This window comes from Arachis hypogaea, chromosome 16 (assembly GCF_003086295.3).
Source record: "Arachis hypogaea cultivar Tifrunner chromosome 16, arahy.Tifrunner.gnm2.J5K5, whole genome shotgun sequence".
Taxonomy (NCBI): Eukaryota; Viridiplantae; Streptophyta; class Magnoliopsida; order Fabales; family Fabaceae; genus Arachis; species Arachis hypogaea.
Genome location: NC_092051.1, coordinates 9062684 through 9174123, shown reverse-complemented (window position 1 = coordinate 9174123; position 111440 = coordinate 9062684). Strand labels below are relative to the sequence as shown.

At 33.4% G+C, this 111440-nt stretch overlaps 12 protein-coding genes across 20 annotated transcripts; 5 read left to right on the top strand and 7 right to left on the bottom strand.

Annotated features, from left to right (window-relative positions):
- Positions 1-13327: 13327 nt before the first annotated feature.
- On the top strand, positions 13328-16388 carry LOC112756315 (BTB/POZ domain and ankyrin repeat-containing protein NBCL). Its single transcript, XM_025804847.3, has 2 exons — positions 13328-14034; positions 15070-16388. The coding sequence occupies exons 1-2, from the start codon at positions 13558-13560 to the stop codon at positions 16102-16104; spliced, it is 1512 nt and encodes a 503-aa protein (XP_025660632.1). The 5' UTR covers positions 13328-13557; the 3' UTR covers positions 16105-16388.
- Positions 16389-25114: 8726 nt separating this feature from the next.
- LOC112756313 (uncharacterized) lies at positions 25115-26842 on the bottom strand. Its single transcript, XM_025804846.2, has 3 exons — positions 26384-26842; positions 25685-25949; positions 25115-25607 (listed from the first exon to the last, which is right to left on the bottom strand). The coding sequence occupies exons 1-3, from the start codon at positions 26622-26624 to the stop codon at positions 25373-25375; spliced, it is 741 nt and encodes a 246-aa protein (XP_025660631.1). The 5' UTR covers positions 26625-26842; the 3' UTR covers positions 25115-25372.
- Positions 26843-41867: 15025 nt separating this feature from the next.
- Positions 41868-44240, top strand: LOC112756311 (lycopene beta cyclase, chloroplastic). The gene has a single exon (XM_025804843.2). The coding sequence runs from the start codon at positions 42596-42598 to the stop codon at positions 44123-44125; it is 1530 nt and encodes a 509-aa protein (XP_025660628.1). The 5' UTR covers positions 41868-42595; the 3' UTR covers positions 44126-44240.
- A 376-nt stretch (positions 44241-44616) lies between these two features.
- Positions 44617-48315, bottom strand: LOC112756312 (pyrroline-5-carboxylate reductase). The gene is made up of 7 exons (XM_025804845.3): positions 46886-48315; positions 46770-46818; positions 46588-46679; positions 46425-46497; positions 46221-46341; positions 45734-45839; positions 44617-45226 (listed from the first exon to the last, which is right to left on the bottom strand). The coding sequence occupies exons 1-7, from the start codon at positions 47084-47086 to the stop codon at positions 45044-45046; spliced, it is 825 nt and encodes a 274-aa protein (XP_025660630.1). The 5' UTR covers positions 47087-48315; the 3' UTR covers positions 44617-45043.
- A 518-nt stretch (positions 48316-48833) lies between these two features.
- On the top strand, positions 48834-50496 carry LOC112756309 (uncharacterized). The gene is made up of 2 exons (XM_025804841.2): positions 48834-49265; positions 49515-50496. The coding sequence occupies exons 1-2, from the start codon at positions 49116-49118 to the stop codon at positions 50148-50150; spliced, it is 786 nt and encodes a 261-aa protein (XP_025660626.1). The 5' UTR covers positions 48834-49115; the 3' UTR covers positions 50151-50496.
- Positions 50497-50703: 207 nt separating this feature from the next.
- LOC112756310 (mitochondrial fission 1 protein A) lies at positions 50704-53093 on the top strand. The gene is made up of 5 exons (XM_025804842.2): positions 50704-50852; positions 51649-51787; positions 52059-52180; positions 52637-52700; positions 52791-53093. The coding sequence occupies exons 1-5, from the start codon at positions 50760-50762 to the stop codon at positions 52874-52876; spliced, it is 504 nt and encodes a 167-aa protein (XP_025660627.1). The 5' UTR covers positions 50704-50759; the 3' UTR covers positions 52877-53093.
- A 2116-nt stretch (positions 53094-55209) lies between these two features.
- LOC112758066 (DNA-directed RNA polymerase V subunit 5A) lies at positions 55210-56562 on the bottom strand. The gene is made up of 4 exons (XM_025806641.2): positions 56197-56562; positions 55933-56109; positions 55729-55842; positions 55210-55591 (listed from the first exon to the last, which is right to left on the bottom strand). Exons 1-4 carry the CDS (start codon positions 56470-56472, stop codon positions 55466-55468), a joined length of 693 nt encoding a protein of 230 aa, XP_025662426.1. The 5' UTR covers positions 56473-56562; the 3' UTR covers positions 55210-55465.
- A 10400-nt stretch (positions 56563-66962) lies between these two features.
- On the bottom strand, positions 66963-72814 carry LOC112758223 (uncharacterized). Its single transcript, XM_025806833.3, has one exon. It carries the CDS (start codon positions 68598-68600, stop codon positions 67236-67238), a length of 1365 nt encoding a protein of 454 aa, XP_025662618.1. The 5' UTR covers positions 68601-72814; the 3' UTR covers positions 66963-67235.
- A 368-nt stretch (positions 72815-73182) lies between these two features.
- Positions 73183-77217, bottom strand: LOC112756653 (cystathionine beta-lyase, chloroplastic). Of its 2 annotated transcripts, XM_025805276.3 has the most exons (14): positions 77045-77217; positions 76869-76941; positions 76553-76721; positions 76364-76476; positions 76111-76181; positions 75911-76002; positions 75490-75577; positions 75239-75350; positions 74970-75066; positions 74674-74755; positions 74341-74458; positions 74003-74110; positions 73820-73922; positions 73183-73583 (listed from the first exon to the last, which is right to left on the bottom strand). In XM_025805276.3, exons 3-14 carry the CDS (start codon positions 76602-76604, stop codon positions 73408-73410), a joined length of 1212 nt encoding a protein of 403 aa, XP_025661061.1. In that variant the 5' UTR covers positions 76605-76721; positions 76869-76941; positions 77045-77217; the 3' UTR covers positions 73183-73407. The 2 variants fall into 2 exon arrangements, with proteins under 2 accessions (XP_025661061.1, XP_025661060.1); XM_025805275.3 differs by lacking the exon at positions 76869-76941 and having other exon boundaries at positions 77045-77212.
- Positions 77218-78020: 803 nt separating this feature from the next.
- On the bottom strand, positions 78021-86047 carry LOC112756383 (condensin-1 complex subunit CAP-D2). The gene is made up of 17 exons (XM_025804965.2): positions 85781-86047; positions 85121-85446; positions 84831-84991; positions 83489-84671; positions 83152-83343; positions 82007-82663; positions 81733-81909; positions 81444-81511; positions 81129-81351; positions 80949-81048; positions 80703-80818; positions 80544-80601; positions 79722-79873; positions 79466-79643; positions 78990-79160; positions 78777-78915; positions 78021-78341 (listed from the first exon to the last, which is right to left on the bottom strand). The coding sequence occupies exons 1-17, from the start codon at positions 85914-85916 to the stop codon at positions 78338-78340; spliced, it is 4041 nt and encodes a 1346-aa protein (XP_025660750.1). The 5' UTR covers positions 85917-86047; the 3' UTR covers positions 78021-78337.
- A 16689-nt stretch (positions 86048-102736) lies between these two features.
- Positions 102737-103971, top strand: LOC112758612 (uncharacterized). Its single transcript, XM_025807321.3, has 2 exons — positions 102737-103066; positions 103417-103971. The coding sequence occupies exon 1, from the start codon at positions 102886-102888 to the stop codon at positions 103030-103032; it is 147 nt and encodes a 48-aa protein (XP_025663106.1). The 5' UTR covers positions 102737-102885; the 3' UTR covers positions 103033-103066; positions 103417-103971.
- Positions 103972-106046: 2075 nt separating this feature from the next.
- Positions 106047-110458, bottom strand: LOC112756302 (uncharacterized). 8 transcript variants are annotated; one of them, XM_025804834.3, is made up of 7 exons: positions 110132-110458; positions 109541-109625; positions 108933-109038; positions 108201-108464; positions 106837-107325; positions 106550-106624; positions 106047-106460 (listed from the first exon to the last, which is right to left on the bottom strand). In XM_025804834.3, exons 2-7 carry the CDS (start codon positions 109586-109588, stop codon positions 106393-106395), a joined length of 1050 nt encoding a protein of 349 aa, XP_025660619.1. In that variant the 5' UTR covers positions 109589-109625; positions 110132-110458; the 3' UTR covers positions 106047-106392. The 8 variants fall into 8 exon arrangements, with proteins under 8 accessions (XP_025660619.1, XP_025660618.1, XP_072075340.1 ...); XM_025804833.3 differs by having other exon boundaries at positions 106047-106463; positions 110195-110378; XM_072219239.1 differs by having other exon boundaries at positions 110195-110378.
- Between the last annotated feature and the right edge of the window lie 982 nt (positions 110459-111440).

Here is a 111440-nt window from a genome sequence, read left to right as displayed (position 1 = left end):
ACATGTTAAAAAAATTAATTTCTTAATATTACTCGAAATAATAATATGGATGAAAATTTTGGACAGGGAGCGGCGCAACATGACAAGTGCCTCAAGCTTCTAAGTTCTAATATTGGAAAATAATAAAATCAAATAAAAAAATACTGTATTGATGCTGCCTTTGACTTCTACAGTTTCCACATACACTTGCTACCTATGAAATTCAATTAGTTACCTATACTCTATAAATGTACTAGTATGCAATAATAATCCTGGTCCATAAAGAATTTGTGCATCTTCAATTAATAAAATGAACTATTCAATTTCTAGGTTTCTGACTATTGTAAAACATTATATTATTATTAGACTATTAATAATATTTTTGTTAATTTAATAAAAATATTAAAATATAATATTTTCTATTATTATTATTATCTTTGCATAAACATATTTATTCCATGAATGCATGAGGGAACTAACTAACCACTTGTTTTAATAATAAATTAATAAGTGATGATGTGTTACATCATTCTGGAAAAATAAGTTTGCAATTGCCACAAAACAGTATTTCAGGTAAAGAAAAAAAAAATTGAAAAAGTAGTTTGAAAGGACTAGTCAATAGACAAAAAGGTTGAAGGGCCATATCTTCTAAGGGGTGCCTGCGATGATTTTTTCCCCAACTTATCTCAAAGTTAAGTACCTATGTATATCTAGCTAATGGCCTAATGCTTCAAAGTCATAAAGAGAAATTAATAATGTTATTTATAATATTATTGTCAGTCCGATTAACTAGGGTTGTGTTTGTTATTATGATATGATCCTTTCTAATACGAGAGGGACATAAGAGAAAATTCCATTGGAATACCTTCATAAATCTTTATCATATTACATATGACATTTCTTCGCTTTATGATATTTTCAAATGTTAGCGGTGCGAAGACTTTAGGTATTATTTAAAAAATATTAATTTATATTTTAAAATATTTTAATTTAATGTATTTTAATTTTGTTTATTTAATTATTAGATTTGACCTTATGTTTATGGGCTTTAAGGTTTTTCTTTGTTTTAACCAAATAAGAGATTATAAATATCTCTTTAACTATTGTAGTCGTAGTATATAATGATTTAGAGGTTTTAAAACTCTTTTTTGGTTTCGTGATGAAATCATGGTGCAAACAATTGAGATTGAGGAGTCTCTCTCTTGTTGCATTGGGGAATTGGTTAGAAAGTTGAGGAGTCCTTTCGAATCAATTTCCAAACTATGACGTTGACAAATTAGGTTGAGGAGTCCCTTTCTTGTTGCGTCAAGAAATTGGGTAAAAGTAGAGTGATTCTCTTTGTACTTAATTTCAATCTATCATTTTTGTTTCTATTTCAATTTCAATGTATCTTTTTTATTCAAATTTAATTCTTGTCTTATTTATCATTTTATTTTCGTATCACTTTAACTCGTCACATATATGGTCATGTTATTAGTTTACAAATAGGTTTTTTACTTAAATAAACCAAAAAATTAACTAATAAAATAATTCCCATACTTCAACACTAATAAAAAATAGAGCAAAGTATCGTTTTTGTCCCTAACTTTTGGAGTAAGTTCTAAAGTTGTCCCTAACGTTTCAATCGTTCTATTTAAGTTCCTAATGTTTCAAAATTGACTCAATGTTGTCCTGCCGTTAGAGATCCGTTAACAGAATTGACGGTGGGACAAAATTGAGACGATTTTGAAACGTTAGAGACTTAAATAGGACAAAAACGATACATAAAAAATAAATTTTAATTTAATTTTATCTTTTAATAATATTAAATTTTTACTGTACATAATATTCAATTATTTTTTAATTATTACATCTAAATAAATTACACTTAATCACATTACTTTTATTTTAAATAAATTTATTTTTTTATAATTTTAAAGAATTTTGATATATTAGAGACAAAAGATATAATTTATATTTTATTGTATATATATTATTTTTTTCTTTTCTGCAAATTTATATACTAGTCATTTTACAAACATTTCATGATAACTAAAAATCTTTAAGAGTAAATAAAATTATAAAAAAAATTAATTTGTTTAAAATAATGAAAGTAATATGATTAAGTGTAATTTACTTAGATGTGATTAAAAAATAATTGAATACTATGTATAGTAAAAAATTGATATTATTGAAGGATAAAATTAAAATTTATTTCTATGTATAATTTTTGTCCCCAACGTTTTTGTCCTATTTAAGTCTCTAACGTTTCAAAATCGTCTCAATTTTGTCCCGCCGTCAATTCTGTTAACGGATCCCTAATGGCAGGACAACACTGAGTCAATTTTGAAACGTTAGGGACTTAAATAGGACGATTGAAACGTTAGGGACAACTTTGAGACCTACCCCAAATGTTAGGGACAAAAACCATACTATATTCTAAAAAATATATGTGAATAAAAACAGAACATCGCATTAGATTAGGTATTTTTGTTTCTGAAGTTCTTATTAAATTGTATTCAGGTGATTTTTTTTTTATGTAATTGATAGTAAATCACATTAAATACTTTTTTTTTAAATATAAAACTTAAACTCATTCATAAATCACAGTATCGTTGATTTAAGAAAAAAAAGACATGACCTACTGCGATTATGTTTAACACGAATAAAAAGCATATACGTAATGCGATTTATGTTACAAGAATGAAAAAGTAAACACCCATCTAACCATTATTCCAATGAGGTTTAAATATGAATGAATTGAATAGATACGCAAATTTAAAATGTAAAATTACGAATTAAATGTAAAAAAAATGATATTTGTATATTAAAATCAATCACTAAAATTAATTACTAATATATTTATATATAAATATATATGTTATTTAATTTTTTTAATATATATTTATAATTTAATATGTATTTTATATTAATGTACATGAAGCAGTTAGATCATATATTGACAATAAGAGAAGTTTGCTCCGTAGAAGTAAGCATGTAAAATAATGAAGCGAATTAAGTCATGTATATGTCAATTTGTAGATAAAGTTGGTAATTGAGAGTTGTTAGATAATAATTTAATTAAATTTATCAAATTATCTAACGATTTTCAACTATCAACTTCACATAAAAATAACCATATCGGTATTTATTGAGCTTATTAGGTAAGGGGAGGCAGAATGATAAGCTAAGTAGTGATGCGTCTAATTGGGTACACTCAACAATAACAATCATTATTTGTCACAACAAAAAGTCCGAGACTGTGCAGCAAAATTTTCTAAGACTTGACATGTTTTGTTATCTTTCTATGTTGAAAATCTAGGATGATATGCATCACCTGTTCAAACTTCAAACACATCACTATGACACCCTCGTGCAAGAAACCTTGTCCCTTTTTTGCATTCCATTTAACAAAATTTGCAACATTTCTATAATTTTGAAATTCAACTACACATGATTATTTACTCTTTTCATTCCGGTGAATTCTATCTCACAATTTATTTCATAATAGAATCTTAATACTATTAAATACTACTTTTATACTTTATGAGTAAAGCTTGTAAGGTATATATATATGATCCTAGTATAGAAGGAAAAGACGGTGATTGAATAATTCTCACTGATAAAAGTAATTTGAAAACAACTGCCTTTTGTATTTGTTTTATGATTGAAGGAATTTTCAAATTTCAATGACAAGATGCATGCCTAAACCTTGGTCAAATAAGTTATCGAATTGACATCATATTTATATTTAAATAATATTAACATTTGTCAAAACTTATTTATATGTATTTAATTTAAACCATTATTAATATAAAATAATTTTATATGTATATTTAATTATGTTACATTAATAAAAATAATTATTTTTTATATTGACGATATAAATGATTATCCAATAAAATTATTATATAAAATATTTTACACTATTAATACATCAAAATTAAATACTATTTATAAATGTATGTAATGCCATGCCTTGCATTTTCAAAGACTTGCTGTTTTTTTTAATTCAAAATTGTTCATAATTATTGTTTATTAGTTTGAAAGATGTTTGATTAAACTTTCTAAAATATAATATATTTCTAAAAAGATAATATTAGAGAATAATATTTTAGTGTAAAAAGATGGAAAATTATCTAACGTTAATTCAAATAGACAAAAAAAAAAAGACATAATTAGTTGACAATGAAATTTTACAGAACTAACATAATACTGAGACGCATGTTTAATATTTTTTCACACAAGGTATTCAATATAGTATTTATTAATTATTAGTAAAAGGGAAATGACTAATGAAGACACTAGTATAGTAGTAGGGTTAATTAATTTTGACTGGCGGTAAATAGATGAAGTGAATTAAAAGGAGGAAAAGTCCAAATAGAGTAATAATTAAGGAGCATGTGTGTGTGGCTAAAATACTTGACCAAATAATTGGTACGTATAAGAAAAAGCAAAAGCTGCAAGAAAAAATGAAGCCAAGCGTGTAATGAGAGAGAGAAGGAGTAGTGAGTGAAAAGACAATTCAAATGTCAAATCCAAAGTCTTTGAAATCATAAGACGCTCAGTATGTATCATATCGTAACGTAGTGGATGGACTGTCACTATAACTGTGCTGTCAATCCATCGGATTTCTTAGCTTTCCCCTTTTATATGCTTCTTTTTTTATACAATTTTTTTATTTTTTTTATCTCACTCCTTTATTAAAATTTAAGTCATTTTAATGATATTTTAAAAATAGTTCAATTAATAATTTAAACAGAAATAACTATGTATGCAATTAAAACAATTTAAAAGCATTGCAAATACGACAAAATAGCATTTTTTTTTAATCTAAACATAAAAAAAAACAAAGTAAATATTATCATATATTCGAACGAATAATTTGTTGGAAATCATCATAAGGTTCAAATCAAATAACATGATTAGAGTTATTCTTGACTCTATATTTAGCCATCCAATTCGCAATTCTATTTGTTTTCCAGGATACCCACTCAATGTGAATAAACCAAGGACGAGATAACAACTCTTAAATCTTGTGAACCAAATCTATTACTTCAGATAAATACCCACTTGTAAGATTATGTATGATGGACAGAATGTCAAAGCAATCCATTTCACATATAATATCCCTCAAACCACAATCCCAAACTAAAACCAACTCCCTCCAAATAGCAAATAATTCATATAAATAATTCACATATAATAATAGGCCAAAAGAAATGCTTTCAAAACTCGAGATCCAACCTCCCTTAGAATTTTTAATAATACATTCAAATTCTTTTAAATTTGAATCTAGATACAAGCTTGCATCATAATTAATTTTGAAACTGTTGCCTGCTGGTGGTTCCCAACATAGGCGATTTCGGAGAGACCTAAAGGCATTATTTCGATTTCTGTAAATCTGTAAGTCCTTGGTGGTAGTTCTGACCAAAGCAACAACCTTGTGGTCTGTCCAAGGTTTGTCAGCATTGAATATGTCATTGCACCTATGTCTTTATACCTACCAAATCTCTGCACCAAAAGACGCATCATTGTCATCTAAGACCTTCCGAAACCACTCTTCAAGAGCAGTACCAGCCGTCGAGTCCATGATACTAGGATCCAACATATGCCAAATTGCCTTTGATCATTCACAGTCTCTAAGGCAATGCTCTATTGTTTCTTGTGCCTTGTTACATCTCTTACGCATATCTGAAGAAGCTAAATGCTGCTTGAATCGAAAAGTTTCAATTAGTAGAGCATCATGTAAGCCAAGCCACATAGTGAATTTGAACTTCTTCGAAATGTTAGCATTCCACTATCATTGCACTATACTTTTCTGTTGTTGCATGCCACCACTCTTATTGTGGCTCCAACTCAGTCAAACTAGGATATCTTAGACCACGAATAAACTGCTTAATCTCATGCGAAATAAGCGTGGTAAGACTATCAACCTCCCAAGATACCCCTTTTCACAAGTCAGCCACTATGAAATCTGATTCAGAAATATATACATAAGGAACAAGGTTGCAAAGCTTACCAAAAGGAGTCCACTCATCATACCAAACTGATTTGTGGGCATTCCTAATATTCCAATGAAACCCTTTCTTGAGATACTCATAGGCACTAATAATGTTCTTCCAAGTAGCCGATGAAGAATTTCTATTGTTTTCGCTCATACCAGACTGATTATTGAGATATTTATGCTTCAAAATCTGCACTCACAACTTCTCGCTATTATTTAGACAATCTTATACCAAATTTTCCAGAAGCGCCATGTTAGCAGAGAAAGTATTCCTAATATCCAATCCTCTTATCCTTTTAGGAGTTATGGCGACCTCCCACATGACCAGAGGCAGCCCGTTCCTGGTCGCTTGGCCTTTCCACAAGAACTGTCTCGTCAGGGAATCAATTTTATTACATGCATACTTTGCGAGAAGAGAAATTTGCATATTATAAACCGGAATAGAAGCCATAACCGATTTAACATGACAAAACTTCCTTGCCTTATTCAGCAGGCATCCTTTCCAACTGGAGAGCTTCCTCAAAATTTTTTCGATAACTTCTTGAACTGTCCTCCTGGAAGCTCTGGCATGGCCGATATTAATTTTCAGGTATTTACCCAAATTATTACAGAACCGGATGTTAGAGATTACTAAGAGAACCTCTTTCCTCCTCTCCGACACCCTCTTGGAGCACTGGGCCTTCGACTTATGAAGATTTACCTTCAGACCTGACGCTCTAGAAAACAAGTCCAGGCAATGCATAACCTCTATTACTTGAGCTTTCGATGCCTTACAGAAAAGCAAGACGTCATCTACAAATATTAAATGAGAAATTCGAGGTCCGTTTATTGAAATTGCTACCGAGTTCCACGAACCTTGAAAAAATCTATGACATAAAGTAGGCAAGCATTTTCATACAGAGTACAAATAGATATGGAGACATGGGATCTCGTTGCCTCACCCCTCTCTTTGGATTGAAATTTTAGAGCCTGTTTCTATACCACAAAACTGTCAGTGAAGAAGAAGTCATACAATTCAATATAAGATTAATGGTAGCCTTTGAAAATCCAAATCGGACCAAAGTGGCCTCCAAAACACGCAGTCTATTTTATCATAAGCTTTTTTTAGGTCAATCTTGAACACCACGGTCCCTTTTTGAAACCTGGTGTTGCTCATAAAGTGCATAATCTCTTGAGTAATAATAATATTTTATGTGGTTCATTTCTCTAAAATGAACCCGCCTTACAAAAAATTAATATTTTCGACAAAAAAATCTAAACCTGTTAACTAAAACCTTTATAAAAATTTTATAAATTAAATTACATAAATTAATAGGTCAAAATTCTCGTATAATTTTTTTTTGGTATGAAAAATTTTAAATCTATATATAGACTAGCTATTTCACCCAGAAAAAGATCTACAAATTAAAGAAAATATAATTATTTTATTTGACTATGAATGTCAATTATAATTCGAAAAAGTAGTACTAAATAAATTATTTAAATAATGATTAATTTTAAAAATAAAGTAAATAATTAAATTTTTTTTCTAATAATTGAAACATTTGTTAATATGCTTAGTATAAAAAATAATATATTTAATAAATTTATTAAAAATATTTTAATTTTTATCATAAAATACTTTATAAATTTAATTATTTAGCTAATATATATATTTTAAAGACATATATTAAAATTATCATTAGTAAAATATTTATATTTTTATTTTAAAAAATACATAATAAATAAATAAATAATTTAAAATTTTTATTAAATTAAGAAATTTATGTGAGTGTTTGTCGGCATTAGGAGGGATTTCCAATGACAATGAGAAGAAGAACCACGTTCGAACCAATTTTTAATTAAACCCGGCCGACACGCATCCCAATATATCCCCATATCATCCAATCATATCATTTTTCTATTCCCTAAATTTACGACTCTATTTCAATTTTTATTTTAAAGTCTTTGCTAATTGCTGCTAACATTTGTTAGGTTTAAATTTTTAATTCATCCATAGCTATTTCTTTGTTGAGTTGATCTTATTCATTCTTTGTTCGTGTTTCACATTTTTTTATACTATGTGTATATTGAAAATTAATTATTGATTTATTATTATACATAAAAATATATATTTGATATTTTAAAAGAAATTTTATTATATTATTATAAATAAATTTAATTATTTGTTTATTATAAATTTAATTATTTTATTGATTAATTATTCTATTAAAAAATATATAAATTAATATGTATAATTATTTACACAAAATATTTTGTATTATTACTAAATTAATTATTATATATTTGTGTCTATTTATATATATTAATTTATATATTTTTAATAAAATAATTAATTATTAGAATAATTAAACCTGTTACAATAGAATAATCAAATCTAAGATAATAGATTAATCAAGCTTGTTTATAGAAGTAGAATATTTTTTTTTTGAAATGTCAAATACATCTTTCTCTACGCAATAATCAATTGGTGATAAATTTTTCGTATATACATAATATAATATGATTGAATATGTATGAATATATACTAATAAAAATATTGTGTATACAAAATATTTTTATTAAAAATAGAAACCCTTTAACACACCTATCATTAAAAAAAAATGGACTTTATTTCTGGATTAAGATATTCATAAGGCACCTATTATTTGGCCAACTCATTGATTATTAATAGTAAGATACATAGTAATTTGAATGTATAAAGAGATATTATATGGCAAATCTCACACAACTAACAGTTTGGTTCACATTGATTATTGTTTGAGGTGGTTGTTGTATATAGGCATATATAGTTTGAGTGTGTCATAAATCTGCTGTTGAAAGGAGAGTGACTTCTCTTGAAGCTTTTGTCCTTCTACACCATTTGTTTGTGTGGCTAATCTTAATATACTCAGCCTTTTGTAACCCTACATATATATTATCTTTGAATTTTCCATGCTATGTACATAGCTTAGCTTGCAAGAATAAATTAGTTTCAAGAATATATAAATATTTTATTGAAAAAATAAGCAGAGGTTTTAACTAAGGAAGTTACTCAGATAAAGACGCTTAAAACGTATTTTTTTAAAGATGTCTTTTAGTAATTAAAATTCAATACATATAACTTATTAAACTGTGTTATTTATGTCAAAATTAGATCAAACAAATTAATTTGACAAAAAAATTGGTGAACCAAATCTTGAACCAATCTGAATTTATTTTTTTATAAAAAATGACTACAATATTCTTATTATAAAAAATGACTAAAATACTCTTATTATAAGGTTAAGATTTAGAGTTCTCAAAAAGAAAAAAAAAAATATATATATATATATATAAAAGAGTATTTTAGCCGTTTTTTATAATAAAAATATTATTGTTATTTTCTATAAAAAAAAATAATTTAAACTGGTTTAAAATTTAATTCATCAATTTTTCGACTAAATCAATTTGTCAAATCTAATTATGACAAAAATAACATAGTTTAATCAATTATATATATATATATATATATATATATATATATATATATTAAATTTTAATCGTTAAAAAATATTTTAAAAAAAAGATATTTTATATATCTTTATTTAAATGACTCCTTTTAAAGTGAGACAAATCGATTCGAAATGATCTAAAACTATCATCCTTAATTTAATTAGGTAGATCACCATTTATAATGAAATGCAGTTAATTTTTTTCCCCCTCATCCTCCAGCTAAATAAGAATTACAAAAACTTGCTTTTCACCTCAAAACTTTGTAATCTAATTAAATCAATAAATTCAGATGTACAATTATTGTACAAAGAAAGATGTAGGAGTCAGGCTTCGGCTCACTTCTTGATAGGTAAAACGGAGAAAAATTAAATAAAGCTAGCTTAGTCCTTCCAAGACTCGAATTTTTTTTTTAAACAAAAAATTTAACATAATAAAATATAGTAATTAAAAAATATAAAATTATTAAATTATAAAATAAAAAATTAAACTATAATCATTTTTAATATTGTCATTAACAATTAAAAGAATCAAAATCATTTTACTTTTTATAACTACTAATCAACTTGTTGATAACCTCAAAGAGTCGAAGCAGCTCAGCTTTTTTGTTTGATCTAATAATTATAAATTAGAAGGGATGCATATAGAAGACATTTTGTTTATCTGATCCAATGATAAGCTGTGGCAGACATGAGTGTATTATAAATCTATAGCCCGAAAATGTAATCAAAATTGTATGCGGTTACTAATTATTTAGGGATTAAATTAATCGAGCTTCTAATGATACAAGTTAAATATTTTGATTGTGTATTATTAGTATAGCATCCGTTTTATAATGGTTAAGCCCAAGAATCTAGCTCTTTTATCATTAATTTCTGATGAAAATTACAGTAACCAACAAATTAAAATAGGTATTATAATGATAATTATTATTTCTAATCAATGTCATGTGTGAACCCATAATCTATGTTGATTCGTTTTGTCATGTGATATAACACAAAAATGTTCACACCGAAAAGAGAGAAATAATGATATATATGATATTTTGTAACAAAAATATTATTTATACATTAAAATTAATTATTAATAAAATCAATTACTAATATATTTATGTATAAATACATATGTGATTTAATTTATTTTTAATATGTATTTATATTCTAACATATATTTTATACTGATAACTAATTTTAGTGATTAATTTAATGTATACATAGCACAATTTTTCTGTAATTATTATACTAAAAAAAAGAGAGGTAGTAATTAAAAAGTAGTTGTTATTAGCGATATTGATTAAGAATGAATTTTTTTTATATTTTTTGCTCAATAAAATAATGAAGAATTCAAACATACAAAGTTATTGTATTATTGTGAGAGAGTCGATTTATGTCGAGTTAAGCCCACTTTAATTTTTGAGATTGACAAATTGTATTGATTTAGTTTTTAAGATTTCAATTATTATAAAGTGTAGAATATTAATTCTATACTAATTTTTCATCATCGAAATTTAATGCTGTGAATGATGTGGTCTAACTTTTATCACACTAGATATTTTAGTGACTGACTGAATTAGCAAATAATTGCAATTGCCCCGATTTAGTTCTTTCTTTTCCTTTAATAGTCTAAACCTGAGTTTTTTTTTTTTCGTTGTACATCGTTGTAGTTATCGAATCATCATTATAGATGGAGGCTAGAGTTCTATATGATCAACCACCAGGACTCCAAGTCGAAGCAGAACTTCGAGAGTACTAGAATAACGTGGCTGTGGCTGCCGTCTTGTTCTTTGTTGGTCAACGACAGAGTAAAACTCTAACAAACTATTCTTTGGATGTGCAAACTACAATGTGAAAAAATGTGCTTAATTATTTTGATTTTGTTCGAACTAACAAATCATTCTTAGTAGCATACATCATAATCTCATTCCCCTCAAGAATCTCTAGTGATGATATTCTATACTCAAAAAACGTAAATATTAACAAGGTAATCATTATTCTGAGTCATGAAACACATCTCACTTAAGTCATTATCAAAATTCGTAACTCCTTAAACTAATATCGATCTAAACTCTATACAGAAACATAACATCAGCATTCTTTAATCTTATCATACTCAAATTTTTTGTAATAATTTTTGACAAAAAATACATTCAATGTATCCTCATCAAAATCATCATCACATATCTTGTTATCAAGTGAATAAATTATAGTCTGATTCTCATCTTTTAAAAAAATTTTCGTTGTGATGGAACATAATGTGCATCAATACCTCCATATGCATGATTAAAAGGTATAGTTATCACTAGGACAATAGATTAACGAACGCAGAGACAATCATATACACACACAATTCATAGCATATTTGCAATAAACTAACAACCCAAACCAAAAAAAAAAAAATAAAGCTCTGTTCATTATTAGGCTATCCATAAACCTCCAAAAAATATTCCATTCCTCAAGCGTTGAAAATAGAGCCTAAATAAAAATTCTTGTTCTAGTAATATAAGAAACAAAACACATCATAACAGAGAATCAAAGTAAACAAAATAAAAAAAGATTATCTAAGAACATATATACATTGTCAAAAATCACAAATTTTTTTCGTCATTAACTTCTGTGAGCAAACACAAAATTCTTATGCCCATTTTTAACATCTATGCTTATACACACTTCTTAATAATGAAAATGTAACCACAAATCCTTTTTTTTTACAACAACTTCTAATTTGTTTTACTATGAAAGAAAGAATTTTTTTTTGTTTAAAATTTAATGAAACAAAAGAAGACGAAGAATAATCAAAATAGAGGGAAGTAACATTTTATTATCCTAAAATTCTCAAATCATGTCGTTTCAAGTATTATTTTAGCACCAAAATACATATGACCTTATTTTGCTACCTCTAGTGTAGCAAGAATTTAGTAATGTCACTCACGGTACTGAGTTCTAATGACGGAAAGAATACGATTTTGTTAAGTAGACAATGACTTTTGTAAATAATGTGAACAATGGGTTTTAGAATTGACTCAATAAAATAAAAAAAATATTCCACCTCTAAATCATCTCATAAATCTTAACATTAGAATAACCATCTACACATCTAGTGAACTAAACATCTAATCATTGTTAACTGTATATGAACACATCAAATAAAAAATAATAATTATCCAATTAAAAATAATGAACATGATCATCTGCATACCTATTGAATTGAACATCTGATATATCTATTATTCACATTGTTTAGTATTCTTATTGTCTACTTATACTTTTCCAAGAGAGTAACGTGGCTAGAATTAAAGTGATATATATAATTTTTTAAATTTAAAAAATAATTAAGTTATAGCAATTAATATTTTAAAAACTCAATTAGTATAATTTACCAATTTTAAAAACTAAAGTGAGGGTTATCTCGAATGTCATATATTGAATTGAAAGAATTGGAGTATGTTAGTGGAAAGCGTGACTTTTACTGTTCAAAATAATTATCAAAAGGAAAAAGCCACTAATAATATATTTGTAAATAAATAATGAGCGTATATATCCAAAATATAATGTAGAAAAAGAGGAGGTACGTAGTAGGAGTGCAACATTGAAGACATGAGGTCCCAAAGAGCCCTGTATTGAATTATTTATGGAATTTTGTCTCTATTTGTAAACACTTGATTTCAATAATTGATTAACAAGTATGTAACAAATAAAGTCTAAAATCTCTGGTTCTTTATTCACAAATCATTTTCAAACTCTTTTTAAGTTTTAACCCTCTTACGCCATATACTCCTCTCTTTATCTTCGTCTCCGTCTAACTACTACTCTGCATACGTATCCGTAGACAAAAAAAAAAAAAAAACCGTATAAAAATTTCTCTAATTTAATTTTAAGAATATTTTATAAGCTCCGTTCTTTAACCCTTGAGCCGCCCAGAATAGCCACCCAAATTGCGATCTCTCTCTTCTCTCTCTCTCTCTCGTCAAAAAATATCTACGGAAACACCAACACAAAAACTTGCTATAATCTCCAACAACACCAGCCATCATGCCCCTCCATTCATCAGTATTCCCATAAACACCACCAACCTTACCTTCTCCGATCATCAACCCTAAAGAAAGCAGCAAAAGAAAGCTAAGCATGTCTTCTACACTTGAGGAATCTCTAAGATCTCTATCGTTGGATTACCTCAACCTGCTCATCAACGGTCAGGCCTTCAGCGACGTCACCTTCAGCGTGGAGGGCCGTCTAGTACACGCGCACCGCTGTATCCTGGCGGCAAGAAGTCTATTCTTCAGGAAATTCTTCTGCGGGCCCGATCCTCCTTCGCCCTCTGGCCTGGATCCTCCAGGACAGAGGATGAACTCGGGGTCGGGCTGCAGAACCCCTACAGGGGTAATACCCGTGAACTCCGTGGGGTACGAGGTGTTCCTGCTCATGCTGCAGTTTCTGTACAGCGGGCAGGTATCCATCGTCCCCCAGAAGCACGAGCCACGGCCCAATTGCGGCGAGAGGGGCTGCTGGCACACGCATTGCTCCTCCGCCGTCGATCTTGCTCTAGACACACTCGCCGCCGCTAGATACTTCGGCGTTGAGCAGCTCGCATTGCTAACTCAGGTGTTCTTTTAATTTCTTGGTAGCTGCTACTGCTACTACTATTCACTCACTATCATAATTCACAACCGCTACTACCACTGTTGTTTTTCCTTTTTCTTTTATTGTGTGATTAGTGTGACCAGTCGTATGTTTCTGTGTGTCTTGGGAATTTGGACAAATTACTGTAACCGGCCTAGTCTAGTCTCGTTTTTGGGAACTGCGAACAGCTTCTATTTATTTTCTATTAAAAATATAATTATTTTTATTTTGAAAAAAAAAAAGGGGATTTTGGAGTGGTTTGTTTCTTGTTTTGGGCAATTGTAGTGCGGTGGATGGTGATGGCGAGTGGTGTGGAGTGGGAAGTTGGGAGTTCCAAAATTGTGCTGTGAATCAAATTCCACGAGAGAGGAGTAGAAAGCTGTTGGTTCTATTTCTATGATTTCATGAGACAAACACGATTAATAGTGCTGAATCAATGAGTGCCTCTACTCTCTCTACTCTTCACTTTGTTCCTTCAATTCTAGCTTTCCTCTTAACTCTTCAATCAACCTATTTCTTTCTTCTTTTCTTTCATTTCATGTTGTATCTACACCTTTTTGGTTCTCTTTTCTCGATTTGGCGTTCCTATCAGCTATCACCATACACAACACACACATACCAGTTTTCTAAATTTAGATGCTTCCACTCGGGTCTTGTCTCCCATTAACATTCACTTTCCCCATTTGTGTTCCCAAATCCAAAAAAGTAAAGGGAAGAAGAACAACACCTCATTCTTATCACTTATCATAATCATCATCTTCTACTCTTTCGTTTCAATTCTCTGACTTGCCTTACATGGAAGTCTATGTCCACCGGTTATGTCTGCTTTTTTTTTTTAAATTTAATTTAATTTCCAACTTATCCAAATTATGTGTCTACTTAGCTTATATAATTTATTTCATATTCTATTTTAATTATTTCACTGTGATGAATGATATAGAAATAGTAAGACATAATTATTGATGTACAAACACTATTTGAACTCATGTTGTTTACCTTACTTGTATTGAACAACAGAAACAACTAGCGAGCATGGTGGAGAAAGCTTCCATTGAAGATGTGATGAAGGTCTTGGTAGCTTCAAGAAAGCAAGACATGCACCAACTGTGGACTACATGCTCCCACCTTGTAGCCAAGTCCGGTCTCCCACCGGAGGTTCTCGCCAAGCACCTCCCCATCGACATCGTCGCCAAAATCGAAGACCTCCGTCTAAAATCCTCCCTCGTCCGCCGTACCGCCGCCTTCCTCCCCCACCACCACCACCCGGACCTCTCGGCCGCGGCAGACCTCGAGGACCAAAAGATCCGCCGGATGAGACGAGCGCTCGACTCATCCGACGTGGAGCTCGTAAAGCTAATGGTAATGGGAGAAGGGCTCAATCTCGACGACGCATTGGCTTTGCATTACGCCGTCGAGAATTGTAGCCGCGAAGTGGTGAAAGCCCTGCTGGAACTCGGGGCAGCCGATGTCAACTACCCTGCAGGTCCAGCAGGAAAAACACCGCTTCATATCGCGGCGGAAATGGTTTCGCCCGATATGGTGGCGGTCCTGCTGGACCACCACGCTGACCCAAACGTCAGAACCATCGACAACGTGACGCCATTGGACACACTAAGAACCCTAACCTCTGATTTTCTGTTCAAAGGCGCAGTCCCTGGCCTGACTCACATTGAACCAAACAAATTAAGGCTGTGTTTGGAGCTTGTTCAATCGGCGGCACTTGTTTTGTCTCGTGAAGAAGGTAACGCCAATAACAACAATGTTGCTTCTTCTACAACGCAACATCATCATCATATTTATCCTCCTTCCATGAACGAAGATCATCATAGCAGTTCAAGCAGTGGCGGCAACAATAACAATAACACCAACGTTAACTTGGATTCCAGGTTGGTGTATCTTAACCTTGGTGCCACCTTAGGTGGTGGTGGTGGTGGCGGCGCCTCCGGTCAAATGAGTTCAAGGTTGGATGGTGATGATGATAACCGTCATGGTGAAGCAGCAATGTACCATCACCACCACCACCATCATCACCATTCTCATCATGACTTCTAGAAGCTCTCTTTCTCTACCTAGCTATAGCTATATAGGTGCAGTAATTTATTTTTCTTCTTCTTCATTATATAAATTAATTACTGATTTTATTTATAATTTTAGTGGTTTGATTTTTAATTTAGTGTTTTAATTCTAATTGAATTGCCATGGAAAAAAATGGGGGAAATTAAAAGGAACGGAAGATCGATGAGAGACGACTTTGTTTCTTGCTGTGTCAGATGGAATAGACTAGTAATAGTATTTACTAATTAGTTAGTTAATTAATTAATTAATTCATCTTTGAAGTGTGGTTTCACGGGGTAATTATGTTTTGATTTATTTAATTGTATATTTGGTTTGAAGGAAAGAGGGGGCATGGAAGAGACGCAGGTCAATCTTTTCAAACCTCTCTTGATGTGTCAACTCCTCCTTAATTTGTTGTATTCACTCATCCGCAGCTAATTTCACGGCATATTAAATTAGATAGTTTCATCATCATCATCATCATCACTTTCTATAATCCCAATACATTTCTTCTTCTTCCACTCTTGGAGAATTCAACTTCCTTATTGGGATTTTCAATTTCTTAATTACTCTAAAGTACTATGTTTTCTACATTTTTTCATAATTTTTACTATTAGTAAATAGGAATAGTAATAGTAATACTATGTTACTCTTACTACTATGTAAATTAAGTTTTAAAATCAATTATAAATTAAACAATGTTTTCCAACAGTTCCTAGTTAGACCATGCTGCAAAAATTAAAATAGTACTATTTGTTTGCTCACCTTTTTCACGTAATTTACTGGGTTATTAATATATGGGTTACATTCAATGTATGTATTTTCGAAAATGAATCATCTTAATTTATTTTAAAGTAATATTGTCAATTTGATTTTTTTTTATTGTATCATGTTTCTGATATATTTTATTTTATTTCATTTTTGCAATATAAAGTGACGCTTAATATATTGTGTACTTTTCCTTCTAACGTTATGTAGAGGATTAATTGGCTATTTGCATTGAGATTTATTATTTAAAATAAAAAAAAAACCATGTGAATGTGGATAAATTGATTGGTTGTCTTGCATGAATGCAACAACGAGTGTGACCACACATGTGAAGTTAAAAAATTGGCACCATCATCTTCCATGTAATCCTCTTCCTGTCCCCCTTGCTTTTTTTTTTTTTTTTTGACCTCTTCAGACCAACAAAACAAAACAAAAGCTAAATTATTAATACTAACTTATAGCTAAAACTCTAATATTTTTAATCATTAATCATTCTTGTCTAAATTCATCGGATGTTGGTTAGAGAAGATTCTTGTATATTACTCACTAATAATTTCCTCCTATCTGTGGTCTTAATTAGCTGCGGCTGCATGTTACTTAATAACAATAAAAAAATACTATTTTTATGCTAAAATCAAACATTAAAAATTAATTATTATATATTTTTATATAAATATATATAATCTAATTTATTTTTAATATATATTTTATATTTTAATATATATTTTACATTAGTATTAATTTTAGTAGTTGTATTTTATATTTTGCATGGTTAGTAATAATAATAATAATAACCCATTTGAGAAATCCCCCCTATTTATAATTGGAATAGTCAAAACATATCAAGACCTATGTATATAATGGTGGAAACTCAGGTACCGTCGACTTTACGTGAAGTTGATAGCTAAGAGTCGTTAGATGGTCTGACTAATTTGACTAAATTTTCATTTAACGGCTTTCAGCTATCAATTTCACGTGAAGTCGACTACACCTAAGTTTCTATCATATATAATTTATGCATTCCATAACCTTACAAATTACATAACACATCCAGTTTTATTTTTCTTAATTATAAACGAACTGTCTGGCTATATGTAGTAAAAATGGTTCTTAAAATACTTATTTTTTTATTATGCATTTAGTATTGGGTTAATACTTAACATAGTTTCTAAAAAAATCAGGTATGCTTCAATTTATTCTCTCAAAAATAGGTAGGACTTGTTTTAGTTTTGTCCCTAAAAAACAAGTGTAAATTACATTATTTTTTTTCTGTTATTTCCTCTATCTAGCACATAGATTAAACTTAGAATAAATAATTTATAGTATCAGAATTTTTATAAAGAAAAATTTGATGATTTAACTGCGAGCTTGTACCTCTCCGCAAAAATACTTTGCCTTCTCTTCCAAAAGATACACCATATTAAATGCTATATATATAGCTTTTAAGTTCCTACTACTCCCTCTATGTTTCGTTCTATTATCGTTGGTCAAATTTATACAAGTTATCTTCTTTGCAAATTTCTTCCACTATGTATGAACCCAGTCATATTTTCGTGCAACGTACACTAATAAATGACTTGTACAACCCTCTAGCAATTAATAATAAAACGTTTTGTATTTTATTTGTAGGAAAAGTAATACTAGAAAAATAATAATTAAAATTTATTTTATTTAACTTAATATTTATAATTACATACTTATTATATCTAATATTATATATTTATTCTAACGATAATTAATGAATACAAAATATGATAACTTTAGACTAATTTAAATTAATTTCTATTGGTTTTCAAATTTTTTTTTTTAAGAATATGTATAGATAGAGAGATGTTCATAAATAATTAATTGCCTTATCATTACATGTACTTTTCTAACCAAGAAAATGATGAAATTCAGCAAGATAAACAGGTGCATGTATCATGCAATATAATTATAATCAAGATAATAATAGTTAATTACATTATCGTTGATGCAAATATATCTTAAAAACATATATTAATTTTATTAGATTATCTTAGTAACATGGTACACTAAATTTATGTTGGTACAGACAATAACATTGTTCTTCTAACCAAAACCAAGTTGGGCCTATTTAGCATTAAATTTGTTTCTCATATAAACAGTACTCTTAATAAGGAGTTAACTATTCATTCATAAATGTAGTGTGCCATTCCTATATCTCAGTTTCTACAGTAATAATAAGTAGTGAATGAGCCCAAGTGTGAGATGCAAAATGTAAAGAAATTAACCCCATTTCATATGTATTGTGTAATAATTTTGAACAACACTTTTATACTGTGTGTGATGAATTCATTCTAAGATATGCATGTCTTTTTCACCCTTTTATTTTATTTATACATATAGTACATTGTAATAATGTCCAGTGTGTCTATACAAATTGTGAACTGCACCTGGCCTCTCTCTGTATATATATATATACACATTTGTTCTTGTGTACTTGATTGGAAACTTGACCCTTTTTTCTTTGAGAGGGACTTCATATATACTATCCCCTTATTCAACCAAGTCATGATTCACTTTAACCATCTACATCTCTTTAGGGTGCATTTGATGTAGGGTTTCATTTTTAGTATTATATTTTCAAAATTTGAAGAAGAGTTTGGAACAATGATTAAGTTATTTTTGTGACTTTAATGTTATGAGTTCAAGTGGTGCAATTTGTTACTGGTTAAGTTACTTTCTTTACACTATTTGGGTGCAGCCATTTTTTTTATTTTTTATTTTTATTTCGTAAAGAAAAGAGAGAAAATATGAGATGAAATAAAAAGAATTATTAGTTTTATTTTTTTTCTTTTCACTTTTTAAAATTCTAAAAATAAAAAATACTGAAATTCAAACAGAAAATTAAAACGTAAAGTAAATTCATCCTTAACTTGCTAGGTTGCATAATTAGCATTACTATTGATTCGTATCCAAACCGTGTGGAACTGATGTTATATCTTGAAACTACTAGGTCAAAGATAAATACCAAACGCAAATAATCTATATGAACACAACATACTAAGAGGAATGCTAGGGGGCCAGCAACTTTTGTGATTTTAGCCATCAAATAGTCATCAATGATGATTTTAATGGTGTGAGATTGGTGTGAGAATTCATCCAATGGCTTACTTTCCTTTGCTGGTTACATGCTGGCCAGAATTTAACAAAGTTGCTGGCCCCTAGACTTTTCCTTAAAATAGAGCTCTTCAAATTTAAGTTTTATAATTTTGAGCTGACTTAAGTATCGGAGTCCTTTTTGTAAGTTTTCCAAATTGTTCGGATAAAAGAGAAACTCGTGGTGCTGCACATAGGAGGCGGACGTTGCTAGTGCTCTTCCCTCTGCGGACGACATATACCTCGGAGTTCAGTTCCAGACCGGAACAACTATATTTGAATTTCATTTTCTTTTTTGGTATGCATAATATTAGATAATTACTCAATGACCTAAAATCATATTGACTTACTTTTATTTATCATTAATGTAAATACAATTCAAATAGTGGCTCCATGTTGTATTCAATAAAATATAAGTTGATTTAATTTCATGGTGGATCTTTGGTTTAGCGACAAGTTGTTGTGGATGGTTACCCAAAGTAGAAGCACACAAGTTGAAAGCATATAATCACAATGTCTTGAAATACAAAGTATCATATACATCCTCTCTTTTTTTTCCAACTCGGCAAAGCAAAATATGTGGTTTTGGCACTTCCACAACATCTCTTTTTAAACAATAATCTTTTGGTAGAAAAATATTTGGACATTTTAATTTTAATTGGGATCATCAATCTATTCATGAATGTTGACGTGTAAATGCAACCAAATGCCATGGTGGTGCATAATTCTAATTCTCATTGGTAATATATTATTATCGTGTTAGCATTAGCCTTGCCCTAAATTGGTGGTGTATATGGAAGTTACTTTTCCTTTTCGATCCTACCCATATATTTATGTATCTTGAAGAAATTTAGCTTATTTTATTCATTGATGGGTTTTTTCTAGGGCACATCATTAGGAAAATGATGTATCTATATAAAGCCACTTACAATGTTATTATTGCATGGTTTAAAATGGAAGTTACAATTTATATGTGTGTTTCATTTTCACATACATTATTCTTATAATATTTTAAAATAAGGTGAAAACTCAGGTGCAGTCGACTTCACATGAAGTTGATAACTGAAAACTGTTAGATAATTTGACTGATTTAACTAAATTTTCATTTAACAGCTCTCAACTATTAACTTCACATAAAGCCGACTGTACCTAAATTTTCACCTTGAAATAAATGTGTATCAAGTTTTCTTCTTGTATCATTATCTCGGTTTCTAAAAGTGAAATAATGATGATGAGGTAGAAGCTTGTAGGGGCCGGGGCATATATATAATATTATATATCATTTTGTAATTATAAAGATTATATTACTTGAATAACCATTAACTAACACATGCACATGGCCACACATATGTATATATAATTGTTATGCATTCATGTAACAATAATAATAGAGAAATTATTTATTTTAATTTCATAAATGATCAAATTTGTTTTTGTTATTATCACTCAAATTTTAAGGAAATAAATTTTAAAAATAAATAATAATTTATTCATTGAGTGATGTTATGTTACTTAAATTTTTTTTTTTTGTCTCATTTTAAAATTAAACAGATATACTAGTATTGTTCTTTAATTTATGAATGGGGAGCGGATCTTCCTATACACAAACAACTTTTTGAACCAATTAGGAATTATTTTTGCATAGTACTTTATTGATTAAGCAATTTGCATCTAGACTTGCACTTGGAGATAAGATTTTACAGAAATGGTAATGGTGTTATATGGAGAAAGACAATTTCATGTTTTTAGTTAGGGATTGATGGAATATTGATCCATGCGTGCGGGAAAAAGAAGGGCCATTGTGAGTGTGACTCAATTATTGTAATGTGTCTGTTTCTCAAAAACGAAATGTTATATAGGAGGATTGAGTTTGTTTAGTTTAAGTTCTTTGATATGACTATTCATGTGAATGTAGGATTGAAATTAAAAAAATTTTGAATGATCATATAATTATTTTAAAACTTCATATAATTTTAATTTTAACCTTCATATAAGAACCATTTTTAAGTGTTCCGAGAGTAAATTAGTACTTTTGTTGTGATAAATTAATTATGTTTTACATCAACATTATAGATCTATCGTCTACTATTATTTTGAATTTAGATTTTAAAACATGAATAAAATAGAAATTAACTTCAAATTGACAACATAAAGAAGACAAAGTAAAAACGTTCATTTGCTTTTAGGTAAAACAAAATATTTTTTCTAAAAACTTATATATACTTATTTAAACGAACCAATGAATTAACCGCTAAATTATTTTAAGTTTTTTTTTTTATATTTTTTACGATATTTTTCAGCTCTGCAGGTTAAGAGTTTGTTGCTGATCAATGGGTTTCTGCATACACAAAGAAGATTTAAATTTTTAACGTTTACTTAAACAGATTAGTGAACTAACTACTAAACTAACCCTAATTTGGTTAAATTATTGTTTTCATATATTTCACTTTTTTTAATCAATTACGTTTAGTTTATTTGGGCCCAACTCAAAGGATGGTGTAGATCTGGATCATTTGAAAAGAATCTGAGTCCAACCAAATCGAGTCCAAGTCCAAATAAAAAGACGAACCTCAAATTGACAAAAAAAAAATAATAAATAAAATAAGAAGTTTGAATAAAGTTTGTTGGAGTTGGTTTTATGCAAACGTGTGCTTATTAGATTTTCCCTAATCCCTATAGATGATGTTACATCATCCTAATCCAAAAATCCATTCAATTCCATAACACACTTGTACCAATTAAATCTAAACACCATGCCTCAACTATTAATCTTAATTTCCCCACATAGAAACTAATTAATCACTCTTAGTCTTCGGATTTATAAAGAATATATTCCCACACACGCTTTGATAATATTGTTATATTTAAAATATTATATTGACACTAAAAATCATCTAATTTGTTGTCACGAATAAACTTTATATTATTCTTGCAACATGGTCTTCATTGTTTTTTTTTTTTCTTAATACCCTCCGAACTAAGGAAAGGATCCAAATACAAAGAATAAAAGAATAAAGCTTTGTGTAGTTAAGTTAAAATCTTTGTTGGCTATCAATTTAATATCAACAACAATATGCTTCCACACTTCGTTTATAACACAAGGAATCAAGAAAGATGTGGAAAAGTTTGAATAGAAAAGCTCAAAGGGGGTAAGACTTAAAATTGGCATTTAAAAATTTAATAAAGTGGAAAGAATAATAACCCATCAAAAGTAACTATAAATAATTTGTACTGTGCGGGTGGCCAATTTACTTGTTCGTTTAAACAAGTGTAGATGATTTAAATTTTATTTTGTGCATGTAATAACTAATTAGTTAATAATAAATTTTTAAATAGAATTTAAATCTACGACGAATTAATTTTTAATATATCAAATAAAAAAATATCGTGAATAATAAAAAAAAAAAATTGATCAAAGGTAAGTTCATAAGAAGCCGTGTGGATGGATTAGCAATAACCGACCTTCCCAAAAAAAGGATAAAGGCATATCCTTAAGCCAACTATGAAATTTCAAACATAGTGTCAGAAAATTATTATTTTAACTGTCAGGTAATAAGTGTGATGTTATCTTATGATATATATATACACAGAGACAAAGTAGAAGATCAACATTACAGTATATATATCATAGGTTATACAGACACATATATTCTCTTTCTTTAACAGAACAAAGTTCAATAAGGTATTTTACATCGACAATTGCTTATTGAGAATCTAAAACTGTTGGATTTTTTCATTCATCAAGATGCAGAAGCCAGAGACACAGGGAAACCAAGCTCCTCCACCACCAGGTTCATCTCTCTTTTTCTTTTTTTTTTCTTTTCAAACAAAACCTATTTGATTATTTGAACACCCTGATAACAAAAATCATTTTTTTGCATGATTTTCAGGATACCCAACTGATCAGGATCCTCCCACCAAGAAAGGGTTTATGTCTAGGACTAAGAAGAAAGGAGAGAGGGGCTTCATTGAGGGATGGTAAGCATTAAGTAAATTAAATCATTGTTTTTCTTTTTGTTATAGTCCTCCTCCTCCCTAACTATAATAAAATTTCTAGTTTAAGATATGTAATGAAATTGAAAAAAAAAATTAAAATGGTTAATTTCTGATGCAACTGTTATGATTGATGCAGCCTCTTTGCTCTGTGCTGCTGCTGGATCTGCGAGATGTGTTGCTGAGCTAATGAAATTCATAAAGGATTGTACAATATTTGCATATTATTGATATTAGCAACGATTGCATAAGTTTGAGAATTTTATTTTTAGTAGCTTTAACATGCATACGTTTGTTTTGTGTCTCTACTTTGTAATTTTATCCCTGTTATAACTAGTTAGTTTATATTCAGCTTTTAGTGTACTTGCTACTTACCGCATTATTGCTGTGTTACCAATAAAATTACATTTTTCGAATTTTTACTATTTTATTTTATTTTTCCATTGGATATTTTTTTTCTTTATATTGATGTTGTCCTCTTATCCATATTTTTGCCACTTGGAGTAAGAAGAGATCGAAATATACTAGAGACTTGAATGTGGACATAAAAATGCCATACATAATTTGAGAATGCAGTATGTTCACTAAAGACACATAGAATACTAACCACTTCTAACAACTTATAATTTGATGGATGAATTGTCTCTCATTAGAAGTTCATGCTAATGCTGTTTAATCTGCAGATCCGGATGTAAAATGTATGATTGTAATATAAAAGTCTCTTAAAAGATGGCTTAAGAAAGTGAATTTTACATATCCAGCTAGTCTAAAATTTTCAACATGATACCATGATAAAAATAATGCACGAAATAAAAACGAAACTTTATAAACTGATTTGTGAGGTTGGTAGCTTATTTTCCTCAAAAGGGGCTAGCTAAAAGCAATGTCTTTCAGCTTGTAGGTAATCGGTGTTGTCATATTTTAAAGATCTTTAGGCTTTAGAAACATGCTTATAAAGATCTAATTTTGAGGATAAGGCATAGTAATGAACTAATGATTCAAACAAAGGCCCAAACCTAATGTGTGTGCTCCAGGTATTTATATAAACTCAAATAATTATACCTAAAAGTGGAAGTAATTGATTCTAGTATATCAACCTGACCAAAGCACTAGTGAATCATCATCATCCAACAACACACATTTTGTACTTTGGTGTATTAATAATTTAATATACTGTAAGTTTCTATTCATATGCAGAACATATAGTCATATTAGAGTTTGACACAGCAAATACCCAAAATCACATTTAAGTAAAAACTACATGAGCACAAAATCACCAGAGCTACGCTGTACAAAGTTTGATGATTAAGCAATAACCATGCCAGGTTTGAAACCCTTCCCTTCCATATCTTGGTTTCTTGAAGTCCAAACTCGCAAGCAAGCCCTAAGACACATAGTCCCTTCCTGCCCATCTCTCCTCATACTTGCCGAATGAAAAGCTGGCAGAAGGAATCCCGGTGAGTTGAAAAGGATCAGGCTCAATGCCGTAATCTGTGAGCGGTCTATGCTCCAGAACATCATCGTGGCTCTTTACAAACTCCGGAATCTCAATCTCTCCTTTCTTAATATCATCCCAAAGATATTGAAGCCGGCTTACATACTTGATCTTCCAATACAATCTGAACAGAACCAAAATATATTCATCAGGTTTCATAGCATGTGTTTTTCAACGTTAAGAAACAAATAAATGGCTTACCCTCCACTCAAGAAAAACCGGCCAAATGTAGCAATGAGTATCCTAGAACGAAGCCCGGGGTGGATAAAATACACGGTTTGAAGCCTATCCTTAAAATCAGCAGGAAGTTCTTCGTAAATCCACCTCAAGATGGTTATGCCAGGGGAGTTGTCCTCCTGTTGAACACTGCTATTCATGTATACAACACAGAAGGGCCCTTCTTGCATCTCGCTGCAAATTTTGTGGAGAACATACCTCTTCAGTCTCTCTGGGTTCACAACAGTGGCTGCATATAATTTTAGAGCAGGAGTCTCACTTAACTGCCATATTAATCAAATAATACAGAAACCGGTTCTCTATCTTAAGAATTTCATATTAAGTTGTTTGGAGCTAGTTGGGAAGACTGAGATTCATAAATGGTGATTGAAAAGATATTTCAAGTGAAACTCAACTACACAGGATAAACAAGAGGTGCTTGTGTTGAAATTTATGCCAAAAAGATTAGATGTTTAAACTTGGTAAAGTAATGGAATTTAATCTAACAAGGTCATGAAACATTCCACGATAATCATTCAAAATTAACAGCTAAAGTTAAGTAATTTAATTTCAACGTTGCCTGAATTTCATTTAGTTCATCACAGTGAATGAATACTGTTTCAGCTGTTAATAAAAACCCTAAAAAGATGCAAAATCAAACAGAGAGAGAGAGAGAGCACGCACCAGGGTAGTACTTGCCGACGATACGGAGGATGGGATGTCCGTTCTTGTCGGAGCCCTGACGGCGGAGAAACTGCAACATATCGAGATCGAAGAAGTCTTCGTCGGGGGAGAGGTATTGAGAACAATCGTCCCAGCTGTCCTCTTCTTCTTCTTCTTCATGGTCTTTATGGGATAAGAAGGGTCTGGCGTCAACGGCGAGATCCGACGCCAGAACCACCACCGAGAAATCGTCGCCAGGCATCGCAGCCTTCGTGGGATTGGAGTGTTTGTTGAAGGTTTTGATATGATTTCAATGGACCAAACTGAGTCCGTATAAAATTACACTTTTATCCTCGTAATTTCTCCTCACTACTACTAATGTCATTACAAAAAGATTAAATTAATTATTTTTTTTTATAGATAACGGGACATTAAGCCCAAAAAAAAAAAATTAGATAAAAATTATTTCGAGGGTTACCTGTAAAATAATGCTTAAGTTAGCAAGGGTTTTAAGTAGGTTTTTAATATATTAGAACGTGAATATATTTGAAGATTATCAGTGTATTTATAGTAGAATTGATAACTATCTTTTTAGAGTAGTTCCACCTTTATTGTTAATTATCTCGAGAGTTTGTTGAGATCTATATTTAGGTGAAGATAGAAATAGTAGGAGAGATTCAAAAAGATAGTTAGTTATTTAGGATAAGTAGGGGTGAAAACAGGCCAGGTTTTGCTCTTAACAGGCCTGGCTTATATGTAATTGATTGGCCTGAACCTACCCTGCATCCTGCTATAAAGTACTAAGCATAGCCTGTTATTTAGTCTGGCCTGGCCTGAAGCCTGTTAAAAGGCCTGTTAATTTTTTTTACAAAAATAAAAATATTATTTTTAAAAAATATTTTTTAATAAACATAATATATATAAAATGTTATATTTAATATTTATAAGAATTTTTAAATTTTAAAGTATTTAAAATATACAAAATTATTTATAATTAAATATAGTAAATTTAAAATATCTCATTATTTTGTTAATAATAAAAAAATTATTTATATATATAATTATATATTAAAAGGCCCAGACAAGTCTGACAGGCCAGGCCAGACTAATTAGTAAGCTTGGGTCTAACCTATTAACATACTAAGACTTTTATAAGAGTCTGTGCCTATTTTATAACAAGCTAGGTCAGGCCAAACACAGGCTAGACTGCAGGCCTCTGGCAGGCCGCCTGACCTTTTTCCACCCCTAGGGATAAGTAAAGCTAAACTTTTTTGTCGTGTCCGACTTTTTAAGTTTTAAGAGGTGGGCTAAGTTTGGAGAGGCCATCCTTTTTTTCGATGGACCTTTTATTCTTGTTGAGTTTGACTTTATTTCTGGATCAAGATATAAATAAAAACTATCTTAAAAAATATATTTTTAATAAATCTCTTTCGTTTAGAAAACAACAAATAAATCACTTATCTTTTGTTAAAAACTAATTAAATCATTTTACCAAATTTAATTATAATAACCCTCAAACTTTTGCAAATGGATAACATATTGGTCTCTCTCATGTATAATTGTTAGAAACGGATTCGGTAATCAAATTGATTAAGCTATTAGATTATTTAGTTTCTTATTTAATTAGTAGGTCGTTGATTGATTCGGTCTTATTTAAATAAAAATATGAAATAGGAAAAAGTCTAAAATTAAAATTTGAAATTCATGTTTTCACTAATTTTTTTTCATTAATATTTTAACAATAATTAAGTCTCAAATTTAAAAAATAACTAATACAAAAATAAACATAAAATTAGTTAGTATTACTACAATAATATCTTCATTTGACACGTTAAAAATAATAATTTATAAACTATGTTCAATGAGATTACACACAATAGTATCTTAATTCTAAAAATAGTTATGTTTCGGATGGTGTTTATGATGAAGTCATCTTAAAATTTCATAAAAAAATTTTTCAATCAACTAAATAACTAACAGCAAAATTAATTAGAATCGTCACAATAGTAACAATTAATAATCAACAAAAAACCACTGCATATTCATGATCAGCATATACATATTCATAAACTGATTCAGCAATAAAAAAACCTTAGCATATTCAAAATTAGCAAAATCACTGCATATTCATATTCATAAATCAATTCAATATTTTTACCACGGTTATATTTTAATTAGCATCATAAATCAATCAACAGTAAAATTAATAGCAATAACACCAAGGAATCAACCACTAAAAACAATATATAGCATATAAAATATTAGAATAATTGAAAAAAAAATAAAATGGTTACCTGTTGTTGCTGTTGTTGCAAAGGCATAATCGATTCCGAAAGGTGGACGACGCACGACAGTGTGCAGGTAGCAATAACCACGGACGACGAGAGACGAGCAGCAACAACTACCTACAGAGACAGAAAAGAGGCGAAGAGAGATGTGGTGAGACGCGAGCAGGAAACAAAGTCGAGCAGAGAAGCGAGGAGGGACGACGAGATGGAGGCTAAGCGATGAAACAAGTAGGAAGCAGAACTTTTTGTTTTTGATATTAGAGTGGCAATGGTGTTTTTTTGAAATGTGGATTGTTAGGGCGTTATTCTCAAATGTGGAATCGTTTAATTAGAGAAGTAGAAATCAGACCGTCTAATTTGTTAGAGGTACAGAAATTGGACCATCCGATTTGTAGAAGTACAGAAATCGGACCGGCAAATTTGTGTTAAAAAATTAAAAAAATTTGAGGTAAAAAAATCGGACCCTCCAATTTGTGTACTTTTCACAATTTAAAAAAAATACCAAAATTACAATATTAGGGTATATCACTCCTTTTATTTTCATATAAAAAAAAGCTATAGGAAGCACAGCTTGAGCAGACGTGGAGGCGAAAGACGCATGAACAACAGAACTCAAGTGGAGAAAAGAGGCCAGATGCAAACACACGACGCAGGGGATCCGACTAGAGGCGCGGTAAAAAGCATGTAGTGACGGTGAATCGAGATGAGCTGCCAGCTCTACTTCTATATCGGGTGTGTGACGTTAGAGACTATAAAGAGCTGGAGTTGGGTTGGGGTTCCAGATTCAGCTAGTTTTTTTTTCCTAAACTAAAATTTCAAAACAACACCGTTTGGAGTAGAAAGAAAAAAAAATACTGAAACTGGTCCAAATTTTTCAAATCTACTACCAATTCACCAGTTTTTGAAAAGTTTGTCTGAATTAAACAGATTCTCATATGTTTTATTTATGGGAATGTCTTCGGTGGGAAAAGTATAATCAAGACCTTGATGGACCAGATAAAAAGATGCCAATTCAATGGCCAGGATTTCATCCGTACAGAAGTTCTTGAAAATTATTTTTTTGACCCAAAACTTGATGAAATTGCAGACCGGTTCAGCTTGGTCTGGTTCGATTTCAGTTATAAAACCCGATTTTTACGTTTTTTGGACAAAATGGGCCACCTTTTTTTGTTCATTATAATCTTTAGAACGTGGGCTACCCTCTCTCTCCCCCCCCCCACCCAAAATATGTGTAAAACAAAACCCAGACCCCAAAAAACACCCATAATTGTGATCGACATTCTAATGGTCATCATTCTCAGTGCGGCGATGAAATGGAGACGAGATTTGGCGAGCTTTCGGTGCAACAGAAAGCCACTTAAGGAGAGTTCCATATGCTCAGCAAAGAAAGTCGTTGCCAATGTGAGGGTTCGAGGATGTATGAATGAATGGCGGAGGTGTCTGACGGTCTTCAACAGTGGCGACGGCACCTAGTGAATGTTGCAGATCTTCGAAGGATCCGAAAATGGGTATACGATGGGAGTTAGGAAACAGGATACAACCATTTTGAAGACACAACGACAGGATGATGCTACCATCACGCGAAATGGTGTTGCCAAGAAGAGGTCCATAAGACAGCGGTAATGGATGCGGAAAGGGAGATACAACCCCCGCATGGAGGAAGGGAATTTGGTTGGGGATGGTGGAGATGTTGGTTTCGAGTCGGGTTCTCGTAATGGGCCCAGAGCCCTCTTGAAAAAAAAAATCCAGATACGATTCCATATTTTGATAATATTACCAAAACTCTCCTCTACAACTAGTCTAGTAGCACGTCTACATGGACATGTATTTGGAAAAGGGTGTTGCAGATGGAAATAATTTTATATACAACCGCAACTGATTTTAAGATTAACGTTAATGTGGCACTTGGTGTAATGAGTAATATGAATGTCATCACAAACCCTCATGGACCTACTTACTGGAGCTGCTTGCGCTCAAGACCTCGTGGACACAGTTGCAGCTCCGACAGTGCTTAGTCTGGTCCCTACCCCTGATATTTTCGGTAACGTCTCTCAACTCTGTGTGTCCCATGGCAAGCGTTGTTTTCGGTCACGTTTTCGACTGCTTTATGACTGGAACCTCTCACATGCACAGGAATTTGTTTTGTTCGAGGACATAGACGACGTACAGCTGATGGACTACTTCCGCGGGACATGGCTACCAAGGCCGGACTCCCTGAAATATGTAGGCATTAATATAGTGCACAAAGAAAAAAAAGTATAAAAAAAATGAAACAAAAAACAAAAGAAAATATAAAATTTTTTACTGTTATTACTCATCCCTAGTTGAAATGCTAACTCCTGCCCCCATTCCAGATATATGTCCAGATGAAGGACGTTATCCAATCACAAAGGAGGATCACTATTACCTTATGGCCGTGGATGTCTCTAGTCGCTGGATTTGGATATTCGATAGCTTCCCAATGATGGACACTCACATGGGAAGAAAGTATACGGTTAAATCCGTGGTACATAAAACTTCATCACGTTTTCCTGTGTAGTATTCATCGTCACCATAATATCCCGAGAACTCTAATACTCAGCTTGTGGTGTATGTGTGTTGGGATAGTCTAGTTTTCTAGCAGCGAAGTATTGCAATGGTGGGCCTGATATCTGCTATGATGACTTTGACCTAAGCTCTGGATATGCTTAGTAGTGACTGCCGCTAAAGGTCATTGACCCAGCATGATTTAGTCACACAAAAAATTTCGTGATTACCTTTGCCTCTGTTGGCTTAGGCCGCATCACGTTTAGTTTAAAAAATAGAAGAAAAAAAACCCACAACGGGACCTGTTTCTGGTCGGGCTGGTGGGGGGATCTTTTTTCGGGAAGGGTTTTGGCAATAGGGGAAGACTCATACCCCTTAAAAAAAGGAAAAAAAAATCATCATTTTCTCCCGTGTTATCTCCGTCCATTTTGCAGGCCAGGGTTTTGGACAGGATCTTCACCACCATGATCCCGGACATCGACGTCCTAGGAAAAAATCCCTCCCTATTTGAGTGGAATCCGGACTTCGTCCTGGGGTCCCGAATCAGAACAACTGGGATGAATTCATTTGTAAGGCATTAACCATAAGTTGATATAGTAATATTTTTGGGTATTGACAAAAAGTTACCTTTTCTGTTTTCAGTTGTGACCGCTGGAAAAAGCTACAAGGACAAGCTGCGGATGCTGTTGTGGCTTCAAATGGAGTAGTTGTTCACAACCAACCCTGTTCCATAGAGGAAGGTAGTAACTAATCTTTCGCCACGCTATTTGCATGTCAGAACGATTCCCGTTGTGTAAATATTTCTTACTAAATCGATCCATGATTATGATCTTTTCTCGTGTTGCAGAGCATAGACCAGTTATCCGACAAGATCCGAATTGACACTGTATTGGCCATTGTGAACAAACATTTCAATGAGCTCCGAGATGATATTAGGTAGCAGATTGAGGTGGATTGGAATAGCCGTAGGGCGATGGCCGCCGTGCTGCCATGACCCAGTTAATTTGTGCGCTTCGTTTTGAACAAGATGGGCTGTTCATGCCCCCTTTTGTCGAGGTAAGGGTATGCCGTCACTTTGAAGTGGTAATAAAGCATCGCTGAACAAGAATCCACTTCGATGTTATAGCTACTTGGCCAACCTTTTTAAATGTTTTTGATGTCTTGACAATGAACTAAACATTATTTTGTTGCATGCATATGACCCTGTTAATTTGTAAACTTTGTTTTGAACATGATGGGCTATTCATGCCCCCCTTTTGTCGAGGTAAGGGTCTGCCATCACTTTGAAGTGGTAACAAAGCATCACTGAACAAGACTCCACTTCGACGTTATAGCTAACCGGCCAACCTTTTTAATTTTTTTTGATGTCCTCACAATGAACTACTATGCATTTTGTTGCACGCATATGCACACTTCATACCATGAGCCGACCTTGTTGAAAATATAACGACCGTGATAGGGATGCTAAATTAGTGTGGGTTACCTTTTATTTTTTTATTCATGTGTCTGGCAATGGATTCCGTAATAAACATCACTAGTTTACTTGTCAAGGTGACTTCGTAGCCAATTTCACACAATTCAATTGTTTTGTTTTTTGACTGGGATACAACACCTCAACAAAACCCAAATGATGCCATAATCTTCAAACCGAACGACCTACGATGGTACAGAAAAAACAAAAAGGGTCATGCACTTACACGCCCATTTTTGTTTAGTGACCCCTGAATCCCCGCACGGCCTCGCACGAGAACGAAACAACCCGAAGACTTACGCACATTACACACTAACTGACGTCCCCAACCCCAATGTCCTCCCCTACCGTGCAATTGAATCCCGTAGTGTGCCACTTTAGAGGGGTTACACGACGATCGCATAGTGTGCCACAATACAGGTGTTAAACGCACTCGTTGGATAATGTAAAATGACCCAATACTGTGTAATGCCCGACAACATTCGGCATACATGGACGGAGATCACCGGTGTATATGAATGTCATCACAGACGCCATTTCGTGATCAACATCGAGCAACCAACTAACTCACAACCATATATGTTTGTAGTTTTTATAAAGCAACAATTTCTAGGGATAAGGCTTGCTTCGCAGTTGCTTAACCACTTGACTCGTTTTACATCAGCATAACGTTTTTAAGTATTCTAACACAACAACAACTAGTCTTTACAGCCCTAAACCCACACAGATAGGAGGCACACAGCACAAGCTGCGTTACCTATGTAGTTATGGTTTTTGTAAAATAATCCTACAGATACAGAACGAACCTCACAACTCATAACATATGCATACATCCAGCCGGATGTCAGGTCAACATGTGGAATACGCAGCAGCTAGGGCTGGGCAAAAAAAAATCCAAATCTTGGATTTTAAACCCAATTCAAACCAAACCATTTTAAAAAACCAGTTTTTTTTTTTTTTTTTAAAAATCCAAACCACATTGCATCAATTTTATGGTTTGGTTTTTTAATCCAAACCATTTAACAAACTTAAATTCAGATCCAGATCCAAATCCGAATTAGGATCCAAATTTGGAAAAACCCTAATTCGATGAACTAGTTCACAGTTCACACTACGCACAAATCAACTGTAGCGTCGCGCTTCTCCTTCAACTGTGGTGCCTTCTTCTTTGGCGCTTCTCCTTTCTCGTTTGCTGTTGTCATTCTTTGGTTTCACCGTCTCCGTCTCGCCGATTTACCGCCACAGGTGTGGGCTTTTTATTTGTCTCTGGTCATGATTCTTGCCATTAGGTCACAGCGTTTTACCTCTGCTCGTTCTTTTTCTAGAGGAATTTCAGGCTGTCGTGTCTGCTTTTGCAATTGATTGCATTGCAGATTTTGTTTTTGCACCCAGGAGCACAACAAAATTCGTGAAACTGAACCATAACAAGCAGTTCCAGCACAAGCAGAACAAGCAGTAGCCCCTGTTCTAGTTCTCTGCTTCCAGGTTTTGTCCATTTTCCTTTTTATTTTTATTAAGTTTGATTAATTTTAGTTAATTAGTTGATTTTGGTTAATTTGCTTAGTTAGATTAGTTGCTATTAGTTGATTATAAATGGTTAGGTTAGGATGATTTTGAATAGAATAACTAATTATCCAAATTTAGAAATAGAATAACTAATTATTCTCAAATCTCATTTAATATTCATAATTATCATACTATTATTATATTCTTGGTGCTAGCAAAGAATATAATAATATTCTATTTTGAATTAATATAATTATTTATTTGATCAAATCAAAATAATAATTAAATAATTCTATAGCAAAAATTAGAACACTCCTCAACGACCCGATAGTATGAAATAATATATTTTTACTAAGAACCTTAGAAGAACAAAGTATAATTCCTTCCATCTTTCCGGCTTTTGGTTAACTCTTAGAGTATGGTTTAATTGTCAAACTCTAACTTGTTACCATTATTATAATGAACTGTGAATGGCTTAAAAAACTCATTTCTTCATTCATTCAATCTCCTTGGCCAAGGTTTTATTCGTCTCAATCATTATAATCATAGAGTTCAAACTCTTTACCGAGAGTTGCCAGATTCCTTATTGACTAATCATTAATTCTACAAGTCTTTAAATCATACCCAATATTCATTCAACTAGCACCCTAGGGTATTAGGTGTCTGGAATCAAAATTTAATAAATACATTGTTAATTATTATGATAGTCGCAGGTCAAAGAAAACTCTATTACCATGTTCATTTTGAGAATATCCTATTGACAAATATGTGGTAATTATAACCATTAGGAATTCTCAAAGTGAGTCAGTTCAATGGTCATATCTCTATATGCATCATTTATATATATAATTTAATAAAAGAGATCTATTAATCTTCATCCAACGAAAACTATTATATATATTGATCTTTTCAGATTATAATGTCCTTTTAATAATCCTATGACTAAGAACAATTTAGATTAAATTATAAAAGATTTATCTCTCAATATTATGATCACTATCACAATGATAAATTTGTAAATTTAATCAAGGACTTTTTTATATTAACATTTTAATATAATAATAACAAATTATTTGACACATGATTGATTGGATTGTAGTTATACTACTTATTCCCAAAAATTTTCTTACTTGCACGAGAGCCAATCATGATAGATTGGATCTTGGGCATACTATTATCTCAATAATCTCCCACTTGCACTAGAGCTAATCAATCATGTGTATAATTTTTCAATGCACATTTGTGTTTATCAAAACTCTTTTGACCTTAAACACCTTATCTCTTGAGCATATGTGCTTGACCTTTTACAAAATATGCCTAGTACATAATAAATATCACATTTTCTCAAAACATGAAATCTCCCACTACAATAGTGCATAGTTTTATTTTAAGGACAATCTTTATTGAACATGATTATAAAAAAAATTTGGGTAAAGTAATAAATTGGTCCCCTAGGTTTGGGCGTAATTCTGTTTTGGTCCTTAAGGTTTAAAGTGTTCTATTTGAATCCAAAAAAGTTTCGTTTAGCATCAATTTAGTCCCACAGTGAGATCAAAATTAAATAATTAACAAAATGTCCTACATAACAACAGTACAAGAACAAAATCGATAATCTGGAGAACAAGTACAAGCTCCAGAGGCATAAAATCAACCATTGATACATCAATATATTTATTTATTATTTTTTTTATAATATAAATAAAATATTTTCTATAAAACTAAAGAAAATGATAAATAAATGTATTGATGCATCAATGGTTGATTTTGTGCCTCTGGAGCTTGTACTTGTTCTCCAGATTATCGATTTTGTTCTTGAACTGTTGTTATGTAGGACATTTTGTTAATTATTTAATTTTGACCTCACTGTAGGACTAAATTGATGCTAAATGAAACTTTTTTGGATTCAAATAGAATACTTTAAACCTTTAGGACCAAAACAGAATTACGCCCAAACCTAGAGGACCAATTTAGTACTTTACCCAAAAAAAATCTAAGTAACCATTAGATCTATCTTTATAGAATTGCATTATTATACAAATAGGTTACTTTTAAAAAAATTAGTTTAACGATCAAACATTTTATACTTTCAAAGTATATCCTCTATTTATTCACCTTATCTTCCTTTGGGAGGGAATTCCTTTTTCTTAAAAAAAGAGTTCAACCTCTTATCACAAACACTTTGTCTTAAGAAGGGTGATAGAAATAATACTCATTATTTCTGTAGAGTAACTAATAAATCTTATTTATCAGACTTACTTTCAATTCTATTGTTATGCAATCTCTTAACACATATAAGATATCTTCAAACTCTAATGTTCTTGAATTTTGGCTTATGTCCTTTCCCACATCTCATATGGATTTAAAATTGACTTAGTGAAAACTTTGTTAATTTAACCACGTTTCTAAAACGTAATCCAAATATTTAACGAAAGATTAGCAGCTGAATCAAATTACTTGTTTCTTAAACATAATGAAGTACATGAAGTACTAGTATTTGTACATTGAGAGAATCTCATTCTCTAGTCAATAGAATATCAATTAGATATTAGATATTTTACTTTAAGCTCTTATAATAAAAATACTCAATATCTTTATTATTAGTCAAACTAACATTTAAGAGCAATTTTGATTTGCATCCTCAATAATCATATTAAGGCCAATTATAAATTGTTTGTAATAAAATAAATCTCAAAAAATGCTTGCAAGAACAATTTTCGCAAAAGCCATTTACCTAATGGCATTTCAACTTCTAAAGTTGTTTAATTCAAAATATATTGCCCAATACTTCCACTAATTTAAATAAAATCTTTGATAGTCGTACTATCTTGCTTTGGGCATCATACATCTTCTCAAGATGTTTAATAATAAATAGTAGGTTGTCTTTGAAATTGGAACTCATGGTTGTCAAAACAACCCATGTTGCATTAAATTAAAGCAATATTCCAAATTCTTCACAACTTCTAACAATTCCATAACCAAATTTATTGGAAAATATTATTTCAATAGGATTGTCATCTCAATGATAACCTCTTAGAAAAACAATTTTAAATTGTAGCCAATACATTACTTTCAAGTATGCCACACAAAAATTGGCATATTTAAAAATTTTAAATATGAAAGTAAATTAAGAAATCTATATTTCTGTTAAAATTATTTAGAATCATAAATGATTACCTTGGTTGTCAAGTTGTTACTCATACCTATTCCAAATAAATATGATTAAATTGTATCACATACAATTATAATCCCAAATAATTATCTGATTGTCAGACAATTATTTAACTGAATTATATTTTATACTCTTAGATTGTCTAGATTCAAATATAAAATTAATTCTCCTTATACATCATCGTATGCATAAATAAATTCTATCTTTGAGTATAAGTTTTCTGGTTATCAAGTTGCTCCTTGTAAATAAGAGAATTTTTTTTGTTTTGGCAATCTCCTAAATTTTAGGATTCATCTCTATTATTAGAGAATTTTTATCAGTACTCATAGATTAAATTTTATACTCCCACGATGTCTAGATAAAAATATAAATTATATCCATAATACATTAAATGTATATACTAATTATAATCTTGAAAATAAAGCTCCTAGTTGTCAGACTGATCTTTATAATCAAAAACATTAAAAAAATTAATTTCTAAAATTATAGTGTCCAAAATGCAACAATCAAATCAAAATTTGATTTTTAATAGAGTAACGTTTAACCTTATAGAACTATCAAATCAAATTTGACATTCTCAATATATATACATTTATATATAAAAATAAATATTTTTATTCTTTTAAAATAACGTTTCAAAGTCACGATAAAAAAATCAAATAAAATTTGATTAAAATTATAACCATAAAATAATAATTTAATCACAATTAAATAATTAACATTAAAATAAATTAACTATTAATTTATTAAAAAATCATCTCAATAAAAATAATTGCATCATATGCTTAAAAAAATTGAATTAATCCTATTAATTCACAAACTTTTAGAAAATAGGAATAAAGATTTAAACACAAAAAGCCAAAGGCTTACCATGTTATTCATAACATGCAGCGGAAGTAATAAAATAATCCTACAAATCTATTTTGTGCTTAAACTTTATTCCAATAATAAACAATATATATATATATATATATATATATATATATATATATATATATATATATATATATATATATATATATATACCTGTGTGTACGCTAGTAAAAATCACTTTCTCCTTCGATGGTACGAAGGCGCTATACGTATCCACACCGAGACCAACTTTTGCTGTCAACTCCTTGACCAATGGACATCTGATCTAAATTGAGAAACCTCTTGTAACTCTTTACATGCCATAAAATTCTTCTCCAAGAATTAGGAGATAAAGGAATAAAACTCATATTTTTATTCTCTTCTATTTCCTGTACTCTTGGCACACATATATATAGTATGATATTTGTTATTGATTTTAAATTTGAATCTCAATTCAAATTTAAATCTTATCTTAAAATTCTAAATCTGAATCCTTCAAATTTATGAATCATATCATAACTCAATTTGAAACAGAATTAGTTAGAATTTCATCCAAATTTAGAAATAGAATAACTAATTATTCTCAAATCTCATTTAATATTCTCAATTATCATACTATTATTATATTATTAGTGCTAGCAAAGATAATAATAATATTCAAGTTTGAATTAATATAATTATTTATTTGATCAAATCAAAATAATAATTAAATAATTCTATAGCAAAGATTAAAACACTCGTTAGTGTGTGACTCATAGGTTCAATACTAAGCGGGTAGTAAATTAGTCATACTAAATTTACTAATCAAGGTTGGCGTCAAGCAACACTCCTCAACGACCTAATAGTATGAAGTAATATATTTTTATTAAGAACCTTAGAAGAACAAAGTATAGTTCCTTCCATCTTTTCGACTCTTGGTTAACCCTCAAACTCTAACTTGTTATCATTATTATAATGAACTGTGAATGACCTAAGAAACTCATTTCTTCCTTCATTCAATCTCCTTGCCCAATGTTTTATTCGTCTCAATCATTGTAATCATAGAGCTCAAACTCTTTACGGAGAGTTGACGGATTCTTTATTGACTAATCATTAATTCTACAAGTATTTAAATCATACCCAATATCCATTCAACTAGCACCCTAGGATATTAGGTGTCTGGAATCAAAGTATAATAAATACATTGTTAATTATTATGATAGTCGCAGGTTAAAGAAAACTCTATTACCATGTTCATCTTGGTAATATCCTATTTACAAATATGCGGTAATTATAACCATTAGGAATTCTCAAAGTGGGTCAGTTTAATGGTCATGTCTCTATATGCACCATCTATATATATAATTTAATAAAAGAGATCTATTAATCTTCATCCAATGAAGATCATTATATATATATATATATATATATATTGATCTTTTCGGATTATAATGTCCTTTTTAATAATCGTATGACCAAGAACAATTTAAATTAAATTATAAAAGATTTATCTCTCAATATTATGATCACTATCACAATGATAAATCTCTAAATTTAACCAAGGACTTTTTTATATTAACATTTTAATATAATAACAATAACAAATTATTTAACACATAATTAATTGGATTGTAGTTATACTACTTATTCCCAACAGTATTATATTAAGAAATTACGTATAATATTTTAAAAAGTTATCATATTTTTTTAATCGTGTAGTTTGCATTTTTTTTTTCCATTAACTTTTATTGCATATAAATACATAGTGATGCTAGCATTCTTTTTTCTTCTTTATTTCGTCTAAAGTAATTAAATGATGATAAATTATGCGAAAATAAATAATATTAACAATATTTATTAAAATTTAATTTAAAAAATAATCATAAAATTTTCAGTAAGAGATGTTATATGTGCTAATTTATTCCTTTGAGAAGAATTACTATTATTTAAAAAAAAATTAAATTCAATTTAGCATGAGAAGAAAGAAGAAAAATTCAAACAAGAGAACAACAATTTAACATATTTATGGTTTTAAAAAGTTCTCAATAAAAAAGGTTTTTTTTTTTTTTTTTACATTATGTTCATTTTCTAAAATTTACCATTTATATTATTAAAATTTTAACCAAATCATCAAGATAAGAGAAAAGAAATTTTAATAAGAGAATATTAATTTAGAAGTCTTTTGAAAAAGTGTATACTTTTTATTAAGCGTTTAAGTTTGTAATTTAAAGTGCGTATTATTTTTTTGAAAATTATATTATACTTAGGTATTTATTATTTGAAATTAAATCATATTAAATTCACAAATCATGAGTTGTTCGTACAATAACTTTATACTTGATTCAGCCGGTTTTAAATCTATAGTCTTTTATAAATATGAGACTTTCTTTTCTTGATTGCATTCATCATATTATTCTTAGTTTATCTATGTATATAAATAATAAATATTGATAATAATTATCTAATATAGTTGTGAGCAATAATAGTTCCTGATTGCATTATTTTATATTATTCTTTGGCTTCAATATGGAATTTGCACTTGTACAATGGAGTAGTTGTGAGCAGTAGTGGAATATAAGTATTATATATATAAAAAAGAGTAAAGTATCGTTTTTGTTCTAATGTTTGTGGTAAGTTTTAAAGTTGTCCCTAACATTTTAATTGTTCTATTTAAGTCTCTAATGTTTCAAAATTGACTCAATATTGTCCTGCAAAAAATAAATTTATGTAGATACAATTAAAATGAAAATAATGTGATTAAGTGTAATTTATTTAGATGTAATTAAAAAAATAATTGAATACTATATACAGTAAAAAATTAATATTATTAAAAGATCAAATTAAATTAAAATTTATTTTTATGTATTGTTTTTATCCCTAACGTTTTAGTCATATTTAAGTCCCTAACGTGTCAAAATCGTCTCAATTTTGTCCAGCCGTCAATTCTATTAACGGATCCGGTAGGACAACATTGAATCAATTTTGAAACGTTAGGAATAACTTTTAAGACTTACCCAAAACGTTAGAAACAAAAACGATACTTTATTTTATAAAAAAAATGACTTTAATTTTAACCATATTTACATAACATAATATATCTTCAATCTTGTATTAATGGTGATCCATGAAAACGACAAATTGAGGTGGTCATCGAAATTATGGAGCATGCACTATAATATAGTATATACACACATGAATACAACACCAACAATAACGGTGCATCACCCCAATGACACCAAAGAGAATGGTGCAATATCTTCTCTTTTTTTATTGTAATTATTGATGGGTATGAATGCTAGGCAAATTAATTAGTCCTGCAAAATATAACATTTTTGCCGTCACAAAAATAAATATAAAATTTCTTTGTGAAAATATTATGAATTCTAATTTTTAACGTTTTTTTAAGTTTAGGTCTAGACTAGACTTTTGAAGATGTTTTATTTCAAAAATCTCTCAAAATTATAATAATTTAACCTAAACTATTCAAGGATTGAACTTATTTATTTATTAATGGAAACATTTTGGTCTCGGTTGAAACAAACTTTTTATAGGAAATAAAACCAAATATTATGAAATAACATATTTTAGATTTGTTAATATCATATACATTTGATAAATAAAAATATAAATGAACGTCTATTGATAAAGTAAGAGTTATATATACTTATATTCGACTATACAGTAACAAAATAAAAAAAAAATCTTAATGTTAATTTGTTTGGATTTATTTTTAAAACAAAAATACAGATATAATAGTCACACAAATTACGTTTGGTCGTAAAAATAGGAATAAAACCGCAAAAATTTTCTATAAAAAAAAATGCATCTCTATTCCTTATCTTTGCCCTTCACCTCTATAATTTCTGCAATCTAACTAACCGCAACTAATAAAAAATAATAAATATTAACATACAGTCGTTTTTATATAAAATTAATAATTAAAAAATTTAAATAATATTAAATTATTTAACGATTGATAGATAAATTTTTATTTTAAAATAAATAAATAAAATTAGATATAGATGCACGATGGTTTGTCGCGGCCAAGTGGTGTCTGTTGGCCACACGAGGTTTACCATTACCAAAGCCACTCTCTTTCCTCTTTGTTCGTGGTGTTCCTTTTCCTCTTCTCTCTCTCTCCTCTCCATGGCTATGGTAAGTCTTCAACTCTACCTTCCTCCTTATAACCCCATTCTCTCACACTGCCCCAACTACTAAAGTTTCTTCTTTTGCTCCAACATATTCACTACTATTCAAACTTCCATTGTTTCTGCTGTATCTACTTTGGTCTTGTAACTCTGCCAATTCCAACACTTTTTAGGATCATTCTTCTTGTTTTTCTGCTATTTGTGAGACCCAGATGGTGTTTTGAGTAATTTTGTCTTTTTTGGAGATTAACTAAGGATAAACATTTGAGAGATTTATGTGATAAATAGTAAACTATGGATACTTTGCTCAAAACACCTAACAAGCTTGAATTCTTGCACCCACTACACGGTTATTCTGAAAAGCTGGGAACTTTAGCCCCTTCTAAGTTGCAAAGCCATGACCTTAGATTTGGATTTGGTTCTAAGAAGCAGCCACTTGTGAAGTGGGGTAAGTGCGGTGGTGGTGGTTTGAGGGCTAGTAGCAGTGCCCTTCTTGAACTTGTTCCTGAGATCAAGAAAGAGAATCTTGATTTTGAGCTTCCTTTGTATGATTCCTCAAAGGGTGCTGTGGTGGACCTTGCTGTTGTGGGAGGAGGACCGGCAGGGCTCGCCGTGGCGCAGCAGGTTTCTGAGGCAGGGCTCTCTGTTTGTGCCATTGACCCTAACCCTAGGTTGATTTGGCCCAACAATTACGGCGTTTGGGTCGATGAATTCGAGGCCATGGACTTGCTTGATTGCCTTGACACCACTTGGTCTGGTGCTGTTGTCTACATTGATGACAACAAGAAGAAGGATCTTGATAGGCCTTATGGCAGGGTCAATAGGAAGCAGTTGAAGTCAAAGATGATGCAGAAATGCATATCAAATGGTGTTAAGTTCCACCAAGCTAAAGTCATCAAGGTTATTCATGAGGATGCCAAATCTTTGTTGATTTGTAATGATGGTGTCACGGTTCAGGCTACCGTGGTTCTTGATGCAACTGGCTTTTCCAGATGCCTTGTTCAGTATGATAAACCTTATAATCCCGGTTACCAGGTTGCTTATGGAATCTTGGCTGAGGTTGATGAACATCCATTTGATGTGGATAAAATGCTTTTCATGGATTGGAGAGATTCGCATCTGGATGGGGACATGGTGCTGAAGGAAAGGAATAGCAGAATTCCCACCTTCCTATATGCCATGCCCTTTTCATCCAATCGGATATTTCTTGAAGAAACCTCTCTTGTTGCGCGGCCAGGGTTACGTATGGATGATATACAGGAAAGAATGGTTGCAAGGTTGAAACACTTGGGAATTAGAGTGAAGAGCATTGAAGAAGATGAGCACTGTGTCATTCCCATGGGTGGTCCCCTCCCAGTTCTCCCCCAAAGAGTTGTTGGAATCGGCGGGACTGCAGGGATGGTGCATCCTTCAACTGGGTATATGGTAGCAAGGACTCTCGCCGCAGCTCCCATTGTTGCTAATGCCATTGTGCAAAGTCTTGGTTCCGACAGAGGTCTTCTGGGAGCCGATATATCCTCCCAAGTGTGGAAAGATTTATGGCCAATCCAGAGGCGACGGCAGAGGGAGTTCTTCTGCTTTGGTATGGACATCTTGCTCAAGCTTGATTTACCAGGAACAAGGAGATTTTTCGATGCATTTTTCGATCTAGAACCTCGTTACTGGCATGGATTCTTGTCATCGAGATTGTTTCTCCCTGAACTCTTTTTTTTTGGGCTCTCTCTATTTTCCTATGCTTCCAATACATCTAGATTAGAGATTATGGCAAAGGGGACTCTTCCTTTGGCAAACATGATCAACAACTTGTTAAAAGATACAGAATAAGATGACTTTCTACTAATCTGGTGTATCCTGCAGATGTTGTATAATACTTCCGCCTATAGTTGACGTCTGATTTTATAAATTTATAATAATATTGGTTTGATTCGTGTTACTAAAACAGGAGTGCTCAATTTTTTATTTTTGTCTAATTTGTTATGCCCATCACTCTTTGCATTTGGCATACTTAATATGGAACCCTGATGTTAGTCCTACTAATTCAATTTCATGGCATTTTTTCAATTACTGGTTTTGGTCTGACTTATAAACCTCACTTATGCAAGTTAAGCCACCATCCGAAGGGTACAAGGATTTTACTTCTCAATTCTCAACTTGGCCCCTCTTCCTTTATTTCTCATCAACCGTGATTAGAAACTATGATAAGTAAAAATGTCCGTTATAACACTGAATGCAATTCAAGATTGTTAACTAATCGTCCACTAAGATTAAAGTCATTTTCTCGAAGAATGAAGCTCATAGCAAAGGGTACGTTAACATTTACATAATAATGAAACAATTTTATTTCCACTGAAAATACTTCAAAACTGAGTTTGGCACATGGTTTGATATGTATCTGCTTTACGGGCCTATTGAACCATATCAATTTGGTGGTACAGTTCAAATATAAAAGGATGTCAAGTTTGGCTTCGGAATGCTTATGGTCGCAACTCATTGATTCAATGGCAAAAGCTATTCTACTCCTCTTATTGTAATGTATCATTGTAGCAACATCAATATTCATAATACTGAAAGGAAATGATGAGGATGCTATGCTAGTTGGCCAAATCCTTTCATAACTTGCACCATTCTAGAAAGTGGCAAAGAACATAATAATTTGTTTCTTGGCCAATATACCGGAAAGCTTACTCATATATGGCATATCTCAAAAAGTCCTAACTATGTCAAACCCTTCGTACCTACAATTTAGGCAAGCTCTCGGCTGCGCTTAGCAGCAGCAGTAACAGCATTCATTAGTGTTCCACGGAAACCACCTTTTTCCAACTCATGAACGCCAGAAATTGTTGTCCCAGCAGGCGAAGTGACATCATCTTTGAGCTGTCCTGGGTGCTTCCCAGTACCAGTGACCATTGATGCTGCTCCCAATACCTGGAAAACACATGCGCACACAATGATGGAAACAAACTACCGGAATATGCCTTTCAAACTAGTTTGGCTTCCTATGGTCGTCTGAATGATGCTAATATAAACTAGAAGGTTGCAGTTGATTTGACAGTTTACAAGCCCAAACTGACCAGTAACAACGGTAGCATAGATGACACGTTACATTATGTGAATCAAACCCCCGATTCATTGTTAGAGACCCTTTATCTATATAACAGACTAAGTTCAGTTGACTCTGCATATATACAATACAACTAACAATAATAGTAACCCAGAAAATGTTACACTAAACCATCATGAATCCCAATCCTAGCAAACTGGAAATACCTTGTTATAGAAAAGTGAAATAATTTTATTCCTCATCCAACATAATGGGTTAAGATCAAGTGAGAGTAAAATATAAAGTATATTCTAAAATCTTGGAAGAGCTAAACTATGACTTCCATTATTTAGGGGTCAAACTGTCAAAGGATAGTAATTCACTTTACTTACAGTCTGTGAAGCTAGTTTCAATGCAAGATCACGTGGTAGACCAGCTGCTACTCCTCCGTCAGCCAAAGCCTCTATTGCTAAATAAACATAAGCAGGACCGCTGCCACTGAAAAATTTAAGGGTGGATATTCAATAAAGAAATCAAAATTGCTTTCCGAATTGACATATCGGCAGAGACAATATATATGCTTGTCTGGCTTAGTAGTTAGATAAGTGTTGGGCAGGGAATCAATTAACAATTTTTGTTATTTGGATTAAAATTGAAGTATTATATAGAGAAGATAAGGAGCCATGGTCTTAGGATAAAGGCCTGGATTCAATTGCTACACACATCCCTAAAAACTGAATAGTGATCACCAAACAGAGTATTCAGGTTCCAGACACTAAGAAAATCGTATTCTTTCAAAGATGACATGAAATTTCTTGTAGATTTCTAGTAAGATAATATCCAAATCTTATATCATACAAGAAAATGGGATGTACATACCTCAGACCAGTTACAGCATCAAAATACTTTTCATCAGCTTTCCATATTTTGCCAATTGATCCAAATAATTTGGCTATGAGATTTGCATCTTCTTCTGTTGCTGCTCCCCCCAAGCTCATAACTGTCAAAGTTTAACTTGTAGTTCAGTAAGAAAAAGAAAAGAGAAGAAAAGAGGAAATGGTGTTAATAGAAAGAAGGTAATACCTGATGCTGCTTCGCCAACAGCAGCAGGTGTATTAGGCATTACCCTAATGAATCTGTTGTGGCCAGCCCATTCCTACATTTCATGAATTATGCAATCAGCAATAAAACTTTGAAATTATAGTCCACAAGTAAAATCAAAGAAAAGATGAAAGCATTGGGAGACCTGAAGATCATGGAGCTTGACTCCAGCAGCAACGGAAACCAATAGCTTGTTCTTTGTGAGAAGCGGTTTCAATTTCAAGACCACATCCTTGACTGCAGCAACACAAGGAGAAAATGGAGTGAAAATGCAGTTGAAGGCGGCGGTAATTAGAAAGAGAGAGTGTGAATGATTGATGACAATACCTACTTGAGGTTTGACCGAGAAAATGACGACGTTGCTCTCTCTCACGACCTGCAGCAGCGAGGAATTAGGAAAGCAGAAAGAATGAAATTCGGAAAGAAGAAGAACAAGTACGAACGTCGTCGTTGGAGGAGAGAACGGAGACGCCGAAGGATTGGAAGGCGTCGGCGCGAGAGGAGTTGGAGTGAGAGGCGGTGAAGATGCGGGAAGCGGGGATGACGCCGGAGCGGACGGCGCCTCTGGCGATGCTCTCGGCCATTTTGCCGGCGCCGATGAATCCGAGCGTGTAGGTGTCCGCGGGGATCGGAACGATATCCATTCTCTCGGTGTGTGTGTGTACGCGTTTGAGGCAGTGAGTGAGTATTAAAAATTTAAAATAGAGTTCGGCCACTCTTCTTCTTCCAGTTGGTTCATGCACTCCCTCCCCCTTTTCTTTTTGTCTTTTAATTACGTTGGCAGAAAGAAGGATACGGAATCAACATAATAATTAGAAAAATATTAGAAGATTATTATAATTAATTATTTATTATTATTATTTTTAATCATTAATTTATTAATTTAATAATATATTTTAATTCATATTGTTAAATATTGATAATTAATTTTTTTTTTACCAAAGATATGAGACTCGAATCCGCAACCTCTTAATTGAGTATGGGGAGACTATGCCATTTGAGCTATTACTCAATGGCAATATTGATAATTAATTAATAACTAAAAAAAATACATTTTAATAGTTTTCTAGCATTTCTAATGAAAAAATTTATCAATAGTTTAATTAAAGTAATGAATAATTATGGATTGAATTAGTATTTAATTTATTAATATGCTTAAATAAGTATCTCGAATTTAAATTTTGTCTTGTGTATATAGTAATTTATTAAGCTGCCTTTGATTTTGATAACATAAATACATAAGATATTAACATAAAAATTAGTGTTTTTGTATTTTGTTTCATGGTGTATTGTATATAAAATATAAACAAATAATAAAAAAGTCTAATTTATTTTTATTTTTTATACAAAATTTAGAATAAAAAATAAAATAATAAAAATTATAATTATAAAATTTTGATAATGATAATAAAAAAATAAATTGTGTCTCTTATTAAAAAGGATATAAAATACATTAATTTAGTGTGCTAGAATTCTTGGTTTATGTCTTATAAAGTATAAATAAATACAATATTTTTTTTTTCTGAAGTAAGGAGTACAGTCAGTGAGACTAGAACCCAACACTTCTAGGCGAGAATGAAGAGACTATGTTATTTGAATTATAACTTATTGATAAAATACAATCTTAGTTAATGACGAAATTTTAAATAATATTTCAATTTATAACGGATTAATCATTATCCTAAAACATACTGTGCAAAATCAATTAAAGGCAGTGAATTTAAAATGAAAAAAATAAATGTGCTTTTCTTTCTAAATATACTTAAAGCAATAGAAATATTATTTTTGCAGCGATGTTATTAGGGGAGACACAAATAAACCAATAAAACTACCATTTTCTCTTTTGGAGGGGTGAAGGATTATTGATTAGCATAAAGAAGTTTTATACTACATGCAAGTTTATATAATGAAATTTCGTACTCTTCCTGCATTACTTTACTTGATCGAGAATCAAGAAATAAAGAATCCGTGATCACTATCACACACACATGGACAATTTAATGACTCAGCAATTAATATAGTATTTTAGAAGTGATCAAAGTTGAAGGGATCTGAAGAAGAAGACAACAACCGCACAACCCACCTCACCGTTGCTATATATTATTATTGTTGTGGATTTGTCTTCATTCTGTGGTGGTGAACATGTGACTGATGGTAAAGGTGTAAAACTAATACAAGAAATCGTTACATGTCATAGGAAGAGAAATTACTCCTACTTTCTATTTACATCACAAAATGACTCAACACTTTAATTTCTAATAAATTTTAATTATCAAATTAATTATTAATTTTTTAAAATTTTGTTAGATAAAGTAATAATTCTTCTTTTAAGTTGCAAATTTTGTATGTATTTCTGTTGCATACGAGTCTATTATGGAAATACTTTTCAGCATAACACTTTAACTTGGACAAACATAGTGCCTTTCAATTATATAATGTACGGGTCATCCAAGATAAGTTGAATTTTCCACTCCAATTTGATTGGTGGTGTATATTTTCCAAGCTATGATTGATTGACATATAGGAATCCAAATTGGTATTGCATATCACACAAGACATTATTTAACTGAGGGAGGCCTATCTAACTATAGTGATATATAAATACATATCATGATGAGGAGATTGATGAAGATACAAGAAATTTTGAGAGAAAACAGAACATATAAGTAAGAGATGGCAGATCTATTTTTGAAACAGGCAAAGGAATATGCAAAGGCAAGGCCAAGCTATCCCACAGAGCTCTTCCAATTCATAGCTTCAAAAACTCCCTCTCATGAACTAGCTTGGGATGTTGGTACCGGAAGTGGCCAGGCTGCTAAACATGTACCCTTCTCTCTTTTCTCTTCTATCTCTCTTTGTGTAGTATTTAATTCAGTTAGTTCTCTAGTGGTTGAGGGAGAATCAGTTATCTTAATTCCACTAATTTAGGATGGTTGATTCGATAGCTTAAACCTGTGACTTTGAAGTCACACAGAGACAACTCAACCGTTGGTCTAAAGTTCTCTTTCATAATATGAAAATGAATACAAATAATATACATTGTATTAGTGATTTTGTTATGATTTGTTACAGTTAGCTGCTATATACAAGAATGTGATAGGCACAGACACTAGTGAAAAGCAGCTTGAATTTGCAACCAAACTACCCAATGTGAAATACCAACATACCCCACCAATAATGTCCATGGAAGAGGTTGAACAAAAGGTAGCAGCTCAAGGAAGTGTGGACCTTGTGACCATTGCACAATCCCTACACTGGTTTGACCTGCCATCATTCTACAAACAAGTGAATTGGGTTCTCAAGAAGCCTCATGGGGTCATTGCTGCTATATGTTACAATGTAGCAAGAGTTAGTGAGGAAGTGGACAAGGTGTTTGATCAATACTATGAAGATGTTTTGAGTCCCTATTGGGACCCTGCTCGGAAATTAGTTGAAGATAATTATAGGAGCATTGATTTTCCATTTGAGCCTGTTGATGGTGCTGATCACACTGGACCCTTTGAGTTTGTGTCAGAGGTTACTATGGATTTGGACAATTATTTGACTTTAATAAGATCTAGTTCAGCATATCAAACGGCTAAGGACAAAGGAGTGGAACTTCTTGGACAGGATCTTGTTCAAAAGTTTAAGGTTGCTTGGGGTCATAACGGTCCAAGGGTTGCCAAGTTTCCGGTTGTTGTCAAAATTGGAAAAGTTGGAGATGCTTGAAACTATTTAATTTAGTTAGTTTTGCGCGAAAATTCTAAAACTCTTGTGTGAGAATGATAGTTAAAAATTATTAGATAACTTTATGCGAGTAATAATTTGTCAAAGTTAATTACTTACTAAGTAGCAAGTTTTATATATTTGATCCATAATTGATCTTTGATTACATGGGCGAAGAATTACAAAGCAAGGTTGAATTGTTGGATGTGAAAACCAGTCATAATGTATCTGACAAGATTTGGTCTTCAATAACTCGTTTAAATGTGTGTTTTATACTTTTATTGTTGGAATAAATAGAAAAAAGGATCAAAATAAGATATATAAAAATTCTTTTGTTAGATAATAAAAATTTGTGTGACTTGTTTCTTTTAATAGTCAAATACTTACTGTTATATTAGTATAAATATTTTATTTAAATAACCATTAATTTAAAAATTTTATAAATAATAATAAAATATAAAATTCTGTTATATAACAACGAAGGTTTATTCATTTTTTAAGTGAAAAAAAAAAAAAGAGATTAGGCCAAAGCTATAATAAGGAATTGTGTAGAAGAGAATTTACGAAGGCAAAAGTGTGAAAACCGCCGAGAGAGATTGATAACGCAGATCAATGGATTCCAAGGTCGGAGGCATATTTGAATCCATCGGAAACTTCTTCGGCGGCGGCGACCAGATCCCTTGGTGTGACCGTGACGTCATCGCTGTAAGCCCTCCCTTCCCTCTATCGAATATTCCAATATTTACTTCTTCTTTTTTTTCAATCAGAAAAAAAAAAATCTTTTTGTTTTTCTGTGTTTTTAAAGCTGTAGAATCATAACTATTCTTGTTGGCTAGTGTGATATGGAATTCAAACATTGACGATCACGAAGCAATTAATTCGATTTATTGGCTCAATTCCTTTGCGTTAACTCTGTGTATGTATCATCATGATTGTAGAATTTCCCTAAATGATGTTGGGATTCTTTTTCTCCCCTTTTAAATGGAATCATTTGGATATTAGGAACCATTTTGTAATCTTTATTGAAAAACAAAAATGAAAATTGAGGGGAAGAATATATGCATTTTCCGGCTAGCAATGCTACATGACGAGCAAATATTATCATTTTTGGCTAGAAATAATTTGCACCTATATTTACATACGTTCATGTAGTTTGCACCTATATTTACCTGATTTTTGCACATATGAATCAATACAGTTTTCACCTATATTTTTCAGAGTTTGCATACATGAATTAGTAAAATTTATTTGTTAAAGACAATTTAATATTTGTGCTGGCAAAAAATACTAAAAATTTCTGCCCTAAGAGTTTCTCTTTCCCCCCTGGTGATGATCAATTATGGTGAGTTGGTGACTGCAGAAGTTTCAATGTTCCTTGTTTGTTAACTTGAGGAGGTTATTTTTGTTTGATGTAATGTACTGGCACGCAGCGAATGTGGTCTCTTTGCTGCTATTTGCTTTTAATTACTTTCAGTCTAAAACTATATTGATTGTTTTGGAGGGATGCGAGCGAGAAGTCGCGGAGGCTAGCAACGGGGACAATGAGGAGAGGAAGAATGAAAGCATAATGAGGTTGTCATGGGCTCTAGTTCATTCAAGGCAAAAAGAAGATGTTCAGCGCGGGATAGCCATGCTTGAAAGTAACATCACTTACTGAATCATTTTCAGTTCTTCAAGTTGCTTTTCCATTTTTTTTTTAATATTTCTTCTTGTTTATATGGCACCTTGATCTGCTTTTAGTAAATTGTTTCTTTGTATAGTGTTAATGTTTATGTTGCTGCCTTTTGCCACTAGCCTTTTATGGTTATTTGAAAACAATTATGTTCTCCTTTTCTTCTGAAAACATTTGTGTTTGTCATATGACCTTCAAATTCATGGCTGATCATTTACATCCTTAATTGTGATTTACAGCTTCTTTGGGCAATACTAAAAGTCCTTTGCATCAAAGAGAGAAGCTTTATCTTCTGGCTGTTGGATATTACAGGAGTAACGATTATGGTAGGAGTCGGCAACTTTTGGGGCAATGCCTAGAGGTTTGTCTTTCTCGCTTATAGATAACACAATGCCTAAAAAGTAAAAACCTCCATTTTCCTTGATATCCCATTGTGTAATCTTTGATGCCATGTCTTTGCTGATATTGCTGCTCAAAAGCTCTATGTTCGGAATATGGTTTATCTTCGTCTGCCAGGAGCATGGCTTTAAAACTAAAACCCTTTATCTTCCTTATCATCTAGTTTCTTTCCATTTGGTTGATATACAACTATCTACGTTATGATATCACAACGCATGGAAATTTCCATCATAGTAGAGTCTATTTAACTATTAACATCTATTTATCTATCTATATATTGCTAATTAGTGAGGTTAGATGAGTCCATTATTTAGATTGTTCATTATGGCCTATCTATGACTCTGTTTACAACAATTGTTTAACATTAACATTGAGTAATTCTGTCTCAACATTTTCTCTCCCTTAATTGTTGTTGCAGATTGCACCTGATTGGAGGCAGGCACTGTCCCTTAAGAAAGTAGTTGAAGATCGAATTGCTAAAGGTAATAGCTGACCTGTTTCTTACTCAAGCTTTTCTTATCAGGCATTGGAACATTAACTGAACTTAAATTTCAATGTGTTACACGATGCAGATGGTGTTATAGGAATTGGCATCACTGCAACTGCTGTGGGACTCATAGTTGGTGGCCTCGCTGCAGCATTAGCCCGGAAGAATTGAGCATATTTTGGCTTCTTTGTTCGTTTTATGTGCTGCACAACGTGTTCAAAGTCAATGACAAACAAGCGTCTACTATGTACTAACAAATACCGCTTTTTAACATCCTAGTTTGTCAAAAGGAGCATTTTAACAGAAAGCTTATTTCAAATTTCCCTGGTCAAAATTCAAATGCAAAATATTATTATTATTATTATTATTATTATTATTATTATTATTATTATTATGTTCTTAATTTAAATCACTGGATGCGGGAGCTAGATGAAGAGGAACGTCACATGGGGAAATGGATCCTTTCCAGTTTTTTTAACATTTGACAGAATCCAGTGTGATCTCTCACCTTTGATTTTATAAGTGGGACCAGAAATAAATAAGAGAGAGAGTAATGAATGGTTAGATTAAACACTGCATACCATCCAGTTTTTTTTTCACTGGAGAGGATCCACTCCCCGTCACATGGAGTGGCCTACTCGGCTACTCCTGATACAAGCAAGTACAAAAGTACAATATAAACGAAGCGGGATTTTGTTTCCCCAAACTTCAACCCCAATCGTTTGGTTGCAAGTATTCATTGTAGGCCCTTTTTAAGGTTGAAATATAATCACGACCAAAAAAAGGTTAAAATATAATAAATGTGTAGGTTGTACTAGGTACGTGTCTGATCTCTATTAGTCATACATTTTATTTATTATTATTTTTGGTTTAGCACAAGTATCTTCCAAATATCAGGTGTTCAAAGAATTAAAAAAATTAGAAAAAAAAAAGAGATTAAATGATTAAAAAAATTAGAAAAAAAAAAAGAGATTAAATGATAGGGTTAAAAGAGTACCCAATAATATTTTTAAACAAGGTGTGAACAATGTGAATTAATAGGGTTAAAAGAATAAATTAATCTTAAATTTAATTAGTAGCATTAAATTAAGATATAGGGTATTTTTATTTGATTTGTGGTTGTTCATATTGTTCAAAATGGTCATTGTTTACCTAGCACTCTCCTTTAAATATAGGGTAAAATACTAAATTAGTCTCCTACGTTTCGACATAATCCTGTTTTGTTTCTTAAGGTTTAAAGTGTCCTATCTTATTTTGGTCAAGGTTTAAAGTGTCCTATTTAAATCCAAAAAAGTTTCATTTAGTTTCAGAACAAGTACAAGCTCTAGAGGTATAAAATCAACCGTGAATGCATCAATATATTTATTTATTATTTTTCTTACAATTTAAATGAAATATTTTCTATAGAACACAATTAATTATTTAATTTTAACCCCATGGTGAGACTATATTAAAACTAAATAAAACTTTTTTGGATTCAAATAGGACACTTTAAATCTTAAGAACCAAATCAGAATTACGCCTAAATTTAAAGGACCAATTTAGTATTTTACCTTAAATATATTTATACATTTTTCAATTCAATTACTAAAATAAATAACTGTCGTAGTAAAGTAATAAAATGTCATATCCAAATAATTAATTTTTTTTTCTAATAGTATAATCAATACCAAATATATATTTTCATACGATTATTAATTAGTAATTGTTTTTTTGGATATATATATAATATAATTGTCCAATTAAAAATAATTATGTGCCTGTTTAAATGTCATTATTTTAATTAAAAAAAGATTATTTTTCAATGAAAAAAAAAATTAACGTGTTTGATAAATTTCTAGTAATAAAAGTACTAGAAAAAAAAACATCTTTTGTAAAAAACTGTAAAAAAAATATTTTTTTATGTAATAAATAAACAAAAAAATACTTTTATATTGTTATACTCAAACATAATTAATAGATAAAAAAATATTTTTATATGAAATATCTAAATATAAAATTATTTTTTACTTTTTTATAAGATTTTTTTAAAAAAAAAAACTAAAAAAAAAATTTTCTTAGAAGCTTATCCAAACAAACCTTATGTTGCGTTGTATTAAGCACTAAAAAATGTAAAAATGTGGGTCTACACTCTACAGTTGGGGAGACTGAATTTGATGAAAGCATGCATTAATATCCAAGCTGCCAGCACAGTTATCATTCTTAATCCAAGTTTATGCTACAAGTTTTTGTTTCTTTGGGGGTTGCCTATAGTATAGCCGAAGTGTCCATAAAGACATAAACATTACTTAATTTGTGTTCACGTCTTTTGACAAATTATCTTTGCGAGCAATTAGATCACACCAACTTTATTGAATCAAATATATATCAGAATTTGAAGCAACCTAAAAGAGCTATTGAACGATAAGCACCATAATTACACAACGAGAATAAATTCTAACTTAAAAAACACAACATAAAAATTCCAGCAACCAACTATAGTTATGTTTTAAGACTAATGCATGTTTATGAAAATATCTCTTTACTTTTACTTCCACATGAAACATACCCTCAGTAGGCCAAAAGTTAACATAGTGCAGTTTGTGATTTCCAAACTAGTCATACAAAGAAACTGTTCAATGTGGATTTGTTCATCTGCTCGAGTGAAATTCACACAAACCGCATGCAAGTTACGGCATAAGCTTATAATTATACAATGATGTACTAACTAGTTCTTAAGCATTTCTACGAATTCTACCAGCAGCATACAAGAAAGAAGCATCACCAAACGCATCGATAGGCGACATGCATCTGAGTGATATCACCACTGTAAGTTATCTTAACTACTTGCCCTTTCTCTAGTCCATAGTATCTTGCAATTGCATCTGTTTGTAGAATGCGGGGTAGCTGACAACAACAAAGCTTTATTTAAATCAGAATGATGTGAACAATAATTCTGACTCTAAGATGGTAACAATCAAATTTTATGCACAAAAAACATGTAATGTGACACTGTAATGCAAGAGAATCATACATAAACTGACCTGCTTTTCTTCTAAATTGTACTTCTTTAGGAGGTTCTTTTTCTGTTTGTCAGTTAGAATTTCATGCTTTGGCTTCAATACATGCTTTGTAATATTAATAAGCAAGTCTGTGATCTGAACCATAAGGAGAAAAGGTTGCATGACATGATTAACTTTGGTAAGCACAGATAAGAACAAGTATGATAGTAGCATGTATCCTGATACCTGAAAGATTTCAACTTTGAATGAGAAAAGATTGACAGCTTTCAAGGCCTGGCTAGTAATAGTACTTTGAACAATCAAAATGAGGCCACTTAAAGTTTCTCTATTGACAATCTGCGCTGCAATGCTGCGGATGGAAGTAACTTTCACAATGTGTTGGCCACAGAAGATAACTAAAATCTGCAATCAATTTCAGCAAGCAAGAGAATCAATCCTCTTTTTACTTATAAACCCTAAAGGCAGCAACTTTTTGAAATAAGAGCGTACCCTCTTGGAAGGATCAGAGAGGTGAGTGGCGGAGAAGCGGAGGCGGTCGACGTCGGGGGAATCACCGTGAATGGCTCTGAATTGGGAGAGAGAGAGGTCGATTTCAGAAGCAGGGATGGAGTAGCCTCTGTCCTTGAGCATCTCTAGGGTGGTTCTTCGGGAGAGGTAGTACCTGTGGGACTCATGGCTACCTTCGTCGAAGTATCCGATCAAGCACTCACCCAAGTCCTCCTTGCCGTTTCCGTTGCCGTTCTCCACCATCATCGCTTCCGCCATCTTCTTCTTTCTTCCCACTCTGCTCTGCGCTGCTTTATTTATGTATTTATTACTTTTGACCTAATGCTTATTTATATCAAACATGTTTTTAGGGGTTGTTTGGACCGATTATTTTGATAAAAGAATATTTTTTTAATGAAAAAATATTTTTTTTTATTTTTTAATATGTTTGACAAATTTCTATTAATAAAAGTAAAAATGCTAAAAAAAAATAAAAAAAACATCTTTTTTGAAAAATTGTAGGGTTTATTTGGGTGAGTTTCTAAGAAAATATTTTTTTTTGAATTTTTTTTTAAAATCTTATAGAAAAGTAAATAATTTTATGTTTTGGTATCTCATGTAAAAATATCTTTTTATCTATTAATTATGTTTGGATATAACAATATAAAAATATTTTTTGTTTATTTATTACATAAAAATATTTTTTTAAGGAAAAAAGATCTTTTAAAAAAAGATGTAAATTATAGCTTCTCAAAGGGCTTGTTTGGGTGAGTTTTTAAGAAAAGATCTTTTTTCGAGTTATCTTTTTTTAAAAGATCTTATAGAGAAGTAAGAGTAATTTTATGTTTAGATATCTCATGTAAAAAGGTCGTTTTATCTATTAATTATGTTTGGGTATAACAATATAAAAGTACTTTTTTGTTTATTTATTACATGAAAAATATCTTTTTTGTAAGGAAAAAAGATCTTTTAAAAAAAGATGTAAATCACAGTTTCTCAAAAAAGATCTTTTTTATTTATTTTACTAGTACTTTTACTTTTACTACTAGAAATTTGCCAAACACGTTAAAAAATAAAAAAAAATCTTTTTTCAATATAATGGCGCCCAAACATGTACAAAAAAAATGTTTTTCTAATTTTTTTAGTGCTTTTACTTTTACTACTCAAAATTTACCAAATACGCTAAAAAATAAAAAAAATCTTTTTTTCATTGAAAAAAATTTTTTTATCAAAATAATGGTGCCCAAACAATCACGTAATTTACCTTTTTTTTTTAAAGATATTTTTCTCTTAAAAAAAAAGATGTTTTTCATATAATAAATAAACAAAAAAGTACTTTTATATTGTTATACTCAAACATAATTAATAAATAAAAATATATTTTTACATGAGATATCCAAATATAAAATTACTTTTACTTTTTCATAAAATCTTTTAAAAAAAATAATTAAAAAAAAGATATTTTATTAGAAGTCACCCAAACAAGCTATTAATACCAAAGCTAGAAGGTAATACCAAAGCTAGAAGGTAATTAAAGTATCGGGTCAGATGAACCACTATTTCTTCTTCTTGAAGATTGCAGAATCTGTCACATTATTATTCCTAATTATGTTGGATTAATAGGCTGATAGCGGTGATGATTAATTTGTTGGGCTCTTTTGGTATGTGATGCCCCATTTTTGTCAAATATTATGGGTTAAGGTTTAGTCTTCATATTATTTGATTTGGTCCATCAGTAGGTTTGGGTTTAGTGTGAATAATTTTTGGTCCATTTGCTCTATGCAATAATATATATATATAAATTTAGGATTTGGATTCTCTAAAATTTAAATTTTATTCTAGAGAATAAAGTATGATCTCTTACTATTTATTTTATAGGTGAGACAAAAAATAAATATGAGAAAAAACTATTCAAGAATAGAAGATCATATTTTACCTTCTAAAATACAAATTTAAAATTTAGAAGATCCAAATTTATAAATTTAACCAACTTGAATTGATTGAGTGGACAATTCACTCGTCTACTCAATCAAGTATTGGTGATTTAAATCTCACGTTATGTGCATGCAGCAATTTAATGGCCAGACACTTATCTGTGACAGATTAATCTTTGACCTGTGTGACTAGAGGATACCGTGAGCAACTAATATATATATATATATATAAGGATTTAAAAAATATTTTGTGAATATTTTTATTTTAAAAAAACTCGATCTAAAAATAATAATTAAAGTATATATATATATATATATATATATATATATATATATATATATATATATATATATGTATATGTGTGTGTATTATATTAAATGTTTTAATAAAACATATTAACATATTTAATGGTTTTTAGTTGTTAGTACAAATATTTTTTAATAACATTTTTGTTGTACTAAAGTTAATTATCAAATTTAATTTAAATTTAAGTAATCATGAATTTTATATGTTTCAAGTATTCTTTACTTGTATAAGTATATAACTAATTTTTAATTAGTTAATATTAGTTAATTTTTTTATATTTTTATTTTTTGAAGAGTTTAAAACTTATAATTAGTATTTAAAGTTTAAGATAAAAAAACATAATGTTTTCAAAATTAATTAATATTAACTAAACAATAATTGATACACTAATTGAATTCTTTTGACTTTATATCTTAATGTTAAGACTTTTGTACTATCTTCTCTCTTTGTTCTTCTTTTATAAGTCACTTTAATGTATGTTAATTTCATATTTTGATGACATTTATTATTAATCTATAAAGATATTTAACTTATAAGTGTTGGACAATTAGTTATAAAGTAAGGGTTTATTTGGGTGAACTTTTAAAAAAAGATCTTTTTTGGAGTTATCTTTTTTTTTTAAATTTATGAAAAAAGTAAAAGTAATTTTATGTTTGGGTATCTCATGCAAAGGAATATTTTTATCTATCAATTATGTTTGGATATAACAATATAAAAATACTTTTTTGTTTATTTATTACATGAAAAACATCTTTTTTTTTAAGAAAAAAAGATCTTTTAAAAAAAGATGTAAATTACAGCTTCTAAAAAAAGATATTTTTCTTATTTTTCTATTGCTTTTACTTTTACTACTCGAAATTTACCAAACACATTAATTTTTTTTTATTAAAATAATGACACCCAAATAAAAACTAAATATGATGATAAATATAAATATATGTGTTTATGGGTAGAATTTGATTAAGCATTGACTCAATTTAATTGAGGTCCCATAAAGTGAAAAGAGTAGAGGTTTGTTAGTTGTTGCTGAGAATTTCTTGTTTATGCTAAACATTTTAACAAGCCTCTTTTTTCTTTAGGGTTCATCTAGTGTACAGATGCATTTTGGTACAGATTTACAGATTTTTGTTTTTATTTGGTTTAAGAGCGTATCACTAAAAGTGTTGCTTAAAGAGAAAGTGTTACCCTTAATCGTTAACTTGGCTCTGATACCAATTTTTAACTCTTTTATGTTTATAATGTGTATAAATTTGAAGATGTTGAAAATTTTTAGACTTAATACTCAATTTGGTCCTTGAACTTACATGCGAGTCTCAATTTAGTTCCTGAAGTTTCAATTGCCTCTATTTAGTCCCCAAAGTTTATAAACGTGCCTCATATTAGTCCCTGAAACGATTTTTAGTATAAAAACGTTAATGGAGCACTGTTATAGACTAGTTAAAACTTGTAAAATGATGCAGTTTTGGTTTTGGCATTTAAATAGCTCAAAAAGGGCATCGTATCACTTATTTTGTTAGGTAAAATGTTAATAAACACTATTTACAATGTTGTTTTTGGGTTATTTGAGTGCCAAAACTAAAACGACATCATTTTACAAAGTTTAGTGTGGCATTCGGCTGTTCACGATAGTGTTCCGTTAACGTTTGTACGTTGAAAATCGTTTAAAGGACTAACATGAGTTATGTTCACAAAGTTTGGGGACTAAATAAAGGCAATTAAAACTTTAAGGACTAAATTGAGGCTTGCATGCAAGTTTAGGTACTAAATTGAGTATTACTCTTTTATGTTTATAATGTGTATAGATATGAAGATGTTGAAAATTTCTATTATTACTAGTATTTATAATTCTGATTTCATTTTTATAGTTTTTTAATCTTGTTTTAGTTTATAATATTCTTTTTTGTATGGATTATTGTTTATAAAATCTTTTATCTGTTTGTCTTTTTCTTTAATATATTTTTTCAAATCTTCAAAAACTTCTTTTATTTCTACATTTTCCGTTGTTTCTAAATATCTTTTTAATTTTTCAACCTCATTCTCCATTTTTTCTTTTAACAGCTTTAATTCTTTTAAGTCATAATATAGTTTTCCAGGCATTTATAAATTTTTTAAGTTTAACTCCAACTTGTTTATATTTATTCTTATTTCTATCCTTTTTATTATAAGGTCATCAATTTCGATCTGAAGATTATTTAATTCCTTTTTATACTCCTTTATTTTACTTTTTAATTTTTTCGCTCTTTTTCTTTTTATTTTATTTTCTGGTCTTTCAATTTTTGTATGCTTCATTATTTATTTTAAAATTTCTGCAAATTCTATCATTGCTTCATCACTTTTTTCTAGAGATTCTATTAATTTTTCTAACTCTTCAACTTCTCTTTTTAACTTGTCATAGATTATTTTTAGAGCTTTAAATGCTCTTTGATTTATTTCAGAGAACTGCAAATAATTCAAACGATTTTCTCTTTCAAAGAGCTCTTGTTTCTTATCTTGATAAGTTACATATATTTCTTCTTTATTTATTGTCATAATTTAGTATTTAGGGTTTCATTTAATTTTTCGACCTTTTTTTTAATTCTTTTATTTCAGAATCTTCTTCTTTAATCTTTAACTTAGATAAACTTAAGGGACTATTAATTTTAGATTCTCTTATTTGAAAATTTGATGAAACCAATTTTCCTGATGGTTCTTTTAGTAATAGAACTGAGTTTTCAATCGCTTTATATTTTGGTATTTCTGTTTTTACAATTTTTTGGAATAATTCATCGACATAAATTCTTTCTCTGTTTTTAAATATTATACTATGATGGCTATTTGTTAAAGCATAATTTATTGCATATGTAATTGAAAATGGTTCATCATCTTGTTCCATTAGATTCTTTCTATGAAATTTATAAGCCAAACTTACAGATCTTCCAAGATTTTCAGTTGATAAAGGTATAGCATATCCAAGATGGGCATTAAATTTAACATTTACGTTTGCCAAATTTCCATGAACAATTCCAATTATTTGATCTATTGGGTCATCAGTAATTCTTTTGTCACAGATTGCTAAACTTATTGGTGAATTAATTCCTTTCATATATGTAGATTTAATTAAGACTTGTATAGTACTAATATCAATCCATCCAATTTTAGATCTTTTTTGTTGATCCTTAATTTTCTCAACTCAATTCTTCATTATTTATCAAAGCTATTTCAAGTTCTTCATTGGCAGATTTTATTTTTATAGGAGCTTCAAGTTGAATTTTTCCATAGTATATTATATTTTTTCTGTTAAAAACTTCTTTTAAAAGATTTTGTTTATTAAAATTTTCATTTAATTTGAGAGTTAATTCTGTTTTTAGAACAGCCTGCTTTTCATTATCTAATAAAGCAGTTAATCTATAATAATCAGATTCTTCTGTTAATTCTAAACTTTCTAAATAATTCATAATTGAAAGACTAGAATGAAGATGTACCTTTCTGGAGAAAAACTTCCTTTATTCAGTATATTTTACATAAGGGGTTTTTATCTCCAGAGGGGAGATTGTAGATACTAACTCCAGAGGGGAGTTTAGAACTATTTTTCCCTAAGGGGATTCTTCCTCAGACTATAGAATCGCCTCGGCAGCTTCCTCCTTGCTCTCCTAGCATATGAGTACTCTTAGCCTCCTGCTTCCTATTGTCTGATGCCTTTACAATTGCCTAAGCAGCCTATTTATAATAGTTGGGTTTGATGGACAATTCCCATCCTTACCCTTCTTATGACGTCATTGCTTACGTCATTGTTTGTTCTCTTTCACCAGCTACATTATTGGTGCTCTATGACCTAAGTGCTTACGTCACTATGCAATAATGTTGAAAGATGCTTCAGATGTGCGGTCCTCTTCTTTTATCATGTGACCGTCAGATGTATTGTCTTCTTCTTTCATCATGTGAGTTGATTCCGTTTCATTATTGCTTTCTTCAGATAACTCTGAGGCACATAGCTGGCACTTGTGGTATTCTCTGTCTTTTATCAAATAGCAGAGATTCCTCTTTATCCCTTCAGGGAGCTTTTCTAAAAGTCCAGATAAGTTGTAGAATGCTGATTCAAATTCTACCAAGAGTCTCATCTCTCTTTCTTCAATTTCATTTCTTTTACTGGACACAAGCAGAGTATTTCTACTTTTATAATTAATCCTTGTGTGAGATTCCTTCGTTATTTTTTGAGTTCTTTCAAAGACCCTTGCTAATGTGCTGGCTAGCCTTCCTTCATGACTGTAAATTGTTAAATCTTGAATTTGATCAATTGGTTAAAAATTTCCTGGGAAGACGGACATGAATATTACTTGGTGTGCTGGAACCAAGCATTCTTCTTCTTCATTAAAAATAGGTTGACTGTTTGTAAATTTTAGGGATATATCCCTTGGATTTACATTGTCAATCATATTTTTAAATCTCTTTACTGCATCAACGAATCCTGCAGGAAACTCACTAATAATTTATAGATCATTAAAAATTAAGATTGTATCAATTAATCCATACTGGAAAAACTGATAGGTGCCAGATGGGGAAGCATCTGGAAATATAACCAACTTTATTAGCTGTTCTTTGGCAACAGGATAATATTCCAAAATTGCCCTTTTTTCTTCAGTCCAATTCAGGACTATGTTAAGGGTTTCTCTGAGATTAGATCTACAGACCCTTTTCTTTTCCTTGATTTCAGCCCTTGTAGGAATGTTTCTTATTATCCCTGTTCTCTGGGTTTGAATTGGAGTTTTATCTGCTCTTTTTAGGGTTTGCTCTGGATGGAGAGTTTCATATTCCTTGAAGGATTTCTTTGCCTCTTCCAGTGTTAGGAACCCTCCTTTATGAATTATCTTTGACTGGTGTGTGAATGGTGCTGCTTTTTTCCAGGCATCATATACTCCTTTCATGGGGCCATTATAAATTACATAATATTTTTTATCTTGGGTGGATTTTTTAATGATTTCAGCAATTGTTTTATTTTTTGAAATTTTTTCTTCACCTGATTTGTCCACCATGCTTAGCTGGCTGAACTCTGATGTTTCTGCTTGTTGTGTTGATTTTATTGCTTCGATGGCCTTCTTGAGGGATTGGATCTGTGTCCTTATTTGCTGACAATGCTTGCATTTTTCGAGCTCTTGCTCATATTTTTGAATTTCTTGATCTAATGCGTTGTAGACGAACTCCATTCTCTTGTTAATGTATCTGCAATAACATTTTTGTCACCCTTAATATATTCAATTTTTATTGGATATTGTAACAAAAATAATTGCCATCTTACCAATCGTCCATGATTATAATCAACTTTTAAATTATATCGTATGAAACATGTTAGGTAGCTTGAATCTGTCCTTAATGTAAATTCTCTTGGTAGTAAATCAATTTTCCATTTCTTAAGAGATTTAATTGCTGCTAGAGTTTCCTTTTCATGAGTGGTATATCTCTGTTCTGTTGGAGTAAAAGTCCCTGAAATATACCTGCAAAGTAATTCCTTTAGGGAATCTTTAGAATCTAGTGATTCTTTTCCTTGTTCCAAACTTTTTATAGCTTTCTTAGCTTTTAGACATCCTGACCAGGTTATGTCTGAAGCATCTGTTTCTACTATTAAGTAGTCATTTTCTTCTGGAATATAAAGTTTTGGAAGTTTTTCACATAACTCTTTAATCCTTTGAATTTGCATACTATCTTTTTCATCCCATTTCCATTCTTTTTTAGTACTTATTTTTGGAAATAAGCTTTTAGTGTATTCTGTTATATTCTTTAAAAATCCTTGATCAGAAATATAATTTATACATCCTGTATTTTGATGGTGTTTTTGAATATTTTGAATCTTTATTTATAAATCCTTTTTTAAAAGCATAATTATCAAAACCTGTTTCCCATTTAAATTGAGATTGATTATCCCTAGATGTTCCAACTTCATTTTTTACTTGTATTGGAATTGCTGGTTCTTCGTCATTTGAATAATCTAGGATGTGTTCTTCATTTTCTATATTTTCAGAATTTACTAATTCTTCTTCTATCTGAAATCCCTGTTCCATAATATTATTTTCTTGAGCCATTTTTAATTGTTTAAAAAGCATTGTAACTTCTTCTAATTTTTCTTCAATATTCATAATTTTAGTGGTGGTTTTACTTTTAAATCTGTTATGTTGATTATATTTTGAAATTTTTCTTCTTTGGGATTTTCTTTTTCCTTATTTCTTTGAAATTTTATAGATACTAATATTTCTTCAAGCATATCTACTATAAAATTTAATTGTGGGTTAAAAATATGATAAAGATGTGGGGAATCATTTCCATGGTAACATTTCTTAGAAATTCCGTGTGAAAAATAAGTTTTTTCAGGTTTTTGAAGTCCTTCAATAAAACTTATAGTAAAATAAAGATTTTGAGAAAAATCATTTTGTATTGATTTTAAGAATTCGGTGTCATTACAGTTAACATTAGTTAAAATCATTAATTTTTGATCTATTAATTTTGATAACTTAATTATTTCTTCTCTTAAATCTTCTAATTTACTTTTTTCCATTAGGTGACGTTTTTCTTTGTGAAGAGCTACGGTTTTAAGTGAAAAATATGGCTTTAGAAAGTGTGGTTTAAGTAAACAAATCTTTAAATCTGTACATATTTAAGATCTGTACCTTATAATTTTCTTTTTCTTTAATATTCAAACATAAAGCCTTTTTCAGTTTGGATAATGTTTTTAATTGAAAATATAAATTTAAATATATATGAGAGTAGAAGAAAAAAGTTTTTTATTTAAGGTAATATTAAATACAGTTAACTGAAACTGAATCCTATTTTTGATTGAACAAATTTGCATTCAAAAACTAGAACTAGTACTGTACTAGTAAAAATCTGGAAGTGACAGAGAGACTCTCTACTTTGTGGTTTCAACTTTGAGGGTGGGATGCTGCTTTGGTTACCCGGCTGTGACCACTTATCTTACTCACTGTTCACTGTTTGAGTCAAGTGAGTGAGTGATCATAGCAAATTCAACCTCAACTACAACTTTCTCGGAGACAGTTCTAGTTTTAGATTCCCACATTTTAAGATCCATAAAAATGTACTATTTTAAGGTTACTTACTTGTCATGAAAAAAAAAATATTAATCTCTCCTTTATTTTTATTATAAATTTAATTCTGATATATTATCGGTGTAAAAAAAAATTTATACGTACATCTAATTGTATAATATTATATCAATAAAAATAACAATTTTTTATATTAACTGCATTAATAGTTATTAAAAAAATAAATGTAATCGTACGACTATATAAAATACTTTATACTATCGTCACATCAAAATTAAACTCTTTTATTATTGCATTCAAATTGCCTCAAAAAGATTAAATTCAGAGCATAGTTCTTAAGTGATTTAAGAAACGACCACTTTCTATATTTAATTCCTCCATAAGTATCCTAAGAATAAGAACACTTGATATATACTTGTTATCTAAATCAAATTTTAATTTTTGGTGACTAAACATACCACAAAGAAAAAGGACCTAAAAAAAAGAATAACACTCTTTTCTAATAATAATGTCTAAATTATTAGGGGGCAGTAATCATTCTAGGTACACCTACTTATTTAAAGTAGCAGTTTTAGTCATTAAATTTTAATTAGTTCTCTTTTTAGTTTTTAATTTACTTTTCATGACTATTTTACTGTTCTATAAGCTTTTGGGACCACCGCTTCTGACTTTCTGGGCTGGGCTCGTAGGCCCAAATCCATTAACTATTCGATGCTTTGAAAAGAGGACTTTATAGTTTATAGTATACAAGAAGTATCTGTATTAGTATCATTTAAATAAAGAGATTATGGAAGAATAGAAGATTAGGAATTCATACATAGAACTAATGACTTTGTCATATTTGTCATTTATTTAATTAAATCACTTCTCAGTTCCCAATGTTTTCCAGCTTCAGGTGTATTCTACTATCAATACCACCTTATTAATTAACTTACTCAAATTAGTGCTAGCAATCTTCTTTTAATAATGTTAATTGCATGGCATTTAAACATTGCTTATAAAAAAAAAAAAAGAAGAAGACACTGTTCATGTTCTTAAATTGATGAAATGGTAATTGGGTAGTACATAGAGGAGGGCAGAGTAGCAGGTAGACACACACAATAATGGTCTGAACGTGAAGACTGAACCATACGGATCCATGTTTTAATGACATTGACCCTCTCAGTAAACAGTGTCATCCTATATTGGCTGAAACTGACAAAGCTTTAAAACTCAGAAAATCATAACCAATCCCACTAAATTCCACATATTATTACTTCTGTTTGTATATGATACAAACAAACATGATATGTGAAATCAAATAGGGAGAGGTTGCAGTTTGTACTAGTAGTACACATCTCCAATAGCATTTTTGTTGATTCATTTTATTGTCTTGATAATTGCATATTATGCCATAAAAAGGTACATGGCAGCTTCAAACACTAGAAATTGGAAAACTAATCAATACATATGAAAAATCAGGCATAACACAAATACCAAAAAAATAAAGCATGAAATTGAAAAATGAAATTATGCATTCATAGACCATAGTAATTGTCAAAATTTATCAGTGACAAATAGACTTAACACAAAAAAAAAGCCTCAAATTTATAAACTTGTGAATTTATAAGCACCAACCAGTACCTTCAGCTTATCAAACTCTTGAGTTAACATATGAGCTTTTACAAATTTATAACTTTATGTCTCAGATCTAGTTTATGAGCTTTAAGATTCAAATTATCTAAGCTATAGGAGTTTAATTCAACTCTTGAGTTTGATTACCTTGGGCAGCAATCATGAGCAGCATCTTGAACATCTTATCAAGCCATTTTCATTACAATCTGGGCACCTTCTCAATCCTCCTTCTTTCTCCTCAAAAACCTTTCTGCTACCACTACAGTTAGGACATGGAACAAACCTTGCATCACCACAATTCTCACACACAAAACCAGGATCATGAACAGGGAAACCCCTCAAGAGCCTTGCCAAGTCTCCATTCTCATTCAGCTTCTTAAGATCCTCAGCATTCCCAACATGGTTCCCTCTTATGAAAACCTGTGGCAGTGTCACTGCTTTAACACCAAGAGCATCCTGAAGCTCCTTCCTATAAGATGAGTCCATTGAGATGTCTCTCTCATCAACAGCAACCCTGAAACCTCTTAGTATCATCCTCACTGAACAGCAATCTTCAAAGGTCTTTCTGATCCCTCTCAAACTTGTGCAATAAACCACTATTCTGTCTTCAGTTCCAGGCAAATGGCACACACTGTTGCTATTATTATTAGCAAATGAAGTAGTAGTTGAAGAAGAAGAACAAGAAGAATACAAAGGACTAGACCCCATTGATCTGACACCATTATTATATAGATTATTGTTGTTGGTGATGATGATGTTGATGTTGGTGTTGCTACCTAGTTGTCTTGAAGACAAAGCGCGCCTGTAACTCCAAGCAACACTTGGGTCCAGTTTTGCAAGCAAAGCTTCTTCAGACAAGTGCTGCCAAAGTGGCTTCTTTGAAGAAAGGTTTTCACTTTCCATGTTGAGTTTTTCTGATGAGGATGAGGCTTCTTTCAGTGACTCAAATGAATCTAGAAGCTTCTTCCTTGCAGAGCCGTCAAAGGTTGTGTACCTGCATGATGAACTTGTTTTGTGTGAGATACCACCACCAACAATGGAAGAAGTAGTAATGTGAAGGTGGGTAAGATCTTGTTCTTGTTCTTTTGCTTCTTCATCCAAGTCATGCATAAGTTCCCATGTGTTGATGACTGAATCTGGGGAGAGTGATGATTGTTCTTGCTGCTCAGTTTTTTGAGACTCATCAGCAGCATGTGATGGTGGTGAATCCTTCATAAAGTTGGAATCTTTTTGGTCAATCAGGAGAAGGGAGCCATAGGTGGTGGAAGTGAGGAACACAAGGTGGTGTGTGTCACCCTTTTTTGTTGGAGGGTGATGGACAAGAGGCATTTGGAGTGACATAGCTTTGGGAACCTTTGGTGAAGAATTGAAACAATTTGAAGCAGAAGAAGAAGAGGTAGAAGAAGAGGAAGAAGAAGAAGAAGAAGCGAGGGAAAGAGAAAGAGAAGAAGAAGGAGGAGGAGAAGGATCCTCTGAGGTTGTGTTTGCAACTATGGTGGTGGTTCTTGATGCTGTGCAACCCATGATGAATGCAACAACAAAGTTTAGCAGAAAAATAAGTAAACAAACTAAACTGATGAAATGAGAAATGGGTGTGGTGTGATTGTTGTTTTAGCTTACTTTCTCCTAAAAAAGGTTTTTTTTTTTTCCCTTCCTTTCTCTCTCCAAGCTTTTTGGGTTAGTTGTCTGATATGAATGTATTCTTTGTGTGAAATAGTAGTTGTTGTAGATTTGTAGGGGTATTATGATGAAGATGCTTTTGGAGGCTTAGATGGAAAGTATGACATAGAAAGAAGGAATTTGTGTTTGAGAGAAAAAGGTGGTGGAAAGGAGCTTTCAATTCAAGTAGGTTGGAGAGGGAAGTTGAAGAAATAATATCAATTCAATTGAGAGTTAGGAAAAAAAAGTAAGTAAATAAATAAATAAAAATCAAGGTTAGGACCATTTTTTTAAAAATTATTGGGAATTGACAAGGGTCCATGTTTTCAAGACACTTGATCATTGGAAGATTCCTGTTCCTTTCCTAGGGTGAACTTAGTATTATTTTTGTAATAACATACTTAAGTCTAAAGTATTGTTATTTTTGTTGTTTATACTTGTTTCTGTGTCTTTTCTTCAGTAGTGTTAAGCTACACATTTTTTACAGTATTCCAAGTTTAGAAGACTGTGCTTACTTCAATTTTAGTTTATCACTTTATCTTGAATCCACAGTCTTGTATTTTAATTTGTAAGCATTCATGCATTTAAATTTCTACTATTGGCATTAATTTGGATTTTTCATTTGGCCTAGTTATTAGTAACTTGTTAGATGCAACCACAAATAATATTTCTTTATGTCTTTGAATAAATGAAAGTATAACAGCAAAGCCATCTTCTTCAACTACCATGTGTAGTGTTACATTTTCATTCAATGCCAGAAAGACAAAAAGAACCAAATCAATCACAACAAGAGAAAGGAATTACAAAATTGTGTTAGTCCACAAGCTGTTGTTTTTCATATTTATTAGCATCAATGTCATTTAGATGGTGAGTTTGAACTTCTTTGCTCTCAATTAAAGCATAAATATATATAATATATAGAAAGCCAATAGTGCAGTCAGTTAGCACTTAGCAACTTCACCTTTTAAGCCAATATATCTTCACTTTCCAACACAAGCATCCAAAAATACCACTTATGATTAATAGATTTCAAAAAATTACTTAAGCTTTAAGTTTGATGATGAGGTGATGAGTACCTTATTTTTAAACTTTGTTGAGTTCTGGCAATAATGGTGTGAATGAGAGAATTACTGGTATTTCATGTTTGATTAGATGAGATTAATAAAGAATCCAAATAAGATTATGATGTGCTCATGTGAATCTTTTGTCTTCATTTATTTGTCATTGTCATGGTCCTTATAGTGGTACACTTAATTCTTAAGAATATTGTCATGTCTCTTTAAGTGTAATTAGCATGATAATCATCAACCAGTAACATCTATCACCATCCAATTAATAATATACCTTAATGACATTACATGCCACATTATGTGAATCTTAGCAAGTTAAGCTCAGATAAAAACTGTTCAAAAGAATCACTCTAAATGAATAAATAGAGTGAAAGGGAAGGGTATAGGTGCCAATAATGTAGGGCAATTACAAACATAACAATGTGGGATGATAAGAAATAATCAAGGCAAAACTGCAAAATATGGAACAAGTTGCCATCGTTTCTTTTCTACCCTTACAAACAGATTGAAACAGACATTTCATTAAAGAGTTAAGGACCACTAAGGATAGCCAACTCATAACTTTGTGACACCAAAAGCACAGGTCACAATTCCATTGTTCCTTTGTGGGTCTGAGCTACATGTTAAAGCTAAAGTATCTGTCTTATCATCTACTTTGTTGCTTTACTCATAACCCTTTTCAAATTTCAAAAGAAAAACTAAGAAAAAAATGGTAATAAAAGGTAGAAATCTTTTTTATGTTGTTCTCATCCTGTAGCATTTCAGGTTCACGTTTAACCTACAAAAATTAAGCTTTCAAAATAAAATAAGGAGATTGAAAGTATCTTTGAATTTTCATTAGGTGAATAATAATCTGACTTGGATATCATGTGTTCATTGTATGCTTTTATTCTAAGGTAGAATTTCACTGCATAGATAATAGAATTCATCCAACTTAAGAAGATAATCTTATACTACCAAAAACAGAATATTTACCCCCCCCCAAAAAAAAAAAAATTCATGGGGGTGATACAAAATTTAGTCTTTTTCATCAATCATCATAACTTGTCATTGCCAACATCCCTTTGGTTCTTGTACTTCAAAGGGGGCAATTGGTCAACCTTCAGTACCAATAATAGTAAACCTGCAATTGAGCCCAACAAGGAACACGTATTGCAGAGTTTTTGACTTGAGTAATTATATCTAAGACTAATAATGTTAGGCTGATTTGACAATTTTTCAGATAAAAGAGACACCCAATTCTGTCAGACAAATGCAGTGTTAAGGACTGAAGCAACTCCCAAATAGAACATTCTAGGAAGCTAAGTCAATGCAACACAGTGAAAATGCCTTGACAGATATAATGCTTAAGATCTTTGTAACCAATGCAATCGAAATAGAGGCACATAAACATATTATAAATTGACAAACTAGCAAACCCGAAATCAATGCAGCTCATCAAGCTCATTCAAATCAACACAATCTGGTTAATAGGACCTGTTCCAAATGTTATATTGTAAGACCATGTAATTTATTGAAACATAAGTCACTTTCACATGCCACCAAAAAAATAAGATGGAAACCACTTACTATCTTTGAGGAATAGTAGGGGGGAAAAATGCATAAAATAGGAGACGGTAATGATTATGCAGTGTTGCGATTAAGGTTATTAATAATAGGATAAGAGACTTTGAGACAAAGGTTTAAGACCACCAGTCAAGTTTTCTACAGCAATTTTAACTAGTATACAATCTTTCTCATGCTATTTATTCGATGATGCACCAAAAATACTCCCACCAGTTTTTATAAAGCATTACTCTCTCTTTGTGCAGTAAATATGAGCTGCAGCTGCAACTGCAACTTATTCATTATTGGCATATGTATTGGGGGATCTTAAATCAATAAATACAATTCCAGAGAGAGAGAGAGTAACTGGTGAGGTTAACAAGTAGGGGTGTACATGGGCCGGGCTACACCGGGTTTGGCTTAACTCAGGCTCGACCTGAAATATAGACCGGGCCTAATTTTTAGACCTTAACCCAATTTTAGACCCAATGAAACCTACGCACCTTCGGGTCGGGTGAAAATCGGGTCTTTAGCATGTAAAAATCACCTAATCTCCAACCATTATTTCACAATTCACATAGTAAAATTCACTTAAAAAAAATAACAAGAACCAACCCTAAACCATAATCAATACTAATATTGTCTAATAACACCAAATATTTAAATCAATACAAATAACACAATATTATGCATTAGTCTAAAATCTTATACATTTTAAATATAAAACATTAACTTATAATCTTATAATGCCTAATAACACAAAATATTAAGGTTTACAATATTTAAATTCCACATAAGAATAACCATCATCCATCACTAATAACACAAAATATTAATTATGTATGATGACCATGCCACCGGACCGAGTTCGGGTGACCCGAGCTATGGCCCGGACTCGACCCGAAATAATAACCGGGTATATTTTTGAGACCCTTCCCCGGCCCTAAACCCGATGAAATCACACTAAATTAGTCCCTAAAATGTTCAGGGCCGGGCCGGGCCAGGCCATGTACACCTCTATTAACAAGGGAAGCGAAGTTAGTCTCACATCGCTTGTTCTTAGCAAGACAAGAAAATTTATATAATCAAAGAGTGAAATACAAGGTCACGACCTTACTTGAACAGGATCTGTTCTATAGGCTTGTACATCTGTATCCTCTTGGAGGCTCTCGTCTGTGGCAGCGGAGGATCGTTCTTGCCGCAGGTTCTGTGGCGGGATGGTCACACGGTTGTCTGACAGACCCACACATATTTTTTAACTTATTACAACAAATATATCTGTTTTAGTCGCTGCCACTTTATTGTTCGAAAAAGCTATAATTGATGCTGAGGTTGCTGTTCTTCCGCTCCGAGAGAACTGATGTCACCATCGCTGCTGTGAATTAAAGAATAAAGAGGGGTGTCGCATTTAACTTCTGGGTTTCGACACGTTGAGGTAGGGGGTTGGGTTGGATTTTGAGATACTAAACTGCCGGCTGGAAATCGGATTTTCTTGAAACTAAATAAAAACTTTGAAAGTGAATTACTAACTCAATAGTGATTGAATTGATAAGGGATTAAAAGTTATGTAAATATAATAAATGGAATTATTAAGATTCGTATTAACTAGAAAATTAGTTATGATTTTTCAAAAACACAAACACATATCAACATTAAAAGAGCGTCCCTCTTTCTACAGTAATTTATTTAGACAACCAATTCATTTATTTAATAGTTTCATCACCAACTATCTTTATATATACACATCAACCAATTTGTAGGCTTTAGGATAAAGTTGCAGACTTAAAATTATATTGATACTTCAAATTTTAAATCATGGTTCATGATCAAAATAGAAAAAAGCTTTGGATACTTTAATTGCAGTAAGAGCCAAAAGAAGCTACAGTGCTGATAATAATATTTTTTTCCATATTTTACATAATAAAATACATTGAAGTTTCCTTGCACCCTCAAGGCACCCCAATGTAGGATGAGAAACCCATGTTTCCAAAAACCTTTTTTTTTTTTCATTTTTGGAATTACAATCCAACTAACTAAAACTGAATATTTAGAAGAAATTACACAGGGCCAGTTCTAAGGGCATTGTCTAGATCAGAAATGAGATCATTCACATCCTCAATCCCCACAGATATGCGCACTAGATCTTCGGTTAAGCCTCTTTCTTCACGAACCACCGATGGTATGCTTGCGTGCGACATGAAACACGGCAAACTGATGAGGGACTTCACACTTCCTGCCAACAAGAAGAATAACAGTCACAACTGTGAAACTGAATCATTTCTAGTAAGTTGCACTTGCATCATGGAGCTTCTCAGTAGGTGCAATAAACATAATAATGTTGAAACAGTACTATAAGACTAGGCATAGTTATCAATGTTCAAATTTTGAACTTCACAAAGAGATCTTATCTATTCTGCCAATCGAAAACTATGTTAATTTTTTAGAAGCATTGTGTGGAATGATCATTACCGAAACTGACAGTTATGCTGAAGTACTTGGTAGTTTCAACAATATGCTTTGAGAGTGCCAGGGAACCTGTTAAAAAGCTAAGCACAGATCCTGCACCTTTTGCCTGCAAGGAACCAGAGAATATATGATAATCAATTCCAGGCATAGCAACAACAATCTTTAATTTCAATATATATATGATACCTGCGAGTAGTGTAAATCGTGTCCAGGATGACCAGGCAGACCAGCATAGTTTACTTTCTTCACTAGAGGATGGGAGGCAAGGAACTCGGCAATCTTCTGAGCATTATCCTGCACATATTGACTCAAAGTTACAACATTGTTGTTAGGGGGAAAACATGTCACCAACCAAACCATCTTCACTCTGCATCACCATTATATATATATATATTAAGGAAAGCAATAATGTCTTTGGTTACTGGTATTTTGGTTAATTGGGTGTTTAATGGACAAGATCTGACATGCATTAACAGATAAATAGTAGAAGCACTTCGAGTACAAAAAGATGTTTCAAGAAGAACCTGTTGTTTCTCAACTCGCAGGGACATCGTCTTGATTCCTCGCATACAGAGCCAACAGTCAAATGGAGCCAAGCCTGAACCCTCTGCATTTTGCAAGAAATATAACTCTTTTCCCAACCTTAAGAGGTTTAATGAAAAGAGGTAAAGATTTTGGAAAGGATGAATAGTGAGTAATGTGATGGACTAACCAGTTAAATAACACTGCTACTGTAAGTTCAACAAATACTAACAAGTACAAATGCGAGAAAATAAGGGGGTAAAGAGGGAAAACATCAATATTTTCTCTTTTTTTTTCATATTTAACATATTTAATATCTGAAAATCAGGAACCACCTTTCATCTTTCACAGCAAGCACACCAGCCATAATATCGCTATGTCCAGAAATAAATTTGGTAGCTGAGTGCATAACAATATCTGCAGGGGACAATAAAGAGTCAAAGCTTTTCATTTTATCTTATCCAATATATATTTCTACTCAACAAAAATGGAGTAAATATTAGGATAAGAATACAGTATCAAGTGACCAAAACATAAAATACAAGAGAAGTGGGAGAATATGTTTATTGCCATTGCCTTGTAACGCTTATACCGTCAAATAATAATAAAAAATTAATAATAATGCTTATACCTGCTCCAAGTTCTAATGGCCGAGACAACACAGGTGACATTATACTATTATCCACCAACACCAGAGCACCATGTGCATGAGCCATCTCAGATATTTTCTGTGAATGAATTAAGAAAGGGTAAAAATATCATTATTGTGAGAAGAAACCACCAAAGAATATTCCATAGTCAAAGCCAAAATCATGATTATAAAGGACTTCATAGCTGATAACAGCAAAAAACATCAGGTAACAACACTAAAAATTCAGAATTTCACATTCAGCATCATACTCGAATATCAGTAATTTGTAGTCGAGGATTGGTTGGGCTCTCAAGCCACACAAGCTTAGTCCGGGGTCCAATAGCAGATGCAACCTCATTAAGATCAGTTGTATTTACCCGTCTGCAAACGTAAGAATTCAACTACAATCAGCAATTGGTCTTTTACTTCATGGAACAAACAAACTTGATTGGTTTGTTGCCATAATTAATTACTGGTTATGGAAAAAAATGAACAAGCATAACTGACAAGTTAGACTAACTTGACCACAATGCCATTCTTTGGAGTTACTCGGGACAGCAACCTGTCTGTTCCACCATATAGATCATCTCCAGCAACAATTTCCTCACCTACATTATATTATATTATCAGTGCCAAATATCAGAAAATATAATTTTTGCATCAATAAGGGGGAAAAAGAACAGTCCTCTGAGAATTCATGGCTTTCAGTCCCATAGTGCATCAATCAGTAAGTTTTCAAAATGAATCCAACAAACGAATAATCTAGGGAAAATACAAATAGTGATGACACTGCACTGCATGAGTGAATGCATGCAGAGACTCCAACTCCAAAGAATGAAACTACTCATATTCTTAAATATTCAGTGATGAATCTAATCTAAATTTCACAACTAAAAATGAAGAAAAACCAGATTATAGCACAATGAAGAAAGAAAAGGCACCAGCTTGAACAAGATGAGAAACAGCACTCAGAGCAGCCATTCCACTGGTGAAGCATAGGGCTCTATCCCCCTTATCAAGTTTCGCCAACAAACTGAGAACACAGCATGCAAGGTAAAACATGGTGAGAAAAGAAAACATTAATGCCGCAATATTGGCAGTTGCAATGGTAAACAAACAGAACTAACGGGACACAGCGAACCTTTCTAAAGCATCTCGAGTGGGATTTCCACTTCTGGTATAATCATAGGGACCATTTTCTATTGCATTAGGCTGCATGAATAGGAGTACTGGTCAATAAACATAATGAGATCAAGAGAAAACTACTCCCTCCATTCCAATTAGTACTCTTACTTTTCCAGTACATCAGAAAATCAATGTATCTAGACACATTTATGTCCAAATACATTCAAAAGGTTCATGTCACAGTCAGTATCAAAAAATCAAAGCTTCACCTGCTTAAAAGTAGCAGTCTGATAGAGCGGATTACTGACTGCTCCAAAAGGATCAGACTCATTCTCGAAATTCATAACCAATGTTGAGATATTAGGCTCCAAAATTTCCTCTTCTGCAAACAGAGATGACTAGGATTTACACATAAAACATAAAACAACATTTTGTAAAGTCTGGTTTGCAGCACATACCAGCAAAACAATCCACTGCATCATTCACCAAAGATGATGTGGTCCCATCCATCACTTTATCAACCAAGCAATTCAGCCTGAAACCCTTTGCAAAGATCACTCTCTTTGTGCCGAAATTTGCTGAATTCTCAAAAGCCAAGCAGGCCCAACTGTTTGAAGCAGTTGTTCTCTGTAACAGATCACACCAATGACAGAATGAGAAGCATGATTCAAAATGGATTATCATCATTGAAAAGAAAAATTCGAAGCTTCTGATTGAAATAAAAATGGTCCCGGAATCAAGTTTCCCAAAATCATGGGGTGAGAAAATTCTCACTTCTCAAAGCCTCAAGACCACATTTTTGCGCAGCTCAGCCATGTATCAGAGCCATACACTGCACCCCATTTTGCTGAATGAATATAAAGAGTGAAAGAATGTTTCTTTTTTCAGGAAACAAACAGAAAATAAGGCAAAATGAGAATATGGTACTAAGAAAGGACAAGGGTTTTTACCTGATGGTGGTGATGAAGAACAATGGAGTGAAGGAAGGGTCTGAGAGAGATGGATGAAGAAATCATGATGGAAAGTTGGAATCTTTTGAAGCGTTTGATTCGGAGTTGGATTATACTAAAATTAATGTTGTCTGGGGCATTACTCAACCAGCAGTGCCGCCTCTTATAAAGACAAGAACTTTATATAGTTAGTTACTTAGTTATATACTCAAAATTCAAAAATGAAAAGCAATACTAAAAAAAGAAGAAGATACAATGAGAAAGAAAATAGGGGAAAAGGTAATGAGAAACTCAAAAAAGTTAAATAAAATTTTTGTTTTTACATATTTTTTTTCCATAAGATTCTAAAATAAAAGTAAAACTAAAAAATAAAAACACATAACAAAAATATTCTTAATCGTTAATTACGAAAGAGAAAGAATAACCAAATTATAATATATTGATGAGTTCATTTTTTAATTGCTGGTATAGCTTTGTTAATTTATGAAACTTACTTCCCTCTATTAAAACTTAAAGTTAACCTCTCTTTGACATCATTTAAAAAAATTATCAGATCACTTTCAATAATGAAAATCCAAAATCCGCATCTAAAGTTTTCCTTAGTTCATAATTACTATTATTTTCTCATATATTCATTATCCCATTCACTTTCTACCACTTCATCATTCCACCTCAAATTTTAAGTGTCTAGAAGTATAAAGCAAAATATATTTTTTAATTTTTTTTCTTTCAAATGATGTTGTCAAATATAATTTTTTATATCTTTTATCACATTTTTTTCTCACTTAAAAATATATAATGAGATATCACAATTTACAACATGAATTAAAAAAAATTAAAAAGATTTATTCTCGTATAAAACAATCCATTGACTTTAGCAAAAACCAAAAAAATAAAAAGTAGGATTTAAATTTGGGTAACTTCAAGCAAGATAAATTTATTGGAATTTTGTACTTTTTTTCCTTAGTACTTCAAATTATTGAAACACAACCAAAATTAATTAATAAAATTTAACTATAATTACAAAATCCAAATACTAATACATCTAGGAATTACATTAGTTGGTCTTCCAAGAGGTAAAGTGCATTGGGGATACAAATTCCAAGCTTGACAATAATACAAGCCAACCTCAGCTGCAACTTGGTCTTTCCTCTGTACCCCTTCTTTCCACTGTTCAACACTTCATTTGCTACTATTTACTATAACACAGTAATATATGTATTTCCACTATCAAGTAACAACTAATAAAATCACATACAAATTGACTTCATCACTCAAGCTGAACCCCTTCATCTACCTGCATTAAGGTACAAAAATGAATCATAACAGATTTATGTATTCAAAAACTGGTTCATTTACACATATTTGCATGATCTAAAAACCAAGCAGACAAATATTAAACAGCATTATGCAGAGCTATTGATAACATTAAGCATGTCAGTAAAATCTTACCCCATGTGATTAGTATAATCCTAGTAATGATAACCATATTGTATTGAATGATAAAAGTCATGGTATTGGAATAATATATCAAGATGCTGAGAGCAATATCACTCAAGAACTTCAGCCACAAAGAGTTGTTTCACTTCTCTTTTCTTTCTCAATTCAAATGTATTGATATTTGTCCTCCTTACAGAACAAGGCCAAGGTGCAAAACTATACTGTTAGCATATACTTTTACTAACATAGATACAAGCCAAAGGTATAAAAATTGTATGCAGGGAATGCATACCTCCTTGATCGGGTATTGCGCCTAGTTTTGGTCACAGAGACATCACCATTTCCATCTTTCATGATGTTTTTCTTAGTTCTGGACATATTCCCATTGTTGTCCTTTATGCCGCTTTTCTTAGTTCTGGACTGGGAAAATCCTATAATTTACAGCCTCTAGTTAGTTGTATTTCTCAAATCAGACAGATTCACCAAAACTTGTGTATACACTAACCTTTAGTTTTAACCACAGATGAGACCTCGGCATCATCTTGATCTGATTCTATCAGCTCGCTCGAGGAACCCGAATGATCTTCTGACCTAAAAGGTCTCCCTTTTGATTTATCATTTGAAGGCGAAGCAGTCATTTTGGTGCCTGGATCAATAACTTCCCCATCTGTTTCATCTGCACATACAACATTGTCATCAGACTTGTGCTTTTCTGACAAACAAAATTCTTTATTAAAATATGCAGATATTCTTGAAAATGCAGGAAGTGCCACATAAATCACAAGGCAAAATAGAAGTTTCATATTAAAAAACTTTGCTCTAATCAGTCATGTAATCATGCCAACCGAAACTGAACAAAAACATAAAATGAATTCATTGATCAGCAATGATTACCATGACTGCCAATGCAGTGAAATTAGAAAGACGCTATATAATACTATAATAGATAGATCGGAAAATTTGAAGTTGAACAAATGTTACCCGGTTCTTCTGATGTTGTAGCTACAACAAAACCTTCCCTGCTGCTAATTTTCTGCTGATGAATTCTGGCATTTCTAGTGGTAACTTCTTGCTCCTTTCTTTCCATGTGAAACTTATTCAGCTTATCCTCAAACTCCTCAATGCAAGATTTGAGTTCAGGTTTTGTAAACTTCTTCCCCTGATCTCAATTTAAAGCAGACAGGATTCAACTTTAGCCATTTTCACTTAACCAAGGGCAACGGAAAAACATGATTACCTTGTTTAAGATGCTCCTGAAATGATCCATAACAGAATCCTCTGACAAGGCATGCTCATATGTCTTAAATAACTCTATGAGTTTTTTCATCCCTTTTTCAGTAAATGCTAGCTGAGAGAGACAATAGGATATGTGTTCCCATTGTCTGACGTCTGCAGAAAAGTAAGAAGCAAGAATTAATTTATAAATGAGAGGGGAGGGGAAAAAACATTTGGAAATTAGAACTGAGCAGCAAAAGTGTAAAGCCATAAACAAACCCATCCATTTTACAAATAATAGAGAGTTTTTTATACTTCACAAGATATGCAGTACATATCACTCGAGAAAGGAAGAAGCTAATAATCTAATAAGTCTACATTCAGATTCTCATTATATATTCAATAGAAGGTGATTACTTCTATGAAGATATCTTCATGTGAAAATGATATTGTGAATTGTTAGATGGTTTGAGATGGTTGACTGAACCATCTAACGGTTCGCAATATCATCTTCACATGAAGACGTCTTCATGAAAGTAGCCACCCTAATAGAAAATGAGGTTCAGTTTGTTTGGCAAAGTTAATGGCTGTATCAACTTCAAATGCATTAGAATTCCACCATGGTGGGAGATAGAGGGAAAAATATGGTTGTTCATAAGAACAATTGCTCTTTATCAGAAAATCATCCTGAAGGGATGCTATGTAAAAGAATACAAAAGTTCAAAGCATTTGTGTTAACATGTGAAACTTTTCATTGTTTGATTATGACAAGCTACACCTAGGATGGTTTCTATGTGTATTTTAAGAGAAGGGGGGGGGGGGGGGGGGGGAGGGGGAAGGATACCTGCAACACCATTAAACCTATTACATAGCTTTTCAACAAGGGCTTCCATTTGTCGATCCTGGAGTGATGAATTTTAGAAGAAAAGACGTTAGGCTGAAACCACAGGAAAAAATAAATATTTAAAAAAAAATTGAAGTTTCAACACTAGATGAGATGTACCTTCTTGATGGAAGTTATCAAATATTGCATGATATTGCAAAAAGAATCCTTGCTCAGATTCTGATTGGACAATTTGCTAAGTATATCTGGAAGTAAATTATATACTGGATTGCTTCCTGTTATCACAAGTGGAATACAAAGTTGTAAACTTTTCCATTTAAGAAATATTGCACATAAAAATACAAACGTTGATGCAAATACAGGAAGACTAAACAAATAAAAGATAATTTTAAATAAGGTAAAAACCTTTCTTAGACAGTTCATTGAAAAATAGCTTTGCTAGGCTTGAAATCCTCTCATCATCATCTTCTAATCTCACAGCCATTTCATTGATGTAACCTTTCACCTGAAAAAAAAATGGGCTTCCTTAACATCAATGTGTAAACCATTGGAAGATTAAAAGACTGCAGTTATGCAAACATCTACCTTCATCATATCATTTAGTATAAGATGTGAAAGCACCAGAACAGCATTCTTCCTGACAGATACAGAAGGATCCCGTAAGCGGGCATACATCATCTCTGTCCATGGTTCTAACAGATTTGGAAACCGAACTGCTAAATCTCCTAATGCAATAGTACAATTAGAGCGAACAATTTCAGACTGCGAGCTCTCCACAACTGTGAAGAGGAGTTGGAGATTTGCATTACTGAAAATAAAACACATAATACTACAGTCAATTCATTGTAAGGGATATCTAAGTGGGGGGAAAGATGAGGAATGATTTAACAAAGATCTCACCAGAAATCTGCATCTATAATCATCATTCTACACAATGCCAGCATAGCTGATGCCTGTAATTCTGGATACTGAATATATAGGAAAAGCAAATTTGTTAGACAATTATTCAGGAAAAATTAGAAAAAAAATTATGAAGAAAAGAAAAATAGTTTTCTGCTTTATAATGTATAAAAACTCTAGAGAACACACATCTCTACATTTCAGTAAGGAAAGCTGAATGCATATCTACGCATTCATAAAATAGAATGCGAAATGCAAGACACTTAGAGCTGAATATCAGGCTAATCACCTTCTGCATTAGCCCAAAATTTCTACAAAGCTTTGACAAAAATGTTGCACACACTCCAATCAAATTCTTTTCATTTGAGCCACCTGATATTATTTCTTTCTCTGCTTTCTCGAACAAGGCATCAAGAGCAGCATCCTCAGAGGCAGTAAATCCTAGTTCCGCATTTATATCATTATCCTGCAGCAATTAGAGCATGACTGAAAATGCTATGTACAAGATAAATAGTTAAAGCTGTCAAGATTCGCATAAAATTTCTCAGAAAGATCAATTATACCTTCTGAGTACCAGTCAATGTGCCATTATTGACTATTGTCTCATTCTCAGAGTCCTTTCTCCCATTCATTCTCTTCTGCTTCTGGATTTTACGGGCACAAGATTCAATATACACTAGTTGATTCATGGCTGTATGGCTTATGACAAATAAACATCTTTCAAGTTTTGCTACTTGAACTGTGGTGAGTATGCCAGTATTACTAATCTCAGTATCACTCTGCACATCACTCCCACCATCGTTGAATACAGAACTAACAGATTTTTTAACAAAATTAGCTGCCATTGTTTCTGGGGTTGGATGGATTGAATATATAGCAGCTATTGCTTTGTCAGCAGCAGCATACCAAATGTTACTTGGAAGCCAATAACCAGTGATTAAACTTTCTAGAATACCAAATATCCGAGCATGATTAGAGACCAACAGCTTTTTCTTGTCATCATCAGACAATCTCTGGATAGCAAGACATGCTGTCCGAGCAAGCAAAGGATCAACTTTAGCCCAACGACCAAACCCAATATCAATTATGTCCACCAAATGTGAGCTCAATACAACATCTGATTTCTTTGCAACCATGCAAAGGACAGATAGAGCGCCTCGACTTTGCTCTGCAGTGGTTCCATCAACATTGAAGCAAAAGAAATCCCAGAGAGCTGATATCTAAATTGGCAAAGAAATGATGAGAAAATCAAATTATTGATGAAAACAAAACAAAAATATGTTAATTCAACACAAGTCATAGCTAAATTTGATAACATGGATAAAAAAATTAACAAATAAAACGTAAAGCCTTCTTTCTATGTAAGTTTAAAAATTATGAAATGCTTACAAAATCTTTAGAGAGTAAAAAATTTATAGTATATATAGATATTGACATCACAACATTTTATCCAAAAATAAATGTTGAAATAACTGCAATATGATAATTTTTAATCAGTTATATTTGAACAAATCAAGTCCAGAGATTTTGTTACCTCATCACAAAACCCCAGAAAGATATTTCAAAACATACAATTTGTCAACCTATAACATTAACCTTGTTTCCTTAAGGCTGAGCCAAGTCATATTTCTAGAGTATAAAACATACAGCAGAAGTCAAATCAAATAATGTAAAACAGCAAAATATCCAACAATGATAACGAACATACAGTGTTCAAAGATATATCACCCTTAGAGACCAGGGCCCCAACTATACACTCAAGAGCTGCTAGATCTCCGATATTGGAATCAATAGCAAGATTAAAGAGGTTCTTGGCAGTTTCAACAGGGTTCTTCCTGATATATATTGTTTGGAAAGCATTCTCCACAGCTTCATAGATGGATTTGTCTTGAGAAAATACCTGCAACAAAAATCACGAGAAAATTAGTGTTGGGCAAATAAAAAATTACATAGAACATGAGTAGATTGACCAAAAACATGGAAGAAATAATTGTCCAGATCTTGCATACTCCTATATTTTCAGGTTCAAAAGATTATGGGCTAACCAGTGGCAACATTTTTCGAAGGCATTCCTCTGATCCATCAATTTGAAACTGTTTGCACCTCATCAACAAGAGAATTGTGTTCTCAACATCAGTAGCAGAAGAAGAAGCCATCAGTTGGACTAATGTTGGCATTACAGCACCTATGCATTTAGAGAAACTTAGTCCAGCCTCAAGCGACGCAACCAAGGCCCTCGTCTGCTCCAAGCTCCCAACATCTGGAAGATTACTGTCCTGCAGAGTCGCTTCTTTCTGGGACATGCAAGTATCAGTTAAACTATCTTGATATTCCGTTGCAACAGCTTCAGAATTTAAATTGTCCAATCCACCATCACCATTGCATTTAACATCCTCAGCTGATAAATCACCAGGTACATCTTCTGTAGGCATGTCTGGTTCAAGCTCTTTTATCTTCTTCTTATACTGTTCTAAGGTTGCTTCAAATGAAGATATTCGAAGCTGTGGACCAAAAGGGTTGTGTTGCAGCATATTAATTAGTAGATTTAAAGCATATTTTCTGACAATTGCACTCTTGTCCTCCAATCTTCCAGCAGCAACTTCTGCAACTTCATTCCACAGACCAATTGAAATAGAATGTTCTTCACATAATTCTGACCACACCTGAAGAACTCGGCTTCTTGTATAAGCTGAAACATCTCTACAACGTTCAAGCAAAATTTCCAACATAGCCTGCTTAGTACGCAGATGAATGGATCTAGAGCTCACATCACCTTCAACATTCTTGAATGCCTTCATTATTAGCTTCCCTAGCACACTAACCAGGGCATTTCTGATCTTATAGGACTCCCCACCAAAGTGAGGAACAAGAATGCCAATGTTAGTGGAAACCAATTTTGGAAGTCGGTCAGCAAGCTCTACAAGAAAGTGCCCAACATTCTCTGCCCCAACAGTATCCTTTACATAATCTTTCGGATTAGTCCTTCCAATATCTCTGATAAGAGAGGTGGCCAGGGTTGCATCTCCATACTTCTTCTCCGCACCAGCAATTGCATCAGCAATGTGCGTGACAACAAAATCAAATTTGTGAATCATATGCATGATGGATGCACACGACTGTTCCACATAATGGTACTTCGTGGAACAAGATCCAACCATGGAACAGAGAGCATCTTTTACATCGGAGTCTTTTAAGAGTGCCACATTCTCAAACAAAGAGAATACATTCCTATGATAAACAAATGTCAAATGAGATATATCTGCCTAAAGATTGTCTACAAGAAGATCAAAAAATATTTTCAACCTAAACACTCTACAAAAGAGGATAGGTGTACATCTATAGTACACAACTACCAAAGTACCAAACCAGAAAGGAAAGATGACTTACTTGGAAATAAAAGAAAGAAAACTTTCATCAGGGTCCGACGAACCAAAAATCATTTCAAGGTTGATCTCCAACGAGTTAGCAATAAGACCAAGTATTCTACCCCTTTGTACCTCCCAATCCCATGAATTCACAGCATGTTTCTTCTTGGCACCTGTTCCCACCTGAACTGACTCAAAAAAGCTTCAAATTCAATCAACACTCGCTCAAAAACAAAAATTAAAGAGATAAAAAAAACCAATGCATCACTCATAGTTCACCCAAAAGATGTATAGAAAAAGCAAAGCAATAACCTTGGAGCTGTTCCCGGAACTGCTTTTGTTTGACTCTTCAGCAAGAACAATGCTGAAAAGGAAGAACATATATATTTTGAAAGCATTACGATGAGAAGCAAGGCGATCCAGCACTGGAATTTCATCTTCGTGGCCTTGAGAAGCCCTTGAGAGGGAATCAACATTGGGGAGAAGCACACTGAAATTTGAGCGTAGAGTTTCCACGAGATTGAATTTACAAGATGGGGGAAGACTAGCATAGTCTCGAATCAGCGAGTAGACACGATCAAAAACATCCTGGTCTTCCACGCAGAAAAGTTCCCTGTCGGAGAGATCAAAGGACACACCTGTTCGCAAGCCCACACGCAAAATTACATAAACAGGATCTTTGATAATTCTTCATCAATCAGCGATATCTCTTCCCCAAATTGCATATTTGCAAAAAAGCACATTCGAACAATGAAACCTATTTTTCTAGTAAAAGCTTCGCCAATTTGAACAATTCAAGCATAGCAAAAAATTATAAAGAGAGGTCTTGAATTATACACAGTTAATTGAAAAAAATGGGGAAGAATGAAACTTGTAGCTTCAAATCTCTAAGAAAAGCTTCATCAAGTTGAGAATTCAAGTATAACACCAAAAATAAAAGGAAATAGTGATGGGGAGTGTGAAAGGTGATACCTTTGACGAACTCTTCAAGTTGGGAGGAGCGAATAGAAGAGATTTGGTGAGGGTTCTGAGCGTAGAGACGGTTGGAATCTTGGGGCTCTTGCTCGAGCTCTGAGAGAGAGCGAGGGAACACGAAGTAAGGAGCCATTGAAGAAGAAGAAAGAAGTGAAGCGTGTATAAATGAAGTGTTGAGTTTTGTTCTGAAACTCTGAAATTTGAAAATGGAAGTGAAGCGTTCAAAAGCGGGAATACCTTAGAAACGTGATGTACCATTATTTTTAGCCATCTAGGTTTATTTAACACAAAATGAGGTGCTAATTCTTTTAAAAACCAGAGACATCTCTTTATAATTTTTTATCAAACTAAATCTAAAATATATATCCATAGACATTTCAAATGTTCGTAACAAAAAATTTAAGTATTATTTAATGATTATTAATTTATATTTTTAAATATAATATTTAATTTTATTTATTTAGTTAGTAGATTGAATTTATGTTTGTAGACTTATGTTTTTTTTATTTTAATCTAAAAAACTGCTACTCATCCAAATTTTTTTAATAACCAAGTATAACTAAATTGATCAAAATTCAATAAAAATCAGTCTTATTAGTAGAGTGTGAAACACGCTCCAATCACGTGAATGTTTTCGCGTTTCTCTTCTCCTCCTTCTTCTTTTACTTCTTCGCAATTCCCCTCCTCTTTTTCGCATTCCTCTTCTTCCATGTTTCTCTTCCTTCTTTTTCGTATTCTTTCTCTTTGGTTTTATTCCTCTCAAGAGAATAAATAAAAAAAAATTAAAAAAATGAAATAAAGAGAAGATGAAAAAAAAAAGATGAAAAAGAAGAACAACAACAACAAAGCCTTGTCCCACTAAGTGGGATCGGCTACATGAATCAAACGACGTCATTGTGCTCTGTCATGTATCATGTCTACAGAGAGACCGTTTACATGTAGATCTCGTTTGACCACCTTATGGATGGTTTTCTTAGGTCTTCCTCTGCCTTTCGCCCTTTGTCCATCTTCCATCTCATCCACCCTCCTGACTGGATGTTCTATCGGTCTTCTTCTCACATGTCCAAACCACCTGAGACGCGATTTAACCATCTTTTCCACAATGGGTGCTACTCCAACTCTCTCTCTTATATCTTCATTCCTTATTTTATCCAATCGCGTATGACCACTCATCCATCTCCACATCTTCATCTCTGCCACACTCAGTTTATGTTCGTGCTCCCCTTTAGCCGCCCAACACTCCGTACCATACAACATAGCCGGTCTTATAGCGGTGCGATAGAATTTACCTTTAAGTTTTAAAGGCACTTTTTTGTCGCATATAAAACCAGATACATTCCGCCATTTTGACCAACCTGCTTGGATCCTATGATTTACATCATGTTCAATCTCTCCATTATCCTGTATGATGCACCCAAGATACTTAAAACTTTTAACTTTTCGTAGGATGTTTTCTCCAATCTTCACCTCTATATTGGGATTTTCCCTTTTCAGACTGAACTTACATTCCATATATTCCGTCTTGTTACGGCTTATGCGCAGACCATACACTTCTAGAGCTTCTCTCCATAACTCCAACTTCTTATTTAGGTCTTCCATTGACTCTCCCATAAGGACGATATCATCGGCAAAAAGCATGCACCATGGCACAGGCTCTTGGATGTGCTCTGTGAGTACTTCCAAGGCTAATGTGAAAAGGTATGGACTTAAAGATGATCTCTTGGTGTAATCCTATACCGAATATATGTGATCCTTACTCTCCTCTTTTCTAAAACCTTCCATAAGACCTCCCTTGGTACCCTATCATACGCTTTTTCCAAATCAATAAACACCATATGTAGATCCCTTTTATTACTACGATACCTCTCCAACATCCTTCTTAATAGGTATATCGCTTTAGTGGTAGATCTGTCTGGCATAAATCCAAATTGGTTATCTGTTACTTGTGTCTCTTTTCTCAACCTCCGTTCTATCACCCTTTCCCATAACTTCATAGTATGACTCATAAGCTTAATCCCTCTATAGTTTCCGCAACTTTGTATATCCCCTTTATTCTTGTAGATAGTTACCAAGGTGCTCTTTCTCAACTCATCAGGCATCTTCTTTGACCTTAAAATCTCATTAAAAAGCATGGTTAACTAGTTGATGCCTTTTTCTCCAAGACCCTTCCAAACCTCAATCGGGATATTATCAGGTCCTACTATCCTGCCAAATGAAACTAAATTAAACTAAGAAATGAATCGAAATTTCTTAACGAATAAAAAAGTTGGTCAATATTTAACAGTAGCATCAAGTGAATCTCAGTTAATTCACAAATGAACCGAAATTAGTTCAAATTTAAACAAAAACTAACTAAAAAATCACACATGAACAAGTTCAGCAAATTCAAATGAGACGAAACTAAATGAACCTAAATAAAACTAAGAAATGAATCGAAATTTCTTGAGAAATAAATAATTTGGTCAATACTTAACAACAGCATCAAGTGAAGCTCAGTTAATTCACAAATGAACTGAAATTAGTTCAGATTTGAACCAGCAATAAAAAAAAATTCAATCATCAACTAAAACACATCGAATTCAATTATGAATTCAAATGAATCTCAAATAAACTAATAAATGAATCGAAATTATTTAATAATGGCACCAAAGAAAATCAAAAATCAATAAATATGTTAGCAAAATGTTGGCGTTATTGATGATGACGATGACAAAATTGAAAGATAACGAAAAATGAAAAGAAGAAGAACCTGCGTGGGCAAATTTAAAATAAGAAGAAGAAAAAGCGACAGCAGTGAACGTGTGCGCGTGAATTTTAAATACTGGGTTGGACTTGGTTAGGATTATGATTTGGATGTAGAGATTTATTCTTTAATCTAATATGAAGTTGTAAATATTTCCTAAACTATTATAATCATCATAAAGAGATTAGTTTTATGATTAGAGAAGTGCCAAATTACTTGTTAGTTTTGTGATAAAATAATAGTATAGACAAATAAGGTTGAATAAATTCCTCTCTTGTTATATCAAAAAATTAGATAGAATGTTGAGTGATTTTTTCTGGTTTAATTTCTAAAGTCTAAACTATAACGTTAACAAATTAGGTTGAGTAAATTCCTTTCTTGTAACATCAATAAATTGAATAAAAAAAATAATTTTCTTTGTATTCAATTTTAATATATCTTTTTTATTTTTTATTTTAGTTTCAATTTATTTTTTCATTTAAGTTTATCTATGTATTTTTGTTTAACCTTAGTATCATGTATACACATAATAGGTCAATGAGTTATAACTCAAATGACATAGTCTCTCATACTCACCTAAGAGGTCGCGGATTCGAATCTTCCTATCTTCGATAAAAAAAATTATACACATAATAGTATAAAAAAAAAAAAAACACATAATAGTATCAGTTTACCCGTCCTTAAATTAATAAATTGTTAATTTCACAAATTCAAATCCAATTACATTCAATTTATTTGATTCTAATAAAAATTAAAATTAAAATTAATTTTCATCGAAGAAATGGATAATTGAACAGGAAGGATTTTTTTAAAAAATGAAATAAAAGCCCATATTTATGGTGAAAATTATGTTAAAATAAAAAATAAATTTAAAATATTAATTTCTTAATTCCATTGAAATGGATACAATTCAAACCATCGAATTATAATTTTTGACATTTATATTTTAATTTTAAAATAATATTTTAACCTAAATTATAATTGGCTCATGCAAATTTTGATAAATAATTAATGATCAGATTAATTTAAGAATTCTAAAAATGATTAAATTTAACTTCAATTACGAGTTTATGTTTACTTAGTACTAACCATTAAAATCTTTTCACACACATGTTAGTAGACTAAATTCTCATAGTGGTCTTTTTGATTCATAATTTTTATTATTTTAGTCTATCATATTCAAAATTCATTACATTGGTTCTCAAAATTCAATTCTAAGTACCATATTGAGTCCTGGACGCTTTCCAAAATTGAATCAACAAACTAATTTTAACTTGTCCCACTAGATATATGATTAAATAGCATCTTTTATTAAATAAGACAAAAAAAAATTGTCGTTTTGAAGAATAGAGATAATAATGATTTGCACATCATATAAATTTTTCTTCCTTTTTTCATTTTTATCTTGTTTAAATGCCAAAACGAAACAAAACTGTTTAGCCATATGTTCTGCGTGACAAGTTAGAGCCAATTTAGTACTTAGTTCACTGATTCAGTACTAAAACAGGTCCATGAACTAATATGATGTCCAAAACTGAATCTCGAAAAGCAATATAGATAATTTTAAATTTGAGAGATTGAAATGGTGAAAGCTGTAAATGAAGAACCACTTTAGAGATTTAGTTTAGGTTTTTTTTTTTTTTGGGTGACTAAATTTAGTTTAGGTTTATATGTATAAGTAGATATTATGTTTTTATTTATTTAAAAAAATCTTTGGTAATTATAAATTTTTCTCTTATCAATCAAAATATCCATTATTGAATATTGGATTATTTGAATTGATTTTTTTTATTTTTTTAATAATATATTATTATTATTGCTATGCCGGAGAGGATATGAGAGTTCTTTATTCTGTGTTACTATCTAGAGTTACTTGTCTGATTTAAATATTTTTTTCGGTTTGTTCTATTCTAATGTGTTGAGCTCTTTTATTTTCAAATATATATATATATATATATATATATATATATATATATATATATATTATTGTTTTAAAATATATAAAACTTCTGAATTTATTATCTATGTCCAACATAAGCTAAATTTGTTAGCATGGGTATTAACACAAAATTTCAAACAATAAAATCAGTTAAGTAAAATGAATTAAATTAATTAATTTATGATATTTATTGATTAAACTGAAGTTTTAATCATATTACCTCATCGTTGAAATATCACGCAGTTATGTTGACAATATATACCAGTACTAGCAACATTATTTTTGGAGTTTTTCTTTTAAAAATGAAAAGATAAGTTACGAAAATATTTTTTAAAAAATAGGATAAATTATTTAAATAAATTATTTAAAAATTAAATTTATCAGATTACAACTTTTTAATATAAAGAGATAAAATTACAATTTTTTTATTTTTATAAAAACCGTTATAAAATGTATCAGTAGTTTTCAATTGAAGCTGGACAAAAATTACTACACCAAAAAAATTTTGCTGACCATAACCGTTTCTGAGGAAATATTCCGTTACATATAAACCATAACATACAGTAGCCATTTATGCATAGGACTAAGGCCCAGTTTTAAACTATGACTGTTACGGCCTGGCCTAAACTCACGCGGGTCAACCCGACCCGAGTTCTCGCTAGCCCGGTAATGCACCTCCCACCCGACCCGGACACGCGTCTCGTACGGCTTGCACACAGCCGTGGGACAACACCTTTGAGGGAATGGGCCTACCCACTGGAAGGGCCCACTACTGACATATATATAAGGGGGAGACTGGCTCTCCCCCCAAGGTACGTCACACTCTCACACCATTTCCTCTCCGCCTGCACATATTCTGACAAGGGCGTCGGAGTGTCTTTGCAGGTGGCACCCCTCCTCCCCATGTGAAGTGCTCGGGACCTCGCACGCCCGGGACCAGGAAACCACGACCCAACGAGCTTCTCCATCATCCCAAGCGTTGACCTCAAGGTCCCAACCCGAACCGTCCGGTACCCGACCTGCCGAACATTGGCGCCGTCTGTGGGGATACGTTCATGGATTTCGTGCTGGTCCAGACTGGGACAGGTTCCGAGGTAACGCCTCCCATACTCGGGGGAGGCGCCGTCGCGACGGAATCCCGGCAACAGCAACGGTCGCCCCCGAGGGATGCGACACAGACTCACGAGAGACGCCCCTTCGGGGGGACGGGTGATAACCACGCCAGGATAATGCAAGAACTACACCATAGAATGCAGGACTTAGAGCGCCGGCTAGCAGAAAGAGAGCGCGACCAACGCTCCCCAGAACGGAGCCCCACCCGTTCCCGTTCGAGGAGCCGTTCGAGGCGCACACCGAGCCCCCAGTACGAGTCGGAGAGCACTGGGGGGCGAGTACGCCCCAGAAGGAGAAGTCGCGACCCCATCATCTACGCCCGACACGAAAGGCGGCGCGCGTCGAACAGGGGCGACGAGGAAGCCCACCGCGAGAACAATGAGTTGAGAAGAACTACCCGAGGACCCGTCATAATAGGAGCGACCCCTTTCCACCGCTCTGTACTCGAGGTCCGACTACCAAAACACTTCGACAAACCGACAGACATGAAATATGACGGAACGCAAGACCCCCTGGAACACTTGACGGCCTTTGAGGCCAGGATGAACCTAGAAGGGGTGGGAGATGAGGTCAGATGCCGCGCCTTCCCAGTCACCTTAGCGGGCCCAGCAATACGGTGGTTTAACAACCTCCCGCAAGGCTCGGTGACCCAATTTTCCGACATCAGCCACGCCTTCTTGGCTCAGTTCACAACCAGGATTGTCAAAGCCAAACACCCAATTAATCTGCTGGGGTAACACAGAGACCCGGAGAGCCGACCAGGAAGTACCTGGACCGTTTTAATGATGAGTGCTTGGAAATTGACGGTCTGACGGACTCAGTGGCAAGTTTGTGTCTAACGAACGGACTCTCGAATGAGGACTTCAGGAAACACCTCACCACAAAGCCCGTCTGGACAATGCAAGAGATCCAGTGCGTGGCCAAAGAATACATTAATGACGAGGAAGTCAGCCGGGTTGTGGCTGCCAATAAACGGCAGCCCGCCTACAACCAACCCCGGCACTTCAAAGCCAGAGAAAGACCAAAGGAACACGCCAGGGACGGCGGTCCGAGTAAACCACCCAAACCGTTCCCCCGAGTTGGGAAGTTCACCAACTATACCCCCCTCACGGCATCGATCACTGAAGTTTACCAACAGATAGCAGAAAAGGGGATACTGTCGAAGCCCCGACCACTGAAGGACAGGACGGGAGGAAACAAGAACCTCTACTGCGAATATCACAAGGGTTACGGGCACAAGACCCAAGACTGCTTTGACCTAAAGGATGCCCTCGAGCAAGCTATCAGGGACGGCAAACTCGCCGACTTCTCCCACCTTATAAGGGAACCAAGGAGACGCAACCGGGACAACGACAACAAAGATAGATCCCGACCAACAAGACGGCGACAAGAACCAGAAGGTGACGACCACGGTCTCACGGTGGTAAACGTGGTGACGGCCAGGAATACCGCCCCGAGGTCGAAATCGGCGCAGAAGAAAGATGCCAAGGTCCTAGCGGTCTCCACCTCACCTGTTAGAAGTCTTAAGGGTCTCCCACCTATCTCCTTCGGCCCGGAGGACCAATGGTTTGACGAGGTGCCGGAAAGTCCGCCCATGGTCATCACGGCTAGGGTCGGAACTGGCCTCGTCAAACGAATCCTGGTAGACACGGGGGCAGACTCAAACATCATGTTCCGAAACGTTTTCGATGCCCTGGGATTGAGAGATTCCGACCTGACGACCCACCAACACGGTGTGGTAGGGTTAGGAGACCACTTCATCAAGCCAGACAGAATCATCACACTCCCAACCTCTGTGGGACAAGGGCAAAGACGAAGGACAATCATGGCAGACTTTGTAATATTACGAGATTCGACGGCTTATAACATCATCCTGGGGAGAAAGACCATTAACGACCTGGGGGCAGCTATCAGTACGAAACTACTGGTGATGAAGTTCATCACCGATGACGGATCCGTGGGATCCCTCCGGGGCGACTTGGAAACGGCGGTCGCTTGCGACCACGCCAGCCTTTCTCTCAGAAAAAAATCCAAGGAAGCGTCAGGGGTTTTCCTGGCCGACCTGGACGCCAGGGTAGACGACAAACCCATACCAGAGCCAGAAGGAGACTTGGAAAAGTTCAGAGTCGGCGACGAGGACGATAAATTCACATTCATAAACAGAAACCTCCCACACGAAATAAAGGAGCCTTTGATGGAGATGATCAGGGCTAATGCCGACCTCTTTGCCTGGACACCTGCCGACATGCCAGGGATAGACCCCCAGCTCATGTCGCATCACCTGGCCGTAAAGGCAGGAGCCAAACCAGTGGCCCAGAGAAGGAGGAAAATGTCGCAGGAAAGGGCGGACGAGGTAGCCAAGCAAACGGCCAGCCTCTTAGAAGCGGGATTCATCCGGGAACTGGACTACTCGACTTGGCTGTCGAATGTGGTTCTGGTTAAAAAACACAACGGGAGGTGGAGAATGTGCGTAGACTACTCTGACCTCAACAAGGCTTGTCCCAAGGACTGCTACCCCCTACCTAATATTGATGCACTCGTCGACGCAGCGGCAGGGTACAGATATCTGAGCTTCATGGACGCCTACTCAGGGTACAATCAGATACCGATGCACCGACCTGGGTTACAAGGTAATGCCATTTGGTCTAAAAAATGCAGGAGCCACATACCAAAGGTTGATGAATAAGATATTCAGCAAACTCCTGGGCAAAACAGTAGAAGTCTATGTAGATGACATACTCGCAAAGACCGCACGACCTGACGATCTCCTAAGCGACCTTAACGACGTTTTCTCGTCCCTACGACAACACGACATGAGGCTTAATCCGCTCAAATGCGCGTTCATCATGGAGGCCGGAAAGTTCCTGGGCTTCATGATCACTCAAAGAGGAGTGGAAGCCAATCCCGAAAAATGCCAAGCGGACCTTCAAATGAAGAGTCCGGGTTCCATCAAAGACGTCCAGAGACTTGCTGGGAGATTGACAGCTTTGTCCCGTTTCCTCGGAGCATCGGCAGCAAGGGCCCTACCTTTCTTCAATCTAATGAGAAAGGGAATGACGTTCGAATGGACCCCAGCGTGCGAAGAGGCATTCAACCACTTCAAGCGAATCTTGGCGGCACCACCAGTCCTCGGGAAACCCAGAGCCGGAGAACCTCTCTACCTCTACCTATCAGTAACCGAGGAAGCGCTTGCTGCGGTCCTCGTTACAGAAGAAGCAAAGACACAACAGCCCGTCTACTTCGTGAGCAGGGCACTCCAGGGACCAGAGCTGAGGTATAGCAAACTGGAAAGGCTGGCGCTGGCGCTCCTAGTGTCCTCCCGAAGGTTAAGACAATACTTCCAGAGTCACCGTATAGTTGTGAGGACAGATCAGGCGATTCGGCAAATACTGCAAAAACCTGATTTGGCTGGTAGGATGATGACCTGGGCCATCGAGCTCTCACAATATGACCTACAGTATGAGCCTCGACACGCAATCAAGGCCCAGGCAATGGCAGACTTCTTGGTGGAGGTAACGGGCGACCCTCCCGAGGAAACGGGCACACGGTGGAGGCTTCATGTGGACGGAGCCTCCAACCAAACGTCCGGAGGAGCAGGGGTCATCTTGGAAAGCCCAGCAGGGGTCATCTATGAGCAATCGACCAAGTTCGAGTTCCCAGTGTCGAACAACCAAGCAGAATATGAGGCTCTCCTAGGCGGACTAATGCTGGCTCGGGAAGTCGGAGCGACGAGGGTCGAAGTATGCAGCGACTCCCAAGTCGTCACCTCGCAGATAAACGGAAGCTACCAAGCCCGGGACCCCCTCCTCCAAAAGTACCTGGAAAAGGTCAAGCAAATGACAAGCCAGTTCCAGGAGGTCATCATCCAGCACGTTCCAAGAGAAAAGAACACACGAGCATACCTTTTGTCGAAGCTTGCGAGCACAAAGCCAGGATCGGGTAACCGGTCGCTCATCCAGGGCATGGTAAAGGAACCAACGGTCGCCCTCCACCTGACGGAGTCGAGCCCCTCATGGCTGGATCCCATTACCAACTTCCTGGAACTCGGCAAGTTGCCTGAAGATGAGAAAGCAGCCAAAGCTTTAAGAAGGGAGGCGGCCAGATATGCAATCATACAGGGACAACTATTCAAAAAGGGACTCAGCCAGCCCCTATTGAAGTGTTTGCACCCCGACCAAATGGACTACGTGCTTAGAGAAGTCCACGAAGGGTGTTGCGGACATCACATCGGGGGCAAAGCCCTAGCAAGGAAGCTCATCCGAGCAGGATACTACTGGCCAACAATGATGAAGGACTCAAAGGAATTTGTCAGAAAATGCACGAAGTGTCAACAAAACGCCAACTTCCACAAGGCACCGGCCTCCGAGCTAAGCTCGCTAACGACTACACGTCCTTTTGCACAATGGGGAGTCGACCTCTTGGAACCCTTCCCGATCGGCCCAGGACAAGTCAAATGCCTCATTGTAGCCATTGACTACTATACCAAATGGGTAGAGGCTGAACCGCTAGCCACGATATCGTCCTCCAACTGCCGGAAGTTCATGTGGAGGCACGTGATAACCCGCTTCGGCATCCCGGAGGTCGTTATCTCGGACAATGGGACCCAGTTCACCGACAAGAAGTTCATGGAATTCCTCTCTGGCCTGGGGATAAAGCAAAAGTTCTCCTCAATAGAACACCCCCAAACAAACGGGCAGGTAGAGGCCGCAAACAAAGTCATCCTTCTTGGTCTAAAGAAGCGCCTAGACAGTAAGAAGGGAAACTGGGCTGACGAACTCCCCTCCGTCTTATGGTCCTACCGGACAACCGAGCAAAGCGCCACGGGGAAAACCCCCTTTCGCCTAACATACGGGGTCGACGCGGTGATACCAGTCGAAATCGGCGAACCAAGCCCCCGATTACTACTCGCGGGCATGAGCGAAGCGGTCGAGAAAGACCTGATCGAGGAAACAAGGGAGATAGCTCACCTAACAGAAATGGCGCTGAAACAAAGAATAGCCCTGCGTTACAATGCAAAAGTCCTCAAACGAGACTTCGAAGAAAGGGACCTCGTCCTGCGACGCAACGACATCGGCGTCCCGACCCCAGGGGAAGGCAAGCTGGCGGTAAATTGGGAAGGTCCCTACAGGGTAAGGGAGGTACTCGGCAAGGGCGCTTACAAACTCGAAAAACTTGACGGCAAGGAAATACCCAGAACATGGAACGCAGGTAACCTAAAGAGGTTCTACTCCTGACCCACCGGCTCACCGACCAGGGAGCCTAGCCAAATATTTAATATTTGCCCTGTCCACATGATTAATTCATCTTGTTTACTTACTTTGTCAAATGCTTGCCCAACTGACGAGTAATTTTCACTTGTTCAAATTTTTTACTTGTTAAAACTTTCTTACTTCATATCTGTTTCTCATGACCAAAACCTAAAACGGCACCCCGGGATTGATCACCCCGGGAGCCAGACGGCTCATAGGCCTCAACCAATTCGACGACTACGCGACCAAATCGGTCCGAACTGCTACCAAATGCGAAAACGGCGAGACGGGCACAAGAAATAAGCCCGCCCAGAATAAACGATAACACGATAACGGCAACACGACAAAATAACAAAACAAGCAAAAATCATAGCAATCAAACGACGATAACTTATAAAGCGTCAAAATATGGAACGGACAAGTAAATTGTTCAGGGCAAACAAAACGACAAAATATCAACAGGTTGTTCAGCAAATGCATTACAAAATATCCTAAGTTACAAGACTTCACTTCTTCGGCATATCAACAATTTTCCCGTCCTGGATAGTCTTGAAAACACCAATTAACGACGTTTCGAAATCAGGAGCAGCAATCCTCAGCTGAGCCTTCAGGGCATCTTCGGTCATCAAGATGGCATTCTTCCCTTGCTCCTTGGCCACCTTAAGCTTCTTCTTAAGCTTAGCGGCCTCTGCTTTAGCAGCCTTCGCCTCCGAGACGGCCTGCTCCCGTTCCTTTTCCAAGGCGACAACCCGACCCTCAGCGGCGTTCAGTTGACCCTCCAGTGTCATCTCACGCTCAAGAAGCCGGGCCACGGTCTCATCGGACGCCTTCAACCTCTCCGCAACAAACGACGACTTCTCCTCAGCAGCGCTAAGCTTTCCCCCCATCTCAGACAGCTGACCCTGGAGGAGTTCAACTTGAGCCTTGAAGTCATTGTTAGCTTTAGCAGAGGACTCAAGCTTTCTCCGAAGCGCCTCCATACCGGATAACTCGAATTCGGCCTTCCGAGCTATCACGGCCCCACGAAGCAAGGTGCGATACATCCACCTCGCCTGCCCGGACAGTTCGGTTTCATGAAAATGCTCTTCTGTCCCGGGTATCAGTTGGGAGTCAATGAACTTGGTAGCATCAAAGTTCCTCTCCATTATGGTGAGGGCCCCTTCCGGGCTAGAAGACATCTTTCGCTTCTTAGGAGTGTGGATAACCTCCACGTTGCTATCCGGATGAGGGGTGAGAGTCGCCTGCCCGTCAGCAGGCCCCTCCTCATGGGTAGGGGAAGCCTGACCACCTACGCCCTGCTTTCCCGACGTTTCGGTATCCCGGGTAGGGGAAGCCTGGCCCTCCTTCTCCCCTGAAGGACCCTCCGACTTGCCGACGTCCTTCTCTTCGGCATTCTCATCATCACTTACCTCAAAAAAGGTCTTCGTCAGATTCTCAAGACCGGTCACGGTGGCAGACATTTCCACTGCGACAAACAACAAGAACGTTAGTCGTCAAACCGGAAGTAAGAAGAACAACGACAAAGAAACATAGGCAAACAAGAAAATAACTCACGAATATAGCTCCTGGCGGCCTCCCGTTCACCCATAAGAAGATGGGGGTTCACGGGATTCTTTTCAAAGATAGCAAGAAGAACGTTCGCTATCTGCTTATCTACAGCCGACAACCTTTTGTACGACACTTTCACAAAAGGATTTGACCCCGCGCCAAAGCTCCAGTAAGTCTGGATAAGGCGCTCCCCCTCTAACGACAACCAGAAGGGGTGGCGGCCCTTGACGGGACGAACCTTGAAATACTTATCCTTAAAACCATGGTAGGAATCCTCAAAAAGGCTAAAAATCTTCCTACCCTGGGCAGCACGGAAAGAAAGAAACCCTTTTCTCGCCTTCCCCTGTTTGGAAGGGTTGGTAAGGTTGAAATAAAAGAGAAAAACGTCCACCGACGCCGGTAGCTCCAAGTACTCGCAGACCATCTCGAAGCAGCGGATCGAAGCCCAGCTGTTCGGATGAAGTTGAGACGGAGGGACGGATATCCGGTTAAGCAGCGCCATTTGAAAATCGGAGAACGGTATCCGAACACCAACTTGCGTGAACATGGACTTATAAAACCAGATCCAATCGGGGACGCGGGGGGAATGGAAATTGAGCTCGTAAATACGCTCATGAGGAGCAGGGACAATGGCCTCGTAGTTGGCCTCCTCGTCAGTACCCCCACACAAGTAGCCGGCTTGCCGGAACTCCGTCAATTCCCCCAAGTCCATCTGGTTGGGTGAACTCCTTATATCGTCAGTCACCCAAGCATACGGGTCGTAAGCCGCAGCAGATCCGGAAGACCGGGAGACAACGCGAGGCATACCTACAGCGGGGTACCACTCCGTTAGTCTATGAGGTCGGGAGCCCGAAAAAACTCAGAAACTACACCTTTTTAACTCAATCATGACCAAATACGGCTAAAAACCACGCCTACCTCACAAACCACCCAAAAAAGCCTATCCTGGAATGGTACCCCTTCCCTAACTCACCTATCCCAGCACTGAAAAAACCTCTCAACAAAAATAAACCAGCCATGCAACAAATGCAAACAGCAATCACACAACAGCGAAACATAACACAGATACCAGAAGAAAGAAACCAGAAGATTACCTGGAACGATGAAGAAAATCTGGACTGGGAGTTGAAGCAAGAAGAAGTTCGCGCAGGAAGCTTTGGATGTTAGGGAGAGAAGAAGTTGGAAATGATAAGAGTGGGAGGTGGATAGGGAGAAAACTGTTTAAAAACCACCCCCAAAAGCGCGAAAGGAAGCAAGGGCAAAATGGTCTTTGCGCATGGGTTTTTTCGAATCATTATGAGCATTAAATGCCCAGCGCGGAGAACGAAACGGCAAACAGATGCACAGCAGATCAAGAGACACGCGCACAAGAGACGCGTCCCTCCCACGATCAGCCGACCCAACGACAACGCACGAGTGTAAACATCACGCGCCACCGATGGCCCCTACGGCCACCGCTGACGCGTCGGGGGCACTGTTACGGCCTGGCCCAAACTCACGCGGGTCAACCCGACCCGAGTTCTCGCTAGCCCGGTAATGCACCCCCCACCCGACCCGGACACGCGTCCCGTACGGCTTGCACACAGCCGTGGGACAACACCTTTGAGGGTATGGGCCTACCCACTGGAAGGGCCCACTACTGACATATATATAAGGGGGAGACTGGCTCTCCCCCCAAGGTACGTCACACTCTCACACCATTTCCTCTCCGCCTGCACATATTCTGACAAGGGCGTCGGAGTGTCTTTGCAGGTGGCACCCCTCCTCCTCATGTGAAGTGCTCGGGACCTCGCACGCCCGGGACCTCGCACGCCCGGGACCAAGAAACCACGACCCAACGAGCCTCTCCATCATCCCAAGCGTTGACCTCAAGGTCCCAACCCGAACCGTCCGGTACCCGACCTGCCGAACAATGACTATAATATAACATAATATTATTACATGTATATAACTTGGTATGTCCAAACATGTAACTTTTTAACTCATTGAAAATTACATTGGAGAATGATAATGACATTATTTTAGAGTGTTTAATTTGTTCAAATAAATTACCTACAGAATAATATGTAACAATAGTAAAGTGTCAATAATCTTCATATGTTTGTTCTAATAATTTTCTATGTCACTCTCTTTTTCATAGAATGTATTCATAGTTTAGTATATGTTAGCAGTAGACAATTTTTTAGATATAATTAAATACAATTAATTTATATTTAAAGAGTAATTTTTGCACTACATTAAGGAGAGAACAATGAAATTATATTTTAAATTTAATTATCTTATTTAAATTATGATTAAGAATTTGATTGCTATATCAAAATAAAACTATTTAAAAATTTTATATGATTTTTTTATTAAAATAAAATTATTTATAAAAGAGATAATTGTTTTATTTTTATAGGAATTTTTTTTTGTATTTTATCATTCTATTTTTATTATTAAATTTGTATTTAACATTGTGTGTGACTATGTGGTATAAAATCTCAGTTTTAATTCTATTTTTTTACATATCCCTCAGTTTTAATTCTATTTTTTTACATATAATTTTGTTTTTATATAACTTGCTTTTTTTTTTTATAGTACAACAAGTTCTAAACCCGAAAAAAAAAAAGCAAAGAGTTCTAGCAGAAGTAGAAAAAATAAAAAAACTAACAACAAAATATACATGACACTTATTTCATATTTTGTTTTCTATTTTCACCTACCATATCATCCACAATAAAATACTAAATACTAACTATACAATAATTCTTTTGGCATCGCCATCAAAATTATTATGAATTAAAATTTTATTGGAAAGTATTTATTATTATCATTATTGTATAGTTAGTATTTTCTGTGTAAAAAATTGTATTTTCTGAATTATTTATCTATATGACAATTTTTCTATGCATAAATCGCTTCTATGTGTCACGATTTATATGGACAATATTCTTTCAGAAACCGCCATAATCACTCGCGGTTTCTCATCAGCAAAATTTCTTCAGAAACTATTTCTTCTACCTCCAATAGCAATTTTTGCCCAATTTTTGCCCAATACAAAATACAAAATCGCACTTGTCCTATAATGAATTACCTTTTAATTGAAAATCACTCCATCCCGTAACAATTTCTATAAATATAAAAAAATTATAATTTCGTCCACTATGTTAAAAAATGATAATCTAATAAATTTAGTTTTTAAATGTACATACGTAATTTGCCTTAAAAAATATAAACGACAAAGAAATCTTTAAAAATTAAAAAATATGATTAAAAATAATCATATATATGATTAAAAGTCTTAAAAACTGAATTTTGATATAATTTTTTATAAATATAATTAAAAAATTGAAATTATTATCAAATTTTATTCAATATTTTTGCATACACTTTTTGAACACTTATATAAATATTTCTATAAAAATTCAGATTAAACACATAAATTATTAATCAAATATAAAAATAATTTATCACTAAAAAAAAAAGTTCTTTTTTAAGCTATCATTGTCACGCTTTTAAATCTATGAATTTTTCAGTGTTATTTTAATAATAAAACAATCCCCTTATTGATAGAGAATGTGGAGCTTTACCCTAATTATATGCAGCAGAAAAAGCTGTGGATTGATCTATAGAAGTTGAACTTGCCTCACAAAATTAAGCTATTTATCCGGAAAGCTCTCCATGGCCGACTTCCGGTGCTTGCTCAGATTCATCACCGCATCCCATCTATATCACCAATATGCCCCTGCTGTCATGAAGCAACGGAAACAGTCACTCATTGTTTGATCGATTGCTATAGAATTAAAGACGTATGGTCTCAGAGTTATCTTCGTGACTGTCTTCCCCCTCAGAGTTCGACTTTTGGACATGGTGGACTGCATCAACAGAGATACTTAACCCGTTGAAGAATGCTGACCGTAATCCTCAATTGCTTGCCATCATTTGCTGGAACTGCTGGAAAGCTCGCAAACTAGTTGATTTTTGAAGGTTCTACTTCTATGTCGTCTGCCATTCTAGCAAGCTCTGTCAAGTTGCTCCGTGAAATCCAAAGAACTCTTAGTTTAGGTCGTCATCTCCATGAGGCAAGCTCTTAGTTGCATTCAATTGGATTTATCATTCTTTCTTCTTTAAGATTTTTCTTCGTTTTTCGACCACGCACCGTTGGATGAATACCTTCAATGTAGTATTTTTAAAAAATCCCCACCTTTTATTATACTATCCTACTTTTGGACATCTTTGTATTTTATTTTTTAATAATTAATAAAATATAACCTATTATCTTTAAAGAAAAACATAACCCCCTTTTTTATTTTATTTTTTTTTTTATTTTTTTGTTAACAGGTTAGTTGAAGTAATAATAATGGATAAAAGGAGTTGAAAATCCACGCACCAAACCCAGAAGAATCAGAAGATACTTCTTTCAATCAGACCCCTTTATCCTTCTCGGAAATTCTCCTCTTGAATGGGTTATCTTCCAGAACCCCTTCCTTGAAGAGAAGCCATAGCAAAGAGAGAACCTCGAAGAACCATGGCAATGGCAGTGGAAGTGGCCATGTGGATTGCGAAGATGGTGTGGATAGCTCTAAGCGGCTGGATTTCTTCGTGTTTGACTGTTGCTGATGAGGTTGCTTCATCTCTTCGCTCTGGTGATATTGGTCCCTTCCATGTCGGTTGATCCAAGTTGCAGTCTTTCCAGAAAGCTTTTTAAGGTAAACGTTGTCATCAACACCCTTTTGTTTTTTCTCTGATATTGAGCATTGGGTGTGCATCAAGTTTTGTAATTCACAGCTACCCTTGAAACTAGAGTTATTTTCGTTTATTGGGTTTCCTCAAATTGAGGAACTTAGTTATGGATTATGCTTGCTAGCAAGAAGCAAATTAAGGGATTATTGATTTATTGGGGGAAATTCGAACATAGGGAATTAGTTCTCAGTCGTTTATATTATTAGCTAATACATAGATCTATTCTGCCAATCAAATTGGAAGGTTAGGTTTATCTAATCATCCCATAATTACTGTTAGAGTGCTGATTTACTAAGCTCCGTTCACTTTATGGCAGGGTTTTGCTTATGAGCAATTTGTGACAGCATTGTGCATATGTTATGGGATGATTCGCTGGTCAAAGAAGGGAGAACCTTAATTTTCTCTATGTCATGGCTTTTTTTTTTTTTTTTTTTTTCGTCCTTTCTTTGTAGGTGTGTATTGAGGGGAGAGGGGGATAGATGAAAGGACTTAATCTATAAGCATGAGTTTTGCAAACACTCTTTACCACTAATTGGGACAGTGTTACTACAAATTCTTGACAAATTAGATCATGAAGTGAATGTTGTGGTGTGTCTGCTGCTGCAGTAAGAACATAAGCTATCAGAAAAATGATTCATTGTAGGATGACTCGTCATGTAAAAGGAATAAACACAGTGAGTAAAATGAAATTTAAAAGGATGCTGCTTCTTCATTATATGTAGTTCTTGGTAGTATGTACATTGTTAGCACTTGGATTCTGATTTACTTAATGTCTACACTACAACACAAGTCTATGTCAATGTCAATGTCACATTTGTACTTTGCTGACTATCGTTATGATGGAGTTGATAGACATTTGCTTTTTCTGTTATCCATGTGAGAAATGAAATTGTAGCAAATACAAGGTCTTAAAAGAATTTAAACTAATGAGTTACTTTTTAGAACTTATGTTGATCTCTCTAACAAAGTAGTTCACACATTGTGGATGATAAAACTAATCTCTTGGATTATGTCTGTCTTTACATTGTAGTGATGTTCATTTCTTCTTGTTCTGGTTTGTTTTTGTCCCATTGATTATCATAAGAATGAATAGCTCATTTGTCCCATTCTTAGATTTATATTCATTCATGAATTAACCTCAAACTACAAGATTATAGGGAATTGTTTTCGTAATATTTTGCTATTATCTTTATGCCAGATTCAAAGCTCGGTAATTCTTGTTCTAAGGTCACCTTTTAAGTTCAATAATTATATCAAACTATCAATCACTAGGCGAGTGCTTTAGTGGAAGCATTATCCTCTTACATAGAAGTATTGTGTGTTGAAATGTAGACAATGCAAAGTAAAAGGATCCATTTACATATCCAAGTATCATTTCTTTGTTTATTTTTTTTAAAGGAAGTTGAAAACCCAGAATGTTCATATGTATACTGCAATGACGAATTCATTTTAGCAGAGATGTATTTCTGTATTTGAGTTTATCATTTTACCGGGAAGTTCATATTGCATATAGTCATCATTCATCAACAATGATCAATTTAGCATAGAAACCAGTTTATAAATTAGATTACGGCTGGGTTTGGTAAATTAAAAAGCTCAAGTGCTTGTGCTTGCGGCTTTTAAAAGTTAGAGGTGCTTTTGAAAGCACCTAAGAGAGAATTTTTCAAAGTTAGGCTTGTGCTTGTCAAAATTAAAAAAAAAAAATCTAATATAATAAATATTCAAAATTACCATTATTAATTATTAACACCAGATTTTATTTATTTTTCCATACATATTTCCTGTCATTATATTGCCATTGAAATACTCATATATTTTTAATTTCTCAACTTAACCTTCACAAATTCTAACACAATTTTCATATATTTTTTATTTTTCAACCTAATATTTATAATTTCAACACAAATATATCTCTATCACTTATTAGGTATGAACTTCTATCTATTTATATTAATTTTTGTGCGTTTTTTTTTTGTAGATGTTTGTTTTTCTATATTCTTTAAAACTTGAAGAAGGAGACTTGATTTATGGAAACCAATCATAAAATTTTTGTACACCAACTTCATGAACACTAGTCAAAATTATAATAACATATATATGTATATATAATTTTACTTGAGATATGTGACCCATTTTCTGTGATTTCTAAAAGTGAGTCGATATATATAGATGGATAATGGACGTATCAGTACTAACATTGGATTACATACAAGTTTTATTATTGACTAATGATAACTCTATTTATATTAATATAGAGAGTGAATCAAATAAATATTTAATTGGTCTCTAATATTTGAAAAAAAAAAAATTCTTGGTATGTTTATAATTTTTAAAAGCTGTTTTACCAAACACAATTATAGTGTTTGTGCTTATTAAAAGCTATTTTTAACGTAATTTTACCAAACGCAAGTGCTGCAACTTTTAAAAAGTTCATAAATTACTTTCGAAAAGTAAAAATTTTACCAAACTAAGCCTACATCGGTCTAACGATTTCTTTACCAATAATATTTTTTGTCATAATACTCGTAATAAGTTGTTGAATGTGAGTATACAATTGTCTTTGATTGTGGAACATTCAATCCACTTTCTGAGCTGTGTAAAATGAAAAAACGTTGCATGTATTATCGTTTAGTTTTGTTATTTGCTTCTAATTGGCTAGTGCTAACACTTCATTTGTCGGTCGTCCTATGCACAAATTAAAAAATAAATTTAAAATTCGAACGAATCTGGACAACAAAACCAGTTACTTTTCCATTCGGTTTAAGGAATTATTGATTGTAAATTGTCATTCCTTGCAAACAATTTAATGCAGCAAAAACACCAAAACACATAAATAAATAAAAGAAACTGAAATATAAAATACCCCACAATTCTACTTCATATCAATACAATTTACAAGAAAACCACTGTATGCAAGCCACAAAGGAGGGAAAATAACGGATGACATGAGAGAATAAGATTCATTATTTATTTGCACCATGCTTTCCTTTCCATGCAAGCATTCCATATTTCAATTTTCATCACTATAAAATGAGGCAAAGTTAACTTTCTACACACCGATGCATCTGTTCTGTTCACACCAAGGAGTTAAAATTTCAAAACCTCTAAATCTTTTATGTACAATAAACATTAATCTATGGAGTCTGTTCAACCTGCAGGTAACATAAACAATTATGAGTTGTATGGCCAAAATGGTAACTTATATAGCACATCTTGATTCAGTTTCACTTCATGACATAACTTGATCCCTTTAAAGGGAAGTGAACAACATCTCAAAGTATTGTGTTGTCTATTATTCACTTCCAAAGTCTTCAACTTCATAACTCAAGCCTTCTGATATGGAATCCAGCCTGTTATTGTCTACTTCAGCGTCAAGCCATCAACAAAAGAGTGGTGTCAGCATTGAACCATAAAGCAATCGATTGTAGGGGAACGGGGTTGTTTCTTACCTTGTTCTCCTCTTTCAAGGAAGTTCTCGTTATCAGCAGCAAGGAAGGGTGACCTAGGGTAGCTCTCCAGTATATCTGACAAATAAGAATGTAACTATCAGTTCTAATGATTAATCCAATTTAAGATTTATGGGGTATAAAACTTGCAGATAATAGACTAAAAACCGGGTTAAAACTTAAACAAATTAACTTCCATTTTAATGATGAAAATCTTGTATCATACATTGTTGATGATGAATATGGAAATAGTAAACATGCATAACCCACATAAACACAAGAGTACATACCAGAACTCTGAGAAAAATGTGCAGTCAGGTCTGAAAGGCTAAAATTTCTAGGAATCAGCCCTAAAAATCCATATGACGAAGTTTCTGGATCCAGGACTGCCTCATTTAGAGGTTGAGAGTTGGATTCGACATTGGGGAATGATGTAACCGAAGCATCACCAATAGTCGGGCGTGCATCCAGGACACTTCCCTCGGTACCAAACATGTAAGCAGAACAACCTGAATATCCAGGTTCGGATTTGATCATCCCTCCGTTAATTCCTTGTATCGACCCCATGTTAGAGGATTGAGCAGAAATCATGCTTGGAGGACCATTTATCCTATTGCCAGGGGCAGACATATCAACTGCAGCATGCATACTTGGATGGAGTGTTGATCCACCATTATTAAAAACATTAGATAAACCAGAATCAACTGGATGTTGCATATTTTCTAGCTTCAAACCTGCTTGGGTTCGCTCAGCAGCGTAACAAGTGGGATTCTGAGGCACTGTAAAATGAAATTGCATTTGTTACCAATTAAAAAAAGGTTGCAAACATTTAAAAAGAAAAAAACAAAATCTTTGAACAATAAAGCGAGTAGCAGCACTCTTATCTATTTAACCCCTCAGTTACTCTCGAATGTTCCTTGCTACATGGCTAACAGTACACACTGAATTTTAAATGTATACAGGCAAGATCTGTGGATATTCACTTTCAACTATAAAAGAATCAGATAATTCTCTTAAAAGTATAAAGTATACACACAACTCAAAGTACTTTATAAAAGTCTCTTTTGTGTTCCAGGAAACACATTTCCACTATAAAATAATCAGATAATTTTTTTCCTTCTATGAACAGAGCTTCCTCATTTTCGTATCTAAAATATTGCCGCCCAATAAAGTTTGTACCAAAACAGCATATACTTTTATGTGAAGGTTGACTTAGTTGAGGTTGCATGAAGAACCTAATTCTATTATACATATTTGATGCCATCAACTATTGTCTATCATTTCTCTTGTTAAACCTAGTAATTAAAAACACAATCAACCATTAACATCCATTTCCTGTATCGTATTGGGAGGACACTGTTGGAAACTTGTGCATGGCATGGTGGATTTAAGGCTGAGGTGTGAGGTGTGAGGAGGATCTAGAATCTGGGACATGAAAGGCTGTGTATGATCATAGGTCCACTCCATCACCACCTAATTTTACATAACTGAGACAATTCGCCCCCATATTTCTCATGCCTTAAACAACCAAGACATTATGTGTTAGGGAAAATGCTGAAGGAATATACTGTTGACTAGTGTGGCATTTATAAGACTAGAAAAAAATCTTAAACCCAAGAGGGATGGTAAGAATGTGATGAAAATATATACTTACTTGCAGGGATATGTGAACCATTAGAGGTAGATAGTGATGAAACAGCAGTGACATGTGACCCATTAGACACAGGTAGTGATGCCACTGTGGGGATATGTGTCCCATTTGAGGTAGGTAGAGATGCAACAACAGTTGGGGAAATATGCATTAATTCCACCTGTTGCTCCAACAACCTGTTGAACTGCATGATTTGCTGCTTCAACATCAACCTTAAATAATAGGCCTGGAAAAACTCTTGGTTCTCTTCTTCAAGCTTTTGCCAAACTGAAAGAAATGTGAAATAAAATAAGATGAAACTTCGAAGGCGATGTTGGCCTTTTTATTCCAATGCCCAATTCACAATATAAAATGCAAAATCAACGGCAACTGATGGTCAAAACCACTGTTCTTTTACAAGAGAAATGGAAAAATTATCAAAATATTGGGTAGGGGAGGAAACAAACTAAACAGACTGCCTTCCCTTCCCCCCAAGCTGAACTGCAATTCTATGGTTAGTATTTGCACATATAAAAGGATACTGAAACTAAGACCTTAATCAGAACAGAAGAAGCTAACAACACCAAGTTTGACAATCATAACTCAAAAAGAACAAAAACATCTATGATGAAATATTCATGAGAGACGCTAATCATGTTAAATACTTCTATAAGACATAAGAAAGTATGCTGCAGAGTTACGTGGAGTATGATACAAGCAAACAAAAATCATAGCATAGAACAAAGCTTTCCTTACCCAATTCTGTGAAACCAGGCTCTATTTTGGCTTGCTTTAGTAGTGTGTCCACTACTTCTTTCTGGCTCATATATAGTTGTAAGCATCGTTCAATAAGATTTTGAACCTGCAATGAGGTAAATAAACCCCAAATCATGAGTAGCAAAATACCTCGAATTTATAATTTGAAAACACTGAAGGGAATAGTGAAAGATTTGGAAGAGAGAAAAGGGAGCAGATTGGAAGAGAGGTCCAAACCACATGTTAATCCTAAGTAAAACTTACTATTCAACAGGATAATCAGTTAATCCAAATCTAAAATATTAAGACCTCATTCAATAGAAATCTCAAATTACATAAAGCCACAGATAACCAATCCCCTTATAATATGCTATTACTCTAAATTAACATACTTAATGAAAATAATATCCTATTAGTTTTTCATAATTGTAACAAGAAATCATGTTAAGCCAGTTTTTAATAAAATATCTTATGATCACCAAAGCAGATTTTGTCCTAGCCAAACAAGCATTAATGGAAGTAAAGCCCCTTCAAGAATCATACAGAATCATTCATCTCATCCCCAGAATCCCATATTTTTTTTTAAAAGGATAATTTCCCAAACTTACAAGCTGAATATCTTGACGGGAGACCCGTCTCACGGATCCGCTAGACATATGGGTAGTTCCCAAAATACACCTTTTTCACACCTACCTGCAGAAAGAACAATCACGTAAAAAACAAGGTTCAAATTTCAATGCATAGAAAAACCAAAACCAAGCACGAAAACAGAGGGGGTGTAATGGGAATAAAGGGGGAAAAAGTCTCAAAACCTCACCACCACCCCCACACTGCGAAACACACGAGGTAAGCCATACCATCAGAATTGAGAACCCATATTCATTAGAAAAAAAAAACGAACAAAAATCAAACACGAGATACAAAGGGTAACAAATTCAAAGGCCCCTACTACTCCAACGAAACAAACACGCAAACCAATCCAGAAGAAAAATAATAAAAGATTGAAGCTTTAGTGGAATAGGTGGGATCAAACAAAGCGAACAAAGATACACGAGAATCCAATTCCGGGATCACGAACCCTATGATCAGAATAGAACCAAAAAATAAAAAGCTAAAACCAAGTATTTTTTAAAAAAATTCGAAGAATCTAAGCAAGGATGAATTGAACGATGGAGCTGGAAGGGGATTAGGGTTTTGACCTGAATTAGGGAAAAAGAGGGGTATGTTATGTTATGTATGTATGCGGTGTTGCTTTTTCTTACGGCGGAGGTTGGTGTTATCGATCGTTGATGACTGCAGCAGTAGGATAGCACTTGTTCTTAAAATCTTTTTTTTTTTTTCTTTTTCCCAAAGCTATTATTGTTTAATCATTTGTTCCTGGGAGAGTGGGCCAGGGGTAGTATCGTCAATTCATGTAGTTGTTGGTTCTCTTCGAATTTCAAAACAGTATCACCGTATGCCCGCCTCTATTCTTGCTTCTAGATTCGTACGGATGTTGGATGTTGGTGGATTTGTCCAATAAATTTATCAAGGGATGAGCAACTATCTTTAGATAATTTGATAAAATTTTAACAAAGTTCAAATTCGAGTTAGATTTTTCAACAGTTTTCCAAATCTTATATATTAGTCAAATTGATCCTCTATTTTTTTAGAGAATCAAATTATTCTTCTAAATTTATTAATTATTACAAATTTCAAATCACTTAAAGATATAATTTCTAAAAAATTTATGAGTAAAAAAGTGATATTTGTTGGAATTTTCTCAACCCAAAGATTATCTATGTTAAATTAATAAGAAAGAAAATACTTGCAGAAGCGTACCTGAATTTATAAACATAAATAATACAATCGGAAGAGTTTAGATCTTGGTTCTTTCGATCTTATTCAACCAAAGCCTTTTTATATTCCGAGTGGCTGAACTGCAACTCTTTTGATGGGGAAAGAGCAATAAAGGCGGCTTTGGTATATTGGAGACTGAAATCCTGTAAGCCTATTTATATTTGAGCATGACACCTATTAAACTCTTAAATCCAAATAAAATAGTATTTAAAGCCCAAAAAATAATATATCTAAAATCTAAAAAGATAATTATCTAAGGAACAAAAGATAATATCTGGTTTTATTCTTATTTAATTCCAAATCAAAAGTATATCTGGTTTACCAGATAATAGTATTTAAATGCTATACATATATTCTTTCTTGACATAATCACACCTTATAAACTTTGTGCGCGCATCTGAATGATATTTCTCTCATTACTTTAACAATCTGGTCCGTCTCATACGTTAGATATGGAACTACCGCAACTTTTATCACATTAATGTCGCGACTAAACCACGCCAATCACCATCCTAATATACTTAACAACATAGATCAAATTTGGATGAGTAATATGGAAATTACATGCCAAGTGATCTCATGCATGTCTATTTCCAGCTGGTCCAACTTTAAAACTTTATTGAGATCAAACGCAAAATAAATATTGCAAAATGAACATTTCACATAACA

Excerpts from the sequence above, each read along its gene's own strand:
- LOC112756315 (XM_025804847.3), top strand. The coding sequence starts at position 13,558 with ATGTCTTCTACACTTGAGGAATCTCTAAGATCTCTATCGTTGGATTAC. Across the intron at positions 14,035-15,069 it reads AGCTCGCATTGCTAACTCAG|AAACAACTAGCGAGCATGGT; the intron begins GTGTTCTTTTAA and ends ATTGAACAACAG.
- LOC112756313 (XM_025804846.2), bottom strand. The coding sequence starts at position 26,624 with ATGCCTGGCGACGATTTCTCGGTGGTGGTTCTGGCGTCGGATCTCGCC. Across the intron at positions 25,950-26,383 it reads CGTCGGCAAGTACTACCCTG|CCACTGTTGTGAACCCAGAG; the intron begins GTGCGTGCTCTC and ends AATTATATGCAG. Across the intron at positions 25,608-25,684 it reads CGGTTTTTCTTGAGTGGAGG|ATTGTATTGGAAGATCAAGT; the intron begins GTAAGCCATTTA and ends GGTTCTGTTCAG.
- LOC112756311 (XM_025804843.2), top strand. The coding sequence starts at position 42,596 with ATGGATACTTTGCTCAAAACACCTAACAAGCTTGAATTCTTGCACCCA.
- LOC112756312 (XM_025804845.3), bottom strand. The coding sequence starts at position 47,086 with ATGGATATCGTTCCGATCCCCGCGGACACCTACACGCTCGGATTCATC. Across the intron at positions 46,498-46,587 it reads TCAAGCTCCATGATCTTCAG|GAATGGGCTGGCCACAACAG; the intron begins GTCTCCCAATGC and ends CATGAAATGTAG. Across the intron at positions 45,840-46,220 it reads GATGCTGTAACTGGTCTGAG|TGGCAGCGGTCCTGCTTATG; the intron begins GTATGTACATCC and ends TAAATTTTTCAG.
- LOC112756309 (XM_025804841.2), top strand. The coding sequence starts at position 49,116 with ATGGCAGATCTATTTTTGAAACAGGCAAAGGAATATGCAAAGGCAAGG. Across the intron at positions 49,266-49,514 it reads GTGGCCAGGCTGCTAAACAT|TTAGCTGCTATATACAAGAA; the intron begins GTACCCTTCTCT and ends GATTTGTTACAG.
- LOC112756310 (XM_025804842.2), top strand. The coding sequence starts at position 50,760 with ATGGATTCCAAGGTCGGAGGCATATTTGAATCCATCGGAAACTTCTTC. Across the intron at positions 52,181-52,636 it reads TTTTGGGGCAATGCCTAGAG|ATTGCACCTGATTGGAGGCA; the intron begins GTTTGTCTTTCT and ends TTGTTGTTGCAG. Across the intron at positions 52,701-52,790 it reads TGAAGATCGAATTGCTAAAG|ATGGTGTTATAGGAATTGGC; the intron begins GTAATAGCTGAC and ends TACACGATGCAG.
- LOC112758066 (XM_025806641.2), bottom strand. The coding sequence starts at position 56,472 with ATGGCGGAAGCGATGATGGTGGAGAACGGCAACGGAAACGGCAAGGAG. Across the intron at positions 56,110-56,196 it reads TCTCTGATCCTTCCAAGAGG|ATTTTAGTTATCTTCTGTGG; the intron begins GTACGCTCTTAT and ends AATTGATTGCAG. Across the intron at positions 55,843-55,932 it reads TCAAAGTTGAAATCTTTCAG|ATCACAGACTTGCTTATTAA; the intron begins GTATCAGGATAC and ends CTTATGGTTCAG.
- LOC112758223 (XM_025806833.3), bottom strand. The coding sequence starts at position 68,600 with ATGGGTTGCACAGCATCAAGAACCACCACCATAGTTGCAAACACAACC.
- LOC112756653 (XM_025805275.3), bottom strand. The coding sequence starts at position 77,110 with ATGATTTCTTCATCCATCTCTCTCAGACCCTTCCTTCACTCCATTGTT. Across the intron at positions 76,003-76,110 it reads ACTCGAGATGCTTTAGAAAG|TTTGTTGGCGAAACTTGATA; the intron begins GTTCGCTGTGTC and ends CTGTGTTCTCAG. Across the intron at positions 74,111-74,340 it reads TGCGAGTTGAGAAACAACAG|GATAATGCTCAGAAGATTGC; the intron begins GTTCTTCTTGAA and ends CAATATGTGCAG.
- LOC112756383 (XM_025804965.2), bottom strand. The coding sequence starts at position 85,916 with ATGGCTCCTTACTTCGTGTTCCCTCGCTCTCTCTCAGAGCTCGAGCAA. Across the intron at positions 81,049-81,128 it reads TACTAAATGATATGATGAAG|GTGAAAGGTTACATCAATGA; the intron begins GTAGATGTTTGC and ends TTTTTTTTTCAG. Across the intron at positions 80,602-80,702 it reads TGATAACTTCCATCAAGAAG|GATCGACAAATGGAAGCCCT; the intron begins GTACATCTCATC and ends TCATCACTCCAG.
- LOC112758612 (XM_025807321.3), top strand. The coding sequence starts at position 102,886 with ATGGCAATGGCAGTGGAAGTGGCCATGTGGATTGCGAAGATGGTGTGG.
- LOC112756302 (XM_025804833.3), bottom strand. The coding sequence starts at position 109,588 with ATGTCTAGCGGATCCGTGAGACGGGTCTCCCGTCAAGATATTCAGCTT. Across the intron at positions 109,039-109,540 it reads CCCGTCAAGATATTCAGCTT|GTTCAAAATCTTATTGAACG; the intron begins GTAAGTTTGGGA and ends ACCTCATTGCAG. Across the intron at positions 108,465-108,932 it reads GCCTGGTTTCACAGAATTGG|TTTGGCAAAAGCTTGAAGAA; the intron begins GTAAGGAAAGCT and ends CATTTCTTTCAG.